The sequence below is a fragment of the Chenopodium quinoa genome, unplaced genomic scaffold, assembly GCF_001683475.1.
Source record: "Chenopodium quinoa cultivar QQ74 unplaced genomic scaffold, ASM168347v1, whole genome shotgun sequence".
In the NCBI taxonomy this organism is placed as follows: Eukaryota; Viridiplantae; Streptophyta; class Magnoliopsida; order Caryophyllales; family Amaranthaceae; genus Chenopodium; species Chenopodium quinoa.
In genome coordinates this window covers 478,146-615,061 of record NW_018743850.1, presented here as the reverse complement: position 1 = coordinate 615,061, position 136,916 = coordinate 478,146, and the positions used below count along the sequence as shown (strand labels likewise).

The following is a 136,916-nucleotide window of genomic DNA, read 5'->3' as shown; positions in this document are numbered from 1 at the left end:
ATATAATTAAGAAATGACTTCTGATCAATTAACACATTGTCCGATAAAAGACGACTTAGGACAAAAGAATTTTGAAAGTCAGCCACCAAACTTGGCAAAACTAAGCAAAGCCGACCAGTGAGGCACTTGGCAACGCATTTATAAATCACATTGCAAAGACCTATTGGCCGGAACTGAGAGATGAGTTCCGGATTCTCCATCTTTGGAAGTAAGGCGAGGAAGGTGCGATTCCATTCTTTAACATATAACCATGAGCAAAGAAGTGTTGAACTGTCGAAATTACAGATGAACCAACACAAGACCAGTGAGACTTGAAAAAGGTTTAAGGGAACCCATCTGGACCAGGAGACTTATTATCATTAATAGCGGAAATTGTATTCTGAATCTCTTCTGCAGAAAAAGAAACCATAGGAGACTGTTGTTGTGCAGGGGAAAGCGAAGGCAACTGTAAACTTTCCCACCAATCAAAACCATGAGAAGTAGCTGAATTTGAGATTGAATAGAGATCCTTGTAAAAATCCAAAGATAAAGACGCTATACTTTCAAATTCACGATGACAAATACTAGATGAATCTCTTAAACCAAGAATCTTATTATGTCGTCTTATATATTGTACCAAAGAAAAAAGGAGGCGAGAATGAGAATCACCTAAGGCATCCCATTGGGTTTTTGCACGCTAACGCCAGGAAATAAAGCTGCTTGTGCCTCTGCAACTTTCTCTTCCTTTATAATAATAAAAAGACAACGATCGATACGGGAGGACAAGATCGAAGAAGTTTGCTAAACTTCCAATACCAAAGTCTTCCAATTAATCCCCCAGCTTTCTTGTGAGAAACACACCAAGCTAGCAACCGTTCTCTAACAATTGATAATTTCTGAGATAAAGAAAACATTGGGGAAACCGGAAAAAACAAGGTGATAGCAGAGTGTACAATTTCACGAACCTCAGAAGCAGACAAACACTGTTTTCCACCCTGTAAGGGTGCGTTACATACCCTGAATCGACTGTATCCGAGAGAATAATATAGCTGCGTGGTCCGAAAACAGGATAGGCTAGTGTAAAACCTTCGTGTCGGGGTAATCAAGAAAACAAGAGGCATAGGCTCTATCCAACCTATTAAAAATCGGATCTGATTTTGTCCTGTTATTAGTCCAAGTAAACTTTGGACCATAAAAAGGAACGTCTACCAAATCCAGCCCCATACGCCAGCTAATAAAATCCATCTGTCCTGGAATAGAAGAGCTACCCCCCCATTTATCCGAGAGGTATTCTACTTGGTTAAAATCGTCAATCAAGACTACATTTGGAATGGTTTCAAGAATATTGGTAATCAAATTCCAAACCTCCGAACGAGAAATCTGAGGCAATCCATACACAAACATTACATGTTTCATTTCATCTCCTTGCACCAATTTACACAGAAACACATTCTGAGAACTATATACAGGAACCAAACCCAATGGAGTAAACCAAAAAACAAACATACCACCACTAAGGCCAACAGCATCCACGCCAGTACAACCCAAAAAGGACAAAGATGCTAACTTTCGTACAACATTATCAACAGCCACCAAAGTTTCGAAGAGACAAACTATATCCAAACTATGAGAGCGGACTAGAAAAGAGATATAAGGAATTTTAGGGGAGTCCGCTGATCCCAAGCCCCTACAATTCCAAGCACTGACTTTCATTTAGACTTTAGTGACCCAAAACGGGAGGTCACCGATCCCTCAGAAGTTGGTGTAGACGCTAAAACCGAAACTCCTTTGCGTTTTTTATAAGGCAAAAAGCCCAGAAAACAACCAGATTCACAAGATTTCTGAATTTGTGCCTCAAGGGAAGGTGGTGTAGAAGGTTCAACCTCACTACTCGACCGTTTCTTAGGACCGTGATGCTTAACCCATTCCCACATCTTTTATCCTCACCTCCGCGGCTTTGGACCAGAACATGATAATCTCGTAAAAGGAGGCTTCGGCTGTTTGTGAGGATGTGACCTTTGTGAGAAAAATGACGCTTTAAACATCGTGGGTTTAGAATTGGGTAGGGATTTTCTAGATGGTGAGAAACTGGATGAGGTAAGTGTATGGTTGGGTTTTGCAGGAGGAAGGTTAGTATGTTCAGTGGATTCAGAATGCAATTTCCTCTTTTTCGAAGGGGAGAAGGATGGAGTAGCTAACATAAGGGGCCTCTTTTTTGATTGGTTACTCTGGGAATGGGGTGGGACAATGTCTTTAAAAATACTCCGAAGATTTACTCTAGTTGTTCTAATATAGCAGCCTCGTTAAAACTGATATCTCTAATAGTCCAAGGTTTGAAGACTAGAAGAGCCACCTGTAGTCCAACATGGCATCTCTGTCCCGAATATCTTGACATAGAAACAGGAAGATTTTATTCAACTTCTGGACTTTGATATCCCCATATTTAATCCACTTGTCGGACACCCATTCTTGGATTCGTTACTCTGAATATTCACGATAATCGGAGAACTAGGGATTTCGAGCAGAGCTTTAAAATAAAAATCCCTTAATTAAAAGTAATACCAACTTTGAAGAACAAGATAATTGACTTCGCTATTGAAACAGGGGAAAATAAAAAAAAGGGAAAACTTAAAAGAGATGAAGGATCACTGAAAACAACGAGAAAATCAAAGGCTAAAGTTTTGTTTAAGAAAATACTAATCCTAACTGTTGCTTGTTGATTGTTGAGGTTGAGGAAGGTTGAAGACGGTGGACAAGGTTGGGAAAGGCTCTAGATTCCTAGAGAGATAAGCTCTCAATTTAGAGAGAGAAAGTTACCAAAAAGTAAAATAACTATTTTTTAACTATTAATTAAGTTACTTGAATAAGAAGTGATACTTCAATATTCTGGGACAATTTTTGTACTAGTATATATTTTATTTTAACCAGTTAGGAAGGAGGATGGTTTGAATCAAATAGTATTTTTTTTTTTTAATAATAAAGGAATTAAATTGTATTGTAATACATATGTAGGTACTTTTTAATTCTATTTTGATAAAAAAAAAATAATAATAATAAATAAAAATAAAAAATCTGGATTTTTTTTACCTCGATCTTTACTTGTTCATACAGATGAGAATAGCGAGGCCTAGCATGAAAGATAAGAGCTTATCAGCAAGCCATAGATGACTTGCTTGGTGTATGCCTTCAACTTGATTGAACCACAGTCTAGCTTAACTTAGCATGCAATATCAGGCAAGTCATCCTTGGCTACCAAATAAGACTTATCTTCATGTAAGACCCCGTACCTTTCCTCATGCAACACATTTCTTTATTGATCTCTTACTAATAAAATCAAACTACTTGGTAATGAGCAGTTTATTGCTTGTGTGAATAATGTCAACTTTCTAGGAACCACTTATATACACGTAAACCTCTTAGATTGAAGAAGAATAAGTATATTATTTACAAAATATATAATAATGGGTTCAGATTCTAATTGGTGCTCCATACAGCTTTAGCCCATCTCCTTGGATGACATATATCCGTTTTGTATCCATACTATTGTTGAAATTCTAATACCCTCTCTTTTATAATTCATTCAGCTATTTCTACGAATTATTGTAGAATATATAGATATAAACTTTGTTTGACTCCACAAAAAGGTCAAAATTATTTAGATTCTATTCTACAATAATAATAATAATAAAATTAAAAAAAATAAAATAAAAGTATTGCAGAGAGATTGGGTAGGACTTAATTCAATGTGTAATTGACTTTTTGTATATATATCGATCATTATGCTAAGCTTGATGAATCTAGCAAAGATTTGACATACAACAGATAAAAGTCGCAAGTAAAAGGGTAGTAGAAGTATATAGTAATATCAAAGTGACCATTGGACCACTCAACTAATTTCGTGTAGGAAATAGGAAAAGAAAAAAACAAAAGGCATCAGTATATATGTTGATCAACTTGTGTAATCAAGCATGCATGCATGTTGCAATCTTCAAGGATAAGATTGATAAACTTGGCGATTATATAACTTTTTTTTTTGTACGTGCTTTATACGGAGCACAATACTCTACACTTGATCATCAACAATAATTTAAAGTGCTGATCGTTGGTTTCAAATTTGAAAGCATCACTAATAGTGTGTTATTTGGATGATATACTACAAGGGGGTGAATTGTAATATGTTTCTAGTGCCTAATTTTCGCAGAATATGAAACTAATTGCTGTTAGGAACTTAGACAATCCAAAGCGGATTTTACGAGGAAACCTTCCAGGGCCTAACTGGAAGTAAAACCTCGACTCTCCAAGGGATTTCAAACCACACCAATCCACTATAATAGGCCAACCACACCTAGTTACAACCTATTACAATCAAACCTTTCTCACAAGTTCCTGGCCGAACTTGCTACACGATAGGACCCTATCCTACCCAACCTAAATCCCAGACTTAGATTCTATACCGCACTTCCAGAATGCCACTCACTCGGCCTCTCACTAGAAGCTCACTCGGCTTCACACTAGAAGCTTACACTTTGCACTCTTACAATTATGATAACGAGAATCCTCACGAACTCTCACACCCCAATACATAAAACACTTTTTCCCTTTACAAGATCTCAAAGAATAACTCTAAATACATATATATGAATAAAGAGATAAAACTAATATGCTGAACAACCGAGATCTGTCTAGAACTGACTGGCTCTTGGCCCAGACAACGTCCTAGGCATCCGGCGTTACGCGCCTTTTCGGTAAAGGAGCGAAAGGTTAGACCTTAGAAAGTCCTTTCACACCGCTGGCAAATTCCACCATTTCCCGGAGAGTTGAAACCGCTTACCCTCCCTTTATTGAACGTCATAGCCGATATGATGATAGGAAGTTGTCTCTCTCTATGAAACTAATTAGTGAAAATGTTCTTTCACGTACGTGGACGTTACCGCTCATACAGCTCCCAGCCAGCAAGCAGGTACAATGCCTGATTGTTGGTTGTCCAAACTCCCTCATTTACAACTCAATCGATGATATCAGGCTTCCTGGCGCGAGCGATGGTGGTTGGTCGACTAAAGGTTAGAGTTAGAGGATCCCCCGATCGGGCTTAGATTGCGTGTGGGATCGAGCCATCTTTTAGTTTAGGTGAGGGGCTGTTTTATTTGGAATTATGGGCTACCCCGTCCCCATGGACAACGCAACAGTGCTTTGGAACAGCTTTTGCCAATCCAATATTCTTTTGTCTGGCGCTAAAGCCTCTATACCAGCTGAGCTAACGTTATAGGATAGGGTCCCGCGGCATCTGGTTAGGACACACAGCGGCCGCCGCCCCCCCCCCCCCCCCCCCCACAAGGTACATCTCGCGCTGCTGGTTCGGGGGTAGGGTACAGTACTAAAGGCCATCTCAAGGCACATCACGACCTACAGGCAAGATGAATATGGAGACCGGCAGCTCATCCCAACTTTCTATGGGCCCGAAATCACCGGTTGGGTTTGCCAACCAAGGGGCCTCTTTCCTCCTCCCTTTTCTGCTCACTCGTAGGGGTCTGGACCCCCCCTACCGGCCGGAGGGAGCTTGCTTATAGAAAGAAGATAGGCCGGTAAAAAAAACAAGGCGCAACGGGCTCTCTGCTCCTAGTCTATCTTTCTCATGCTGCTCGACCGTCGGAAGGGTCACTGCTGATGGTCTAACTAAGGAAATGTGCGTATCAGGCTACTCTAGGCTCGCTTCGCTTTTCAAGCCCCGTGTTCTATGAGTGGAGTAGTGAAGGTCGCAGGCAGCCATCTTGAGTCTCACATCCACCTGGAAGCAGTTAGGAATTGCCCCTTAGGCCTTGAGAAGAAGAGCTTCCTTAGCCTTTTTTAGCTAAGCTTCTAGTAAGTAGCTGCAGTCGCAGGTGTCTTTTCAGCAGGTTTTGTTTTAGGAGTTCTTCTTCGTTTAGTTTCGGAATCAGGTTAGGGAGTTTCACTCTGGGATGGGACAAATTGCTCTGTAGCTCTTTCGCAGGTAGTTGCTCGAGGATCCTCCTTTCGTACGCTCTGAAACAAGCTTTGTGTATGGCGCAAAGGTATTCAAGATAATTAAGTATTTACAAAATACCGTCTCAATTCATCCTATTTCATCAGATCCGGGATGCCTTGGTCCTCTATTGTTTCTGGTGCTCAACTTACTGCTAAAGGCGATCATAGAAGGAAGAAGGTTTGAAGTCTGGGGCGTTTGGCTTCCTGAGCTGGCAGGCCCCTGATCGAACAGATCTTCATTCCGGGAGAGTCACTACTCGACGGTACGTAGGGGGCGGGGGGAGCGGTCAACTTGAGAGGTGGATAGATAGGACTACTAGTTGCTCGATCAGGACCCTAGCTGTCCCTCGGAGACACGGTCGAGAAATGCCATTACCAGGGTAACCTCCGTTTAGTAGGTTAGGTTCATCTACAACATCTGGTGGTGCCCCGTCCTTCTCTTCTTCACTCAAAGGGATAATGCAACCTTGCCCTCTGTAGTTCAATTTCTTGGTCAAGGCTTCCAAAAGCATAGAGGAGAAAAGCACTATGCTGGCGTCATGAGTGGTAAAGTTCCCTTCCGGAAAGACGAATGCTATGAGAGGTTACGAAGTAGAGCTCGACTGAAAGGAGAGGGATGTCGGCCTACGAATGTGGTTTCGATCCTTTCGGTGATGCCAGAAGTCGTCCAGCCCGGATCCAGCCAGGTTCTATTGATCATGTCCTCTTCGCTATAGGCTGTGTTAAGCATGATTCTTTGACAGAAAATCTTTGCAACTAAGCTCTTCGAACGTGGGTCATAATCATAAGATTATGTAGGAGAGATGGCCGAGTGGTTTAAGGCGTAGCATTGGAACATGGACCCCTTCCTTTCTGTTGTTGCCAGCGCTTATGGTGTCTACACGCTATGCACACAAAATGGATTGTTAACGGCTCACGCCATTCGAGGTGGCCCAGCCCAGAGGATAGGGTTTATGAACGTTACAGAGACACTGCATACACCTCGCTCGCCCAGGCCCGCCTGCACAATAAGAGAATGAGGTAGCTAATCTGCTTTCTTGTGCAGGCGAAACGGTCTGTGCACATTAGCCCATCACATCAAGGTGACGGGGTCTCCCTGCCCTTTGTTCCATTCTCAAGTCCCTATATTCAGGATTCAAAGGGATACCGCTCTAGTCTGGCTTTTTTCGATTGTTCCTGCGTCTGCATGATAAATCTGGGAGACTCCACAGACGAGACCAATACCCCTTACAACTCGCACCAATAGCGGCACTACTGCGAAGCTATAGTAAAGGTGCACAATTCAAGCGACGGAAAAGCTCTAGGGATAGGAAGAAGTACGGAACCTTTTTGTAAGTAGGATAAGTAATCCGCCTTTTCATCCTTCCTCATTTTCATTCTACGATGGAAGGAGGGGATGATCCAAGGATAACCCGAGGCTTCCTTGAAAGCTGCTTTCCTTCTTTGTCCTTCTTTGCCGGCTATCTCTCTGCATCTCCTTCCAGGAAAGCTAGATAGCCTTGCTATCGAAACGACTTTCCTATCGAGCCCCTGCGGATCTTACCAAGGGATTCTTCTATCTCACGGGGATTCTAAAGGGGAATTTCGCGTAAGAAAAGGGAGAATCTGGACGCTTTCAGAGGCGAAAGGCCATGGGGAGATACCGTCTGTGATCCTCCCGCTCCTATAAAAATTATCCACTCAGTCCACGCTTTGAATAGCTAGCAAACTACCCAAGAAGATAACTATTCGCTTTGGACGGCTGTGTCACTGCGGCCTGATTCACTCACCGACCCGCGAGAGTATACAATGACAACTTCTGGACACTCATGCCCGATCGCGAGACTTCCTGTTAAAATTTGTAGCTCCCTTGAAAGATGTTATTAGGTACCTGGACGGCTCTCGGTTCTTGAGCATGTTGGGAGCGCAAATCGGACGTACGGAGATGCCTGGAGGTGCGCGAGAATGGATTCCTCGTCAAGTAAGTTTGGAGGGTGTGGGCTGGCACAGGTTTCAAAGCAGCGAGCCTAGCTAAGAGCTAGAAAGTAGCAACCCGTAAAAGCTAGCCCGGTAACCACAGGATGATCCACAAGAAAGGCGGCAGGATTCGTCTGTTGTGGATGAATGCGCTTAAGCATGCTTTGCCCCGTGCTGTCTCCCTCCAGTTGCCTCTTCTTCTTCATCATGATCACCTTCCATCTCATCAATTACTTTCTTGTCGGCGCTATTGGCTTGGGTGGCTGGGGTTTGGTTGACGAACTCAAGATGTTGTATAGGCAACTGGCCTTCTAGTAGTGTATCGAACTACAAGACAGGAACGACCCATAATCATTGACGAAGAGGGTCTTTAGAGCTGGGTCGCTAGACCCAGTGGAGCAGAGCTGATTCAGCAATGGCAGACTCCTCCGACAGCAAACTCTTCGGTGGCGGATGCTTAGGTAGGTCCGTGGGTCACACCATGGTTCCGGGAACTCGTAGTAAAGTTCCTCATCTCCTTGCTTCAGCGGGAGCTGCTATCGGTATTGGAACTGAAAGCGTCCCTCGCCCAGGACATCGAGCGAAGAGCTCCAAACGGGGCTTAGTCAAGTAGAACCGGGTTGCGCTGCCTGATGCTCCGATCGAGGCAGAAGAGGACTCTGGAAGGAAGGTGTAACGGTAGGTGCCTGGATTCCTTCTGCTTTCGTGCGTGCTGATGCTTTCAGCCTAATCGGGCCGACTCTCGTCGCCTCTTCCCCTCACTCTCCTTTCCCGCCTAATCTCCCAACATGCTCAAGAACCGAGAGCCGTCCAGGTACCTACCGGCCGGAGGGAGCTTGCCTTTTTTTCGTCAGCCTTATAGCCTACGGGTCTGAATCAACCTCTGTGAACGGGGGCGGGCTCTTATTCGGCCCGGTTTTTTGGTGTCGTAGGGGAGGGATTTTTTTCTCCTAAAAGGGAAGTCAACGACGCTGAAGGCACAGGAAGGCTGGAAAGTGGTCCAAAAGGTAGGAGCGAATTCGTCTATCACAGGTAGTCGCTCACCCGCACAAAAAGAGGGGGGGAAGGACAAAGGAAAAAGAAGGACGCCCGCCTTCAACTCAACTCATCATATGGCTATGAACCTTGACGGTGGGGCTTTTAGGTATAAGTCAGCAGTGGCTTGCTGGAAACCCAAAGTATTTACTTGATCCAGGATTTGCCCGGAGCGAGCCTCCCATAGAGGCAAGTGAAGTTGGTGAGGGGCTTGATCAACTGTGTAATCATGGATCATCAAGAAATCCCTAAATGCCCCCGTTAGTAGCGGCGAGCGAGAGCGGATTGGGGGTTTGAAGACAAGGATTTTCAGTCCTTTGCTCTAACCAGCTGAGCTACCTGAACTTTCTGCCTCATACAGCTCAGGCCGAAGACCGGGGGACCAGCTTCGTGCGAATCAGCGGCCACCAAAATAGCAGAATCTCTTAGATAGATAAGGAGTAGGTGAGTGAGTCCTCGGCTTCTATTCTGCCGCTGTTCGTATTAGTTATTCACGCCCCATAATAGGTCCCATCCTTCTACCCTTTCCCGGGAAAGACCCCCTAACGTAATTCGAATGGAGGCTGACTGCCGCACCACCCGGGGTGCGAGCCACCCGATCGGAAGAACACAACAAAGAAAGATGATGAAATGAAGAAGAATGAACGGGAGGCGTCGTAGGAAGGACTGACGAACTACTTGCTTGTCTTTGGTTAACCCTCTGGCGGATCAAGACGACTGACGAACTCAAGGAAGAAGGAGAAGCTTAAGAGCTGGCGGCTCGTTCAAGTCCGGGAGACCCGGAACACAGTAGGTTTACTCACAAAGTTCCAATCACGAGCAATATAACGGTATAGGTAAGAAGCACAACACCATGTTCCCTCTTTCCTGTCGAAACTAGTCGAAGAGCTAATTCTTGCAAAGAGAAGAGCCTATTCAGCTGGCTGCACCCCTATCCGCAGTCTTTCCACTGGGGGGAAAGCCGTCCTGAAAGCAGCCAAAGACCCTATTCTATTCCGAGTCTTTTCAATGTTCGATTTTGCTCTATGTTAGAACATTGAACGGAGGATAACAGCCGAGAAGGATGAGCATATAGAATGTGTGCCGCGAGTGATCCGTCCGCGCAAAGGCAGTCTTATGTTATGGCATTTCTCCTCAGAAAGAGGCGCCTTTTCACGTCGTAAGGAAGTATGAAAAGTAGGCCCCTAGCCTCTTCTCACCTCCTGGGCGAGATAAGCTACCTTTAGCTAGGAGCCTCGGCCCTGGTGAACCGTAATAATTAGTGAACAATTGGAACCGCAGCCCTTTTTCGTGGGAATCCTGCGAATTTGCAGTTGACAGTAGCCGCAGCCAACCTAGGGGACGGGCTATATCCCACTATGAACGAAAAGATGCACAATTCCGAAAGCCCTTTCCTTCCTTCGTCGAGCCTTTCCCTTAATGGTTAGAGAAGGCCGGGCTCTTCCCCATAAGGCCCCACCGTCTGGGTCGTTAGGCGTTGGTGGTGGATTGAACCTTTAATTCATGGGCCAGGGCAATTCTCCATTTAGAAAGGTGTATGGAGGAATGGGAGGACCTAAGCCCATAAATTCAAAAACTGGAAAACCCCCGGAGGATAAAGAAACCTTTCATATGGCCCGTCAGGTCACATCATTGGTTTTCATCCGATTATAGAAAACCTATACATGGTATCCTATCAACTCCCTCCTGTCCATGCTCGAACTTTAGTGCAAAGTAGCTGCCTGCTGAAGGACAGTCAGCCCTACGAAAGTTCTATCCGATGACTCGACTGAAAGGAAAGGTACGAAAGCAAAGAAGAAACCCGCCCTGAGAGACCCCCTTCTCAGGGACAACCGCTGTGGTATCTTATGGACCTAACATAGATCACATCCCTCACGTTGAACTGAACGAACTGCTTTCCTTAAACCCTCGTAAGGTATCGTTCATCCTTACTTGTTCCAAGTAAGCAAATAGGAATTAGGTCCCTGTTCTTATTCCTAGTTCCACCTTCTTGACCTGATGTAGAAAAGAAGTCACTTAAGGAAACATCCGGTGAATTCGCGACACTCCACTTGGAACCCGGGGGCATAGACCAGGAAACCAAGAAAGATGGCGACTACGCCGATCTTTATGTGTTTTGGCCCGTGCGTGTTCTTCTTTGTCTTTAACCTGTCTGTAAGCTTCTCAATAGAGTGAGTTCGCTAGCAAAAACAACAGTTCAAGCTACGTATGGCTGGCGTACAACCTACGGGCATAGTTTTGCTACAGATGATACACGAGGAATCCCTTCCCCGCTACTGGATCACTCCAGTGCTTCGGGTACTACGGACCCTCTGCCCTCAGGACGATGAGTAATAGGTGGATGCGGACGACGGTAGATAGGAACCGAACTGTCTCACGACGTTCTAAACCCAACTCACGTACCACTTGAATCGGCGCGTGGCAGCTGGTATAGATGAAGAAAGTTGGCCACGCCCCTTTCCGCTCCGAAGAGGAAGGTTTGGATCTTTCAATCTTATGATAATCGAGACTTCTTTGACAGGCCTTAGTCGCTCATTCCGGCAGGTACTCCTAGTCCCTTTCACAGGTAAATAAAATTTATAGCCCTGGTAGGCTTCGGCCCAGGGTGTTACTACATCTTGACTCCTGCTTTCCGGAACAATCTCTAGCCGGCATGCAAGCCTTGGTAAACGTCAGGGGCAACAGGCTCTGGGGTTTGGTGCTTGGAAGGAAAGCTGGTCAAAGCCTGCCATGGCCCGGGCATGCCCCTGAGACTAGTGCTACTCCCTGCCAAGGAGATTCAGTTCATAAAATGACTATTCGAGTCTACGTCGCGGTGGAAAAATATGGGTACGCATATTTCCCGACTCAACTGAAAGGAAAGGTACGAAAGCAAAGAAGAAAGATTACGCAGTGAGGGCGATCGAAGTGAGAAAAGATGGCATATTTCTGAAACCAGGGTCGTTTGGCACCTCGATGTCGACTCATCACATCCTGGGAACGGTACGTATCAGGTCTTCCGCCGATGTGACTTGACCGAATTCTCGCTTTTGAGCGCAGGCAGCCTTCTACCCAATAGTTCGACTTCTAGGAGTTATAGTCCCTAAAAAAAAGATATCTCATAAATCTGGTAGGCTGAAGCAATGGAATAGGGATTTCGCTAATTCAATATAGATTTTTGAATGAAATTATTGTTTCAGGAATAAGTTAAGGGACTAGGAGTACCTGCCGGACCTTTGCTCACATTCGAGCTTCTCGGCTTCTAAGAGGGCAAAGCTCCTGGGCCTGATGGCTTCCTAGAAAGATAGACTGACTCTTGGCCCAATGCTCGTGGGCGATGAAGACTGACGACCTGGGAACTTTGAAGCAAGTTGATCCTAGAAGACTAACCTCGTAGCTACTTAGCTAGAAGCTTCCTAACTACTAGCATCTGATGATGATTAATTTTACACTGATCAGGTGGTCTCAGTCTAGTTCCCGTTCCCTATTCGTCCTGGTCCCTGTGAAAGGTCCAAGGGAGGCCTTGAGTTGAGCTTTTCCACCTAGCCAAAGCCAACCTTCTGTGGGTCCAGATTTTTGCCTTGGTTAGGCGACAATCATGGGAAGGTCTCTCTCTACCTCGCAAGCTCTTGGATCCCATGGCTAAAGCTTCGATTTACGTTACGACCTCCGACAAGCTAAAGCAGGCTCATTAGTACCGGGGTCCCGCCTTGTGGCTTCGGTCCGTCTCCTATAGCAAGATTCAGCAATGGCAGACTCCTCCGACAGAGTAAGAAAATCAGAGTTAATAAGACTGAAAGGTAGCTCGGGATTCTTTGGTAGTAGGTGCGATATTGAAGGAGTTCAGTCTAGTAGTTTCTTTTTCTAAAAGTTGCGATGTGAACAGACCTTTACTTATGAGACGAGAAACGGTTGAGGGCAATGAAGTAGGTGAAGTGGTTAAATTGCTTCTTTTCTTTCAATACTAGCTACTAGTGACCCGAGAACCTGAAACGGATTCGTGAACAACCTAAGATTGAAGGTTTGACCTCGAAGAACTGTCGCAAGGTTTAGGAACGAGATTTCTCAAAGAAGAAATGCTGGAAGAGGCACAAGACATCCTATAGGCCGTTCCTGTATATCAGTCTCATCAAACTACTGTACCAGTAGTGGAGTGGCTTGAATAAAATCCTTAGATTTTATTATAGGTCGACTTTCTTAGATTTTCTTATATTTATATTATAGTAGAGAGCGGTAAGTTAGTGTTGTTCTAAGGAAGTGGTAGCTGTTCTAGGGCACGTAAGGCACGACAGCTTCCTCTCGCGCTCGCGACGAGTCGAGCATCGAGGTCTTTCGTTCGAGCAAAGGAAGCGAGGTGTAGCCGCAATAGCACCCGTTTTTATATGTCTCTTGGCTCCCCCGAAGGGGAAGCCCGATGGCCCGCCTGGGAGATTGGAGACGTAGGGAACAAATGAAACTTTGTCTTTTCTCGTGCCTTTGACGCAGGTGCCAAAACCAAAGCTTTGTTCGGCGTTGATGACAAATTCTAGCGAAAAAACCTCTGGCTTGAGGGGGCTTCATCCACTATCCCCTACTCCAGCGAAAGCTATTGTAGCTGATAGTTTCCATCATTATATTTCGGAATGGTGGGAGTTGGAAGGGTGCTCGGGCCTCTCTTGGGGGAGTCCCTTCTCTCCTCGCCCCTTTACCATAGACCTCCCTTTATATGAGCACGCAAGTCTACAAGCCCGCCTCTGAGAGCGAAGTTGGCTCCAAAAAACGCGGCTCATAATGTGAATTGGTAGGTTGAATTGCGTATGGCTTGCTTTTGGGGAGGTAGACTTGGGCCGCATACGACTAAGACCTAAAGGGCAGGTAGTAGTGGATTGGGTCTTTTCAAAGGGGCAGTGCTGTCACATCAACCTCAATAAGCAACCTTGCAAAAGGCAAGGCACTGCAATCCTCTGAGGAGTAGCAACTGGAGTTGCTTACGAAGTAGCTTATCTAAGAAAACTGTTGGAGCTACGGGCTCCTCAAGTATCCGCTCTAGTAAGGAAATAGGTGAACAAGTCTGCTATTAGCTCTCTCTTTATCATCTCGTGCCAGATGCAACAAAGACGAACTGAAACCAAACCCTAACTGGAACTTTGACCAAGAGGACTGACTTTGCTTTGTGGTGAAGGATTAAACCATTAAGCACCACCACTACACTTCGTCAGCCTCAACTTTGAATGAATACATATGAGCATATTTATAGTACACCCAAATCATTTTTTTCGTAAAAGACAAGTTTTATCAAAAGATATATTTCAAAGATATTAAGAATATATACTTACCATAAAATCAGATTTTATTTAAAACTTATTTTAGCTGAAAATACTTTCCAAAAATAAACTTATCTTTTTCCAAAAGGGATTTATTAGAAAATAAATATTTTATTCAGTAAAACCAAATCCCTAAAAGATATGCACGTATTAGGTAAATATATATATATCATTAAAACCGACTTTTAACGACGTGTCGACTTAAGTTTCTATTAGGTTCTGGAACTCTGATAGTCTTTGAGTTCCCGACAAGTTAGTAACTCTAATTTCATTGACTATCTGAAGTTCACCTTGGTTCTTTAGACTTGTTCCAGACTGACTTTTATGTCCAACATACTTACATGAATCCTATAGCGATAAACTTCGATTTCTCCGTCTTCATGTTGCTTCTTTGAAACTCTTGTTCTGGAATCTTGTAGTCTTGATGTATTCTGAATCTTGGGGTAATGTTCCACTTCTAGAACAACACAAGTTCCTAACTAGAACTTGCTGTCACTCTTGTTCGTTCCTTATTGGAACTCGCAGACCAGGTTCCTTTCTGGAACTTGTTGTCACTCTTCTTCATTCCTTGCTGGAATTTGCAGACCAGGTTCCTTTTTGGAACTTGCTATCACTTGCACTCCTGTTAGGGAGCTGTCTGTCGTGTACCTGTTAGGGAACACCTCATGAACCTGTTAGGGATCATGCTCCGGCTCTCGTGGGAAAGCCTACCGAAAGTTCCTTCTGCATCTCGTTGGAGAATACCTTCAAGTTCAAGGTTCCTTCGTGGTTTGGTTCTCGTGAGAGAATATGCTTTAGGTTCATTCATTCTCTCTTGTTTCTCTTGAAGTCTTCTATGTTCCAACCCATTGACTTCACCTAAGTCAGTTCCTCTCTTCACATAAACACTTAAGAGAACATTAGATTGAAGTTTGTTTGTCATAAACAAACTTCAAGTGAGAGAACTAATTAAACTTAAAGCCACGTATATACTCCTACACATGCACAACTCATGTATACACAGGATATATACTTACCTCATGAAGCCAACATATGCAAACACCTATTTACATAGTTACCTTCATGGTTCCTTCGCCATCATAATGCTTATCAACCATAACTCATCTTTGCTCTTGTTCCTTCTATTGCTTATCATATATTGCTCAGTTTCCTTATATACATATACTTGTCATTGTTCTGGTTCCTTGTATCTTGTTCCAAGCATAACTTGTTCTTTCTATGCACAACTTAACAAACACGTTAGATCTGATATTTAACAACAAATATACAATACATGAGTTATTCTGACATGAGTTATTGGATAAACATTACTACCATGGTTTTTATTATTTTTGTCTACTTTGTTCACCTCCTCCTCACACATGCATAAATGCATTGATATTTAACAACAAATATACAATACATATCTACTCATTTCATATAACTCATAATAAGGTGAAATTAAATATCAGACGAGGCAATATTTAAGAGACGAACAGAACAAAGGCACAAAGTATGCCATTTATTGTCTTGAGGTTTACAAGAGGTCAAAAACCTTGAAATACTACTATGTACGTAGGTTTACTTTGTATTCTTGTATAAGTTACACTAAGATTTAGACTTTGAAGTTGGATTGGTTAATCATTGATATGATTCGGATTTGGGACACTTTGTGACTAAGGGTATCTGAGAAAGGAAGAAATGTTATTGTCTTCCCAAAAGAAAATCTCAACCTATCTACTCTACATGTTCTCCCAATCAATGGGGCAATATAGAAACATTATTCTATACTCCATCAAAATTGTGGGTACCCCCGTAGAAAACCAAAGTATTCAAGACCACAATCTTCTAATATTATCCACCGATTATGGTCAAGTGGGAGCCACCTTCTACTAATTAAGCTGCGATGATTTGGTCAAATAATCTTGCTTTACAAAATCGTACTCATTTTAATTGCCTAAAGAGAAGGGAACAATCTTCGTGTTTTCAAATTTATTATTGGGAATGAGACCCCTTACAGTGATAATTGTCTAATAATAATCGCGATCATTGTGAATAGTTGCAAGCTTAGAATTTGAATATGCTCCGAGATAACACATCTAAGTAAAATTGAATTGATAATGATTAGAGATAACACATATTACGTCTTTATATATTATTTACAACTTTTAAATATCTTACTTGTATATCACAAAGGAAGTGTAACTGATAATAGCTCTTATTTTACATTAGGTATTTGGGCTCATTATCAAGAGGAGGGAAATCAAAAGGTCCGGACTTTTGGGTGTAGGATGGACAGTGGTTTTATGATTGGATCAAATATGCTAAAAACTGCAGACTCCAACTACTATGACTGTAACTAAGCCCAAGTAATATCACCCAAGAGTTGTGATTCTGGATTTCTTTATATTAAACGATAGTAAGCCCACGCCTGAACAACAAAGACGTATTGTAAGAACTTGGGAAATTCTACACTATAACTCTGAAGTATTGACTTTTCTAACTTGTGCCCCCTCCTTTTGAAAATTACACATTGTAACCTTCAACTTACAATTATGTCTTAATAGTGACCTTGACGTTATCCTACCGTTAATGGTCACCGTTAGTGGGACTCACTTTGCATTTTGTTTAACTTTTTTTCTCGATTTGCGTACTGAAAAATATCCCGTTAAAGGTTTTAGAGGTCACTTTGTTCCTTAAGTTTCAAATTGAGCTCGGATTTGACACAAAAAAAAAAGTAAAAGCCCTGTTTTGTGAATTCTAATTTTAACTGCGAAAATCCGAATTCACAAAACGGGACTTCTATGTTATTTTTTTGTCAAATTCGAGCTCAATTTGGAATCTTAAGGGTTAAAATGATCCTTAAAACCTCTAACGAAACATTTTTTAGCACGCAAATTGAGAAAAAAAATTATGAGGTGTAAAGTGGACCCCACTAATGGCAACAGCTAACGGAAGGTTAACGCCAAGGTTATAGCATAGTCACTTAATGTACCTTGAGGTTACAGTGTGGAGGTCTGCAAAGGGGGAGCACAGCTTGAAAAAGTGAATACCGCAGGGTTATTAGGTGGAAAAACCCTAAAAACTTTAAAAGTGAAGAATTGACTGTTGAGCTTGAGCATACTCCATATTTTGAACTTCTTTTTATTTTATTTTTTTGACAAGAAACACCTTTTTTTTCCCTATTTGACTTTGATCCATTCTCACGTCTTTTTTTTTCAAATTGTTTTATTGTGATGTATACAAGTATACAAGGAAGTAAAAACATAGTATTGATTTTATTTAAAATAGTTTTTACTCGCTGGCAATAAAGATACTAATTATCTAATGCATTGGCAAATATGATAAAATGGAACTAGTCAAATAAAAAAGAATGAAGTAGTACATCACATACATATGTATGCTCTGTAATTATTATTTTTTTCTTGATGGGAACATTACGTATAAATGTACAATATTGTTGAGTTTTCATGCAAGTATTCACATAGTAAAATGCTACATATTAATGTATTATTATACTAATTATGAAAATAATGTAATAGTGAACCGGCCATGATACAAAGTTTAAGGGGGTGAGTGAATACTCAATGTGAGTGAATGAAAGTTCAGTGTGTATTATTCTACATAGGTAGAAAATTACTTATAAAAGAGGAAGTTTTTATATTTATAAAATTATAGGCTTAGCTCTTATCTTATATTGTCATATAATTATAGGACAAAACCTCATTTAAATATGTGCACAAGGAATCTTTGCTCTTACACAAACCATACGTTCATAAATATGGGAATGTCTATTTTATAGCACAACATGCATAGTATAAAGTCTTGACACACAAATTTCTTGTGCATTTCCCTACTATAATTTATAAACAAGAAAAGAAGGACAAGCATGAAGAGAAAAGAGTCCGTCAACGTAGCTAAAGACGACTCCTAATGCCTAACAAGCAGGAGCACGCACCGCGTAGGTACACCCTCTATAAGGGCATAAGGCTAGGCAAGTCATCCTTGGCTAGTAAATAAACGAGGCTCTTTTCATCATGTAAGACCTCTCTTCTTCTTTCTTCTTATTCTCTTCCATTAGTAACTTAGAAACCTACTCACATTAATGAAATGTTTTGGGGTTATTGACTTATGGCCTTATGAGGATCGCTTATATAGCACCCTACTATAAAATTTCAAATAATCACTGGCTCCTCACAAAATCAACACTTTATCCTTATCTTTATCAAAAATGCAGTAAAAGTTTATTTTCTTCAAATAACTATTAGTCAAGTTATCAGCATCAATTTTGACTTTATTATATCCATACATAGAATATACTCTCGTATGCATGTTATATCGTGTCCATGCATGAACGATTTGCAAGTTATTTTCAATGGCAGGCCAAAGCCACTAATTTACAGCTTTTTTTTTCCTTTTTATATATATATCTATATAAATATTGCTTTTACAATTTCCATATTAATTGCCATATATTACAACATCATCATTTCTCATAATTTTTTGTTTTAAGCCTTTTTTTATTTGTTTAATTTTTTGTTACTTTTGTTGAAATTTGTGTCAAAATATTAATTCTTCTATTTAATTTTAGTTGAATAGTTTGATTATAAATATAGATTTTTTTTTCTCGATCATATTATTATAACTAAAAGTGAATAAAAGAATTATATCAATATTTAACAATCAATATGAAACAAAGTATTATATATAAAGTAATACGTGGCAATCTTAGCACCACATTGTCTGTCAACAACGTGTAACTTATAAAGAGCGTCACAATATTTATAAGATGATATACTTTTCTTGAAAGATTATAGCTTTATATTAGTTTGCTTCTTAGGTAGCAATAATGGCGAATCTAGCATTTTTTATAAGTGACTTCAAATAACATAAACAAATTATATAAAATTATTTATAAATTAACAGATTACGCGAAATTAAATATATATATATGTATATAAAATTTCACATCATTGACACATAAATAATAATATGTATTGATACGGAGTAGATATTATATTATTCACAATTTTTATATTATTTTTTTCATATTAAATCAATCATCTTTTCATATATATATATATATATGGTGGCTGGCTTAATGAAGCCCGACATGTAGTCCCACTACTTATCTTAACTTATTGTATGGTTTTTGCAGTGTATATGAATTCACCCCAAACACGTGTGCGGCAAACATCGTATCGTAGTGTAGGACTCGCACCTCTCCGACGGCAGCAGCATGCTGATTTGCTTCTTGGATTCTTGAACCAAATTCAAGAATTCGAAGTCGGTGTGGGTTGGATAGATGTTCATTTGCTCGCCAAGCATTAAGATCCGGTTCAGCATTATGAGATTTATTGTGAAAATTGACTAATGCTTCGTTGTAAGCAGCGAGCGATAAGATCATCAAGCTCTTGTTCCAGATTTTGAACAATGTTGATTTGATGTTGAATAGTGTTGCGTATAGCAACATACGCTATAATCGCTCGACTATGCTCTTCTTCATACATGTTGGGCGGCGGTGAAAATGATTATTGCAGATAGGATCAAAGAACAAAAGAAGGAAACACAGAGAAAATTATTGCCCAAATGCAAGCTTGATAGATGATGAGCTTGAAAATATGGAGGAGTTTACTGGAGAAAGATTACAATTAGTCGAATAACAACAAAATCAAACTGATGAATAATCCCAAAAATTCCAGCCGATAACACAATAAACACAGGATGAACATAAATTTGATCATCTCAACGAAAACAACAATCTGTGGCTTGTGGAGGCGTATGCACCATCCGCATCGTGCATACGCTCCAAAACGACATGGGTCTAAGAATAAAACGCAATGAGTTTTGTTTTTAAAAAACAGACGGGATGTACATGGACATATAAAAGAACATAGTGTTCATTTATAATGTACATAAGATTTTTGTGCATCGATTTTTATAAAAGGAAATAGATAAGTAGTATTAATTTTTTCACCATACATTAATTACAAATCATTTCAGTTAATTTTTTACCAAAAGATCGTTTTCTCTCTCCAAAAAAAACTTCAAACCCATTTAAATTCCTCAAAACCTAAGCAAAATTTCAAACAATTCGATATTTTGAGTCCAAATTTGTTCCAGATGACAGACATAAACGAAAGGTAAGACTAAATTCGACATTCATACTTGCTTATTTTGAGTTCGAGTGTTTGTCTTTTTATAAATTTGGTTGAAAATTGTAATTTTTGGTTATATTTTTTGGTTTTTTGGGAATTAATTTGTGATTTATGTGGTTTTGGTGTTGCAATGAGAAACAAAATGAAGTTCTTGAAGAAGACCGACCAATTATTACATTTCGGAAGAAGAAAGCAAGCAAATAGACAAATTCAGAAAAAGTTGTAGATACGAATAATACAAAGTACATTAAAATATAGTAAAAAATTCTTTTTCATATTCTATAAAACGGAATGAACATATTATATAAATGTAATGAATATATAGTTACAATGAAAAAAACATACTATTAAAATATAATGAACATATATATCTCGAGTGAAAAGAACATACTGTTAAATAATGTTCTTTATCTATATGTTCTTTGATTGTCAGTATAATGTACTTTTATTTGTGACATAATATTCATTGTTTATTTTGAAATGTTCTTTAAATTTTGTCTTTAGATTATGATGGTTGAATAAAAATAATGTTTATTACATTATATTATCATGTTCTTTATTAATATTACGTATATTCATTAGATATACAAAAAGAACATAAAAATGGATGTTCATTATAAAATAGTTATGTGTTCTTTACAAAACAACTATATATTCATTACAAAACAACTATATGTTCATTCCGATTATTTTTTTAAAAAAAAATAAAATTAAAAATCTGTATGCACCAAGCCACCTAGCATGGTGCACACGCCTCTAGGCCTGTGGGAAGAAAATTTCACGAAAACAAAGCCCTAATCCAAGGAAAATAGGCAATGTACAAAAAGCTGAAGCTAAATTATAGCGTTCAAACACAAAATTCAAACGATCGAGCTACTGAATGAAACGTTGCAAAACGATTTAGCGAAATTCATCTTCGATTGAGTTGAAAATTGAGATTATGGGAGAAATTTTACTAGTGGAAGAGATTCTTGCTCCGTCATCTCAGCTTCCTTCACCTTTTGCGCGACAACCTACATCAAAATGAGAAGCATAAGAAGAACTCAGAAAATTCTGGAAAACAGCAATGCAGTGAGAACAACAAAGGAGATCATTGGAAAGAGGAGAAAGAAAATCACCATTTTTGCCGGAGTATTGAGCTTGTAGAGAGAGAAACATGCGCAGTGGAGAGAGGATGAGAGGGAAAGATGGATTTCGGTTCGAAATTTGATTTTGGAAAATGAGAGTAGGAGTAGAAAAATGTTGAAAATAGGGGTATATAAAGACCGCGAAGTTTTGCCTCCGCTTTGCTATGATTCAATTCGGAATTATTTCGGAGTAATGATTTTTGGGTATTATTTACCCAAGCTAAGAGACGCTTACAATACATGCATGTGCAATATAAGTAATCTATGAAGCTGGATTTTTTTTTTCACGATATTATCTCCTTAATCCTAATTAAAAAATATTAGTGGGCTTAAAAATTGTTGAAAAAATATAATAACAAAAATATGTTATTAAAAAAAATATGTTGATGATGTTATGTAGGCTAAATATAAAATTTGACTTTCCTAAAAAAAAAATTTAAAAAGAAAAGATGGGAATTTGTATTTTTTTTTTTTTTTTTTAAGAATGGTAGTTCTTTTTTATTTTTATTTTTTTAAAAAAAAAAGTTGAAAGGGGTATTTTGAGAAAGTGAAATTTATCACTCAAAACCCCTTCATTTTATATATAGGATTAAAAGTGAACGATAAAAATTTATCATATATAAAAATCAAAATGTGACGCTTTATAATTGAATACGTGGCAATCTAAACAACACATTCTTTTTCAACAACTATAAATTGTAAAGGGCGTCACAATATTTATAAGATGATATGCCTTTTCAGAAAGATTTTAGCTTTATACTCCGTAGTAGTTTGACTGTTAAATGGAAATATATATTTTATGATTTTTATTCCAGGTTTGGGATCCATTGATCTGCCGAATTCACGAAGAAAGTGACCTTACTTTATAAATGATTGTACCATCACTTCCATGCATTACGATCAATTACGTATAGACATAAAAACATACCGTATATAGGAATACATTTATATATGGTGGCTGGCTTAATGAAGCCCAACACGTATTCCCACTCCTTATCTTTTAACTTAGCTATAAGAATTTTTAGAACATTCATAGATATGCGATTATTTGAGAGGGAGGGTATTGAATTGACATTGCTCGACATTTGTGAGTTGTTTCACGTTAACGAAATTGAGAGTTATGTACTCTATTTATCCCGTGTTAACCAATTTATGTAATTTATACTCGCGAGTTGTTTAAATCCTCTTTATTTTTTAAAAAAAAAAAACATGAGCTTATTTTCATCTTCTTGAGATTTAACTTGATATGAAATTGAGTATTTGGTATATGCTACTCCCGCAATTTCAAATAATTACTTGACTTTGACTTTGTACATACTATCAATACAATAACTGTGACTCATTCTTTTTTTTTTTTTTGTACATTTTTTTACACATTAGGAATTTCCCTCATGAGTAGGGTCTTCTAATGTTTTTTCTTCTTACCTTTAAAAAAATACAATAACTTTGACAAATTTTCTTACTATTTTTTAAAAAAAAATAAACATTACATATAAAGTTAAATGTATTGATACAAGAACCATGGGAATAACCTTATCGGGATCACAACACCCTTTGACTTTTGTTGATAAATAAACAATAAATCTATCTATTTCTTGTGGCTTTTATTCCCAATAGGAAAGAAAGGGATTGGAGGAAAGAGGACAATCACACAACCATAAGTTCCTCACGAACAAAATTTCAAAAAGCTTGGAGATCAATGATGGACCACCATTCACATGAACCACCAAGCTAAGTCATGGATTTAGCATTTGTGCACAACCCTTCCTCTAGTTCACAATCATGTCACGGTCAAGACTCAATTAGCAAAAGCTAAGCATATACTTCAACCCTTTTTTGTTGTCAAAATATAGTCCTTAAAACGTAAAAAATTCACTAAATTACATTGGTATCATTACTTTACAAGTTCGTATAACCTTTTAAATAAATACTTTGTTTGTCGTCCTTTAGTCTAAACGAAACAACAATTATATTGCACACCAACTATGCTACAGAGTATTACCTCGATATAAAAACGTTATATTACCTGTTCAGATGTAAAGTTACAATCACTACCATCACGAGATATGATCTTATACCTTTATTCTCACATTGCACAATAATTCCCATTGAGACGTTAATGAATGAAACATTTCTAAAGACAAGATGTTTGATTTGCCGTCTTGACCTCTTCTCTACAAAGAGATAGTTATAATAAATAAACAAACCATATTATATATCTCAATCAAAATCAATACAGGGTGGATCAAAACCAAATTAGAATAATCACATTGCCAAAAAAATATTGGACCTCCATTTTGTCTGCCTTGAATAAACTAACATTAAAAATAAACAAAACAACAAACATTGGCGCCAACAACTAAATAGGCGAAATTATACCATTTTGGAACAATAGATCTACTGCCATAATTTGTGTTCTTCTCATTTTCATTTCTCTCTGATTTTTTTTGTTTGATCCAATAAAATTAATTTTTTTTAAAAAAATCGAAAAAAATGAGCGGCAGCGATGCGGAGCTGAAGAAACCGTTTCTTCATACGGGTAGTTGGTATCGGATGGGTGGATCAACCGGGAAAGATCCGATTAGTAGTGGTGGAAGTTTGATGATGGGTTCAAGACAATCAAGTATTTTTGGGTCCATTGCTAATATGAGTGAATCCGCCATTTCCATTGTTTTTTGTGTTCTTGTTGTTGCTCTTGGTCCCATTCAATTTGGTTTCACTGTAAATTTTCTTACTTTTTTTTTTCTTTGATTGTTTTATTTTTTTTTTTTTAATTTGTTGATTTGGGATTTTTTTTTTTTTTTTCTATGATTGTAGTGTGGGTATTCATCACCAACACAATCTGCCATCATGAAGGATCTTGACCTTAAAGTCTCCGAGGTGCGAATGTTTTTTTTTAATCGATGATTGGTTTGAGAGTACGTTGATGAATCAATGACGGGACGTGTAAGGTTAATTTACTTAGAATGAAGCTTAATGATTTAATTTGGTTAATATTGATTGAGGTGACAGTTCTCCTTGTTTGGATCATTGGCAAATGTGGGAGCAATGGTGGGGGCAATTGCTAGTGGCCAGATTTCTGAATACATTGGACGCAAAGGGGTATGATTTTTTTATTTTTTTTTCAAAACATGTAATTTGTTGGTGCTGCATAATTTTTAATTATTATTGTATGGTTTGTAACTATGGTATTTGTGTGAATTGTGTCATTGCCACCAATTACTAGGTGTCTTATACGATACGAAAATTTCAATTTTTATGAATGTTTGTTGTACTGTAATGTAAGTTTCTGATTGTGATGTTCTGGTTTTGATTACAGTCACTGATGATTGCTTCAATCCCAAATATAATTGGATGGCTTGTTGTGTCATTTGCGAGAGTAAGTGTGCAATTGCATAAGCATTGTGCTATTTGCCTAGTCTTTGTCTGTCCTGATGCTCATATACATCTTTTTTTTTTTATGTCTGCATCCTACTGTTGCGCTTACTGTAGGATATCTCGTTTCTATACATGGGACGGCTGCTGGAAGGTTTTGGTGTTGGCATTATTTCCTATACGGTAAAGCCTTTCAGTCATCAGAGATTCATAGTTGTCGAATTGACTTTGTATATGATGTTTGAGAAGTTCTGTAATGATCTTTTTTGTGTATTAGGTGCCTGTTTATATAGCCGAAATAGCACCTCAAAACATGAGGGGAATGCTTGGATCAGTGAACCAGGTGATTTTCTGGTTTTACTACGATTTTAGCTGATCATTTGTATCATTAATGATGATTACCATGTCTTCTTACAATTACTAATCCAAAGCTAAGTACTTAAGACTGATTAGTTGAACAATCTATTTCAATTTCAGCTCGCTGTTACCATTGGCATAATGCTTGTTTACCTACTGGGAATTTTTGTTGAATGGAGAGCACTTGCAATTATTGGTATGCTATTTTTATGTATACTTTATGCTTACTACTCTAGATGATTGATGTAGCAAAATGTTAACACATTTGATATTAATATAAAAATATAGTGTTAATGCTGAGATTAGAGCCAGTAAGGTAAACCTCCTATATAGACTTACAGCCTATGGATTTAGATTGATGGAATTTTCAGAAAATCATAGATCGCAGTACACGAGTATCTCATTACAGACCAGATCTTAAAGGGAGACATCAATTCTGCAAATTCCTACCTCTGCCTTGATGAGAAGCTGTTTGTGTGATTCAAATCTGTGACCTAGGACAATGTGACCACTTCTCTAATGTAGACCTTCCATGACATTGTAATACAGAATAATTTTCCTTATTATTGCAGTTTATCCATCTAGGAAGCTGGTTTCTTCCAAACTTATAGCATCACTTCTCCCTCGAAGGACTGCATTCTATCATCATTATTTAAGCTATTCTGAATCCTAATCCTCATATGTTGCAGGAATTTTGCCTTGTGCTGCGTTGATTCCTGGGCTATTTTTCGTACCTGAATCTCCTCGCTGGCTGGTAAAAGCCATCAATATGGCTGTATATTAAATATCTTTGTTCTGATGTATCACATATAACTTTTGTTTCCTGACTTTCTCAGGCGAAAATGGGAATGATGGAAGAATGTGAAGCATCTTTGCAAGTTCTGAGAGGATTTGATACAGATATTTCTGTTGAAATGAATGAAATCAAAGTAATCAGCTTAAGTTACTTTAGTTCTTTTTCCAAGTTAATAAATATGTTTATTTAATTGTAGTGAGTTCTTACTCAATGTGCTGTAATGCAGAAATCTGTGGCATCATCCCGCAAAAGAACAACAATTAGCATCTCACACCTCAAGAGGAAAAGATATTGGTTCCCATTGATGGTAGAACGGTTTGTTTAAGACTATGGTTTTATTTTTTCGTTACTAACCTCCTAAGACGTTCGAAATCTCTCCTCTAATGCTATGCTAATGTGCTGCAGCTGGGAATCGGTTTGCTTTTGCTTCAGCAACTCTGTGGTATCAACGGGATTCTGTTCTATTCCCGCACCATTTTCGAAAAGGCAGGTTAGAAACAGTTGGTGACTGCATTTGAACTTTAAATCCTGCAAGATGTATCAAACATGTTGAAGCAGAAAAATTATCCAATCTCAAAAATATTTGGAAATGTGGAGGCTAATATGTCCTGAAACATGTACTATAAGCTTCATTTATATATCGGTATGGTATTCTCTAATATACCACAAATTGGACAGGTATCTCTGAGGGTGCTGCTGCCACATTTGGTCTAGGAAGCATTCAGGTAACTAGATCTGAGTTCCTTACTTATTAATTCTGATGATTAATGGCAAACTGTAAACTCAAACTTTCATCTTTCTGGGAAAACAAACAGGTAGTTGCTACTGGAGTTGCCACTTGGCTGATGGACAGGGCTGGCCGCAGGGCTCTGCTAATAGTATGTTGTTGATATATAATTGAATTTGGTGTGGTTATATACATGCATGTAATTAGAATTGACAGCCTTGAATCATAACAGGTATCTTCAGTTGGAATGACTGTTAGCCTCCTCCTCGTCTCAGTTGCATTTTTTCTCGAGGTCAGTAATCAGTATGGCTTACTTCATTTTGCATTTGCATACATATAAATACTTGAGCCGATCATGAGCCAGGCCAGCCTTTACATTTAGGTCCATGCGTGATGGAGTTGAGTGCTATATAGAATAGGTCCGGGTCAGTAACTTCTGCTTAAATCCAGTTCGATCCAATCAGTTAGAGCCATACATGATTGGTTCTAGACTTCTAGTAAACGCCTATCCTGTTTATGCTCACAGCAAAATGTAGCCTGCTGCCCCAAGTGGGGAGAAAGATCCTTTTCCAGGACTACAATTTATGTTGTTAATCATACTAATTTACCTATCATGGTGCATGATATTACTCATCTTTCTGATATTGAATCCTTTTATAAAGCAAAAAAAAAAAAAAAAAAAAAAAAAAAAAAAAAAAAAATACTGATAAGCTGATCAAGTTTAGCAATAAATAAAAATTCCTTGAAATTTGCCGTCTGTGTAATGCCTCCTACTCTCTATATTGTTGGCAGGATATCTTACCAAAAGACTCAGGTTTCCACAACACGTTAAGCATACTCTCTGTCATAGGCCTTGTGGTATGCTTCTGGCTCAAACTCCATACCCTCAACTTAAATAAAGAAAAAACGAAATATTTAAGGCCTCTTTTATTTGTGCAGGCTATGGTGGTTTTCTTTTCTTTGGGAATGGGGCCCATTCCCTGGCTTATTATGTCTGAGGTATGCCATTGAACTAATGCTTAAACCATTCCATACGATACGGAAGGTTTTAATCTATAGTTGGTTCCATATTTTCGTATTTTCAACTTGTTCTGAGTCCTTCTGATCTCTTTGACCTTGATGTCGTAGGCTTGTGAAGTAGCTGCTAAATTTTCATTTTCTGATGCATTTGGAGTTGTACAACAGTATAACCTGTCGAGAATGTCCATTTTTATTGCAAGAATGAACTGAATTTTTCATGTTTTGCCTTCCGTTGGACTTGACTAGATTCTTCCAACAAGCATAAAAGGCCTCGCTGGGAGTGTAGCAACAATGGCAAACTTTCTGACTTCATGGGGTATCACAATGACTGCAAACTTGCTGCTTGGTTGGAGTAGCGGAGGTGATTCTTTTTCCTCGTCTTTATGATCATTATGCCATTGTTCAATTTACCTGATTTTTACTAAACTGAATATTATTACTGATCATATCGATTTTTAAGTATCTTCTTCTATGAAAGCTCTGAGTGCATAAAAGCCTAAGCATCGGATTCATCTTGCTCTAGCATTTTTATCTCAGGATAATTCCTAATTTTCCTATTATTTGCAGGAACCTTTACCATCTACACATTTTTTGCTGCTTTTACTGTAATCTTTGTGGCAGCATGGCTTCCAGAGACAAAAGGAAAAACGCTAGAGGAAATTCAAGCATACTTCAGATAGAAGCAGGTTGTGGTTATCCCTATTTTCACTCAGCATTTCATGAGTTTGCAGCATACAGAAAAGACAGAGGAAGGGAAAAAAGTTTTGCATTCCTCCAGTATATACTGAAAAACGACTGTTGTGAGAAATTTTGATCCTGTACTGGGACAACAATGTTACATGTTCATTTCATTTCATTCATTTGTTGATTGTTGTACAAACAATACGCATTATATGCGCTAATATATATCATTATTCAGATCTGGAACAACACAAATTGGAATTTTTTTTTTCTTTTTTTGGTGTGTGTGATCTAATCACACATCTAATTCTACAAATTGAGGGCTTGCGATAAGGAAATGCTCTGTCCAAAAATAGCTAGTTACATTGAAATAGTGTGTTTTGAATTAGTTATGTAACAGCTGAATCTGGACGAAGGTAGTAATCTTACTTATGATCGACTCCATCAGCATACACAGAAGCCAAGAATCGCTTGAGACATCGATTGTACACACAAGGTCTTTCCAGGTGAACCAGATGACCTGCCTTCTTTATGCCTTCATACGACGCTTTGTCTCCAAGTTTCCTGCAGATATCATCAGGCACATACATGCACAGTATCTTAGTTTCTTGGACATTATACTGATAGGTACTCATATTCGTCAACAATAACATCCAATATTAACAAGATTAGACAACAAAATGTAGAACATACTCTTTCATTTGCTGCGCAATCTCCATCGTGAAAATCTGATCATTCTCTCCCCATAAAAGATGGATTTTCTGTGTACAAAACCAGCAAAAATTAGAAGGTACATAGGAGCATATGTCATCAGTTTATAACTTATGGTATGCAGGAGACGTATTTAATTTTATAAACAAACAAAAATTCTCTCCGTTTCAAAATAATTTTCAAACTCTTTTTATTTGGAAAGTTCGGACATCTCAAAATACTTTTTAAAACTTCTTTAGAAGTGAAAACGACCATATTATAACACAATTAATATCAACGTACATTTCATCTAATTTGTTTTGTTTGATCTCACTAGAGGTGTATTATCTTTCAATCCTTTTTTATTCTACTTTTATTGCGAAGTTTTATGATTAGTTCCCTTAATGTTGTCAAACCAAAGCGTGAAAATTATTCAAAGACAAAAAGAGTACTAAATGAAGAAAAACATAGTAGGAGAAAGAGCGAGACCTGTGTAAAGTTAGGGATATCAGGGTTTTGTTTGGCAATGACCAAAGCCTCAAGGAGTTCACTTCTCTCCTTTCTATTGGTAAACATCACCTGTCAATGTCATTTTCAATTTCTAATAGTAAGATGCTGCACACAACCACATTAATACACTCAAAACATATCTTTTGATGCAAGTAAGCATTAAATTTACATATGAATAGAATAGTGTAATTCAAACCCTACCCCTCATTTTCAGAAATTTAAAGACCTTGTAATTAAATTTGAATCTTGTAAATGTCAATATATCAATTTTTTTATAGATTGATATGAGCAATAATCTTTTTTATGTTATTATTGCTTAGCTTCCTTCTCTTAGAGCGGAGATTATAAAAAACATAAAATTCTGAATTAGAATATTAGTAAAAAGAGATAAAATATTCACTTGTGTTAGAGATATAAGATATCAGAATATATTTAAAAAAAAAAAAAACTTACTGAGTACTTTTACAATCAATCAACCAATTAATTAACTAGAAGTACAACAAGTTTCAAATCTCAATGTACTACGGTACTACCCAACTAAGCCATTCACTTTTATTAACTCTACCAATCTATTACCATGCATCAATGATTGTATGTACTCCTTCGGTTCTCAATATTTGACTCGACCTACCATGCATCACATGCACATCATAGTACCAGACTTTTAATATTATGAAGTATGGTGTATTTTTTTTTTTCTCTTTTTTTTTTAACTTTTATTTTTTTGTCTTAAAGGAACTAAACTTCTTTTGACCTAAAACTTTAAGTAAAACCATGGTCCCATAAGTAAAAATTTAATGTTCTAAAGTATGCATAATGTTTTCTAATACTCCTTCCTTCTCATATGACGAATTTAGTAAATTATATAATTTAATATCTCGATTTGGCCCTTACTCTTTAATTTGACCCTCTAAAACAAGTAGATGTACTGTAGTTATTAGTTGAACAGCTAGATAAAAGAATAAAATAAAAAATTACTCCATAATAATAATAAAAAAAAATAAATGAATAATAATAATAATTATTATTATAATAATAATAATAAACGTGTTTAATTATTACACATCGTAAATCAAAATTTAAAGAGGCCCTTATACTCTAGGTTGCACCTATACGGACATGGACACAGACACGGGTACGATACGGACACGGCAAAACGGCAATCCTAAAATAGGGGACACGGGTACGGCAAATAACAAGACAAATAATATATAAAAAAACGAGATTTTGACAACTTATTCAACAAAATACTAAATAATTAACCTTAAAACAGGTCATTTACCGTAGCTAAATAATATTTTCCTAATTCACATACAATAATGTGCTATGAAATGTATTTTGAAGGCGCTCATATATAACTCTTACCTTTTTCTTTCATACTTTACCTTAACTTTCTAATTAAAAAAGTTAAAAAGATGAGGTGACATATCAAAATGCAAACCGGATCGAATCATAGTAGGATACGATTCGTCTCAAAGTGTCTAAATATATTAAAAAAACCGGATGAATTTTTATGTGTGTCCGTTGTGTGTCGAACGAGTGTCGGTGTCCGACACGACACGGCTATTGGACTAAGTGTCCGTGCTTCCTAGCTTATACTCCGTATTTAATTGGCCTGGGAAGGTAGCAACGTAATGCTAATGATGAAAGAATGATGGTGACATGTATAACAAAAAGGAGGGTGTAATATTCAAAAAGTAGGTGATTGAATTTAAGGGCTCTTATGTATTTGGCTATGACATTATTTGAGAATATGACATTTGCATCGATATAAATGCACATTATCCCATATTTGTAGGGTAAAAATGTTGATTGCAATCCTTAAAGCATGTTTCTAATTTGGCTCTTGCTGAACACCTGATTCACCTAATTAAACACTTTAATCACCCACCCCTAACAACCCCTCATTCCTCACATCAGCAAAAATAGAAAGGACGAATTATGAAATGAATTAGATCAAGTGATCAATTGTTTTTATTGGAAATACGTAATAATTGTGAGAGGTTAAATTAAGAGTTTAATCGATTCTTATCCAATAGGTTGGATGATTGTCATTTTATGTGTACTTATATCAATCTTCCTACTCTATTGGTGACCTTCCGATCAGACTCTAAAAAGAATAAAAGATCTGTGTAATATTTGTTACTAAGATTACCAACCCTTATTTAATCATGCTATGACGACTATACACATATTCTAAAATTAATATATATCATAAATTCATAATGGGCTTCTAAAATAAAAAGAAATAAATAAAACTACGTAGGTATGCATTTATCTAAAAAAGAGGTGGAGGTAAATGTGCGTAAATGAAGTATTATATTGCTCCAACCATAAGAGCATTGTTTATATTTTCTTATATACTTTTTTTTGTACATAAGGATCAAATTAGCTAGTGTTTTAAGCTTTTAAAATTATATATACAATTGATTTCTTATATTGGAAGCTTAAATAATACATTTAACTTTGATTTTCACTAAGACGAATTATATTCCAGATTAAACCCTATTATACAGCATAGAGCACAATAGTCGAGGAATATCAACTAAATTAGTAGGTTAAAATTCTGAGATGGCATATAAAACATGGGATCAAAAGTTCGAATCCTTTGAATATAATTGTAATAGGAAAAAGGCTAAGTAGCTAAGAGTTGAAGTTAAGTTACCTCAAGGTAATCCTTGTGCAAGCGATCAGGAAACCACAACTTCTTATGAGTTGCAATCTTAAGCAAAGTTTTCAAACCCTTCACCGACGTCGGCAACAGCAACTCCGACGATGACTTAAACCCCATCCTATTCAACTCCGCCTCACTGATCGACTCCGTCATAGCCAAGATCGAACCCGACACCACCACCGCCTCCACAAGGTCCGGCCACAACTCCGCCAGCTTAAACGCAACCATCCCACCGTAACTAAACCCTACAAGAGTGCACCTAGTAACACCCAGCTTCGCCAACGCCGCCGCCAGACACTCCGCCTGAAACGTCGGAGACCTGTCTGTATTACCAGTGCATGACTTCCCAAAGAATAGGAGGTCAGGCACGTAGACAGAATATTCCTTAGAGAGAGCTCCTACTTGAAATTGCCACGTTACAATACCCTCGGCCGCGAACCCGTGGATAAGGACTACCACGGGTTTCGGCTTCAAGGGTTGTTTATTACTAGGTTTTTTCTTTTTGTTTGGTTTTGGTAGAGTCTCCGCAGGAACCCAGAATGACATAGAGGTTCCCGCGGGCTCAAGCTCCACGGTTGTTGGCCGGATACCAGCCATTTTCATTAGGCCGTGGAGGAGAGGCTTTTGGGCTTCCACCAGGTTCACCATTATGGTGTAGAGAATTAACAAGCAAAGTTACTAGAAGACAGAAATGAAAAGCAAAAGGGGGAGAGTTGAGGCTTATTATAAAGGGTTAGTTGTAAAACTTACGTGTAACAGATTAAGGAATTGTGGGGAGTTTGGTGATGAGTTGTTATCTAAAAATGTGAGTTGATTTATAACATGGAAGTATTTAAGGCATGTACTAGGAGTATATAGTAACTTATGTAAGAGAATTTGATTGATTTGAGAGTTGAAAAGAAGTTTATACTAGTATTAGAGATTTCTTATAATATGGTATATACTTGTATTATTATAGAATGACTATAAAATATGGTATGAATAGTTAGTTTAGCTGCTAATTGGTCAAGTTCAGATGGTGTAGATAGAAGTTTGGTGCCGATGTCCCGTTTCCACTGACCGCGTAAGTGCTGGCGCAATTCAACGATTTTTGTGGGGATTTTTGGCTATTGATATCCAAGAAGTAAATAATTGTTCCGTTCTTTTTTAATCGAACTGCACATCATTTTATAACATTAGTATCCTAATTATATTTTAGTAAAAATTATAGAGTATGAAAATTGGTATTTTGAATTTATAAATTGGGACAAATTAAACAAAATCCACATATATGACTATGTTTTTCTTAATTAGATACTACTGATAAATTATAAAAGAATGTGTTAATAAGGGATCCTTCCTCTAAAGTATCTCTAGTGGTTGGACTTAAACTCCCAACCTTGAGGGTTGAAAGGTGTTCTCCTTTTCACTAAGTCAAACTTAGATTGATTTAATCATGCATATTTTATTAAAGGTTTGATAAATGAGACAGGTTTATTAGTAATTATTCTAATTAATACTCAACGTATAAGAACTAAATTTTGATTGAAACATACGAAAGTACATTGATTATGGGGTAAAGACCAACATCACATGAAATATAATGAGAGCGTGAAAGAAATAGAGAAATTACGAGTATGCATCACATATGTTGAGTGTAAGTGTAATACGTTTCTATTTTAAATAAGACTATAAGAGTGAGATTTCTTGTGAATATGGTAATATATACTTGTAATATTAAGTACAGAAGTATTCCGTAGTTAAGTTGCAGTTTGTTAATTTGAGGAGAGCATTAAGTGATTGGTAATGTAATTATAGCTAAGTTAATTGACCCAATTGTACTGTAGATCGATTTGTATGTAGATTTTTCGTTTTGTAGTAGGAAGTTGTCAGCATCCTAATATCATAATTTCTTGTACGAAAATCGATTTTCATTGCTTATCGTGATCGATCTATGGGGTTCTTACCTCTAATATTAAGATGAGCGACCCAAGTTAAAGTGCAGTAATTGAGAATTAAACTTCTATTATTGAGTTAAACTACCATGATTACTGATTAAGGTTAAACTATACCATGATTAGGAATACAATAGCTTGCAAAACTCAATTTGTACACATTGTAATATAATCAACTGTTATATGTGGCTGGCTACACCATAGAGATAGAGATTATAGAGTACTTTGTTAGTGTTATAGGGGAAATTCGGTCAGTGTTACAGGGTTACTCATTCAGTGTTATGGGAATTACTCATACTTTATTCTTTTACAAGCGGTCACGTGGTACGTGGTGTGACCAGTCGCATACAAAACGCACTGTTGTAATATATATACTTTTTATGTTATTTATTTTAAATTTCCCTTTTGGAGATAACAAAACAAAACATGTGGAACATTATTTGTAAAATTGTAAGGTGATTAATTATCCGAGGATGTCCCTAAAAAAAAAAAAAAAAAAAAATGGGGATGATCTAAAGTAGCAATGTGATATGATGGAACAATAATCATCTTTATTAGAAAGATAGACCTGATTTTTAATTTAGCACAATTGGAAGTATTCCGTAATTTTTTTAAATCCCTACGAGTATTATTTTCTATACATAACCAAGTGAATCTAATTAATAGTTAAGTTTTGATTTAATTGTATATGAACTGTTGATTGCATACCTACTATTTATGATGATTACATTTCGGTCCCAAAACATGTATGAAATTAAATTTTACATAATTAGCTCACTAATTAATCACCAGAAGTCTACAGTACCTTTTATTTAAATTTAATTGTCACATTATGACAGCTTGTTATCGTTCGAGATAATTAAGTTATCGTTCCCTGAAAGTCGCAAGTGTTGACTGTTGATAAAGAAGTTTGATATATTGACAATGTTGTCTCAAAGCACACCAAAAAAAACAAATGTGGGAAGTTGTTTAGATACCGATCAACTGTGCTTCCTAATCCCTGGACCCTCTTTACCTAACAAGTGGTCGCAGAAGATGAGTGCGAGTTACCTGAATTATAGTTACAAGTAAGTCGTTTGCCTAGAATTGTACACTACCCGATCTTACAAGCAATCTCCCCTTTGTCAAAATTCATAACTTCTTAGGAACTTTCTTTCTTTTTTTTATAATGGATTATTGGGTAATTAATCATGATTGATACTTCCTTGAATAGATTTCGTTAAATTGTCTAGTTACACAGATTAATACGAAATACTACGTATATAATTTGGAATTTAGACTTTTAGAAAGTAAAGAAATATACTGAATTGATATTATAAGTAGAACCTCATTTGAAAAGACAATATAACGATTTATCGCAGGACTTTTTTTAAATAGATTGATTTTTTAAATATTAAAAAACTAGATTATCTCCGTTCGATGCACAGTTTTAATAAAAAAAAATTATAGTATAAAACTCGTATATATAATGAATCTTTTCAAATTTTTCTTAAATTCATTGGAAGGAGATTTTTTAAAAGAAATACAATTTGAATATTTTAGGAAATTTCTGGACGTTTGAATATTAGTGTTAAGAAATTGAGGAGATGGAATGATAGATTTTTAAATCAAAAGAAAGGAATATAGTTGTCATTCAGTTTACTATACTTCGGTTTTCTAGATTAAAGTTGCTGAAATAACTTAATTAGCTTGTTTACGAAATATCACACAAAAGAAAAAAAAAATCCTTTCATTAGAAAAAAAAATCACAAAAAAATGATATCATCAATGGTTTTAGGCGGGAAAAAATTTCATAAGAAAGCGACACGTACATAGTTTTGAAAAGAGATGATGTCAGCAATATTTTGTTTTAGTAATGGTTAGTAGATGAGTAAAACATTGTGTTTTTTTTTCCCCAATTCTAAATTCTAAATTATTATTCATTAATAGTAAAAAAAATACTATGAGATTGTCGTTAGGAAAATTTGTTAAACTTTTAGCGTAAGTATTTAGAGCATGGTTTTGGCCTTTGGGCTTCAATGATGTCCGTGTTATTTTAGTTGATATCTGGGCCTCTTTTGTCATGAGAAAGGCCCAAGTGTTTTCTGACGAATTTTGTAGCTTTTTATCCATGCTCCAGGCCTCTGTGCTAATGTACATGTGTTGGAGACCGTGGGAAATACATATTGTCCACCAGGACTTTATCTGGGCCAATGGAGCAGAGTTTTGCTTCTCATCCGACAATAATAACAGGTAGATATAAATGGTGTCTATTCGGGTCATTGAGTCGGGTTCGGTAAAGTCAAGTCGAATCAGGTTTGATTCGAGCTTGAATCATCATGCTTATACGAATCAAAATCTAGAACGGATTATTTTTAAGCTAGGTTTTTAGGAATAATTAGGTTTGGATCCAAGAACTGCTAAATCAAATAAGTGTAACTGAGTAAGTGAGTAATAATTAAATTCTTTGACTTTTAAGACCCCACCCACCCGAATCAATTATCATCCCTAGTAAAACTCTAGGTAAATAATATAATAAGTCTTAATTAATTGGACATTTTAACTTGATCAAGGTGAGAATTAATTGTATTTGCCTTATAGATGGTCCAATCTTACACGAGGTTGCCAAATTTACATACAAGAACCCAAAACTTAAAGAAAATTGATTGTCATCGATAAAGGGTCAAGCCATATGCCATACTACGATTGTAATTCTTGAAATAATTACAAATCCATTATGTTCAGACACAAAACCAGTGAGCCTTAACTCAATCCAACCCGTCGTTAGCCTTATAACATTGCGAGTTAATTTGCCACCTCTTGTACAACCTTAAATCCGTTCACGGATCACCTATCGACTATCATAGCTTTTCATGCACAAGCTACATTATTTGAGAGGAAAAGAAAAAAAAAAAAAAAAACATATAGAGCAATAAAGTTATAAAATGGGTTATAGAATGAAGCAATATAATCGGAAAACAAAGACAATGATTGTAGTATACGGCAGTGGTCCTAAGAGTGTTAAAAAGCCGGCACCTAAACCCCATTACCCAATTCCTAATAGGGGAATGAGCGAAGATACAAATTTAATTTTCGTGCACTATTTGCGAGGTGCCGTCGCCTTGACCGTAAAATTAAATCCACTTAGTTTTTATTTCCTTTTTCTTTTTTCGAGCTTAGTTTTTGTTTTTGTGGCTTTATATTGCCATCCAAATCGAATTGTACTACAAAAGCGAGACCTAAACTATTCTGGGGATAAATATTGGGGAATGTCTTTCATAGGAGACAATTCGAGGGTTTTACTCATTCTCCCCTCTTTCTTATCATTGCCCTCCTTTTCACGCTAAAGCATGTTACTATATGTTCCTTGCATGCTACTTATGATCAATACTATTTACCAATATTCCATCTCACTTTTCTTTTTAGCAACTTCAAGTATTTCTTGTAGTGTGAAGACCATTTAAATTTAATCGGTGAAATATCTTTGTATAATATTGTAATTAGATAAACTTAATTCATCCAAAAAAATTAGAAGATATATAGCACATTTAATATCAACTTGACTGATTTTCCGTATCATAATCTCAATCAAAAAAAAATTTTATAAAATGGACTTTGAAATCTTAGACACATGATGTTTCTTTGTAATACAAATCAATAATCTTTTTTCCCATATACATCTTATATTTCTATATAAATAACATTTTGATACTTACTAATAATAAAAAATTCTAAGAAGAAATTAGTTCAATTCATAAGTTCACGTAAGTGAAAATTTGATGAATAGAATGAACCCTATGTGAACGCTTATATTAGACAAAGTATATGCGAGTATTGTGAGAATATGTGTCATGTTGTAAAACCAACAATAAATTGCATAAGTTTTCATTTTGAATGGATGAACTATGTAGGATCACTTTTCCTCAAACAAAGACCAAGTAGTAAATAATGATACTTTAGAGTATATAGGTGGCCAAGGAAGATCCTTCAACACCAAGAACAATGCCTAGTAGACCAAACCCTCCAACACCCTTTTTAGAAGGAAAGAGAAAAGTAGAAGAAGAGATTCAATTTACAGTTGTTTCTTGTTTCTTTTTAGGAATGTTAATGTATGAAGCATTGTAGCATCATCATTGTCACCATTCACCAACCATTTCTCTAGACGCTAACCATTTCGAGCCAAATTTTTGCATGCATGCAAGTTAATCCCTATGCATATCCCACGTGTCTCGTAGTTTAGTGTTTTAAATCATTTTAATATGTAATCTTCGTTGTTCAGAATGAAACTTGGGAATAAACCCTCTAATAACTTGGTCCCACCGTATCCAACTTACCACATAGCTTAATCATCGATCATTTAGAAAAGACTTAATTAATAAGGCATTCTAAATTTTTTATTTACCAATCCACGGGATTCCTTTAATATAAAACTAGTGTGTGATCCGAGCGATGTATCGAGTTGTTACTTTGAATACTTGTAATTAAATAGATTTGGTTCATTTTATTTATTACTACTATTTATTAATTCATTATTTGTTTATTTATAATAATTTTTTATAAAACCTTTAAGAACAACTATTGACTAATTATATAAACATGTCCTTCTTATATATAATATAATATAATTAAAATAAGGACATAATAAAATCGGTAATTTATTAAAAAAAATGGCAGTTATTAAATGTTCATATCTCCAATCCATATATCTATTTTTGAGTCGAGTATAAAAGCATTATTATTCAATAGATTAGATGGTAAAACTTCTACTACATATTTTGGTCGGGAGTTCAAATCTAATGATAAACATTTTTCATTAGAATATGCTCATAATAGAAAGATGACGTGGCGAGGAGGCCACGTGGCACAAAAAACGTTTTTAAGAACGCTTTTTAATATATGATAAAGTATAGATAAACACTAGGCGAAAAGTGGTAATGAGCACCGGTTCAAAACCCCCATTTAGCACCGTTTTGAACCGGTCCATATTTGAAGGATGCCAAAAACCAGAAGATTTCGCACCGGTTCAAAACCAGTGCCAATTCTTAGATTTTGCACCGGTTCTTGCTGTGATTCGGTGCGAAAAATGACCCAAAAAAATAAATTGCACCGGTTCTATTTCAAAACTGGGGCCAAAAATGCCCCATTTTTTTTTATTTTTTTTTGCATTTTTTCACTTAAATTGATATAGAAACACTAACATATATATAAAGTTACATAATTGCATTAAAAAAAAGGTTGTAATACATTACAATCAACCAGCACTTTAACATCTATATATGCTGTAACCTTGCTGGTTCTGCTGGTGATTCTGTTGTTGTTGGTCCTTTTTGCTGCGCTGGCTGTTTTGCTGTGCTAGCTATTCTCGTGAAACTAAGTGTGCATCTTCTTATCATTTTCTTTCTGATTCTCCTCAGTTATATCTTGATGCTCTAATTCTTATAGAGCCAAAAAAAAAAAAAGATCACACAGAAATAACAAACTACTAGAATCCTTTCTCTTAACATCTAAAGAAAAATTCAAGTAGGAATCCTTAATCAATTAATCTTATACTGTAATATGACCTAAAAACAACCACAACAGAAGAGAGTAATGTTGCATAAGAAAAAACACAACTATCTCAGGCCCATTCTTTACCATTTTTTTGTGCCTTATCTCTAGATCCTTCAACAAGTTCAGCCACATAGCCCACATTGGAATGCAGTTTCTTGACAACTGATCCCGGAATTGTTTAAAGACTGCATGTTTCCAATAAAACTAACTGATTCTGATATGGGAAGAAGCCATAAAAGCAGACTTTCAAAACAACTTTGACCAAAACACCTGTGAAAAAAATTAAAAAGTCAAATTAATTCAATATTATTTTAAACAAAAAACCATCAAACACGCAGTTGCAGAGAAATTTGAACGACTTTAATCTCATTGCATACGTACAAGGGTAAAAAGAAAACAAAAATAAGCAGCCAAGGTTGTATATCCCGAGCCTTCAAACTGGTAAATTAGCAACATGACTTGAAGCGGGTAGAATTGGTGTGTGTGTGTGTGTGTGTGTGTGTGTGTATGTGTGTGACTGGACATTAGATGCACTTCAAGTTCCTACAGAACCATAATACAGATACTACAATCAAAAGAACAAAAGTTGTACAAACCAGAAAATTCTTCTTGCATGACAATTACTCAACAATAAAAATAGAATTTTAAATTGTATTAAGTCCAGACACCACAGCTCAGAATCAATTTCCACAACATTAACACTCTTTTTAAATATGCATGCATTGTCATAAAATGATTCAAAAACATCAAAATCGCATAATTAATTTCATTGGATCATCCAAACCAGCAACAATTTCACAGAAAATTAACACAAAAATCCATTAACCTAAGAAAATACAAAATTGACACAAAAATCCTAAAAAAGCAAAATAAAATTGACAGAAAAATCAAAAGAATCACCAAAAAAAATTAAAATAATTACCTGACCTTTAACCTTGAGATTGATTTGAGTAGCTTGATCAGGAGCAAGCTTCTTATATTCATTGAAAGCGTTGTTACCTCCATTGTTGTTGGTATCAGTTTCTCCATCCATCTTCAACAAATTTCGAACAATGTTACATCAATTAAACCCAAAATTTCAAAGCATTTAACATGAATAATTGGACCAAAAGACCGAAATATAACGCAAGCTAAATAATCTAGAAACCCTAACCTCGAATTTCTGATTTTTGGTTCGAAATTGATTCGAATTTGTTGTTGTTGAAGAAGCATGCACATCGTATTGATTCAAAATAGACGCACCCAGAAACCCTAATTTAACCTTCAATATTGTAGATTCAAGAAATAGACGGCGGCGGCGATGATGGTTGTCCTTGGTTCAAATTGACGTCGGTTTTCGAAGGGGGGCAACAAGTCGTTCAAGGTCTATTTCTTCAGTAGATTAGGGTTTGTTTAAGGAGAGAGGAGAGAGAAGAGAGAGATAAGAAGGAAGAGGAGAAACAGAAAGAACGAAGAGGGGAAATAGAAAGAAGGAAAAATTGACAGCGGCGACGATGGTGGTTGTGCTTGGTTCTAATGACGGCGATTTCGGACAGAGAAGGATCAGAGAAGGAGATCGAAAGAGAAAAGAAAGGAAAGGGAAAGTGGCGGTCATAAAGAAGGAGATCGTAGGAGATAGAAGGAGTTTGAGGAAAGTGCTGAGAGAAAGCTCAGAAGCTCCTTCAATGGAGAATTTCGAGTACGCTTCAATGGAGGAGAGAGAGAGGAAAAAGAGGCATATGAGAGAGGAGGAAAGATCGAGGAAATGAAAGATAAAGAAACTGTATATATACAGACCATTTTTTTTTTATTATTTAACAATAGCTTACGCACCAGTTTGAACCAAATCGGTGCGATTAACACATTTTTCGCACCGGTTTGGTTAGAACCAGTGCGAAAACTCTTTCCCTAAATCCCGCCTATTTTTTTCGCACCGGTTTTTAAAAACCGGTGCTCATTTAAGTTTTTCTAATAGTGAAATCTACTACAGAGTATAACTAACTACAATAACTTTGTAGCCATTTTAAGTTTGTAATCTTAATCACACAATTAAGATTACAGTATACTAAGCATTAATAATAACGATTGATAACGTGTATCCCGTAGTTACATTTTTTCTTAAATTATTTTCTAACCTATACCCAGTATCATTTTTTAAAATGTGTATGATTATTAAATTACATACAACCGTTGTATTTGTATCATTAATTTATAATCGTATTTTATTTATTACGGATGCGGAGTACTACAATGCTCTGTTCTTAGCAGCAGCCATGAAAAATCTGATATGGTTTGATTACTTAATTGGTCACATGATTAGGCAAATCCTAGGTTATTAAAGGAATAGAAACAATGATCCTCCCATGCACGTCAATTATATCATCAATAACAATTTTATTGCAATTAGAGAAAGGATGAGTCATCATGAAGAGCTTCTCCCTATATGGATTGTCTCACCCTTTTAGGATTTTTTAAATGATGTCCTTCAAAGTTTCTTTATTGCCATTAACAATTGAAACAATGAACAATTCTTTATTTTTTTTATATCCTTCATAGAAAATTATATTACATGGCAATGTAAATGATTTCCCTCTTTTATTACTATTGATTGCACCACAAATTCAACTGCTAAAGATTTTAAATATCATTAATTTAATTTATATATTATAATTTGATACATCATTCATACGAATATATTAATTTAATTTAATCAACTATATATTTTTTTCAAAGTTTTTTATTTTGTAAGTTTATTTCATGTCTCTAAATATTGACAAATAAAGTAGATAAGATCGATAAATAACACAAAATACTACTATAATGTCGGATCTTTAAAAAATGTCAATTCAATTCTCTAGGTAGAGTTCTTCAGATCGGACCAAACTGATTTTAAGTCATGTTTATTTATTATGTCTATTGGAGAACGAATTTTAAATAGGATCATTTTAATTAGATCGAATTAGATTTTAATTTAACACATTTAAAAAATACATGGAAGAAGCATGATTTTCCAATTGCAATTAACACTTCATAGATACTAATGTAACAGGAAATAAAACGAGACATAAAAAGCCACGTAGAAGAAAAGTGAAACCCACGCAAGAAAGGAATCGAGTGGAATAGTATGTTCTTAAGTAGTAAATTGAAAAACACATGAAGATTGTGTAATGCGGTAGTATTATTAGTACATACGCTAGCAAAGGTAATTAGCGCACTAATATAGATATAGATGTTTTTCTTTTTCTTGGGTTAAATGAAGTTTTTTTTAAAGAAAAAAAAAAAAGGAGAGTAGTAGTTGGAGTAGTAATTTTGGGGGCAAAATAAAAATACAAAGAGAATAAGGGATGAGCATCTTTTGGAAAGCGGTGAATGTCGTCCCGTTTGTCGAGCCAATTTTAAGCTAACACCAATCTCAAGATGATCTGATTCTCTCACTCTTTCTTTTAGTTTTGGTTTTTCTCTCTCTCTATTTTTGTAACTTCGTTCGTTTATTCGCTTTGCATCTGAATTTACACTTTGAATCTTCCTTATCATCAAAAGCATTTTCAGTCCAAAGCCACATTGTTTGGGTAATGGGGGGTGATGATGGGGCATTGGGACCCTTTATTTGTGGGCCCCACTTTTTATATGTTTAAGGTTTTACTTTTATTTTTTTTTTATTACTAAAAATACGTTGTACTCCCAATTTCATATGACATAAAATATTATTTTAAAACTTGATCATCCTTATATATACCGTTTATAGGGTTTTGCATATACAGAGTAAACACAATTCCTATTTAAGTTTGAAAATATATAACAAATTCATATACTATGCAACATTCATTGCTAAACAAATAAAGTACTCCGTAAATGCTTAATTATTGTCAAATTCTTAATCTTTTCATTTTAAGGTTGCATTTAGACAACATTTAAGTGATTTTTATGTACAGAATTTGGGCCTTTGAGATATTATTCAAGTATATTAGTGTGGCAAGTTTTTTTTCCTCTTTATTTTTTAAGCCTTTTAACGTATATTGTTATACTCAGATTAAATAATGAGCAGAATAATACGAAGCATTCAATAAACTTTGTATAAGTTGAACTAAATTCTCAATTTGTGAAACTCGAAATAACTAAATCTAATTAAAGCATAACATGAACTATGTCTAGATCAAATCAAACATGACTCCACTGTAACAAAACTTAATTGATCCAAACACAGTATTCTAATAATCAACTTTATTAAAAAAAAAAAATTGTTTGATCTAATTAATGAAATCTTAGTGAAGACGAAACCTTATCCACTAGTGAAGTCATGATGAGTGGGGATAAGAGATTACTTGCATGAGAGAATATGTAAAACTTGATTGTACTCTAATTTGATAAACAAATAAAATGTGTCGTCTAATTAGAAGAGATGATGAAGAATACCCTGGGCTTAAAGCCTTAAAGGTGGGTCCAAATTCTTTTCGAAATCGGTTGGCAGAGATATGATCCAAATCACTCTCCTTTTTATTCCTTTTTCTCAACCTTGAGCTATGTAACTTTGACTCAACAATCAATCTTACTACAGGAGAGTGAATTGACGAAACTTGAGAATTTTTCCAATATTTATGCACAAAAACAAAAAACACAAACTCATGTTAGTTGCTTTGGTGATGATTGCAACGAATCCTACTTTTTCAAGAAAAGAAATAAAATAAATTAATAATGAGTTTGCTCAGATCAAAATCGATCTAAGGGATCTTCTATTGCTTGCTTCTAAATTCTTATACTCTCTTATCACTTTTTTAAAAGTTATGAAATGAATAAATAAAAAAGTAAAAAAAATCTATCAATCTATCATAGCAGGTTACTTAGATTCTTTTTTTGTTCATGGAATTGAGGTTAATATATATGATGACGAGAAGACCATATGATTTCCCATGCAAAAGTAGTACTCCATCTACTACATTAAGCTAAGGGTTTTGATTATATTGTTTTCACGTGACATGCAGCACATACAGCCATCAGGGTACGGCCACTGCTTAGCTTATTGTTGTCTATGTTGAATATAAATAGTAACATGGACTTTTTTTTTTCTTTGGGTGCTAAGATCCATAGTTAATAGGGATACAGCCTAGATCCTACGCTAAGGACACGTATTATATACTATTATCAAAATAAGACTTCGTTGTTTACTTCGTATGATTTTTTTTTTCTTCTCTTATTTGATACAAAGTATGAGTATTTGAAAGCTTAGACTATAATCAACTTCATTTGTACTCCGCATAAGCAAACAATTGCTTATTTCAGATCAAATCAGATCATGAACAACTATTAAAATTTAAGCTAAATTTATTTTTAACTTTGGGTTCCCGATCTAAACCCTACACTTCAACTTATATACTGCAGATTTTTTCATACAAACTCATGATTAGGGTTTTGCTAATTACTCCGTATATCACTACACCTTTATATCATTTGAGGATTTGCATGGCAAATATGTTACAATAATTTCCCTAATATCGGGTAATGATGTAGCTTTGATTGGACTACCTATAAATATACTACACGTAAGTATGTAACTACTCTATAACAGAATAACAGTATGTACTATATAACGGAGTGGTTTGCTGTATTGATACGAACTATGAAATGACTTTGATTACGCAGATAAGATTGGTCATTGACTCATTATTGTTCATGCGTATTTTTGTCGCACTATCAAATGTATCATGTACTAGTGGAGAGGAAGTAAGGGGGTGGAATCATTTTATTGCATTGGAAAATTAAAAACTTTGGGGAGGTGGGGGTCACTTACTATTATCATCAATTGTTGAGAATTGAAAATAAAGCACTCTACTCAATTACATAGAGGACTAATATATAAAGGTTGGATGTGTGCATGAGCTTATTATGAAACTAGTGCTTCCAATTAGTACTAGTCAAAGTACAATCAAAATGAGTTAGAGAAAGTTTCATACTTCAAATAAGTTTTAATAGAACAATAAATATCAAACAATGCAAGCTCAATTAAGTGACAATAGTGAATAAAACGTACAATAAGTATGTTCTTTGTTTCCTATTATTCATTTTTTTTAGTTCATATGAAATATAGAAGTTTTTAAAAGTTAGCTAATGTGTAATATATTTAAACTGGACTTATCACGTGATATTGTCACATTTATATATTCTGGAGGATGCATCGATAGGGGTAAGAACCAGATTAACGATTAGCTTACATGAAGCAACTAATTAATGTGTACAAATGAAAATTTATCATGAAATCAAAGCAAGTTGCATTATGATCATCATGTTGTATTATTATAGAGGAAGCTTATTCAATTACAAACATAGAAATTGAAGATTTGTTGGAGCATTTAGCTTACAAGTATATATGACAACTCCTAACCAACATAAAGTTACTAAGAGAAATTAAACTCAAACTTAATTTGAACCTAATCGGATTAGAACAACTCAAATCTAACCCCATTCATTTAAGCCAATCATTATATGTTGTACTAGTATTATGCACCATGCCAATTCTATTACTAATTATTATTTCAATACATTGCGAAAATTAACCCGACATCAAATTTAAATCCAATTTTTTGACCTAAATTACAAGGAAAAAGATAGGTCATTGTGAAGGAAAGTTTTATGAAAAAATCGCATTTTACTTAAGACTAATTGTCCTATGTGGGGTACGACAAAGAAAATAAAGGAAAATGAGCGGCATATAAGTTTGGTCGGTAGCTCTACCATTTACCAATTGTTTTGAATTATGAAGTTTTTCGAGTGGATCAAATTATCCTATCAGATTAACTATAGTAACATGCTACTCAAAACTCAATAAACCAAATGCTTAAGGGTATTTCCACATACAAAAATTTAGGTCTCAAACTTTAAATAAGTAGCTACAATATAATTTGTTTTTTGCTGGAATAAATTTTAAGTAAATTTTGATCCAAGGCTTACCATAATATCCTGTACTAAGAGCAACTCCAATGTCAAGCTAATTATCAAATTAGCTCGTCATGTCAAATAAGTTTTTAAGCTAATTGTCATTGTAGCTACATTGAGCTCCAATGGCTAGCTATTAGCTTGCTATTTAAATGAACCTCAATTAATTAATTAGTTTCTTTATATTTAATTTTATTTATTCTTTTTTGGCAAGTAATTTTTCAAGCACATTAGCTTGGTGGGCCAAACTAATGGCATTTTGTAGCTCCAATGGTCAAACTAATAGCTAGGGATTATATAAAATTGCAAGCAAGTGTCTAGCTAGCTACAACCATTAGAGTTGCTGTAAGCTACATTAACCAAATTAGAACAAGGTGAATAGCTGGTTCAAATATGATAATTTATTTATCAATCTGTAATACATATGAATATACAAAAGCTTATTTAATCTTATTAGAACTTACTTTATTTGTAAATTAAATTTGGATAAACTATATTAACCAATCACTCCTTATTAAAACTTTTCTTATTTAAACATATTTTTCTAGTAAATAAGTAAAAATAAGATAACAATGCCGTAAATATATATTTTAGTGACTCTCTCTCTCTATATATTTTTTTAACTTAAGGGGAGTACTTGTTGAATTAGCATTACCAAATATGGAGGGAAATAATAATATCCACAAAATGATTGTATTTGAATTCTAAAAAGGGGAAAATAAAAAGAAAAGCAAATTGAAGTGGCACAACCGGGCACCCTTCCTAAATGAAGAGTAATCGTATAAATGACTGTATATGTGTTTAATACTGAAGAGGACTGTATTCCTCGTGATCGGAGAAGGCAGATCCCTGGAAGACTGTTCCCGTTAGTCACGTGGGTTCTTTTGACTACCACCATCTCTTCAATTACCCCCTCTTCTCATTCTCTTACTATAAATACTCCTCTCTCTCCCCTCCCTTACCTTCAATTCATTCCTCTCCTTCATTATTCACTTCCTTCACTTTACTCTTCTTTTCTTACGTATATTCCACGACATTTCGTTGTGAATACGGTTCACCATCCAAAAAGAAACAAACCCACTACCCGACAAAAATATATATTCGTCTTACTTCATTTCATCTCCTTCAACTCGAAGTGAAATAAGCTAGAGATTGATCGATTATAATAAATATGGTTGGTCCGTGTTCATCTTGTGGTCCTTTTAATCAGTACTGCGGCCACCACTCAGCCGCGTACTGGCCGATGCAACAATACCCTCAATACAACAACAACAACAACAACAACGCTGCTTCTTATGATGATGATGAGCCTGATTACATGTACTCTTCTTCATCTTCGTCGTCGTCGTATTCGTCTGTCGATTGTACTCTTTCGCTTGGTACACCTTCCACTCGTATTACTAATGAACAAACTAATAAACCTACTCCTCATCGTAATAGCGTGTCTTCTTTTTGCTGGGATTTGCTTCATCCTAAGCAGTCTTCCAGCTCTACTCCTAAGGCTAGCCGTAGCAGTAACAATCATGCTGCGGCTGCTAGTGGTGGCGGTGATCCTCTTTTTGTTCGCCGTTGTGCTAATTGTGACACCACCTCTACTCCTCTTTGGCGCAATGGTCCTCGCGGTCCCAAGGTAATTCAATTCAAACTCGTTACAAACTAAAACGGTCTTTAGTGACCTCGCATTTTCCTTTCAAACTTTATTTTACTAGTACATTATTAAAGGATCAAACTTATTGCGGTCCCAAGGTAATTTAATTAAATGCGTTATTACAAACTAAATGTGTTTTGATAAAATTAGTGGTGGATGAAAAGAAGTGAGCTTGCATTTTCCTTCTAAAAATATTTGCAATAATAAAAAAGATTAAAATTAATTAAGAAGATAAAAAGGATTCCTACTTCTCCTTTATATTCCTTTTGCCGAATTCCTTGTCCCTTGTTGGTGTCATTGTTTTATATTCAATGATTTCTATTATCATCAACTCAATTAAATATTTAAATGTCAGTTCAATTAATGTATGATTTTATGAATTTGCAGTCATTATGCAATGCTTGTGGAATAAGGTTCAAGAAAGAGGAAAGAAGGGCGGCAGCGGCCACAACTACGGCCGCAGCCGCCAACAACGGTCCAACTGCTGGAATGATGGACCCACACTACTACAACGGGTCATGGGCTCACCAATACAGTCAGGGCACTCCACAGAAAATGCAATGTTACGGAGCTCCGAACGAGTTCCGGTTTATTGAAGATGACCGCGGGTCGGATTCGGGTATTCAGTTCCTCTCTTGGCTAACCCATGACAGACCTAGTGGTCTTGTTCATGACTTCACCCGTTAAGTCGTAATGATTTCACAGTCATTAATTCAAAAAAAGAAAAGAAAAAACAAAATTTTATTTATAGTAAGAAGTGATGAAGAAGAATGATTTTGCCAATGATATCGGAAAAGGAAGAGGACATGCAATGACGACGACGTTTCATGGAACAAATGAGTTTTTGTGGAGGTTCATGATGGTGATGGTTATGATTCTCTAAGCTGGTCAGAGTCTTCAATAACTTCCTTTTTCTTTTTTATTTTATTTTTTTTATAAAAAGAAAAAAAAAAAAAACAACTAAGTTGTCGATGACTAGACTACTACCCTTTAAATTAATTTTCCACTTTTTTATTTTATTTTATTTATAATTTGTTCTTTTAGAGGCTAGATAGAGTGCAAATGGGATAATTCTATGTTGTTAGCTAGATCTTCACCTTAACTTTAATTCTCTTTCTTTTTGGTTTTCCACTTTTGTCAGTAAGTTAGTATATATTTTTATATTATAAGTAAGTTATAACCAACGAACCTTTTGTTAGTCTCAATATTGTGTAAGCTATTAGAGCATTTAGTACTAGTCTTTTTTACTGTATGATGAAAATGATATATGATGATCATTATATGAATCTCCTTTTCTTTCTTCGTTCTTTGACTTCACTTTTCTCTTTTTGTGTTCAAATCTTAGGTTCCTCTCTAATTGTGTCATTGTGTCTGTGCTCGAATACTACTAATATACTACGTACTCACGAATCGAGTCAAATACTACTATTGCCAACTCGATCAATAGTATGTAACATGACGAATCTTAAATTATAGTATATGATCGTAGAATTACTTACCGTTCTACAAAGTAATTTTAATATATAATTAGCAAGTGGTTTAATTGGTAACAAATCTTCCGCAACTACTATACTAAGAAGATGAGCTCGTGCATGCGGCACAATTACCGTGAAGCAGAAAGACATTGAGATCCCAAATCAATGTCGGATTACCACTAATTATACTGATTTTCTTAGAATTAACAGCAGTCCAACTTTTTTGTAAGTTCAGTTCGTGAATGCATATATGACATGATATGTGACTGTCTTTTGTCTCTTAATTGGAACTCTGACACCTCCAAATTCTACTGTACTCTACTCCAAGTTTATTTACTCCTCTATTATTAACAAAAAAAAAAAAAAAGAGTTAAAAAATTTGGTCTATTTTTTATTACCGAGATTTTGAATTGAAAACATGTACTATTTGCTATATTGTCCATATTGATCATAGATGTTCCTGCACATTTGATTAAGCATATAACGACATGGATCTACTACTGTTACATTACAGTATATATATTCAGCTCAAAGGTCAAGACTCAATAAGAATTAGCAAATAGTAACTTGCAAAGATACAATGTAACTTGATTGTACGATGTACATCTTTAATAGCTTCATCTGTTATTTGATTAATGTAATAGGTTACTTTGAAACTTTAGCAGAGTTTTTAGTTACTTCGTATAAATCAGGTAGTACATCTCTCATAGCCAATTAACTGTAAAATGATATCTCGCTATAGATTTTGTGTTTTTCCAATGGGTTAGCTAAGCATAGCCTATGTCAAGTCCAGCAAGCCTTGTGCCATGCTGCCGAATTGAAAGGATTGCGTGTTTCCTTGACCAAAATGTGGTTTAGTTAAGCCCAAGTTATGACCCAATACACAAAATATTATACTAGACCTTATCTATGTTACTATGTATCTGGTTTTTTTTTCATAATGTATTGGGATGTGTTGTGCTTTCGAGTTCAATTCACTTCATGTCTTTATCCAATGTCAAAGCATTATTGCCTTAAGTAGGCCGAGTTTAGGCTCACATTTGAAAGGGAGCTTGTGAAATACAATTAGAGTACACGATTAATGCATATGTTGAAATAATTAAGTTTATATTTGTGCTTCCTTAATTTAATCAATAATTTTTATTGTATATACAAAGAAAGTCTAAACTACCATTAGTGTGATGCATAAATAAAATAGTTAAACATGAGCAATATGCTAAGAGAAACAAGAAAAAAAATAATGAAGTGGATCTGATGATGTGATCTTCAGGCGCCGCGTAGAAGAATCAAGGCGGTCAAAGCATATAGTATAAGGTGTAGTCCCCCCCCCCCCCCCCCAATACAAAAGCCGAGGGTTTTAAGAGAAAACAAATAAAGGGAGATTCAGTATGTACTGTTTTTTCTCTTTTTTTGTACAGTTAATTTTGATTAATTTATGTGATCAGAACGTTGGCAAAGAGAATAGAGACTAGGGACGAGGAGAAGAGAACAAAGTTCTAACTTTTAAGTTGCAGAACTTGTTTTTAAACTATTAATCAACAAATTTATTATAACAGATCAACAACGATCTCGAATATTTTACTTGTAACGAGTATTTTATTTTTGATAAAATTGTAAAATTATATATCCTGCGGTCTTGGCAGATTCCATACCCGCAGACGAGGTAAAGCATTTAAACAAATTGGTCGGAGGCTTTAAAAATGACACTTTGAGTCTGCTGCTTTGGCTAAGCTACCAACTTACATTTATAAGTCTGCTTATAATTCAAGGTATTTCATCTTAGGTTTGGATTCTTCTTCTTTCTTTGTCATATTGTTTGGCACTTTTGTGAAGTATCTAATTACAGAATGGTGGGATCAAGAGAACATAACATTGTTTTATAAATCTTGATCGTCCTTTTTTTGGGGGGGATCATACCCAATTTCATTTTTTATAGCTTACACTAGAGAATTACAGCTATATTTGTCCTTAATTTTCTTTTATTTTTGATTGATATATTACGTGGTCTAAATAAATTAAACAATCATTGTCCCAAATTTTGTGTTATGGTAAAAATAACCTCACAAGAATTATTGTCCATTTTTACTTCCAATACTCGCTCTACGCAATAGAAGAGTAGAGTTATCCTTTTAACATTGCTCTCACAAATTCACAATGGTTTACGATTGACGTTTTAGCTACGATAATGTCAATGCTAAGATTGCTAACGTAATGTCCCTAGCTTGGTATTGATGTACATTAATAAAATAGTGGTTATTAAAGGTATTTGATATGGATTGTAAGGTATTAGGCTTGACGATTGGTTTCACAAATTTTTCATATGTTCAACAACTGTGAAGCTATGATGTGGTGTCATGTCATTGTGAAGATGGAAGGTTCGCCAAATAGATTTTCATGATACTATATAGATTGAGCACATATGAATAGGGTATGTGACATCGACGTCCTAACATGCCTTAATCCACTCATCATAAAGTTCAAGCAAATAACTGACACAAGTACACACCCCTTTATAAATTTAAATCATCATCTTCTTGTCTTAGCAATCACGTATTTGAAATACTACTTACAATTAAAGATCATCCTAATGAATAATCATGCATTTTGTGTCTATCACTTTTGGACGAAAAACTAGTTTCTTCTCGTACACCTCCATATAATTAAAAACACAGGTTTATAAATGTTAATGCTTAGCAGTAAAATCAATAGTTAACATGCCCACCACATGAAACTATAAGTGCATATAAATCCACTTTGTCATTTATGATAATCTAGTACACAAAAATAATTGACATTCCAAAAATAGTTCGCTTATCATCTGAACAAATTCTAGGCCATTTTAAAAATTATCAGAACTTCCGAAGCTTGAAATTTGATCCCTGAAGTAATATGAGGGGCTATGTATAGCATACCCCAATTAAATGACCAAAATAGAATAAAACAAGAAAGGACAACTTTGTTCCTATGTAGTATTTGTGATTCACGGGCATACGATGTTGTCTCTTGCTCTGTTTTCTTACTTATTAAAGATGAAATTTAAGTGATTTTAACACTTATCTGGATTTCTGAATCAAATTTCGGAAGATACTACTATTTTTATTGCAATCAAATTGTTTTTATTGAAAAATCAAGAGGATTAAATTCATCCTGTTTACATTTATACAAGCTTTTATAATCACATGGATCGATCAGTATTTTTAATGGCATCTTGGCGTCTTACATGTGCGGGGTAGTAATAAGTTCTTGATCTTCCTACAATTTTGATCTGTCATATGTGGGTAGAGAATACAAAAAATGGTCTTCTTATGGAATTAGAAAAAACATTTGGCAGGATATATGTTCTCGATTCTCGTACTAACTTATCGTGAGACGTTAGAAGTCATTGTAGTGTTGATCTGACCATAAGATCGTTTCATGAGATAGTTGTCAATTGCTATGAAATTACTTTGTTTTTACATTGCTATTGAGAATTGATTGATTGTTGAAATAAAGAATTAAGCTATTTTTGTGTAAATATATTATTTGTACTTCGTATATTTGTGCTTTTGTACGTGCTTTGACTAGTGTTTATTAGCATTTCAATTATAGTATGTTGCGTTACTATGTTTTGCGTGTTAATGCTGTCAAATGTCATTTGGAGAGACGGTCATTCAAATTGTGTATTGCTCCATTCTACTATGTATCAATGTATGCTTTGGTGGATAAAGTTTTATGATCTATTTAGTTGATCTTCTATACATCTATACAGGACATAAATCCATAATATATTTGTATGTTCAATATATCAATTTGAAAATCACAAAATTAAATATCTCCACACATCAAAATACTTATAAAGAGAACCAAGATTAATATTTTAACCATAAATTCTTTTCCATGGGCTAACCCAAGTAGTTTACAGACTTTAAAGTATGTAACTTTTTTATTTTTTTTTTCTTAACCTTGGTAAAATATTGACAAGATTTCAGTTACCAGTAGCCAGAAGAAGAAAAACCAACCCTACCCACATGGCCCATAAAAAATGGGCTTTCTTCATAACATTGGCCCATAAAAAATTCACTAATTTTTCTCTTTTCCTTAATTTCTTCTTGCCCTGGACTTCAACCTCAGAAAACACTCCTTTTTCTCTCTCCTCCCCTTCTCCCGCCTCTCTTCTGACCTGCAACTGTAATTCATATTCACTTTCCTTGCCGCCGTCGTCGTCTCCTTTTCCGTCACCGTCGGTATTACTCCGGCGAAAAACAACCGGTAAAAATGGCGGTTGAACCACTAGGACACAGAGTAAGTGACCTCATTAAGGACGTCACCTTTGAGCTTTCACCTTCATTTACTAAACTCGTTGATAACTTCGTTTCTTCTATTAAAAATGTCATTGCTAAAATTCCTGAAGATTTCCAGGTTTTTCTCTCTCCTCTTTTCTCTTTAATTCTCTCTTAAACTTCAATTTCTTAAACCCTAAACCCCGTTTTTTAATTTTGAAAATTTTAATTCATATATGTGCGAGTGATTTCAGGTTACTGCGGGTGAGGCGCCAGGTTTTGTGAGAGATGTAGGTGCTGATAAAGTGGAATTTCAATTCAAGAAGCCTAAATTTATTGAAATTGGTGGAAGTTATTCAATTGGTTGCATTGTGAAGCCTGAAGTTAATGTTGATCTTCTAATTCGTTTGCCAAAGGTATTTCTGATTCTTATACTTGTATTTAGCTGATTATGATTATATATACATGTTTGAAAGATAGTAATGTTGATATTTGAGTGCTGTTTTTAATTGGTTAGACCTAAAAAAGTAAGAACTTGCCACGAATTTAAAAAATTTCAATATGATTAAGATTACACTTTTTTGTTACGTGAATGGATAATTGTAAATCATAGATTTTTTTTGTTGTTGAAATGATTGTACTTTGGAGATAGATGACTTGATGTATGGCAAATGCTTATTTGGAGGGGTTTCACTGAACAACTAACAATTAATCAGCTAATGCTCTTGTTGGGCGATTGAGGGATTGTTGATGAGTTGATTACATCCAACAGGGAAAGACCCGGTCCACCTGGCCTATAGAGCTTTTTTGCATTTCGCTTGTATTCCCAAAGAACACCCAATTCACAGAAACATTTTTTTTGAATAGTAAAGTTAATTCATTGATAAAAAGTCATACGACATCTACAAATGAGATTCGATTAACAAATACATAAGATATTGAATCAAATAAAAAATTCAAGTGGCCGCATATGGTTCTAAAAGCATTATATGATCCAAGGATGCGTTCGTTACCACCCTGAAAGTTTTCGACACCCGCCCTGAAACCTCTTAAAATGGTTTGATGTCGTGTATTATTACCTACAGTTTTGGATAGTTTTCGACTTTTCCAGAGCTGTAGAAAAAAGAGGGCGAGATGCTTCTAATGGACCCCACAACACCCTGAGAGGCCATTTGGGTGGTTGGTACACTTCACTTTGCCTTTAAAATGTCTGTTTAGCCGTTTACGGGCACACCTTCCTTCACTAACTTAAGGCCGGCACTAGCATATGCACCTTGTGTATGTCAAATTTTATGCTTGCTGGAGTAAAAAAGGTGAATTTATTTATAATATATACCGTGTATTGGCAGGATTGTTTTCTTGCAAAAGACTATTTAAATCACCGGTATCATGCCAAAAGGTTCCTTTATCTTTGTGTTATAAAGAAATACCTGGAGTCTTCTGCAACAATAAGCAAGATTGAATGGGCTTGTCTCCTAAATGAGGCTCGCAAACCTATATTGGTCATTTATCCAGGTTTGTCAACTTCTAATGTCAGCCTTTTGACAACTTTCCTCATTAATTGCCAATCAGCTTGATTGTTTGTATCAGGATTTCTACAAATGATTTTTTTGTTGGCTTATTTTCTGACACAGAAGTTCTTTTGTCCATTTAGCTTCTGAAGTTGCCAACATTCCTGGGTTTTCTATTTTAATAATCCCTACTGCCTCGTCCTTATTTAGCATCCCCAAGTTGAATTCGACGCGGAATAACGTGCGTGCCGTGAGCCAAGGTAAGGAGAAATTTCATTTTCTTTCTATTTATGGACAATTGACTTCTTAGAGTAGAGCTTGTTTATTCTCCAGATGGAGTTACTTTGTTTGTGATTCATCAGATGGTAGTTTGTTACCTACACCAAAATATAACAGCAGCATATTGGAGGATATGTTCATTGAAGATTTTGCAGAATTAATCAAAGAAAAGTTTCGTGACTGGGAGGAACTTGGAAAAGCTTTGGTTTTAATGAAGGTCAAATTTAATTGTCATTTTCCTCTGTCCCTAAAGTTTTGACGAGTCTGATGTTGAAGAATCTGGTGTGGTGTCACAGGTTTGGGCACGCCAAAGAAGTTCAATATACAGTTATGATTGCTTGAATGGTTACCTTATGGCTGTCATAATGTCCTATCTTGCTGCAAATAGAGTCGGTGGATTTTTTAACAAGTCAATGAATGCCATGCAAATTTTTCGTATAACTCTGGACTTCATTGGTATGTTACTGAACCTATATAGATGTAAAATGGACATTGATGATTTTCAACTCAGTGCCATTTTTGACATGGGTTATTTACACTGTTTCTTTGTCCCTTCCCCTCGTTTCAATTCTTTTTGTGTATTTGTTTTTGTTTTCAGTCTGATGCATGTGAATTCCACATTGGAATTTTGTGGGCTATGATCCACAAATCATGTATAACTGTATAAATTTTGATGAGAGCAAAAATTTGATCATAGATTCATAGTCCACCAGGGATATCTCTTTTTTCTATTTTGATAATTTGTCATGACTCTTGAGGCTGTTTACAATTTAATTCAAATTTTTTTAAAAAAGTTTGAACATAAAAATTTCAAAATGTTTTAGATCCTAGCATTTGTATCATTTAAAGTATTGTATCTGACAGATATATAATAATAAGCAAAAAAATATTCCTTAGCTGGGGCCTAATTGGTGTCTCTCATTTTTGCCATTGTAGATAAGTATATATATTCTAGAGTTGGGTTAAATCAATGGTTAAGAAGCTTTGAAAGATGCTAGCTTTTCTTTCATCTAGCATATGGTTTGCTATCTTGACTTTTTTGCTTGTTAGATTTCATATTCTATGTTTAACATGCTTATCTTGATTTCAGCTAATTCAAAATCATGGGAGAAAGGCTTACTTTTACAGTGCCAAGGGAGTCGCCACATTTCAAAAGAGGTGAAACACATTAAATATTAAAACTTCTCATGAGCTTCACCTAAGTTATGCATTGCTATGGAGGTGACTTAGGCTACTTTATTGTAGAACTCTTGATTCCCTGAAGCGTGAATATGTCATGTTGCTTGCTAAAATCTATAGAATTTCATAAGCTTAAGCTAGATTACTATCAGTTCAAAATTGCAAGGCATATTTCAACTATGACCTAATTAATAGCATTTGCAAAGATCGATAAACCTATTCTACTTGTGACAACACTCCTTGTTACTTCCGCCGTTTTTTTAATTGCAACGTTGGGGATTTTAAGCATGCCAATGCACATTTTATAACATAAATATCTTAAGTTGTGTTTGAGTGAAAATTATAGAAGTTGATACTATGAAAGTATATTTCGGTATGAATTTAACAATATTTGACATGACTATATTTTTTTTCAACATGGAAATTACAAAAGATGATCAAAGGAGTGTGTGTGAATAGTGTCATATTCCAAATGTTGCGATTTAAAAAAAAAAAAAAAAACAGAGGAAGTATTTATCTAATAGTTAGACAACTTTCCCCTATAGTATAGTTTGTGAAGATTGGTTTACTGGCCCTGAAAGATGTAATTTATTTATTTTGTTTCAATAAGTATCAAACTCAAATTATGTCTGTGACCCTGCTTTAAGTAATGTTTCTCTGAAATTCTGATACAATCCTTTTCAATTTGAACAATGTCTGTTGATCTAGGAATTGAAGGAAAGAAAGCAATGTTTGAGGACATATCCAGTAGTCATATGTGATCATTCTGCAAACTTTAATTTGGCATTCCGGATATCAAAGAGCAGCTTTCTTGAGGTATTTTTGGCCGTCTTTTTTTTTCTTCTTAATGTGAATTTCTGACAGTCAGTCTTTATTGACGATGGATTTTGTTTTTGCATGCAGCTTCAAGCGGAGGCTGCTTTGACACTTGACTGTATTCAAAAATGTCAAGATAATGGATTTGAAGAAGTATTTTTGACTAAATCTGACTTCGCTGTTAAATATGACTATTGTGTGAGGTAAAGTTTTAATTTAAATCTTATAGCTGCATAAATGAGATATTAAGTCCTTAAAATCAAAGTTTGCTATGAATCATCATAATTATGGACTGAATTCAGGGATTCGTGCAAGAATAAAGTAACTAGGAGTTTGATTGACTAAAAACTATTTACTGCCAATTAAATGATTATTCCATTTTCTCTCCCAAGAAACTCTCTCTCTACACTTCACAATATTCAGCATTATAATCTCTCCCCAATTTACTCTTATTTATAACGTTATTTCTATTACTAACTCACATATCTTCCTATTCATGATACAACTAGCTAAGTTGCTCTCCCTATTATGCCCTCCCAAAATACCAGTTTGTAGCAAAGTCGTATAACTAATGTGCTTTTAATGTGTCTTCAATATTATTTTACTTCTGTCGTATAAATCCATGGACCTAAAACCATTTACTCAGTAGCTGCCCATCTTGTTCTAGGAAACAGGTGCATCACCGGTCATAAGGTGGTCTTGGAAGTTACTTTGTCTAGTTCTTACTTAGAGTTTTTGCACATTTTATTATGGATGTGAATAACCTATATGTTATAATAAAGTTTAAACAAGCTCATTTGGTGGCATCCATCTCACTAATTTATAAATTGAAAATTTTATCTTAATGAAACTGGTTTCTAATGATTAAAACTGATAAATACTTGTTTAAATTTGATTTTGACTTGCTCTTTCCACCCCCTTCTATCTGTTATTTATTTGCTAAATTTTTCTCTTTGATCTGTCTCTTTTGTGGTACTGTTTTCTACTATCTCTCTACTTTTTCACTCTTCCTAGATGTTTTTGCTCAACTAATGTAAGTCTATATACACCCACCCGAATATAGGTTGATGGATTCAAACGTTTTAAAACAGGTTACTCACGAATTACACTAGAAAACTCACGAAATGGGATAGATAACCAAAACTCAAGAACACACTCAAAGTGCTGGGATCTTAGGCCAGAACTCAAGACACACTCAAAGTTCACCCTAATCTTATAACTCAAGAACAAACTCAAAGCTATAAGGAAACATTTTAACTCGAGACAAACTCAACGCAAAATGCTAAAGACACTCGGTTTTTTTTTATCATTAATCAAAAGCTGTGATTCTCTTCTAATTAGCTCCCTATTTATAGGAAATATGGGCAGCAAGGAAATGTAAAGATTACAACTTAACATCTTCCTAAAACCGTCACATTAATTCAATGGTTAAAACTAAATAAAACTCTAGCTCTTAATTCACTCCTTTGTAACACCTATTTGAATGGGTAGTTACAAATCAGCAATTAAGAGTTACAATAACTCCTAATCACACAAAAACTTACGGCTAAATAAGAGAGGAAGTTAGCAACTCCTCTAAGCCTTATTACAACTTAAATAAAAGATAAATCAAACTTAATTATATAGTCCAAAATAGTAAATGGGCAATGCACACTCCGCTGTGGGCTTCAAGTGATCTCCCAAGTGAGCAAAGTGACAAATTTGGGCTTGAGAGCAAATGGACTGATTCCAAGAGTTTCTAACATAAGGGGCAACCGGTTCTTGATCCATGGAGCTTCTAAGTGGGTTGCTTGATCTTGGATCACCAACCCCTTTTTGCACCTAAGAGGGGGACATGGGAAGTGTATAATGTGTTTTAAGTATTTCCTCCAAATTTGTAGTTGTTCCATGTTTGATACTTACACTAGTCACATACCTCCCTTGTCCATATCTATTTTTACTAGTGTGTAAAATCAAGTTTTATATTATATAAATGTTTTTATATTTGTTTCAATGTATAATTTCAGATAATCAACATTTGTATTTGTTTGCTACTTTTAAATTATTGATGATCAAATATAAGTGTAGGCAAATGTGTCCAATCAAATGGAACAACAATTTTTTTTTTATTTTTTTTTTAAAAGGAAGTGTTATTTTTAGAAGTTGCACAGAACACGGCCCTACTTATTTACGACATTTCTTTTCTTAAAAAAAATTTGATTTTTCATATATTTTATGTTTAGAAATTTCACTAAGGTAACTTTTGTATAGTTTTTGAATGTTCTTTATCCGCCTTGCCTCATCCATGGGAAGATTTTTTTTGCTGTGCTCTACAAGGCTGTAATTATCTCTTTTTTTGTGCTATGTTAGGTTGAACTTGAAGGGAAATAGTGGCGTCTTCGCATCTGGTTATGGAGTTGATGATGAATGTTGGAGGTTATATGAGCAGAAGGTGCATTCTCTTTTATGCCAGGGCTTGAATGACAGAGCAAAGTCCATTCGTGTAATTTGGAGAAACTGGTCCAGCAATTGTCGTATTGAAGATGTAAGAAATCCAAGTTTTGGATTTGGTCTTTGCTTACACATAACAGTTGTTTTCTCCCGATAATCAACTTTGTTTGTACTGCTTTTTTGTAGGGGTTCTCATCACTTGATAATGAACCATTGCTCATTGGTGTTACTTTGAGTAATCTGGAAAAAGCTCTTAGACTGGTTGATAAAGGCCCTAACCCAGAGCATAAAGAAGAGGTAATTAGTCTGCCATTGTGATTTCATATCCTTCTTTGCTCTTCTGCTTCTCTAATGACTCATAATTTCAATTAGGTTACCAAATTTCGTAAGTTTTGGGGAGATAAGTCTGAGTTTCGGAGATTTAGTGATGGTACCATTGGAGAATGTGTTGGTGAGTCATAGTTTATAATGCACTCTGTTAATTGTTACATTGAGTTAAAATATGTCAAGATAATATAATTATTCTACTTGATCGAATCAAATAGTGTGGGAGTACAAGCAGTGGGAGAAGCATCTTATTGTCAAGAGAATTGTTGAGCATGTATTATCAAGGCATCTTTCTCTGTCAATCAAAAATGTAGTTGTTAGTGCAGATCAACTGGATTTTTCTCTCTGCAATGGCGGTGCAGGTATCATAATGATCTTTGGCTTTAACTTGATTTTATTTTTATATTTTTCAGCTCCAATTTTTCCTCTCTACTTTTCCAAAGTATGACATCTTTAGTTTTTACAGATCCTATATCATTTACTGGAGGCTTGCTTGAAGCATATGAAGCTTTAGCTAAGCGTTTGCGCCTTTTGGATGATATTCCTTTGAAGATATCTAGTGTCCAACCCTTAGATTCAGGTTTTATTTCCCTCTAAAAGTCTAAAGTGTTTTCTTTTTTGCTGCTAAACAGAGGTCAATAGTTTACTTCATTATTAATGTTTTTTCCCCCCCTCCGATTCTCTTAAAACTTTCTGCTATCAAATTACACATCCTATCTTTTTTGTTTCGGTGATCATACTCTTTACTCTGAATCTTTTTGTACTTGGGTCTTTAGGTCATATTGCATTGGTTAGGGGTGAGTGGAGGAAAATGATTTATGTGATTTATGGGGATGATATCTTTGTCTATGTAGCTCACCCCAAGCCTTTTGGGGGTAAGGTTCTGATATTGCTGTTGCAACTTGTAAGTCCTGGAAAGAATCAACACAACCCCAACCTGAACCAAAATAGTGGATTTTGACCAAAATTTTGTGATCATCCATTTAATCCAAAGCAAACAACCTGGAATATATTGGATTAAACTTGATCTAATGTGTTTATTCCTTGGTGACCCAGAAACCATTGTATCTAATGTAGTGGAATGAATTTATGAGAACTTTCATACACAAAATACCTTCAGTTGTTACCATCTCTGGGTTCTACATGGTTTCAGTTGGAATTAGACATTACTTGTGTTTCGATTTATGCCATTTGGCTATAAAAAACTGTTTATTATAGTCTCTATGTGGCATGTATGCTGTGTATCTTGTTGAGACAGGTTATACACATACATATCACATTAAATAATTTAAGTAGAAAGAGCTTCTTAAAATTCCTTGGAATCCTTGGGTCAACCTGAATTGAAAGCTTTGGGTCATAAACAAATGTTGTTTATGATTTCCTTGTCAATTCTGTTCTCATTAGGGAAATGGTTTGTTTTAAAGTCCCCACTCTGCCTGAGTATTTCATTCTGTGACCTTGTTTGCTTTTCCGAGAACTGAATTACATGATTCGTACAGGTCCTGGAATTGAGGATAACCATAGAATTTCTAAATGTGTGGTTTTTTTTATTTTTTTTATTTTTTTGTCTGTTTTCTTTGCATCTTATGATTGCGTGGCTCTCTGAATTACTTATTAAGGAAAATATTTAATTTTTTGAAATTATAATGTGACTGGGTTAACTGTTTCAGTATGCCAAGAAAATATAGGACTTGGGAGGAACTAGGAGTATCGTTGGGCCAATATTGTGTTTCACTGGCTCTGATTCATCCCACAGCTTAATTGAACTTGCATATTGCTACTTTAACCATACACATATGCTAATGATTCAACTTAAAGCATTTTTTTTTTCATTGGGGTTATAAGTGTTCTGGCTGTTGGTTGTGCATTGATTGTGATTTATTATACAGCTTTCAGGTTCACTTCTGTTTTCCCTCCTGAGCCTCATCCTTTGGCTGGAGATAAAACCTTCATATCAAGATCGGTGAAGGTTGCTGCAACTTGTGTACAGCCGGTGGAAGTTTTGATTCAGGTAGCATATCTACAACTAAGTCTTTGATTTGTTATCTCACCATTAACTGTGTTATGACACTTTGCAATGAATTTTTATTTATTTAATTATTTATTAATTTATTTATTTGTGTTTCTTTGCTTGATTTTTCTGTAAATCTTGTTTAAATGTTTTTGTTAGTTGGAGGGATCAGGAAATTGGCCAATGGATGAATTGGCCACTGAAAAGACTAAATCTGCCTTCCTTCTAAAGATTGGAGACAGGTAAAAATGGTTGAGTATTATGTTAAGGTTATCATTCTATACTATGTTTTAACTGATTGTCAACCTTCCTTTTTGGCAGTCTTCAAAGTAAGTGGGGTGTTAGCTGCATTGCCACAGAAGATGATGTGGATGTACTGCAATCTGGATATGCTTTTCGGCTCAAAATTTTACATGAGAGGGGTCTGACTTTGGTGAATGGAGAGAGTGAGTGATAATAAGCTGGTACTTTTTAACTTGTGGTTTCATGATTCTAGATTTTACGGTTGACTAAACAAGGATAGCAATAATGTTTGTAGGAAATCAAGTCAAGCGGGTGTCTTCAATAGACAGGAAATTATTTATTCAAAGCCAGCATTCTAGCATGATAAATGGTTTACAAGGGCGGTGTCCCATTTATGGTCCAGTAGTCAGGTATAACTTTCTTGCATATCTCTTATTTGATCTTCCATTGAAACTAATGTGGACCTCATTGTGAAGGCTTGCAAAACGATGGGCTGCTTCACACCTCTTCTCTGCTTGCTTGGGAAGTGAAGCTATTGAGCTCTTGGTAGCTCATATATTTCTAAACTTCAAACCATTTTATGCTCCTAACTCAAGGATTACCGGCTTTTTGAGGTTAGATTTCTTCCATACCTATAAAGGATTTCCTTACCTTAATATTACCTCTGGGTGTGTATTGGCAATCCTGTTTTAGTAATGATGCTGGAACAAAGGTCTGCTTGATTCATCTTGATTGATTTGATTGATCATATCTCATTGCAATGATTGCATTATGTGGCAAATAAAATATAGTGGCTTGAACAACTAAACATGCATGAATTCTCGAGTGTGCTTGTGTAAAGGGATTCAATTTGAAGTATTGTGCACTTTCAGCCTAGAAGCCAAAAGGTTCCTTGTAATATCTACTCCGTAGGTTGTATCACCGCACTGTAATACATTGTAAGGTTTTTCAGTTTCCCAGTGTAATAATGTGCCACAACAGTTGTAAATCTTCTTTATATATCATGTTGCCTCATTTATACCAAAAGTGAGTTCCCTTCCAATTTTTTTTATCAAGCTTTTGTTTGACACTTACATGTTTTCACTTTTCAGGTTCTTGAGATTTTTATCAGAGTATGATTGGAAATTCTCTCCTTTGGTTGTTGATATAAATGGCGACATGACTGCTGATATTGCGACAGAGATCAAGGTACGGGTTGGAAAATATGAAATTCATTTGCTTTGTCAAAACTCAAAATTTACTTCACCTGTAACAACCATGGGATTTGTTACCTTTTATTGCTTACAGGAGAACTTTATGTCAAGTAGAAAAGCTCATGAAAGAAGTACTAGTGAAGTTAGTCCTGCAATGTTTTTGGCTACGACTTATGATACATTCTCTGAAGCTTGGACATCCTTTTCACCAAATCCTCTGGTGAGTATTTCGTTCAAACCATTCTTACAAGCACAAGTTAATAATAAATTCTCCAGTTCTCTGTAATGATGATCCTTAATTCAGCGTACAATTCATTGATGCTGTTGATTTTGATGTATAAGGAACTTAAAAGGTTGGTTGCCTATGCTCGGAGCAGTGCTAGTCTTTTGACTAGACTTGTAGAGCAAGATCTATATGATTCTCGTGGATGGGAGGTGAGAATGGAATTAATATTTATTCCTTTTTATAAAATACAAATTATTCATAATTCCTCAATATTTGTGAATTATTCACTCTCTTTGTTGTATCACAGTGCCTTTTCCGGACTCCTTTAAACAACTATGATGCCGTGGTTCTTCTGCATAGAGACAGATTGGCGTATCCACAACGTCTCCTTTTTCCATCTGAGGTTAAAGAAGGTATCCAGTATTTTATTATATAGGGCTAGTACCAGGCTACCAACTTTTCTTTCATAATTCTTTGCTACTTGCTCCAATTTATGTTTCATTTTATCTGCCCTCTATGTGATTCTGATGGCAACAAATTCATAGGCAAGTATGTGGCTCGTGGAAATCCTAGCAATTATTTCTCGCCCATTATTAGGCCCAAGGATATGAAGGGAGGCTTGGATGTACTAAAATCAAAGATAATGGTGGATTTTGATCCTCTACAGTGTTACCTAGTGAATCTGCAGGTAATTTGGTTTGTTTCTTTACTTGTAATCTGATCTTTTTTTTGCAGTTTCTCATCACCCTTCAATATCTTGACAGGGAGGATTTTCAGACGCTTTCAGTCTATGGTATGATTCTTTGGGTGGTGATGCTATAGGTTTAACATGGAACAAATCTATGTCAAAGGTGTGGTTTAACATATTAGCACTAATGCTGTGAATTTATGCGAGTTTGTAGTCAGTTTTTTTGACGTGTTTGTTTTATCTCTAATCGCAGAAACGAGATCGAGAGGAAGATAGTAAAGATGCTACTGATATCTTGAAAGCCGTTGGTGAAACTGGTAAAGGATTTGTGAGGAGTGTCCATCTTCTAAAGGCTCCTAGGCTTTGTAATTAGGAAATCTCTTGATCTTGAGTGCCCAATTGTGATATTGATTATACCAAAAAGCTTTAGAACTACACAATTTTGCCAAATCTTTAGGGTTATGGCTTGCAATTTTGTACCATCTCAAAGAAGATTATACTAGTATTTAGGCCCTTAAGCAAGTGAAGTGCAATGTTGATGAGATATAGTGTAATTCTTTCTAGTTTAAAAAATATAGCATTTTATGCCAACAATGTTCTCGCCGATGATTTGTAGCCCTGCTCAGCTGAACTTTTTATTTAAATCTGATGTAACCCTAATTTTGAGAGATACGTATATAATATGAGAAATCTAATAGTGTATTATTATCAAGTGAAATTCATGTTTTTGCTGCTATCAAGAGAAATCAGCCCAGGCGCCTCAACCAGTGAACTGACGTCCAGGCCAGGCACCACCACCAGTGGACGGACTGGCGTTTCTGCCAGACGCCGCCGTTACCGTTTAATTTTTTTATTTTTATTTTTTTTGCCTTTTTGTTTTTTGCTTTTTTTTTCTTTTTTTTTAAAAAAAAAAAAAATTGAAAATCCGGAATTCTATTGAAAACAGTTTTTTTTTTTTAAATTATGTTTAATAAATTTATGTTTTGATTTAGGATGTGGAAATTTATGTTTTTTTTATTTGATTTTATAAAAAATATATATACTAGACTTATAAAAAATAACACATAAAATTAATAAATATTAAAAAAAAATCAAACACTTAAACAAAAAAATTAGACATAAAAAAAATTATTTAAAAGTAACACAAATTTTCTAATTTTCCAAAAAAAAAAAATTAAAAAAAATATATATAAGGCAGGTGGGGCGCCTGGCCAGGACGCCCACCCACTGGCGGTGGCGCCAGATCCGGCAGCCATAGCCAGTGGGCAGGCGCCTGGTTTGGACGCCTCTACTGTTGGCTGGGCTTCCAAGCCACACGCCACGCCACCGGCACTGGCTGCCGGAGCTGGCGCCACCGCTAGTGGGTGGGCGTCCTGGCCAGGCGTCCTGGCCAGGCGCCCCGCCTTCGCCGCTTATTTTTTATTTTTTTTAAAAAAAATAATTTAAATAATTAGATTGCCCCCAAGTCGCCGCCTTTCCTCCGTCGCCACCTCTTTCCCTTGCTGCCTCGACAGAGGAAGATCTTCTGATTTTTTTTAGAGAGATGTAGTGAGTGGTTTTTTTAAAAAACGAAAAGGGCAATAAGGTCACTTCAATACAAACTTGTGGGCTTTATGTGGAGATTTGCGGGCGATGTTTGGCGATTCACATATTTAATGGTTCTTCAATTCTTTTTTTAAATGTGAACCTTAGTAGAGTTCAAGTCTAAAATTTTAAGAGTCAGAATAATTGATCTCCAATTCTCCATGTACCCCTTAGACCCATTGACGTACATATAAAAACTAATTAAAATGTGATGTATAATATTAGGATACTCAATACTCACATTACACAAGGTGGTCCATATGGTTCCCATAAAATGGATCATTCCATTTGTAAGATCTTAGGATTGACTTTCATCGCTTGCTCCAAAAATCCTACGTATAAAGCAGTAGCAAAATTGAAAACTTGTATTTTTGTCAATTTTGTATCAAATGCAGAATTATTGCAGACACCAGAATACCTGACTTAGAACAACCCGAAATTTCTAAATTTCCCTCCAAACTCCTAACCCAGGTATTCTTTAGATTGATCGATTAATTCAAACAATACGTAAAATTGACCAAAATTCCTCAATCAGCAGTGAGTAGAAAGCAAACACAGCAGAAATGGGACTTCTGAGTATCATTCGCAAAATCAAGAGGAAAGAGAAAGAGATGCGAATTCTCATGGTGTATGTTTTCTCTCTCTTTCCATTTTCCTTTTTACTGCATTCTAATTTAATTGCAATTTGAAATTTAGGCAAATTAATTGATATGAGTATGATTTTTCAGGGGGCTCGATAATTCTGGAAAAACTACCATCGTTCTTAAAATCAATGGCGAAGACACTAGCGTCATCAGTCCTACACTTGGTTTCAATATCAAGACCATTTCCTACCAAAAGTATTTTCCATTTCCTCTTTTTTGAATTTATTTTTTATTTTTTAGCAATTTTTTTTTTTAAAAGTTCATAAAAATTGGATTCCTATGGTTTAGGTTTTCTGTCTTAATTTTTGCAATTTTGATTTAATTATATATGATGTTTCTGTAAATGGGCATATTCATTGTTTAGCTTATGTTAATGGTGTTTGATTCTATAGTAGTGAATTTCACACCCTTTTATGCCTGATTGTAGTTGTGAGACCTAAGCAATTTGAATTAGAATAATAAGGTTTGAAGCTCTTCAATAAGTAGCCCTGTTAGTCTCTCTAATCCGAACTCTTAGCGATCCTTGTTTGACAGCCGGGACTTAGTCTGCTATTGTATTTTGAGTTTTGTGGGAGATGAGATTGAAATCTTTTTGATACATTTTTGCAGGTATACACTTAATATATGGGATGTGGGTGGCCAGAAAACAATAAGGGCCTATTGGAGGAACTATTTTGAGCAGACTGATGGTTTGATTTGGGTAGTTGACAGTTCGGATCTTAGACGATTGGATGATTGCAGGAATGAGCTGCATAATCTACTGAAAGAAGAGGTATTGCTCATTTGTCTTAATCCTTCTTCTTTATTGTGTATGCAACTTTGCATACATTTTTTGCCATAGTTGTAATAGCCTATAGTGGGAATTTTGTAAAATTTGAATTATGACTAAAAATGTCAAATATTTCAATTAATGTCTTTTTGGGTATGTTTTTCAACTAATATTCACTCTATTATGAAGGGCCTTCCATAGTGTTTCTCTTGTCTATGGGTGAGGCTAACCCTAAGTAGGAACCTCATTTTTGAATTTGATGTATTGTAGGAAATGGAATGATTATGGTCCGGTTGGATTAATAAGTTTCTTATATTAGTGGCAAATGTATATGTTATTGGAATAAACTAAATTGAAGTAATCTGTCTCGTTCCTTTGTAGATTTTTCCATTTCTCATGTTAAACGTGCGGGAAATACTTTAGCACACCATGTAGCTAGATGGGATGCTAGAGGTTGTAACGAATTTGTTTGTTTAGGTCCGTTTCCTCAAAGTCTCCTAACTTTGGCGGAAATCGACCTACATTAATTTTATTCCGCAGGTGTTATCAAAAAAAAAAAAAAAAAAAAAAAAAAAAGTAATCTAGAGGTATAGTACTATATAACTACGAGGCCATAGTGTTCCTTAAGGTTTATATATCAGACCTCTCCAAAGAGATGCAGTTGGGTTTTTCATGGAATAAACATGGGATATAATGTGTTGTTTGATGTGCTTTGCACTCACTTCATCCAACCACTAATGTGTAAAGGAATCTATAACTCATACCAGTTTACTGCAGTCGCCATTGAATGAGGATTGCAAGTAGATGAATCTTTCATACACATGCATACACCTTATATTTAAATTACTACTAATTGTGCCTAAAAATATGACCAAGTTGTGTTTCTTTTGTAAATTTCAAAACAATTAATAAATCTCCATGTGCTTGGTTTTTCTGCAAGCTTGCTGGTAGGGCTGCACTCTTGTATTTTTAAAATCAAGAAGTGTTAGGAGGCTATATTAATTAGACTGGAGGAAAAGGACTGGGTATAGATGTCAGCTTAAGATTTCACTTAGCTCTATCCCCACTTTCAAGTTGTGTTCCACGTGCCACATTATATCATTGTAGCTCATGAATACATAGGCTGAATTGAAGAATATAGTTAATATACTGAAGTGAGGAAGTGATTAATTAAATTATTCATGAAGCGTTGTTCTTAGTTAGCTTTGGCTTTGGCTGATAGTTGATGTCATTTCAATTTTTAACTACTAGCAGTGGCTTCTATATATGGTGCTTTCACTAGTTATACTTTTAAACATGTTTCTGTAATCCTGTCAATGTTTTAGCTCTGTAATTTAAAAATGGCTGGTCTGCTAGAGCTGCCACTCAAAATGCTTTTGCCCCTGTGAAATGTTTTTGTCGTAGTTTTGTATATCTATGATCACTTTGTGCAAAGTTTTGTGCATCTATGATCACTGTTGTTTTGTGATCACCTTTATAAAGTAACATACAAATTAGTTTGATACAATTTTGGTGAAACTAATATTTAAGTAACGCAGCATTACAACATGCTTTGAAGTTCTGCCATCAATTCATTTTGGAGTCAAAGTGAGTTGGTGATATGAGTTAAGTTAGGGTGATAAATTTTGATATTGGGTTGTCCAGTTTGTAGGCCTGTGGCCTCTTCACAGCTACCTTAGCAGCCTGTTTGGAATCTTTGGACAGCAAAGTGGAAGGGAAAGGGAAGGGAGGGAAGAAGGAAGGGGGAGGAAAGGAAGGGAAGGGAGAAAGTTGGTTACATTATCCCTCCAAATCTTTTCAACATTGGAAGGATTGGTTTATAAAAGAGGGAGTGAAAATGAATTCTTCCGTTTCCCTTCCCATCCCTCCTATATTATAGTCTCCAAACAAGGGATGGATCCCTTCTTTTCTCTTCTTTTCCTTTCCCTCCAATTTTCTCAATCCAAACAAAGTGTAGATTTCTAGTAGCCACTAGAACCCAAGAATTCTTTAATAAGTAGTTAAGTATTAATGCCTCATTTAAACTTGTATTTTAATATGCTCATCTTTTTGCTGGCTGACTTGATCATCTGATTCCTGTGATTTCTCCAAGTTTAGCTTTTTGGTAATCTTGCTTATCACTCTCCCATCCCCCAAAACTCATACACAAGGGTGTAACAGCTATTTGTGGCTTCTAGATCTGCAGGGTCTAATTGTGTGCTATTCTGCAGAGGCTATCTGGAGCATCTTTGTTGGTATTTGCAAATAAGCAGGATATACAAGGTGCGCTTTTGCCTGATGAAGTTGCAAAAGTAAGGTTCCTTCACTCTTCCACACTCCAACAACCCCCCCTCCCTCCCCACCCTCCTCCAATAAAGAAGAGAATTGGGAAAAGAGGAGAAAAAGAAAAGCATTGTGCTGTAATTCAAGGAATTTTTCTCTCTCTCTTGTAGTTCGTTGTTTATTTATTGCCTCCTTTTTTTCCTTACCATTGATCTACACTTGCGGAGTTTAAGAACTGTGGGCTTATGGATGATATCCTCTCTATACTTGTATTTAAATGTGATGGTTGCATATTATCTTTCCAAGTAATAAAATGAAACCTTTCCTTTGGTTAGGTGCTCAACTTGGATGCCATGGATAAGACACGACACTGGAAAATTGTGGGTTGCAGTGCTTACACTGGAGAGGGGTTGCTCGAGGGATTTGATTGGCTGGTTCAGGATATTGCCTCTAGGATCTATGTGCTTGACTGATGCTAGTCTTTGCTTCATTGTTCTATTGCTGACACAAATTTACAGTTTGTCGAAGTCCAGAATTTTTTATCATCTGATTTTGTATGGAGTACTTCATATGACTTCAACTTAATCTTCTCAAGTGCATCAGCTCAACTTCTTCTCTAGTGCATCAGTGCCATTGGTTGAATGTGATTCAAAGGACTACACAATTTTGTTAAAACTTGAATATCGGGGAGGTTGTAGTCTTGTAGATAGGCAGATGCTTTTAGCATCAGTTTGAGTTTGATCCCCCTCTCCTCCAACCCCAAATATCTATTACCCGTAATACCTGAGTTTTGGGTTGTTTTTATATGCATTATGTTGTGGTGTGCCATGGATCGAAATGTTTACAATCTTTATATGCAGTTGTTTTCGTACCTCATAGGCTCCATTCTCTTCAACTAACTAATGGTGTGACATGGCTGGTTGTCATGTTGAGTGACATGATAGTTTACTCATTTTGTTGTGCGTACACATACATTTTACTAATACTTGTAATAATGATAAAATCATAATCAATGTTCAATATTTGTTTAACGTGCTCTCATGAGCTTGATACATACAGAGTAGCCTACTTTAGCGTAACGTATAAGCTGCACATAACAAATACTTCATCTTTGAACTTGTATTAACTAGCTTAAATAGCATGCTTTTGAAAGTGTAATAAAACTGATAATAATTAACAGATATATTGATTTTATTCTATTAAGTGACATTTTTGAAATTAAAATAGAAAATCACATACAATTAAATTGATTGAAATATTCTTAAAAAAAAAAAAAAAGAAGGTGAAAATACAGTAATACCTAATACGTTGTAATTTTGTATGTACAGTATACAATCGTACTTGATTGGTTTATAGATACTAAGAAGTCCACCACCTAAGACTGAAGACTGTCACTGGGACTCCATTTAACACTCTCTTCCACACTTTCACTTTCTCTCTCTTACTTAATCCTCTAATGTGGCGAAGACAATTCAGCAGTAGCGCAACTGCCATTAACGCGCTAAAAGCCAAAAAATGGGACGCCGTAGTAATTGGCGGCGGCCACAACGGCTTAACGGCGGCGGCGTACTTAGCTCGCGGCGGCTTATCCGTCGCCGTCATTGAGCGCCGCCATGTCCTCGGCGGCGCTGCTGTTACGGAGGAGTTAATCCCTGGGTTTAAGTTCTCTCGTTGCAGTTACCTCCAGAGTCTTCTTCGTCCTTCCATTATCAAGTACTTTTTCTCTCTCTAAATTTATTTTCTCTCTCCTGATTTTATGATTTTATATCTTAAATTATAAATTTAGGAGATGAATGAATGATGATGTTGAATTGTTGATGTCGATGATGATTATATCATGAAGTGAATGATGATGATGATTGATTGATAGGGAGTTGGAATTGGAGAGGCATGGAATGAAGATGCTGAAGAGAGTTCCGGCGTCGTCATTTACGCCTTGTTTGGATGGGAGATATCTTTTGTTAGGGCCAGATAAAGAGCTTAATCGTTCCGAAATCTCTAAGTTCTCCTTGAATGATGCTGATGCTTATCCTAGGTATCCTAACTTTTTAGGTTTTTGCAAGAATTTTTGTTGTTTTTTTTTGTTGTGAAGTAATTGCAATAGTGAAATTTGTTTGAGATATTTGGATATATTGCTATATGATCATTAATTGCTTGAATTAGTTCAAAAGATTGAGATAAATGTATATGATCATTTTTTGGTTGAATTTAGGAAATGTACAAGACGTAGTGGTATGTTTTTGCATGATTATTTGTAGCTTGAATTGTGAAACAATTTGTTTAAATATAAACATTTACGAAATTGTGCTTCATGGCCTTCAAGTCACGTGTTGCAAAATATATATATATATATACAAGTATTTCGTATGTGAAAATTTGTGCATCTAAATTGGAAATGGTTTGGAAAAGCATTTGGATGATGTTGATAATATATGCCTCTCCTTTTTAGCTTCAATGTGTTTCAAAATGCTTGATTTCATTCTTTGTGGTTTTGATTTAGTTATAATTGTCTAATCTGGCTGTTGTAAGATGGTGTATGCATGAATGACAATTATGACATGAAGTGATGAATGATCATGAATGACAATTATGACATGAAGTGATGAATGATGGTAACGATTCTAACAATTACAAGTACCGTGTATGTTTTAGATTTGAGATGTTATGCTTGACTGATTATATTGTAGCATCCTGGATATTTTGTGTAGTGCATTCAACTAATAAGTTTGATAACAAGAAGTTTGCCAGTATCAAGATGAGGTATAAGAAGTTAAAAACTCATGCTTGTGCAATGTGCACCTGCACTTGTAATCATTTTGCCGTGGAAGATATACCATTTTTAAATCGATGTTGATGTGTTTATCTTGAATTATTTTGATGCCCACATGTAGATATGAGAGTCAGCTTGAAAGTTTCTGTAAATTTTTGGATCCGATTCTGGATTCACCGACTCCTGAAAATATAGAAGGCACCTCATCTTTTGGTGACAAGATGAAAAATAAGCTGTACAAGTCAACTTTTTGGTCGACCTGCCTTCAACGTGCGGTCTCCCTTGGGCAAAAAGAGATGGTGTAAGAATGCAATATTCTTTCTATACACAAGTAGTATATACTTTTATATATATCGTACAGACTACAGAGTAATCATATTTGCTGATTGTATAACCTTAAATTTGGGAGCTATAGTAACTCAACTTATTCTTGCAATGCACTATCCTGTTGGATGACAGGGATTTTATGGACCTTCTTTTGTCCCCAGCTTCGAAGGTTCTAAATAACTGGTTTGAGGTAATGACATCTTCAGTTGCTATGGTCTGACCGATAAACTAACCTGGCTGAGCTGTACCATGTGTTTTACTTGTGGAAACAACCCCCTTGACCAAATGTGCACACTGTATAGTTTCATGTGTTCCTTTTGATGTAAGCTGTCACTTCAGTATTTTCAAATTTTACTGTTTTAACTTCCTGAGTTTGTATGTCTCTAATATATGCAGTCTGATGTCCTAAAAGCAACACTAGCAACAGATGCTGTAATAGGGAGCATGGTAAGTATTTTGTTTGAGTTACAGTCAGTGATATGATTTTTTTATTTGGTATGCATGTACTGGCAACTGTATCCTCAGGCATCCTGTGTGAATCCCCGAGATCTAATTATGTTATGTTGTGTAAATAAAACTGAATGTGAGCTATCATTTACTTTAATAGGCAAGTGTAAACACGCCAGGTAGTGGGTATGTTTTGCTACATCATGTGATGGGAGAAACAAATGGAGATCGTGGCGTATGGTCGTAAGTATCTAAAATCATGCAGAGTTTCATCTTTGGACTTTTAGATTCATGGTATTTGTAAGTGATGTCTAGTATATGCTGTCCAAATTTAGGCACTTTGCCTTACACTTGGCCTTGGCCTTTTCCTAGAACTTGTTCATCTATGTGGGTTAAATATAGCTGATTGACAAAGGAGGGAAGGACCTGTCAAAATACAATATCTTTTGTAGGATCCAACACACGGTTAGTCCTTAAAATTTATCCATGCCAATGATATGTTTACTTCTTTTTTTTTTTTTTTTAAGCCAACAATATGTTTACTTAGAGCTTCTGTTAGAGTATTAGACCAGCACTTTTGTTGTTCTAAGCCCTATCCAGCCTAAAGATGTCCTAAGCCCTATCTAAGCTTAATGTCTAATTTTATAAGCTAGTATACCTCTTGTTTCATGTTGATATACACACTATAAAGCCATCTTTAGTTCATATTGGTGGTGAGCAGTCCAGGTTTGGTGAATCCATCACATGAATGGATTCAGCACGTGATTTCAATTCTCATTGAATTCTTATGACACCTACATTATCTTTTGATGTGTGCCCCATTCCCCTACCCCTTAGTCCCTTACCTTCCTCAAAAAAGAAAAAAAGTGCTCATCAGTAAAATTAGCCCACAGACTAGTCATCATACTGTATGTCCTAAAGGAATGTGACCCCTTGATTTTGGCTCATGGGATAAATAGAATGAGTGAATGTGACTTGGCAATGAAGCTCCGACTTGTAATTTATTTCTTAACATAAATTTAAAGTTATACTAGTCTGTAACATTTTATGTTTAGGGTTGATTCTGCAAAGCCCATCTATTAGTTGTGGTTTTACTGTATGTTAATAGATTATGTTAGTGGGAGTCTTTTAAATACATTCATGTGCATCACTTGTGTTAGTGACAGTACATTTGGCATTTTGGCCACCTTAAATGAGTCATAGTCACTCCCATCTAGGTTAAATTTCTTCACTATGATGTCCAGATATTTTGTGTAGGTATCCTCAAGCAAGGTTACTATGAAGTGATTGGAATCCATTAAATATGATCTGTGTATAATTGCATAAAATAAAGTTTTAGAATTCGGCTCTAATCATATTGTAATTCATGAGACACTCAATGATTGGCAAGGATACTGGGGAGATTACTTTGTGTTAACCTTTGTCTTCTTTCTTTAGAACATGAAGACAAATTTATTACGCTGGCCACGAAAAGACATATCTTTGCCAATTATGTTCTGGAACTGTATTTTGCAGATATGTGGAAGGGGGAATGGGCTCTGTCTCCTTAGCCATCAGTCATGCTGCAAAGGAAGCTGGAGCTCACATAGTGACTAGCACTGAAGTAAGCATTAAAATTTTCTATTTTGTTGCTGATGAGAGCTGAAATTCTTCTTTGAGTGACTCATGGTTTAATTCCCTTGCTAAGTAAGGATCACTAAAAATGTTCTGTTTTTTTTTTTTTTTTTTTTTTTTTTTTTTTAATTTGGTGTGGGTTACCTTGGCGTTGGATGGAGTAATGGAGTGTTGTTTTATTATACGTTGGAGAGGCACTAGCATGAAATTCTGTCACGTGTAAGGACATGTGATATCTAATGTAGCTGGCAAGTTGCATGTGTGTATATTTTTCCTTTCACATCCGACCTACCCTGTTATATATGCTTTAATCCATACTAGTTAAATTGGCCTTCTATTCCTAAGACATCCCAAGTTCCCTTCACTCCAATATAGTTGTTGGCAAAAAATTTGTGTTGCATGTATGTTGTTTGCCTTTTGAATTAAAGGGTCTTTTAGAATCAGCCTCTTTATAAATTTTTATAGTAAGGGATGCATTCCGGAGTCATATATAATATTGGTTAGAACCATATATGATCACTAGTCGGTCATATTAACTCCTGTGGTGGCCTTGAGCTAATTAAGGAAGGTGTAAGTGGTAAATGGTAAATTAACAATTTAAAGGTAAATTGGACGGTTCCAACCACCCAAATGGACTCCAAGGGTGTCTTGGGGTATATGGGAAGCACCCCCAACATGTTCTTTTCACAGGTGCCAAAAAGTCAAAAATTGTCTAAAAACGGAAGGTTATAATCCACGTTTTTGGGCCAATTTTGGTAAATTTTTCCAAAATTTGAAGTGAATGCATGGGGTGCCCCCCGAGGTCATATAAGTTGGTTTGGAACCATACATTGGGGATTTGTGATATTAGGCAAGTCGTTTGCCTTTTGAATGAAAGGGTTTTTAGAAACAACCGCTTTATAAAATTTTTATCGTAAGGGATGCATTTCGGGGTCATATAATAATATTAGTTAGAACCATATGTGATCATTAGTTGGTCATATAAAGTCCTCTGGCGGCCTTGAGTTAATTAAGGAGGTTTATGTTGAAAATGGTAAAGTGACATTTTAAAGGTAATGTGGACAGTTCCAACCACCCTAATGGACTCCCAGGGTTCGGAAGTTACTCGACATGTTTTTTTTTTTCCGGGTGCCAAAAAGTCAATAATTGTCTAATAAATGAAGGCTATAATCCACGGTTTTGGGCCAATTTTGGTAAAATTTTTCAAAATTGATGTGAATGCATAAGGTGTCCCCATAGGTCATATGAGTTGGTTTGGAGCCATAGATTGGGGAATTGTGATACAATAGGCAAGTCGTTTTCCTTTTAAATTAAAGGGTCTTTTAGAAATAGCCTTTTTATAAATTTATATAGTAGGGGATACATTTCGAGGTCATATAATAATATTTGTTAGAACTATATATGACCTTTAGTCAGTCATATAAAGTCCTATGGTGGCCTTAAGTTAATTAAGGAGAGCATAAGTTGTAAATAGTAAATTGATAGTATAAAGGCAAAGTGGACGGTTCCAAACCACCCAAATGGACTCCCAGGGTGTATGAGGGCGCCAAAAGGTCTAAAATTGTCTAAAAAATGAAGGCTATAATCCACGCTTTTGGGCCAATTTTGGTATTTTTTTTTTCAAAATTAAAGTAAATGCATGATTGCATGGGGTGTCTCTTGAGGTCATATAAGTTTGTTTGAAACCATACACTGAGGAATTATGATACAATAGGCAAGTCGTTTGCCTTTTGAATTAAAGGGTCTTTTAGAAACAACCTCTTTATAAATTTTTATTGTACGGGATGCATTTTGGAGTCATATAATAATATTGGTTAGAACCATATTTGAGCACATATAAAGTCCTGTGGTGGCCTTAGAGTTAATTAAGGAGGGTGTAAGTTGTAAATGGTAAATTGTTAGTTTAAAGCTATGTTACATGGACTCGGGTATCCATGTCCGACACGGGTATGTATCTTAGTGTCTGAGTACGAGCACATATAAAGTATCATATAAAGTACCCATGTCCGTGTGTCGAGGGTCCAACATGGGTACCTGAGGTGAAATGAAGAGTCCATATAACATAGGTTTAAAGGCATAGTGGACGTTTTAACCACCCAAATGGACTCTACAGGATGTATGGGATATGGGATGCAGCAACATGTTTTTTTTTTCCGGATGCCGGTAGTAAAAAGTTGTCTTATAATTGACAACTATCCACGCTTTCGGACCAATTTTGGTAATTTTTTCCAAGCAATTGAAATAAATGCATGTGGTATCTCCTTATATCATATAAGTTGGTTTGGAACCATACATTGGGGAATTGTGATACAATAGGCAAGTCATTTGTCTTTTAAAACAAAGGTGACAATTTTTCTTAAGGGGGCCAAATTACCTTAATATTATTAATTATACAAATACCATATAGGAAAAATTGGCCGTAACAACACCAACTATGACGAAGGTGTGTGTAGCAGCACAATAAACCTTTCGAGGGTGCACTCAACATCACAAATTATGCACTTGTGTGCACATAACAACATAAATTACATTGGCAAAACTTAGATTTCTTCAAAAAGTGGAATCTTAAATATTTTTAATGCTTTTTTATTTATATACTTCCTCCGTTTCTTTTTAGTTGACACGTTACTTTAGTCATGTTTGCCAATGAATAACTTCAACCATTTATATCTCTAATTACCGATAATAAAAAAAATTATGAAAATTTGATATTTTGAAAATATATATCGAGAGAAATCTAACAAGATCACACATGACTATATTTTTCATTATGTATAAACCACAAAACATGGTCAAAGGGAAGTGTGTGAATAGTGCTAAAGTCTAAACGTGTCAACTAAAAAAAACAGAGGAAGTATATTTTGTTTAATTCCATTCTACTTAATTTTCCATCTCACGTAACTAAGTAGTCTTCTCTTCCACTTATTGTTTTACTTTAAACACTGTTCAATTTCCACCATTAAAATGAATTATTTCAAAAAGTTTTTGCCATTATTTTCTAACGTTTGTTTTTTCAATTACTTTTTTTTACATCTCATGTGATTGAAGACTTAGTTTCATCTTCCATTATAATTAAGTTTTTCCCTTTAAATTATTCTCTCTCAACCTCCACAATTAAAGTGTGATACATTAAAAACCAGAAAATCAATTTGGCATATCCTAAAATCCAATTCTAAAATTGTTGTTTGAATTAAGTATTTTGAATCATTTTGTGGGGCTTAGTGTTCAAAAGTTACTTATGTATTCTGAAATCTTGTAGAATAAAGGTTTTCGAATGATTTTTATTTATTTATCAATTTAGTATTTGACTAAGTGGAGAGAGAAAGGAAACTAAGTCAATCATGTAACATCGATATTAGAAAAAAGTAATTGAAGAAGCGAACGAAGGAAAATAATAGCACAATTTTTTTTTTAAGGAATCCGCTTAAATGGTGGAGGTTAAGAAATGCTTAAATGAAAAAAATAGGAGGGAAGACTAATTTAGTCATGCATGATGGAAAATCATGTAAGTTTAAAAAATGTTTAAACAATTATAAAATAGTAAAGATTCCACTTTTTTCCATGGAACCTTAGTTCATTAGTGTCATTTATGCTAATATACCGCACCCTTAAAAGGTTGTGATGCTACATGCACCTTTATCATAATTGGTGTTGTTGCGGCCAATTTTTCCATATATATATAGTAAAGTATATTATTACCTTAATATTATTAATTATTGTACAAATACCATAAAAATAAAATAATCATTGATATAGTTATATTTCAACAAGTAATTAACCTTTGACATTACTTCCATAACTCATAACTTCAAAGGGTGGAAAAAGGTATTATTTATTATGACTAATAAATAAAAATCAAATAATAGCTAAGTTCAATAGCTAAGACTCAAGTCTGGCACAACAAAAAAATTGAAGAAGAAATAATAATTCAAGGCATTTGGATAGAAATAATCCATAGAATAACAAAAAGAGATAACTAAAAGGGTAATATTGTAATTTTGTGTAGTTCAATTTGCAGCTAGTAGTGAATTCACGTGTGTTTAATTTGCTTTGGGATTTGTGCAAAATTAAGATAAAGTGAATAAGTCATATAATATGACATATACTCCTAGTAAGCTTGGTAGTTGGTACCAAATTCTTTAGGTTTTTTTTTGGGGGCTTTTTACTAAACATTAAATATGGTAACAGATTTGGGCCAAATTTTGAGGGGGGAGGGGGGCGGGGGGGGGGGGGGGGGGGGAAGCCCTTGTCCGCCCCTTCAAAGGTCCGCGGTGGCCTTGAGTTAATTAAAGAGGGTCTAAGTTGGAAATGGTAAATTGACGGTTTAAAGGCAAAGTGGACATTTCCAACTACCACAATGGACTTCCAAGATGTCTTTTGGTGCCAAAAAGTCAAACATTGTAAAAAAAAGTAAAGGCTATAATCTACAGTTTGGGCTAATTTTGGAAAAAAATTCCAAAATTTAAGTGAATGCATGGGGTGTCCCCCAAGGTCATATACGTTGGTTTGGAACCATACGTTGGCGATTTTTGATACAATGGAGCAAGTCGTTTGCCTTTTAAATTAAAGGGTCCATTAGAAACATTCTCTTTATAAATTTTTATACTAGGGGGTGCATTTTGGGGTGGCCTTGAGCTAATTAAGGAGGGTGTAATACTAGTTAGAACCATATATGACCATTAGCCGGTCATATAAAGTCATGTGGTTGCCTTGAGTTAATTAAGGAGGGTTTAAGTTGAAAATGGTAAATTGACAATTTAAAGGTATAGTGAATGTTTCTAACAACCCAAATGGATTGCTAGGATGTCTTAGGTGTATGGGAATCACCCCGATTTGTTTATTTCCTAGATGCAAAAAAAGTCAAAACCTGTTTGAAAATGAAAGCTATTAGCCTATTATCCACGCTTTTGGGCCACTTTTGGAATTTTTTTCCAAAATTGAAATGAATGCATAGGGTGTCTCCTAAGGTCATATAAGTTGTTGTGGAACCATACATTAGGGAATTGTAATACAATAGGCAAGTCGTTTGCCTTTCGAATTAAAGGGTCTTTTAGAAACAACCTCTTTAAGGGGGCGTTTGGTTCACAAAGTGGTATGAGTTTGGAATTAGGAATGAAATTAGGGTGGTATGGGGTTGGAACTTGATTCTTAATACATTGTGTTTGGTTGTTGTTCAAGAATGAGTTTTTTATTTTTATTTGATACCTAAATGTGTGGTATGAGCCATACCCACCTCCCCCCTTGGGTTTCTAAACCCCATACCTTGCGGGTTTGAGGTATGGGTTTAAAATTAGATTTTTCTTAAACAAACATTAGGTATGGGTTTTACTCATTCCAATCCCATACCTCATACCTAAATTCTAGGAACCAAACGCCCCCTTAAGTTTTTATAGTAGGGGATGCATTTCGGGGTCATATAATATAATTATATTGGTTTGAACCATATATGACCACTAGTCGGTCACGTGGTGGCCTTGAGTTAATTAAGGAGCGTGTAATATTGGTTAGAACCATATATGACCATTAGTCGGTCAAATAAAGTCCTGCGGTGGCCTTGAGATAATTAAAGAGGATGTAAGTTTTAAATGGTAAATTGACAGTTTAAAGGCAAAGTAGACGATTCCAATCACCCTAATGGACTCCCAGGGTGTATGGGAAGCTCCGCGACATGTTTTTTTCCCACGGAGCCAAAAGGCCAAAAATTGTCTAAAAAATAAAGGCTATAATCCAGTTCTTTAGGCTAATTTTGGTAAAAATTTTCAAAATTGAAGTGAATGCATGGGGTGTCCCTCGGGGTCATATGAGTTGGTTTGGAACCATACATTGGGGAATTGTGATACAATAAAGGGTCTTTTAGATATCTCTTTATAAATTTTTATGGTAAGGGATGCATTTTAGGTCATATTATAATATTGGTTAAAACCATATATAACCAGTAGTGGGTCATATAAAGTGTTGTGGTGGCCTTGAATTAATTAAGGAGGGTGTAAGTTGTAAATGGTAAATTGTTAGGTTAAAGACAAAGTGAACGGTTCCAACTACCCAAATGGATTCATAGTGTGTTTTGGGGGGTGTATGGAAAGCACCCCGACATGTTTTCTCATAGGTGCCAAAAAGTCTAAAATTCTTTAAAAAATGAAGGCTATAATCCACGCTTTTAGGCCAATTTTGGTAATTTTTTCCAAAATTGAAGTGAATGCATGGGGTGTCCCCGGAGGTCATATAAGTTGGTTTGGAACCATAGATTGGGGAATTTTGATACAATAGGCAATTTCTTTCCTTTTGAATTAAAGGGTCTTTTAGAAACAGCCTTTTCATAAATTTTTGTAGTACTGATGTTGTTTTGCTAGAGAAGAAAGTACTTGATACTTTGATAGTAAACACTTCATAAATTTCTGTTCAGAATTTGTAAATGTCTTACCATTTTATGTATTCTGGTTTTCTATTTGTAACTAAGAAGAATATTGGTTTTACTAGGTTTCACAGCTGATGGTTGGGGACTCTGGAGCTGCAGAAGGGGTTTGGCTACGCATTTTGACATACAAACTTTCTTTCTCAGCTAGGATTGGATCAGTACACTGACATATCTTTGTTACTCTAGGTATTGCTGGCTGATGGAACGGAGATTCATTCTTCTGTTGTTCTATCAAATGCAACTCCTTATAGAACTTTTGTGGTAAAGTTCCTGTGTGTGGAGGCATTTGTCTTATTTTGTGAATCGCAGAAAAGATTGTGTCCTTTAATCCCATATTTCTATAAAATAGATAAATCTTGGTGTATTTTGGAATTTCTTGTGAAAAGTTGTCTCATTGGATGCAGGAATTAATGCCAGATTATAAACTTCCTGATCAGTTTATTCGCACAATTAAAAATTGTGACTATAGCTCGGTAAGAATGATTCAAATTATCTAAATTAGTCTAAACATCATATTGTTTTTAGCATTTTATTACTTTTGTTACTGTTATTGAACGTTGATTAATGTGCTTGATATACTATTGGTCCTGTTTAGGCAAGAACTATAGACTTAATGGATTGGCCTTTTGTAGTCAATTTGAGCCAAATAGGAAGTGATTTGCCAGCTTGGGTAGTCTAAGTCTGCAGGATGTTTTTGTAGTCTTACTCTTGTTTTCTTGTCATTCTTGGATGTTTTGTCCTTAAGACATCTGCTTTCTGTGATTCTTTCAAATGGTAGCAACAGTGGTACTCGCTTGTTTGGTTGCTTAATTGCTTTGTAACCAAGGATGATTAATCTAACTAAGATTTTAGAGTGGGGAGGAGAGATCTAAAAAGACTTAGTGTAGTTGGTTTACCTCCAATTTTCAGATGCCCTTAATAGCGATGGACTTGTGTACTCTGATCTCTGCCTCATACAGTGTAGATTTTCTGTAGACTGTTGTGGAATTTGTAAAGGCTTATGTTTTGGATGCACTTCTTACTGATTTAGTCTTGCAATTGGTCGTAAGACTTGCGATGGAGATGAGCCCGAACTAAAAGCTTCTTTTGATGGAAATTGACCTTCTAGCCTTTAATTGTTAGCCACCTTTTGATGGAGATTGACCTTCTACTTCCACTCGATCTTTTCCTCTTCTATCAGTTATTGACATTGAAATCGATTTTTTTCCCCTCTTCTCAGTTATCTACGTTAGAAACTGATCTTTTTTCTCATATCATTGCGTCAATGGAGAAGACTAGGAGTTGAGAAAGGAAACTAAAATGGAAGTGAGGTCTTTATGGGTTTATACATTGCCTAAAGCCCACAGTGTCGAATTGTCGATGCAATACCTTTACTGAATTTATGTATTTGTAGGGTTGGAGATGCTTATTATTTGCTTTGGTGTAGTTCAGCATTGTCACCATACTAACATTCAATGCTTTTGGGGTCATTCTTGTACAGGGAACCACGAAAATTAATTTAGCAGTTGATAAGTTGCCCCAGTTTGATTGTTGCAGTAGCAAAATGAGCCACCTGGATTCTGGCCCTCAACATGTTGGTACTATTCACATTGGATCTGAGAGGTATGGCATCAAATAGGTGATGTGCAGAGATATGTTGTAAATTTAGCTTTTTGCCAATGCTACATAAACTGGTTGATCTCCTAAGTGGATAAGTATGGCTGGATGGCTGCATGTGACAGCAGAAGCTGATAAAATAGACTTATTACTTATCGAGTGCTTGTTTATTTTTATTTTATTTTTTAAATGGATAGCTTAATAGGATGTGCTTATTTTTGTTAACATGTTTAATAAGCAGCAGCTTTGTGATGATTGGCTAAAGGAAAGATATATGGATGTATGGGACTATGGCTAAATAAGTCAATAAGACCTGTTATTTTGGTTAATATCTGTGATCTATTGTAAATGTTAAAAATCCTACTTAGAATTTAAAACTGCAAATCCTGCTAACAGTTAAATAAAATATCTGCTATCACCTTTAAGGCAAAGGCACCGACAAATTCAGGAATTTCTAGTCATGGCGCTTTCATGGCCAAGAGAACCTTTGCCCCCTGGAATCTAGAGTGACATTTCGACTTGTGTGAAAACGAATAACCAAAAAGTGCAACACTGCAATAATGCTGCAAATCTATTAGAAATTAACCCTTGTAAACCTGGGAAATGTGGTTTGAATGTTTGAATTAATGGGGATGGAATCATTATATTAATATACTTTGTCACCGGTTTTGATGCTGCTTTCCAAAGCATGGAGGAGATTCACTCAGCCTGCCAAGATGCTTTGAATGGCTTGCCATCACGAAGACCAGTTATGGAAATGACTATTCCTTCTGTTTTAGACAAAACAATATCTCCTCCAGGTATTTTTATGTACTGTTTAATGTATGGTGTATAATAAGGTTGAGAAACCTTAAGCCGCCTTTGATAGTAAAAAACTCCCTTTTTTTTTGTGATATGTTCCTTAAATATTTTTTAACTCTCTTTGTATATGGTAGAATTGTTTTAGCTGATGGAATAAATTCTGATTAGAAAAGAATAAACCTTTTTGTGTTACATGGCAATACCAAAGTTGCTCGTGGTGATCTATTTACTCTAAATTGACACTATCAACAATGCAGTAAATTATGTTCTCAAAAGATGGTAAGTTCTAAGAAATGTCAAGTTTCATGGGAAGAAGGCTGTAAGTATGCTAAAATTTTGGAGTTGGAATTGACAGATTCGCTTAAAAAATTCAGACAAGGCTTCGATTTAATAATGGAAAAGTCTAATGCTTTAATCTGAACTAAATGCAGCACAACAGAAGTCCTCTACTCTATAGCTGACAATTTTCCTAATTATTGTTCCCTATTTTTTATGGTTTAAGTTAGCAAAATTTGTTGCATGTTTAACATACAACGAAGCATACCAAGCAAAATACTTATGGTTTTTTCACCACCTGTAATACTGAGATTGCTGTCTGCTTATCTTTTATAGGAAAACATGTAATCAACTTATTTATTCAATACACACCCTATCAACCATCAGATGGTAGTTGGCAGGACACTGCGTACAGGGTGAGGTTATTCTCAGTTTTATGCAAAGTCTGCTCAACATATGATACAAGTACTTCAGTTTATATGTTTTCATGCATATGGTTTTTGTGGTTCATGGTGTCCATTTACACATTTCTTGAAGATTATCTGCCCTTTTTGAGTTGACGAAGTTCTGTTGTCAAGGTCTTTAGTCATATGCTCCCACACACCTGATGTGCTCATCTTGTTGGTTTAATTTGCTTGTCAGAAAATGCCTCTATGATAACATCTACTAAATTAGCACTCAATCTTTTCTTTGTAAATGGTATGACGTATATGTGCAGGAGTCATTTGCAAACCGGTGTTTCTCCTTGATTGATGAGTATGCACCTGGCTTCAGTTCATCAGTTCTTGGATATGACATGCTTACTCCTCCAGACTTAGAGAGAGAAATTGGCTTAACAGGTGCTTGAGTTTATATCCAGTCATTATGTGTTTGTCCTGCTTCCCGTTTCTTAATCTCCATCTAGTTCTGCTGGATCTTGTATCATATCTTACCCCATAAACTTCAATACCGATAAGCATGTAAGCATTATTTTAATGATTTTTCAGGAGGGAATATCTTCCATGGAGCTATGGGATTAGATTCTCTCTTTCTTATGAGACCTGCAAAAGGATGGTAAATTCTGTTGGATTATTTTGTTTATAGAGATATTGTTTGCTTACTTCTGATTATTTCTCTCTTTCAACAGGTCAAATTACAGGACACCATTACAAGGGTTGTATCTGTGTGGAAGTGGAGTTCATCCGGGCGGAGGGGTTATGGGAGCACCTGGCCGTAACGCCGCGCAAATAGTTCTAAACGATTTTAAGAAATAAGATGGCCAGGTAGAATCACACTGAATTTATGATTAAACCTGTTTATATTCTCATTTTCCCATTCATGGCACCATTTCACCGTTGTACAAATGAGAATATTTTCATGTATTTTACATTTACCTTAAACTTTAGGAATGTAATTCATTTAAGTCCGTATAATTTACTCTCTTGCAATAGCTAATTCAAGCTCGTAGAAAAGTTTCTATACAATACAACCACAAAATAAAACAAGTTATAACACTATTAAGCACTTGTTAAACCACATCTCGAAGAGAGAGTCCACTGGCGAAGAGGCCACAAAACAAGATATCACTTTCAGTCAGGGTGGTGCGACATTAACGTTCTGTTAGAACTTGGACATTGAATAAAGTAGATTTGCTCAATCAAAAGCTCACACTTTCACCTCCGCCAGGTAGAAACTGACTTTGGGACAAAACTGTTGGTGGTAGAAGATGCTTCTAACCTGCATTGATGCAGCAGATTAGTTTACCTATATTTCATTTTTAAATAGATGAGCGATCTTTCTATTTTCCTTTATATAGGAGGTGTGGAAGCAAGGGGTGTGTGCAGCCTACCTTGATATTTCTTCAACAGCCCGGATAACTTCTGCAGAGTTAGTTTCTAATACCTGGCCTCCAAAAATAATCTCATCTATAATAGTATGAAGCTGCAAAGTCAAAGGTAAGAACATGAATCAGTGCGACGCTATAAGTATTTACAGGATGTCTTTTGCTATGCAGCCTAGTTTATGCTAATAATCAGAGAAACTCAAAAACAACATAAACAATATTCAACAATAGACTGCAAATTTACCATTACTTTGATTTGCTTTAATATGGAGTAAACAACTGATTTAAAGCAAAAGAATACATTGATGGAATTAAGGGTGCTAATCGAGTTGAGCAACTCGTGAGCAACTCGGACTCGATTCGGTCAAAACTCGGCCTCGAGTTGGCTCGACTCGACTCGAGATGTTAATGAGCACGAGTTGAGAAAGGTCTAACTCGACTCGATAAGATCGTGAGCAACTCGATAATATATTTTATTAATATAGAATTTACAAACAAAGTTATTACCATGAACAAATTTGACACTTAATAAGAGTTCATTTATATTATCCAAAAAGAAAGAGTAAATCTTTAATAATAAATAAAATAATTAAAAGAAAACTATAAAATGAACAAAAACAATAAAGGCCTATAATTTTAGAAGGGCCAAAACTTCAACGAGCAGATCGTGAGCTACTCAACTCGACTCGAAACTCTAACGAGCATGAGTCAAGCAGGTTTTATTGGCTCGAAACTTTAACGAGCACAAGTTGAGCACATGAAAAAAGTTTTCAAGTCGAGTTGAGCACCCCTTAGCTCGTGATCGACTCGCTCGATTAGCACCCCTAGACAGAATGATAGCAACAATTAAAAGTGTAAAAGAGATTGAATTATCTACAAACTGTAATTTGTGTATTACACAGATTAGTACTACCTTGCCATAATTGAACACTATGTCAAGCTCACAGACATTCTTGAAGCATTTGTCCAAAGTTTCAACAAAAACTGCAAGACAATACCAAGTTTCAATATAGCAAGTTAATTAAAAGAGAGACGTTGATAGAAAGAAAAATATGGAATGGCAAGGAAATTTCAATCAAAGTATTGGCTAGCAGCAAGCATGCACAGAAATCTTACCGCATGACAAAAATATTAAAACATAGCTCCAAGGAAAGTTTAAAATGAAAAAAGGGATCAAGATTCAAGGGGAATGAAGGGTTTTTTTCTGTTTTTTTTTTTGTCACTGGTGAGGGAAAATTGTACCTTGTATTAAATCTAGCATGGCTAGTTCATTTTCAGCACTGTCATACACAAATACAAAGTAAAGGGTTGCATAATGCTTGTACACAAGTCGAGAATCCTGCAAATGAGAAAGCATCAAATTAGGATAACTAATGGAGTAATAATGTTATGTGCAATGCATCAAGCACAAATTAGATAGTTCAAGACAATAAAAGGAATGTATATGGTTTAGGTAAATTACAGATAGGGGGAGGGGGGGTAGATAACACACGTGTTCACAAAAAATGTCTGGAGTTTATAGATTTGAGGAGTCCAGGAGAAGGATAATGCAAATTTTGCAAGGAATTATAGCATGTGGCAGTCTTATTTCCATGGGACCCAAATTACAAAGTGTGCAGGCAGTTGAAGTCTTTGATTGGGTGTATACAAGCTAGTAGATAACGGTTGGCAAAACACAATGCAGCTCTGAAGATAAAAGGTTATACTCTCTGTTTCCTAAAGAAGTAGAGTGGTGACATCAAAGTTATAGCCGTATATGTTGGTGAGCTTTCTGTGTGAAGCTTATAAAAGATCTAGGCCATCTTCTTCTGGTTTCATTATCACTCAAAATATATATTCCGAAGAACTTTCTAAGAAGGGTGGGCTGAATAATTACTAATCTTGTGGCCACGGGGGGGAATTTCTGATCCGCATTATTATTAAGTATGGTGAGCAAAATGGAATTCCTGTCAAACACCAACTATCCTTAGCCTCCTTACTGAAATTAAACTCTCAAAGTCTCAAGTCAATACATGCTCTCCTACAGAACAATATCTGCAAGCTAAACATCAAGTTCTTGGATGTATTACAGGCACCATCGTTCAAGACATTCTGCTTAATGGCTTAAATGAATTAACTCTGCAAGCATACAATGATTTCGACTGGGCTAAAGTATTCACAGATACCAATTAGATATGTTGGATAAATCTCCAATCAATTGGAAATTCAATAAAAGTAGTATATAAAACAACTACTATTTCATAGTCCTTACTAGTCTTTAGATCAGAGGTTGTTATAGAGAAGGGTCGCTTCAGAGATTGTATGGTTTGTTAATAATTGAAACCAGTCACAGTTCACTGAGGCAATCAATGAGCCTGGCACACAGCCAAATCCCTGCACATTTACATTGGCTCCATTTTACATGACCTTCATTCAGCTGATATATCTTCCTATAAAGTCTGTCTAAAATGATGCTTTCATCCATCATGCTAGGATTGTCTTTTGTATCCTTCAGCTTGAGAAAGGTGTTGATGAATACAGCGTAAGCAACACAAGCTTCACACAACATTACAACAGATTCAACTCAGCCTTGACGGTACATCAGCAAGGGTTAATATTTAGGAGAAGTCGAAATTTGTTATGGCAACAGCACGATCTAATGATCTATAATGCAAATTGAAAGGTAACTCCTGACTCGTTACTGTGCTAAGATTATTATCTAACTTATTAAGCAATGTTGCTTTCTTATAGTCTATCAATAGTATGTTAGTATTAGACTTGATCTATTTCTCTCTATATATTGCATACATCCGTAGCACTAGAGCTCAAGCGTAGTCAGCAGAGATAAATTAGCAAATTCTACAAATTATTCTTATAAGAACTGTCCGCAAGAGTCGAAAACAGAAACCGCTACTCCGAAAAAAGAAGCTCTTGCAAATACATACGATGTTAACAAAAAGTCAGCAGTATACAATCATTAATTTAGGTCAATTAATTCAGAAACATAGGTTTAATAGTAAAATCCATAAATTAAGGCTGGAGAGATCAAATTTAACTACAGAAATGACAACGAAGAAATTAACGCTAAATTAAACATCAAAGATGAACAGCAGAACATCAAAGATCAAGAAATTTGCAAATAAATTAATGCAAAATTGAAGCAGCGGAGATAATTAAATACATACCGGACCAAAAATGGAATCAACATTGACGAAGTTGCTGACATTATCAGGCCTGTTGCATAATACTACATCAAATAATTACCAGATATTACAAATTCGTCGATTTCAAAGTAAAAACTATTATAATTGATTATGAAAATGAGAGAAATTGGAGAGAGAAGAGAACCTGAGTAGAGAGTACGAATCAGCTCCTGCTGTTTATCTGAAGGCTTTGAGGGAAAAAATGGCAAAATAAAAATGCAGATTTTATAAATTTGATGATATAATCAATTTGATTTCTGTGGAAAATCAATGATGCTAAGCAGATGATTAAGGAAGATGGAAAAATACCTTAGAATCGTAGAATTTTGTGAGGCGAGGTTTCCCCTGAGTGTTCATCACTATCACCGCCTTTATCATTTTTTGATTTCAAAGGGAAACTACAAATTATGATTCGACTTGATCTACGTCTTCTCTAAACTCCGCTCTTACCTGTATATTATACATTTATACGAGCAATTTGTATTTAGTACCCCTACACGTTCATTGTTGAGCGAGATACAATTTATAGGGTTGATTTTTGTTTGCTTATTGGGCTTGTCTAGCAATTAAGATTTGGTTCACTTGGTAACACTTCAAACATAGGTGACTCTTATATCGACACTAAGTCAGTAATTGATATATTTGAGTATCAGGAAGTCTAATGATACAAATGAAGTTAAAATTTTAATTGAGTAACCAATACAATTAAAATGTATTCATACTTAAACATTGTTCCCTTATTCCGTAATAATCGTAATAACATAATCAGATATTGCTTGTGTTCAAAATGAGCGTCAACCACTTTTAATTTAGATAACCTCGACATATAGCCACATAGGTTAATTTATATTGGTAGAGTACTAGAACTTAACCACCCAGAATTAATCCCCGAATTCGAATTAGCCTAAAAGATAAATCGGGTGAAACACCAAAAAACACATAGGTACATAGGTTGATTTACTTTTAGGTCTTTTGACATCTAATCTAATCTACGGGTAAGAAGGTTGATCAAATGAGCCAAAATTGGTACCCGGCCCTTTGGTAATGGGCTGGACCAAAAATGTGGGTTAAAATAGAGAGCAAAAATAGAGCGTATTGAATAAAAACGGTGCGTTTAATATTGTCGTCGTCAATTGAAGGGGTTTTTCTCTTAGAGGTTCTTCTCTTTCCCTCTTCTCCTGCATATCATCGATTTCATTTGTTTGAAGTTGCAAATTCATCATATTATTTAAACCCTACATATTTTTATTTGATCAGATTAAGATTAAGTGAGAAATCATGAAGTGGAACAATGTAACGAAGCCATTCAAGAAGCTATTAACATCCAATGGAGGATCTACAGCTGGTAATTTACTTCCCATTTCCATTGATTTATGCGGGTTTTACATTTTCGATTTTGATTCAATAAACTTATTTATTGTCTTGTATAATTGACTAAATGTTAGTTTCATGTTATAATGATTTGGGTTTTTCTTATAAGAAAAAAATAAAATGCTGAATTTTTTGTTTAATGAACTTACTGTAGTATTAATCCTCCTCAGTACGGTTATCTTCCCTCAATTTACACTCTTGAAAAAAAATTAATGAAATGATTAGGAAATTTAAGCTAATGTTGCAAGTTTGTTTGCTAATTTGTTTGATTAATGATTGGCTGTTATTTGGGCTGGTGAGGTTATGTTGAAATTTATTGTGGGTATTTTGATTTAATAAGGGCGTAATTCTGCGGGGCGTATTACAATTTACCATCGAGGGGGTGGGGCGAAGCGATTGCAGCGAAAAATCGATTTGAAGAGGGGTACTTCTTCAATGGGTGTGGTAGAGCGGATTGAGTATGATCCTAATCGCTCCTCTAGGCTTGCTTTAGTGAGATGGATTGAGGGGGTCCATCCAGCCAATCAAAGGAATGGTGATAAAGACTTCACTCCTCCGAAAAAGGTTATTGAACCTATCACAACAACGGTAGCTGGTCAGTTTCCGTTAGCGTGCCTGGCTCCTGGACTGTTACGCGGTAATGGAGGCAATAAGGAGGATGGGAGGAAAATAAGTAGTGTGAAGGATGTGTTTGTTTCTGCCTTTGCATCTACGCGTGCAAAGGGAGAGTCTCTAACTAATATCCCACGAGCAGCTGTAGCCGGGGCAAAGCCAGCTGTCTTTTCTCGTAAGATGGGAGAGGCAGTTGGTGAAGGTGAGAAGGAGTTTTCAGTTTTTGATGTCCAAAGGTGGAGGAAAGACAGTAGTCTTTGGGATCATAAGCTCAAGCGTAAAGCAGCTGTACCTTGGTTGAGTTTTGTCAATGAGGAGCCTGTGGGGCTTGCCAAAGCAGCTCAGAATGATAATTCTTCTGGGAAGTCGTCCAAGAATGTGCACATGGTTGATCGTGCACCACTCACATATATATTAGCAAGTGACAAACTGGAAGAAGGGAAGATTGTGATGAACTATGATTGGTCCACGCGTCTTAACCGCAGCTGAAGTTTCCAAAAATTCGTAAGTTCAGCTTATGCTCAAGTGCTTTTGTTGAATTTTGTGGGAGTTTGTTTGCTCTTTTTTTGTTTTAGCTTTTAGTTGTTACTTCTCTATGATCTTTGTGCCCCCTAGCTTGAAGCTGTTTTTTATGGGGTTTCTTTGCTCATTGATGCGTTCAGTTTGTTGCTTAGGGATTGTGAATTACTGAATTTGATGCTGGCGTTGCACCATAGATAATTTTGATTTTGTAGACATATTTTAGGGGGGATAGCCCAGTATATTTCTCTAGATTCAGCTAGGTTCAAAATGAGCTGTGATAATTTGTCTATCAGAGAACTCCATCTTGTTGCAGTTTCTGTTTCTTGTTGGATTGTAAATTTCTTGGTTGCATAATAGTAATAACAGTAGTTATTTCGGTATTGTAGTTGCACTAGTAGGAGGCAATTATTATCTTAGCAGCTTAGCAAGATGGAACTTTTATTGAGTTTTCCTTAAATCTAGTGCCCAAGAGATATGGGGCTTTAATAGGTATAGAGAGTATTGTGCTGAATGCAATGATTCTGTTAAATTATTTTGTGTTGCTGTCAGCTGTAATGCCTAAAGAAGTTCTCACCTTGGCCAGCATAAAGATGGGTTGATGTTCGTAGCCTTACCCCTTGGGATATCATTTTTTTACTGCATTTTATAGTGGCAACCCCAAAAATTAAGGAGCATATAACACCACTCTGACTGGTATTCTGATTCACTCCTGGAATCCTTTATTATTGTTAAAGGCGCTCAGAAATTTCAGGTGTTGATTGAAAACCTGCAATTACGGGATGTCGTCTTTGCCTTTAGACATGATGATTAAGGATTGAACAATGCATGAATGAGGTGGTTCAGGCCACTAAGTAGGACTCTCAAGGACCTTTGGGAACCCCAGGAATTACTTAGATGCATAATCTTGCCGGGTGAAAAAATTATCTACTGAAGCCAAATTTGAAGGCTATAATACACGAAAGCAGAGCAATTTAGGAGGTTTCGGGACCCGATGTAAAAAATTCACAGAATAATATGGGATGCATCCCTAGGTCATATAATGTTGTTTAGGCCCATAGACGACCATTAGTCGGATACATAAAGGCCCCAAGGAAACCTATAGCCAATATTAGAGGTGTGTGCCACAACAGCCATATTGATTGTTTTAAGGCAAAGCGGACGATTCCAACCACTTAAATGGCCTCCCGGGGTGTTGTGGGGTTAATGGGAAACACCTTGACCTCTTTCGGAGGTTTCGGGACCCAGTGTCGAAAAACCTTGAGATACTAGGGGAAACATTCTGGATATGTTGTTTAGAACCATGTATGATCATTATATGTTGCCATAAATGTTAATGGTGGGCTTGAGTTAATGAAATAAGCGTAAGTTGTAAACGGGTAACTTTACAGTTCAAAGGCAAATTGGATAATTCTACACACTCAAATGGACTCCCGGAGTGTATTTGGGTTTATGGGAATCATCTCGGCAATTTTTTTTTACGAGTCTAAAAAAGTCCAAAATTGTCCAAAATGGAAGGCTATAATCCACGATTTCGGCCAATTTTGGAAAATTTTCCAAAAATGAATGGAATGTGTGGGGTGATCTTCAGGGTCATACAGTTGTTTAGAATGTTTAATTGTGGGTGCCCAGCCCATCGTGCCAAATGCCTAAGCACCAGCCTGTTTGTAGTCAGGTAGAGGATCAACAAGCCCTAAATCTGAAGTAACTCAACTTTAGGTATGGAACAAAACATTAGCGGATAGTATATGCAATACTCAGTATCAAATAGCATGCTTATAGTTCAATTATACTTTGGAATAAAGACACCATTTAATATAGAGTCCATATAAGTCAAACAATACCCTTAAAGCAATTGTGATCTTTGCATTGGTGTTTGTATGGGTGTGCATGTGTGTCTGTATGTACTCATTTTTAAGACCTAACATCATTAAGTTTAGACACGGTCATTTGATGGTTTCAGTTTAGCCTTAAAAGCCCACATTAAATCCTTTTCATTCCTTTTAAGGATTTTCTTCCCCTGCTGTTTTAGTATATAGACTATATACCATTTGGATTTGATTAGAGATCTAAGAAATGACATCTTACCATTACAGGTACAAGAAGGTGGAATGAATAAGTGGTTCAGAGATGGAAAAGCATGGAGTTTAAGGTGATGTAGGTGTCGCAATCAGCTTTCATGAGGCCAAAACTTATACAATACCATCATGCTACCGCTGAACGTGGATGCTGTCTGACTATGTTCAGATTTTTGTATTATGAATACCAATTAGACCTAAAGTATTGCAACTTGTTATTTTAAGTAGCACACTTTCCTTGTTCAACTTGCCGCCTCAGGAATTTTTGTATTGTTTTGTCACATGTAATGGGTTTACATTCCGGAGGCATTTGATGTGTGTTAATAGTGATTACTGATTAATAATAGTCATCACTCATTAGGCTCCAATATACTGTTGTGATGTGATTCTTATTTTTGGAAAGTTACAAGGCTTTGCTTACTTCCAGCTTGAACAACTCAATCAGAATGCATGGTGGTGTATAGATAGGGGATGCCTATCCAGAGTAGAAAGGGTATTTTTGCTTAAACGTCCGCATCCATCCTTCAGACTCTCACCTTACCGGCTTACCCAAGTGGCCTTCCAAAGTATCATGGGGTCCATGGAAAACACATTGTTTACTATTCTTAATGATATCAAATATGTTGACCGAAGGTTAAATTGAAGGTTGTAATACATGAAATTTGACCGTTTTCAAAAATTTTCTAGAATCTATTTTAAAAATTCAATTAATGGCTGGAGAATGCATCCCAAGATCATGAAAGGCTTAATCTATAGCTTTGAGGCAAAGTGCAAGCACCTCTGTGGGCTTAATTTGTACCTTAAATTTGATACTACTTCGTACTTAAGTGGAGTAATTAAAATGATATGAAGTAGTAAAAAATAAATCTTTTTTTTAAGACAAATATTCTTGTTAGTATGTTGTAACTAGTTTGAGACAAAAGGATAAGATAAGAAAAAATTTGCACACTAATTACGACCATAATCGTCCCAATATCAACCGCTGATCAATTCCTTATTTAATTAATTTTGGAAGCTTTCATTCCATAAACAGAAAAGGAAGGGAAGAAGAGGCAACCCTAGATGAGCTATGTACTACAACTACTATTTGAGGAAAATCTACTCATTTCACTATTTTTCAGACAATGACACTCACTACAAACTGAAGGCGGCTACAATTCCTCTTTTATGTAGCTCTAATGTCAACTTCTGAAACTCAAACCCAACTTAGTTCTGATGAAGAAACTCACCCTCTCAAATCTCTCCTTTCTCCTCCTACCATTCCCACCGACACCAGTGGCCCACATTTCCGGCGACACCGCCTCAGCTCCCTCAACACCGACGTCGTTAGCCGACAGCTTCCCTCGGAGGGATTATCCTTCCAGCTATGGCCTGCTGCCACCGCTCTTTTTTCTCTCCTCGACACACACCGCCTTCATTCCTACCTCCCCTCCCACCTTAACCGCCGCCTCCGTGTCCTCGAGCTTGGCTCGGGGACTGGCCTTGTTGGAATAACCGCGGCTGCAATCCTTGGTGCTCACGTGACCGTCACGGACCTCCCTCACGTGATCCCCAATCTCGAGTTCAACGTGCTGGCCAATGCCGAGATTATCTCGGCCAATGGCGGGGCTGTGGTTGCCACTCAGCTTAGCTGGGGGAATGTGGAGCAAATGGAGGTGGTTGGTAAGGAGTATGATGTTATCCTGGGGTCTGATGTCGTGTATCATGATCATCTTTACGAGTCGCTTTTGGATACGTTGAAGTACTTAATGGTAGGAGGAGAAAGAGAGGTGGTGTTTTTGATGGCGCACCTTAAGAGGTGGAAGAAAGAGTCTGCATTCTTCAGGAAGGCTAGGAAGTTTTTTGCAGTGGATGTGATTCACCGCGACAGTCCCTCTGATGGGAAGAGGGTTGGTGTTATCGTGTACCGCTTCGTAGCCAAGCAACGCCCTTGCAATTCAGAGGCTAATGTTTCCAAGAAAATTTTGGAAAATGATGTTTAAAAGTTGGGTTTCATTTTGTTGATTTTTTATGAAGCATGAAATAGCAACTAAGAAATTCTCAGGTATAATTAATCCAAAAAAATGTAACAAATTTCATGGAAAAAATACATCTACAGTGTTAGACCAAAATGTGCATGATTCTTTTAAATCAAGTGTTTTAAGTTAAAACATGTATTCCATGATATACATTAGTTACAACAAAATCATGTAAACAATAGCAGAATCAAAGAGATTCCCAATCGATGAATTACTTGCAGCACAACACTCACCATCTACATATAACCAGCAAAACAAAATTAACAACCAACTGAATACTTCTTCATGCATTCGTTGTTGAAGACACCACATGTTCTTGATGATGGGTTTTTTTCACTACCACAAATTGAGCTCAAATGACTCCAGATGATGTTCCTGTCCTCAAACCAGGTTATTGTTATAGCTGGAGAATGCTGCTGAGTTAACAGCATGGGCTCTACCTCGCAAAAAATGGCAACCATGGAGGGATATAGGAAAGGAAACAACAGCACTAGAGCATGAGAGGCAATAGCTTGAGCAGAGAGCCGGTAGTGCACGAAAAACATTATATTTGAACTCTACTGTGATCTTTTTCTTGATTGGGAACCTTTCACAGCCTTCATGCTCTGTGAGTCCCTAAAGCAAACAAAGTGGACTAGTGTTGTTCCATTTGGATAGACAGCAAACACGCTTGTTCCTATCTTCTTGTTGCAGAGGGAACACATGCTATCACCTGTAACCTTTACAACAGCTTTCCTCTTATCATAGAGTTCCTCTTTAACCTGCATTCAATTCATAAACCAACCCCATATTACCCAAAAAAACGTTCTCTTAATTACATTCATCTATATGAACTTATTTGAATTTTAATTAATCTCTGAACATTTCTAAACTTAACAAGACTTATTTCGGTAGTTTTTTTGAGCTTGGTGGCACTTATCTAATACTTTAAGGTAAAAAAAGAACAAAAGTGTGACTATTTGTACAAGAGAAATGCATACCTGGAGATTCTCACTCTCTCTAAGTCTCCTAATCACTGCAAAATTCCTGTGTGTTTCGCTAGATTTTCTCAAGAGTGGTCCAAGAAAAGAAAGCAAATTCTGAACAAACAAATGTAATGAAGTACATCAAGAAACAGAAAATTGAAGTTCACAGCAACATCATGTAAGCACATATAAGAATAGATGTTTGAACTTCTAAACTATGTTACATGGACTCTTCATTTCACCTCAAGTACCCATGTCGGACCCTTGACACTCGAACATGGGTATGACACTTGGACACTTCACTTTTAGTTCCAAAATCATGGAACTTTTTCACAAAAATAGCCTAGTCGGACACTTGGACACGTACTCATGTCGGACATAGGTACCCGAGTCCATGTAACATAGCTTCTAAAACTTCAGAAAAAGAACATTCCACAAGAGACCTTAATAGGAAAAAAAAAAAAGGCAAATATTAAATCTAAGTAAATTAGATGTATGAACAGCGAGAATCAGTGTTAAATGTGTAGTGTAATTTAACATTGTAACATAAAAATTAAAGGTGAAGTGTAATTTAACAGTTGACAACCATCCAGCATTCCAGCGAGGCTTTCATTAGAACAACATTATATAAGGAATGAAATTTACCATTTCTATCCTCATAGTAACGCTGTGTATCCACATAACAGATATCAAGTAACCTAATAGGCATGCTTAGAATCACCTTTTTCAGAATTCCTAGCCTATTATGAAAGAAAGTAACATACCTTAAACTTAGTTTCTTTGGGTAACAACTTCAGGGCTTGTGCCCCATTGATTCTTTCCCATCTGCGGCTCAACAAATCAAGGGCCTCATCAAGCATTATATTGGACCCCCCTTCAGAGTTGGCTTCATCTGCATCACCATCACTCTTCCCACTATCCGTATTGCTGGGGCTAAAGCGCACATCTTCTGCACCCTCTATTTCAGCAATTTTTCTAGGAAGACGACCTTTGCTTCTAATTGAAGCAGAGGAATTATTTCTTTTGATTTCAGCATTAGGCGTCGAGACGAGATTGTTGATTCGTCTCTCAAAGTTTCTTGTTGTTCTTCTAGGATTTAAATAGATTTGCAGGAGAGTAAGATATATATTGCTCTGAGACCTTCCAGGAGGTTGATTAAGCTGAGACTCGTAGACTCGATCGCAATAAGAAAGAGCCAATTCAGGAACATGAAGCTACCCAGCAATTAGGGAAAAGAGAGAATAAAAAAGGGAAAATATAAACAATGAGAAATCACGTATATAGAAAGAACATGCAAGATACATAGATGAATGAACAACAGAAATTTCGTTTATCATGTATACCAGTACAGGGAAGAAAAAGGATACAGATATATCTTTTAACAGGATTGAGTGTAAAGCATACTTGTAGACAATCAACAAGTCAGTGGTGACAGCTAAGTATAGTTCAAGGCACTGTTCTCTTCGCCTTAAAATAGTAATATTCAGTAAAAATAATTTCAATAAAAATTATTAGTTTCAAAGAATAAATACAACAGCAAATTAATAGAAGTAAGTTTTAATCAGTAAAAATAATTTAAGTTCAGAAAAAATCAGGTAAAGAGAACAGGGCCTAAGCGTGTCTAGCAATGTAATGATAGGCTTCTGCCAAACTGAAAAGGACTACATCCAAAGTGACTTTTTTACTAAATTTATTATGCAGGAACACCTAAAAAAAGCTTGAAAAATTAACATTTTTATGCTGTGAGAGTAACTCGATTTTTGTCATATCATTACTAACTGAATTTGGACCCTTTAAGTAATGGGTAAAATTAACAGAAATTAATTATATAATTAGAACAGTCGAAATTTCTCAATCTTTTCTTGGACATATGATACATAATATAGACAGTTAGCAATACATGCCCCAAAATGGATTTAATGCTTGTCTGCCATTCGTGACAATAACCACCCACAAAAGTAAACGCAACCATGCCGTCTGCATCCCTACCCTGTGCCACCTCATAGAGAAAGAGGGAGGGGGGAGGAAAGAACCAGGCAATACCTTATGTACATAGAGAGAAAGGGCAAGTTCATGCTGATTCAGCTTCCCCAACAATATAGCCCTTTCTTCATACAAGGCATCAGCTGGAAGACGTTTTAAAAGACCTTCTGGGTTGTACCCTGAAATGTTCTCCAAAGCAGATAATAATTTCTTCCTTGTTGGAGAGTGAGCTGTCTCATCCCATTTCTGTTGTGAGCTCAGTTCTCTATACCAATCAAGAACCTCTGACAGATAGATTTGCACCTACATTTGCAGATATGTCAATACAGAGCAAACACGAATCACACTCGCACAAGATGAATATCTCACCATTTCATTCTGTAGATGACCAGAGACCCCATCTTCATTCATGGAAAGCATAAGTTCTAGATATCTAGCCTGCATATTTGGAGCATGCTGTTTCAAATAGGAATTCACCAAGTCTGCCGGAATATTTCCTGATAGAAAGAGCTCAATAGTCTGTGTTGGACAGCTTTCAAGAACAAGCATTGCAAATTCCAGCACAAGCATGGGGTCTGTCCCACAAAGAGGCTGCATAAAAAGAAGCTCTAATACAAATTCAATAACTGAGCTCTTGAAATCATAATTTATCTATAATAATAAAATATAGTTTAATTTTGCTAGAACCAGAATTGTACAAAACTTAGCATAAAAGTATCACCTTCAGGTAGTCAATGATCATTTCAGGAGTGAACTTCTGAATGAGCTCAGGTCGTGGGGGCTCTGACTTTGACTCTTCAATTAGTTGGAGCAAAAGCTTCAAAGCTTCACGGTGCATATCATTGCACTTGTATAATTCGAGCAATGCAGTATATTGACATGATTTGTGCAAGAACTCCTCAGATATCTTCAAATCACAGAAATTTACCCCTCTCAACAGTTCCACAGCAGCAGAAGACTGTCCTGTGAGAATAAGGGCTTGGAGAAGTGCAGTGTCCAGTATAGCAGCCCTCTCACGACCCCCTGAGCTAATGGGAACGCTGCCACGACCCTAAATTATCCAGATCAAATAAATCTGTCAATTGTACTGATCTAACAAACCAATTAGTTAGGAGTAAAAGTAAATATAACACTGCTCTTTGCGCCTCTCTTTTTTTTTTTTTTTTTGAAAGTGCACTGCTCTTTGTGTATATTTAAAATAACCTTGTAGATTATGATTGCCATTAGATGCAATTTAAGGTGACAGAGAAATTCCCCACATGAGATATGCGGTCTGCTTAACAAAGGTTAGTCAGCACAGTAAGTTACCTTATTTGACTTCTTTGACCTATTGGAGTCATAAGATTTGAAATTAGCACCAAAGGCGTCAGACACGGCCTCATCTGTTCCCTCTGCTGCAGCCTTTTCAATAATATTGAACCTTTTCTTCTGCAAGAACTTGATAAGTGCCATAAGAGTATTGTGGCTAACTATCTTGGACTCTACGGAAGCATTTTCCTCTAAGTCACTATGTGCTCTAGGTGAAGTTTCCATGTCATCAGATATGCCCGACGAACACCTCGAGAGATCTGAAGCATCCAAACCAAAATCTGTCACCTTTTGAGGCTCCGGAAGCACAGTCGACTTTGGAACAATAATTGATGGGTAAAGTGAAAGCACATATGTGATATCAACTTGTGAATCAACAAAATGCTCCATGGCCTCCTCATAGCTACCATTTTCAAACAAATGATGTGCATATCTGCATTAACGGGGAGCGATCATTAGAAAAGGGTAACGAAATCCAAAACATGTAATTTGAACATTAACAACAAAAACGATTGGCTAAATATTGGTCATGTTCCGTATCAGGCCCGTCATTAAAAAGGGACTATTCCTTAAACAACCCCTCCCTCTTAAAAAACACTCAGGAAAAGAATTAATGACTATTGGGCAATTATAGGAAGTTTTCTACTAGTAACCACTAACAAGCATCTGGCCCCAAAGGGGTCTTTCAAGGAAATTTAATAACCTTCAAAAAAAAGGTGAGCCAACAAGCCAACCCCTCGAGGCTCTTTCTGAGTTTAGAAAAACTCCCTAAACTCAGTAGGATCTATTAACCCTTGACCATAACGTCATTAAGTACCAGATTGTAGTCTTTGTATGGGTCAATAACCCTTGAATGAGTTGTATCTATGGTCATATACGGCCCCATGTGCAAGTCCGAGAGACCTAACCTGATTACTCATCAACCTTTCCTTCAGAACCCTAAAACTGTTCTAGGGCCATAATCTATATCCTCCAAATTGGGGGTCTTTCAGGGCATATCTAGAGCCCAAATGGCCAAAGGGAGTCAAGCAAACCTTTTGGAGATTGCTTAAGAGCACAAAAAGAAAACTGCCCTTCAATTTTTATTGAGACTTTCCAATTCCACCAATGTCTTCTATGGCCTTCCAAGACATAGCTGGGGGCATAATTAGGGGAAAACAAATCTTTGGTTTAGTGTCACAATCAATATTAAAATTTAAGAGCATAAATGAACTGTGCATGGAATACTATGTAGATATCAAATGAGTAAATAAGTAGCACACAAAATCATGATGAAATTTTTTACCTAATATGGATAGAACTCTCCTTTGCAGCTCTAAGACTTGAATCTTCTGGTGGAAGGAGTTTACACAAAGCTAAGGCCTCCTCAAAATTGCCAGATGCTGTTAATTGCACTATCTGCATTTGGAAAATTGTTCTCTTAGTCATCACTGCTAATTCAGTTACCAATCCTACTCCAAAATTGTTGAGCTAACATACATTGATTTTGAGATTCTTCTGTAGCTAGTAGCAAAAAAAGTACCATAAGGCTCCTTGGAAGGAGCAAGCTAAGCAACGACTAGAAGTCATAACTAATATTAAAGGATTCCGATCTCAAAATTGATGCAACATTATAGGATTCATAGCAGCGGTATGCAATTAAGTTACGAAGGAGTCGGAGACATAACCCATAATCATCTCATCCAACTATTATAGCTCCTTTAATTCAATGAATTTCTGTAGAAGACTGTTTTCTTGACTATTATTTAAAATAGTTATAGATTGTAAAGCCCTATGTGAAATCACAAGAGCAAAGTAGTAAGAAAGTTTATTAACTTATATAGGATCCCATTTTACACTCTGACCTTTTGCTTTATTGCCTTTTTAGCTTAAGCTATAAATGTTCAAACACCACTTTCCAGGACAGATTTCCCTGTTCATTGCTGTAAACATTGAAAAGAGCTTAAGGCCAAAATTCCAAACTACCCTTTGTTTTGTGTCTTCATTACAAAGAGCAAACTGACCAAATAGTCAACAGCAAAAATGATACTCTCGGGTTTGATATTGACCATTTGTAGCTGATTATATTCTTAAATGCTATCTAATATTCCACATATATGGTCAAAATATAGCCCATACCACTTCTGTCCTATATATACATTCAAAATTCAAGCACAGAGCAAATATGAACTAGTTATTCTAGAAATAGGTTGCTTGATTTATATATTAACTTGGTATAACAATATATGCAGCGAATTAAATAGCATGTGGGAAGATATATTGTATTTAGTGGTCAAAGCAGTAACTGCATCATTTCAAATCTCAGAGCAATTAAACAAAGCTCAGCGCTGGCAGAGCTTATAAGGAGGAGGAGCAAAGACATTTATCAAAATAAAGAAGTCGTTAGATAAGTTTACACAGGAGGGGATCATAAGGCATCCTATGTTAGCACACTAAAAATTAATTTAAAAAGAGGGGGGGGGGGGGACAGATAACATGGACTTGAAGGATCAAGCACTACCTGCGCACCCAAAGGAACTGGGAAGAGGCCATAGACAGATTTTTCTAGAGAAACAATAATCGCACTGTTGCTGCGTATGACATGCCGAACATTTCGCAAGCCAACAGTTTGTATTAATGGAAATGATTGTTGAAGAGACCTTATCTGTATTAACAATCAAATATAAGAAAATGGATGATTATTACAGCTTAATGAACGAGAGAGAATCTATGTTTCCTCTCTTGAGCTACAGCTTTACACTATTTAAATTGCAGCTTAGCTCACCTCAATATGCTTAGACAGGAGACCTATAGCATAAGGCTCGTGGATAACAATTTGACTGGGGGCCTCAGACCAACAAATCCTGCCTTCTTGACCAAGTTTCCCATTTTGGTCCACAAAAACCCCAATATTATCCTGCAGGTAAAATATGCAAGAGCCATATAAGCACCAAGTAATAGTTTGGTTGTTCCAAAGCAAAGTAATTGACACCTAAAGTGTATATTCCTCCATAATGTCAAAAACAGAAAAAATTAAAATAGTGATCATCTTCTAGAGGTCATGCTATAAAATGCCATAATTCTTTATGCCAACCATACTAACTTCCCAGTAGAACTTCCAGCATTTCATGATGTCAGAAATATAATCTGGATTTCAAGCTCGCTAATTGGGATCAAAAACATGGTTAAACATCATATCACATAATCAAATAAACAGAATTCATGATCCTTCTACACTGGAGAAGAGGGGGGGGTGTTTACCTTCCCAAGAAGAAATCCTCCAGAAGGAAGAGACACCACCAAAGGTGGGGAGATTCTCCCTGAAGAAAACACTTCAGACATTGCACCAGTAGTAGCATTGAGTATCATGTATTCCTTTCGAACACCAATGCATATATTTTCACCACACCAAGCCATTGACTTCACAGTATCTGAAACATTATAGTCTTTCACCTCGACAAACCCCCGACCTCCTACACAAATTGGGAGAGAGCTCAACAGCTTATATTAACAAATACTTACCACCATCACAGCCCTCAACAAAATGAAATTAAAATCAAAATAAGCCCTCCAGATTATAATTAGATAACAATAAGAAACATGAATAGTATTTAGATTGCTTGAAGACTAGCTGAAATTGAATGGGTAAAATTATGACATATAGAAGAGTATTACATAATCTAAAGTAATTAAAATATGATCAAGGGAGAAAAGTTTGCAGAACAAAATGAGTTAAAGAAAAAGGGGGGAAATGTGTATATATATGCAAATAAGTCAAGTCATGTCATGTCACCATCTCTCCCTCCACTCTGCCTATCCAATGCCATATTTTCCTTATCCCCCATAGACTTTCGTCATACAATTTTGAAAAAAAATATTTCATTGTGCACTGCAATTAATTAAAATGTGTATAAATGTATATTCAAGTGCAGTACTTAAACAAACACAAGATTACTAGATGAAATATTACCATCATGCCGGAATATCCATATCTTTCTCTGCTTGGAAAAACACAAAAAAGCCCTAGATTCATCCCAAGAATAAGCATTTGCACCTTTGGCCTTGGAAATTACGGCAACAGTCTCAAAGGAAGGGAGCTTATGAAATGAAATAGACTCAGAGAGAGAAAGAAGCTCTTGCGACCTCAAAACCTCCATTGCAATGATTGGCCTCCTTGCAAAGCCATTTATGGTTCTCTCTTGAGAGTAGGGTTCTTTTAGAAGCTCTAATTGGCTGGCATGATAATCAGATGGCGGAGATGAATCGGATGCAGACTCGGGAGAATAGATTCGAAGTGACCCATCGCTGCAGCCAAGGAGAAGTTTTGAGCCATATGATTCAACAGCATCAATCTTTGTGGGGAAATCACTAATTAGCTCGAAGGAATCATATGCACTGTGGACCATCTCTCTGCTAATATAATGTTGGTCAAGAGTATACAAAAACAAGACCAATTAAATCAATAACACAACTAATCAATCTAAAACTAGCTAATCAATTACTGTTGATTAGCAGACTTTTGCAGCTATCTCTCTTGGAAATAGCTCCTATGATTTTCAAACAAAACTTGTGCAGCCAAAAAAAACTAACGCACAATTTAGTACTCAACACTACTAGCACCCGGCTCCCAATTTCAGTTCCCTCAACATATTATCAGTTCTACGAACCCTTTTAGGCCTTGTATCATTTCCAATTTGTAGAGCTAGCAGTGTGTTAAATTGTTGATGGCACTGATTCATCATAGGTTAGTTGTCAAACACACAAGTTTCATTCCCCACAAACCAACACACACAAGTTCAATTTTAGCACTCAACACTACCGGCACCAGGCTCCAATTTCGGTTCCCTCGACTTATAATCAGTTCTACAAGCCTTTTAGGCCTTGTATCATTACCAATTTGTAGAGCCAGGCTAGCCAGCAGTGTATTAAATTGTTGATGGCACTGATTTATCATAGGTGAGTTGTCAAACACACAAATTTCATTTCCCACAAATTAACAGACACATAATATTAATTTGCAAATTTTAAATTAGATTGAAGCTACTAAATGGGCAATTCGCATTGCAGATTCAAAGAACAAATACTTTTTCTATTTATTTATTTGTTTTTTAAATATGAAAAAGAATTCAGATTCAAACAAGATGATGAAATTCAGATTATATAACTAAAACCAATTCAATAAAAACCAATGCCCAACTAAATTCAGAGTCAAAACCTCAATATAATCCAATGAGAAACGATTCAACCCCGAAAAAGTTGGTACTTTCAACGAGACAATTGTAGCATAATGTCAAAATTATCTTTCTAATTGAGAGAATTAAAATGGAAATTGAAGAATTATTATAAACAAATTAAATGTTATTGCTAACCTTTGGAGAAGAAACCAACTTCCAACGCAGCAGAATAATGAAGAATAGAGAAGACGCTGTCAAACTGATCCAACTTTTATGGATGTGCTGTTTTTTTTTTTTTTTTTTTTTTTTTTGTCTGTAATATTTCGTTAAATTAGTAGCACTGACCTCTGGCAGTGCCTCAGACAGCGGTGATCGTCAGGCGGACGGTCGCCGGCGATTGTAGGGCGGACGGTCGGCCGTGATGATGGTTGGCAGAGCTACAAAGAGCGTATTGAGAAACCGAGTGATGTACAAAACTAAGGCTATTTTTAAAGTTACGTCATTTCTACTTTTAGAATTTATATTATTGATAATTAAAGATAAGAAAAATTGCATTAAATAATACCACCTTTTACCCGTCCGCTAAAAACAGGTCGATCTTTTGATTATCTCTAAATAATACCATTTTAAATTGGTATCCGTTTTAAACAAGTTATTTTACCTACAACCTAGAGGTGACCGGTTATCAGATTTTTATTTGTTAAATCGTTTATCAAATTATAATTAATTGCTAATTATCTAATAGTACTTATGATTAACACTTCTTAAAAAAATTAACACACATTAATTAAAAAAAATAAATTTCTTAAAAAAAAAAAAAAAAAAAAAAAAAAAAAAACAGAAATTTTTTCCCCTCCCCCTCCATTGATGTCGGCTTCCCCAACTAGCTTAGCCGCTTGTCGCCAACCAGAAGCCCCACCGACCACCATAGATCAGCACCTTCCCTTCCTCCGGTCACCTTTGACCAACTCCTCCCGCCAGTACTTCAAAGCAAACCTCGTACCTGTCGACCCCCAAATTCGACCCTTTCTCTCTCCCCAAACCCCGACCTTAATTCATCTCCTTCTCGTTACACCTTTGACAGCTGTCTGGAGTCTCGGGGTGTGGTGGGGAGGTGGGCGGGATGAGGGTTTGGTTCATCTCCCCAAACCCAGACCCCAATTCATCTCCTTCCCTTTACACCTTTGACAATTGTCTGGAGTCTCGGGGTGTGGTGGGGAGGTGGGCGGGATGAGGGTTTGGTTCGATTTAAGGTGGGTTTGAGGGCGTGACTGGGATTATGGTGGTGGGGCTACCGAGGAAGGGTGATGTAGGGTTTGGTTTAGGGGTTGGGTTCGGTTCGGCGTGGTGGGTTTTGGGGTGGGGTGGGGTTTCAGTCCTGTGGGGTGTGGTCAGGTGAGAGGGGGTGGGATTTCGGGTTAGGGATGAGGGTGGCGTGGGGTGGGGTTCAATTAAGGGGGTTGTGGGTGTTAGGGGTGGTGGTCAATGGTGGGGCAGTGGTTGTAGGGGTAGGGGTCAGTTTGGTTCAGGGGTGGCGGTGGGGTTTGGTGGTGATGTCGTGGTTATGGAGAATGGTGGTGGTGAGGTGGGAAATGTGAGATTAAAGAAAAAAATAATAATTATTATTATTTTAAAAAGTTAAAAACATTAAAAAAAATTATATTTTCAGACCAATAAACTGAATACACGTGTCCATATAATATATTAATCAGGTTACCAACAAGTTACAACTTGTTTAAAGCGGATACCAATTAAAGGTGGTATTATTTAGAGATAATCAAAAGGTCGACCTGTTTTTAGCGGACGGGTGAAAAGTGGTATTTTTTAATGCAATTTTTCCTTAAAGATATTATTGATCAAAGATTAGCATCGGCATACGTGCCTAAGTGAAATGGAGTAAGTATTTAAAAATGGAGGGAGAAGTATTTACACTTTTGCTTCGGAATGAAACTTAATTACAAAAGTATTGTTCACGTAGGTTCGGATAAGGTAATTCAATTTTTTTTTCGAAGCAAAGTATTACTTAATATATAAACTACTATTTTAAGAGGTTGTGTTAATACTCCCTCCATTTTAAATACTTGCTCCATTTTTCCATACGCGGAGTTTTAGGAGAAATTGGATAAAGTAATAAAATATGGTGGTAGTGGGGTATGTGAAAGAATATAAATTTTGTAAAAAGCAAAAGTAGTTGAGAGTTTTGGAGGAGAGTGAATATGAAATTAATAAAATATGATTGATGTTGGGTCCATTAGTTGGGAAAAAATGAATTAAATATTGTAAAAACTTTTCACATAAGGAAATAGAGCAAGTATTTAAAAACGGGCGGAAATGAAAAGTGGAGCAAATATTTAAAAATGGAAGGAGTATTAAACTAGATTAGTCTCGTGTGATGCATAATTAGAGAATAGATTGTTTTCCGAAAATTAATACTAATAATAATATAGTTGATCAGGATTTTAATAAAAAAAATAAAAAATCATAAAATTAAATGATGACATCATTTGTACTTTTTGAGGGAAATTTTTTTATGATAATATGACATGTGTCTAATTTTAGGATAGGATGATGTTAGTGGTCCCTTTCATTATGACACAACACATGAGGATAAGGAGATTCGAACACCCAACCTCTTAAATAACAAGAATGACAATTATCAACCATGTCATAAAATAAATGTATATAATTGCAAATCACAAAGTCTAATTTTTTTTTTTTTTAAAAAAAAAAAAAAGACACCTTAAATATTAAATCAATAACATAATATTAAAACAGACACTATGAATGACATGTGTCACTTCCAGGTGCTATTTTTTCCCTCCAAAACTCCCCCTCCCCTTTTAGCAAAAAATCTTTATTTTTGGAAAATTTGTATAATACAATTATAATAATATTCCAAATCTTATATATTAGTTTTACACAAAATGTATTTCTTTTTATTTCGTATTCTTAATTATACACATTTACCTATAATATTACTCTAACTCTTTTTTAATTATAGAAAAAGTGGGCCACTAGTTCAAGTATAAGATACTATCATTACCGCCTAGAAATTTTTTAGCCGGAGAATTATAGAAATTCTATTCTAAAAGTAATAATAAAATTGGTTCATATAATTGATATTGAAGAAATTACTTTAAAACATCACTTTAAATTTTTTATTCAAATAACTCTAATATTTTATTTCTTAGACTAATGGAGTATTACATGACTATATAATAAAGTTGTGTTCGACAACTATATCATATGTCTAATTCTAGGAAAATGTGAAATATCAATCAATTTTTTTTATTATTACGTAATTAAATAAATTTATATCTTATTAAATATAGAAAGAAAAAAAAAATATTGTCTTTTGCTGAAATATGTGTTTGAGATGATAAATTTATTACATTCGACATTATAAATAAGATGCACAGTAAAAGACACATCAGACATAGTGACAAGTGACATCTTCTTGTGTATCTCTTTTTCTCTTTTTTCGATAAATAACTATCATCTACTGATAAACATTTAAGGCAATAAACAAACAATGATTAAACTACAATTATTGGATAGTTTCAAACACAGTTTTATATAATAACAAAGAGCGACGATATCATGTAGAACATCACTTCATAAACAGAAAATGTACAATAATAATATAGGTTAGTGTTGCCTAATTGTTGATTATAATTGCCTATAATAATCCGAGTAGTATTTATTTTCATTCCGAGTAGTATTTATTTCCATTGAAATTATTTTATTGGATATAAAGGTGATATATTATTTGTAATTCATATATTTATATGTATGTTGTGCTAATAGTTTTATTGTAGATTTTATCCTGCTGTTTGATTAATATTTTCACGTTTACTCCATTAAAGGTATTTATAAATAAGTCATGAACAATAATTTTTTTTTCTCAATTTTAGTTTTAATAATTTTTGCGTTATTATTTCATTTTTCTACATGCATTGCATTTTTTTATTCCACATGAGTTGCCTCATTTTTATATTATATCACAATTAATTATGGAAAAATAATTATTATTACCGTGCATCACACGGACACTAATCTAGTAAATATAATAACACGGTTTAATTAAAGTAGCAACCCAGTACAACGCCCGGACTACACACTAGTAGTATAAATTAAATCCGCTAACGTCATTCAAAAAAATAAAAAATACTTAGTATATTAACTTCTTCCTTTCACTCTTCGACCTCTCTTAGACAACCAAGTTAGAAGGCACAAATAGTGAATGTCGTAACATTTTTTGATGGTATCGCATGAATATGAATGACAAATCTAATATATATAAATAAAGTAGGCATTTTTGGATAGTATTCGGTGCGCCACATAAGCAAAGGTATTATTTCGACCAATTAAAAATTAGATTTGTATTTTATTTAGAATTAAAAAATTCACTCTCCACCTAAGCAAAATTGACGAATGATATTTAAGAATTTTGTCACGTGGCTAAAAACAACGAATAGTGATTTATTAAAATTTAAATTATTCAAAAAACAAAAAATTATCTTTAAAAAAAAACTAAAAATCATCTTTAGATATAAGGATTTTAAATTATATAAAGACAATTGTATAAATTATATTTTGATATTAGAATTTAAATTATTAAAAAAAATTAAATTATTTTTTGATATTAATGATTTATTTAAACATCCAATGACTGAGATGATAATTAAATATTAGATTAAAATCATATCTTAAATAAAATATTATATTTAACTGATAAACGAATAAATAAAGTTTGATACTTACCATTATAAGATAAATTTTGATAATGTTTAGGATAAAAATATAAATTGTTACTTAATTATAATTAAATTAAAATTTGTGATACCTGCCATTATAAAATGACGCATCATATGACACCAACTAAATTTCAAATGAAAACAAAACCAAATCAAACGAATTTTGTGTTAGTAATTTTGTGTCATATTTAGGTTATCAATGGCTAGGTAATTTTTAGCTTAATTTTTAAAATTCATGTTTAAATTTATATTTGCAATTATTACTTATATTGTATTTATTTGTGTACTTAACAATTATATGTTTATGGTTTGTTTATTAAATTTTGTTTTACATATGGATCTAATTTAATTAAAGAATTAAAAGCAAAAGTGATTAGAAAATCAAAGTGTGAGTTTCTCACCTAACGTACAAAACTTCTTTAAACAATATAGCTTAATAATTTAGGATATGATCCTATTGGACGAGGAGGTATTATATTTTTATAAATTGTTTACATTTATTAAATTTGTTTATAAACCTTTGTAGTTTTTTATTAATTAATTTCATGAAAAAAAAAACAAAAACTTTGTGATTTAGATGGCTTAATTAAGTTATTAAATTAACTTAATTTCTTATTTTTAATTAGGGTGATTACGTTCATGCCTCAATTAAAGCCAACTTTGTTCAACATTTTCTTCCAATATTGATTGAATTGGATCAATTTCGTAATGATTTTTCTCTTCCTGATAAATATATTAATTTATTTTATAAAATTATAAAGACTAATTTTATATCAATTTTACTTTTGCTAACATCCTAACATTTTTGTGTTCTATTTATCCACTTTTGTTAATTAGATGTAGTAGGTATGGTTGTGAACGAAGTTAATGGTTCTATGGTTAACTGGTATACATGCTTTATTTATTATTATTTTTTAATAATATTTCTTACCTATATTTAAAGTAGGCATTTTTTTGGAGCATTTGGTGCACCACATAAGCAAAGGTATTATTAGTATTATTTTGACCAATTAAAAATTAGATTTTTATATTTTATTTTAGAATTAAAAAATCACTTTCCACCAAAGCAAAAGTGACTTATGAGATAGATTTAAGAATTTGGCCACATAGATAATTAAAAACAACAAATATATTTAAAAAATAAAAATTATCTTTCTTTTAAGAACTAAAATATATCTTTAAATATTAAAATTTAAAATTATTTTAAAAACTAAATATTATACAAAGTTATATGTTAAAAAAAAAAAAAACCATAATTATAGAATGAGATTTGATATATTTATTTTTACATGCCACTTAAGTTAAAAAAAAATCTATAAATAGTGATTTAGCATTTAAATTATTTTTAAAAATTAAAAAAAAAATCATCTTTTTACATTAAATTTTTTATCCTAATAATCATCACACGAGCTAAGACTTGAGGTTTTTATATTATTTAAAAACAAAAAAAATCACACGAGCATTATAAATTACATAAAATTATCTTTAACAAATATTAATAATTTAATCAAAATTTTATACAAAAATTATCTTTTCATGAGATTTCTTTTTAAAAACCGTGCATCGCACGGGCTTACATCTAGTCTATATATATATTAAAACTCAATGGGAAGACATGAACCCGCCATGTGTCATCATGACTAGGCAGATGATGTGGCGCCATGTCATACAATTACTACAATTCATTAAAAAAAATAATAATGAATTGTTAGCCTTAATGTTCAAACATATGACCTCGTGCTTATTATACTTTAACTTCAACCACTATTCCAATAACACATCTCATATCTACAATGTTTTGTTAAAAAAAGTTAATCATATTCATAAACCTGAAGTCGAACTAAACAAATTAATAATTTAAAATACTAGATATTGGATAATATATTTTGATGTTCAATAATGATTGGAAAAATCTATTTAAATAGTACGAGTATTGAAGTAAATGTTGTTGAATTGGAATAAAGTAAGGGAATTCAAGGCGTTAGGTCTAGCCGTCCGATCGGACGCGTGTTGGCCCGTTGGACTCCAACGGTTTGATCTTTGGATTCCCTCACTTAATTTCTTGAGTAATTCTTATAACCCTCAATTTAAGAGGATGTTTAAGGTGATTAATCACCACTATTATTCTCTTGATAATAAGTAACTCTAATAATCCCCCATTTAAGAGGATGTTTAAGGTGATTATTCACCTCTCTTGATGCTTGAGATTATTATTCTATGTTCTTTCATATTTCTCTATAAATATAAGAAGCCCTTTTTTTTTTTTTTTTTTTTTTACACTTGAAAAATACATCGCACAATAGTCTAAACACATTCTCTATTGAGCATAAGTTCTATTGGGGATAGGTTTCTTGACTTAAACCTACCACCCAAAAGTGTGTTTGTGTGGAAGTGGTGTGTTAACCTTAGGGAACGTGCCGGCGAATACAATTGAACACCTTAATTGAACACCCAAAAGTGTGTTTGTGTGGAAGTGGTGTGTTAACCTTAGGGAACGTGCCGGCGAGTACACCTTGGTTGTGTTGAAATTCGTTTTCAAGTTAGTGATTTGCATCACGACACATCGATATTGTTCCGTTGTTTGTGAGATTATGTTTTTGATCTTACATAAATATTTTTATACTATTTGTACTAGACTACTCCTTTATTTACAATAAATGTAACTAATTTAATCTTTTTTTGTATTTTATCACATAATTTTTATTATAAAACCTCATTTATAATATACATATAATGAATCGGGGCATTACCTAGGCCAAAAACTAGTATCAATTCAAATATTATATTTAAATATTTGAAAAGAATTTCGGATTTTAAAAAGCCATGAAAATTGGATTTTGTTTTAAAAAAAAAAAAACAATTAAATTAAACAAAATAGTCCCGGCGGGGCTCGAACCCGCGACCTTCGGCTCATAAGACCAACGCTCTAACCAACTGAGCTACGGGACTGTGATGTTATAATCATGTAGAGTTATATATTTAATATAACATAAAATCCTGTTAACTTTCCCATTGATGGTCTCCAAACCCGTCAAAAAGAGCCCAAACAATCCCAGAGAATATAACACGTGTTACAATACCATTCGCTGAACTGTAAAAAACTTCCATTTTGTCCATCTCTCTCACAAATTCCTCCCTCTGTCTCTCTCATTCCTTCTCAACTCAGTGACTCACACTAATCTCTCTCCTCCTCAAATTAAAATTAGAAGTTTGATCAGAAAATGACGGTCGGATTATGTAACGCTAATCCGGTGGTCCACGCTAAGAAAGATAGAGTCGCCCGCACTGAAGACACTGCCGCCGACACCTCCTCCGCCGTTGACCCTCTCGACGTCTATGATATCCTCTTTTATTTATTTTATTTTTAAATTATTATTATTAATTGTTAAAAATGTTATACTTACTTAATTACTTGTGTTAAAGTTGATATTGTATTTGCCTTAACTTGGTAACAAATCATGTGAGGGATATAAGAGATCCGGAGCATCCATATTCACTGGAGCAACTTAGTGTTCTTACTGAGGATTCTATTACTGTTGATGATAATCTTGCTCGTATTTTGTGAGTTTTCTTCTATTTATTTATAATCTCATTGATCTGATTTTTTAGGAAATTTATGATTTACCTATAATACTGTTAAATTTACTGAATTACTGGTAAAAAATTGAAGATTAGGTAATTTAATTCCTGATCAAGAGTTGACATAACTATATTTTAATCCGTATTAGTTGGACACACCTAATTTCCATACTTCAGGCATTTAAAATCATATTTTTGCCTTATTGTAACTATTCATTGTCAAGTGTGCTAGCGTTGTATATCTTATGTGATGACTCGAGTTCGAAACATATCAATTTAAAAAACACAGGGAATTTCTGTCAAAAATAGAAGAGGTTATAATTTGGTGTTTTTTGCCAAAAAAAATAAATAAATAAAGAGCTTAGAATTAGTCACATAATAGTATTTGTATTTAGTTAGGAACACCACATGTTTTCCATGTGTTGTTTTTTACATACAACGATCCAGTTGCATGTTTGCTTTGAAGCGTCACATTTGCCTGTTGTTACCTTGAAATCTCTTTTAAGCTTCTTTAAAGTTAGGAGAATGTGAATGTCGAATGGTCGACCTCAGTTCAACACGTTATAGCTGGCCATAAGCTTACTTTGTTGCCACAACTTCACTACTTCAAAATGAGATAATTGATTGTGTTGGAGAAACTCTAAAGTAATAATTTTAGTACTAGTACTAAAGTAATTAACCTGTTTAATTACTTTTGCTCTTGGTCTCATTAGCCTCGCCCCTAATCACATTAGCCTGTTTCTTTCAACCCTGATCTTGTGCATTGTGGTCTTGTTCAACAGGATAACATTCACCCCAACCGTCCAACATTGCAGTATGGCGACTGTTATTGGCTTGTGCCTAAGAGTTAAGCTAAAGCATTACTTTCCTCCTCATTATAAGGTGAGTTGTTTTGGCTTATGAACTTGTAAACCTGATTGATTTATTTGGTATGCTTGAAATATAATCTGAGAAGCCTTTCGAGACTGCCCATTTCTGTTCGTCATGCCATACAATAAATACAAAATGTATAGACCAAGTCGAGTGAAGAGCAAAATCTACCCTAAGTAACTGGTGGGTTGATACTGGTAGCTCAGATATAGATACTTCCACTCTCTAATTGTCATTTGTCTTATGTTTTTGTATGCATCACATCTGCTAGCTAGTGTGCCAGTCTGCCATAGATTGCAATCGACAGCTCATTAACATATCCAACAAGAAGAATGATGTCTTACATTGTCATCTAGTCGTCTTCAGTCCTTGTGTAATCTGAAATAAAACCATGCTGGTGATCTGGGAGTAAATTATTTCTGAAAGTGATTGTTTGGTTGTCCTTTGAGTCATACTTTTCGTTCAATGTGATTTCGAGCTGTGTAAGGGAAACCATGATTTTCTGGCTCTTGTGTAATGGGGACATCGTGATTTTCTCAGACGAATAATACAAGTATTGTCTTTTTTACACAGGTTGACATCAAAGTATCCCCTGGCTCTCATGCAGATGAAGGATCAGGTGAAGCTTGCAGATTTCTGAAATTCCTCTGTTTAATTGAGCTTAAGACTAAATTTTTAGCATAACTCATTTATGTTACTTCCACTGAGTTCACAGCCTCTGAAATTATCTTTCCAGCTCCTTGGTTAATTTCTCATCTGCTTTGTATATTCCTTGCAGTGAACAAACAATTGAACGATAAAGAGAGAATTGCAGCTGCTCTAGAAAATCCAAACCTTCGCCATCTTGTGGATGAGTGCCTCTCTTCCAATGAAGTAATTAACTTCAATTAGTTGCAGTGTTGTTATGTATGTACAGATGTACAGTAAAAACCTTTGTAACTTAGTACGAGTATGAAATATAGTGAGACTTGGCTTGTATTCTTGTAATGATGTATTGTGAATTACTAAATGCTGTTTGTAAGCTGAGAAGTGCACGTCTTTTGCTGTCTAATGTAATGTATGCTACTTGCTGTATCATTAAGGGCTTGTAATCAGTTCTTATTGATCCGTATATTGTGTCGGGTTAGTTCGTACTTTCTTGTATTATCTATCCATTGCAATTCAGTTTTGCAAAGGACATTTTGCAGTGACACAATAGCAAAACTGAGAAAATCAACAGATCGCAATGACGATCTGAGTGATAATGGCCCAAGTGTGGCCAAAGTGTCAATAATTCGTAAAGGAGCTTTTGGCAGACAGTTAATCTACTGCCTTTCAACCTCCTAATATCAAATTTTAGAGGTGCTCCTATCCTTCTTTCTTATAAGTTAATCCACTTTTGGAGTTGTTATATAAATGAAGAATCTTCTAAGAGGTTTTTAAATGCTTACTTGAATGTATACGCATAGTAATGCTATGAGGTGCATAACGATTACAGCCGTGGACCTTGCATATATGCAGATTAAAACTGAGGCACAACAAAGTAACTCATGTTTTCTCCCCCCAGCAAATTACAGGAACTTATTTAGCTATATTAATGGGGAGAGCAGTAGAGCACCATCAAGATAGCTGATGCTTGATTTCTGCACTAAATTTCTCAGAAACTATCAGTTTACAATCTTTGCTATTTGCTGCCTAAAATGGCTCTGGAGCTACTTCAGCTTTTGAATGTCCACTGGGAAGAATGGGCTGCACAGACACATCTCGAGTAACACAGCCCTGAGCAGCATAAGATGACTTGTCGTCAAATCCCCAATATCTAGAAGCCTTTATATCATCCTCAGCCATCATTCTTGAGAATTCCTCGTGGTCATATTCTAATGTGGCAATACCACCAAACTCCTTCGGAAGGTTTTCCACATCAAAGTAAGACCTCATCAGCTCAGCACTGTCTTTATTCTTAGGATAAACAAACTTCACCTTCTGAGAAGTTTTGGGATCCAGGAAGTATTTTACAGCCTGAAACAAGTCAAGATTAACAGTTGTCAGATAACTGCTTGAATACATATGAAATAGAAAACAATTAAGCCCGTTTAATTCCAGCTAGAGGCTAGAGCATACGCCAAGTTAGTTAGTTCATAATACCAAGAGACCTACAAGACATTTATAAGGAATTGAAAATTTGGTTAGTCTCACCAAATTACAGATAGCAGCACTATTGGAAAAGGTGGTTAGTTAGTCAGCATTACTATCCTCGTTGAATGGTAGCTGTGCCATTACATGTTAAAGAGAATTAAGAGACAACAAACAGCAAATAAATTGCACATAGCGCATGTTACTAACCCTCCAGAATGCATAAAAGATCCTTGGTGGATTGTAAAGGACTGCTATTCCAAGTCTTTCAGGGTAATGGTTCTGCAAAATATTGATGATATCTCGGGCTGTTCTGACTGATAAACTGGTGCTCATTGAAAAGCCGGTATAATCTATCATCCACACCATCTGCTCTTGGCCTTCAGGCAGGTTGAGGATGGCATTTTCTAACAAATAGACTAAGTGACGGACATTACCTTCTGCTGATGTGGTGTTCTGTAACATAGACAGAGAATTTCAGCTTTACAAAACTATGCATAATGACTGTTTGGAGTAGGAAAGAACTAAAGATCACCTGCTTCCCAGGTCTCATTATAAGGACAGTCCTTCCTTCACGATCATGAAAGTTCGCTCGGGAAACCTTTCCTGTCTCACCTTCATGTGCGACTTCATGCTGGCAATACAAAATAATAATAAATGACAAATATTGTTAACAATAACAATAACTAAAAAAAAGTTCAAGCATTCACATAAATAAGTAAGAGAAATAGAACTAATTATAATTTAGTCGAACTTTGTGAAAAACATGATTGTTCTTCTCCTATGACTATGAGAAAATCCAAACTTCCAAGTGATCTGAATCATCTGATACTTGACCTTTACACAGAATTTTTATCATACGAGTAAGGATTAAGTCAGCTTGTTATGGCTTTACTTTGTCAAGGAACAGTTGCAAATGGATAGCTAATATGTATTCATGTTCCAGCTAGCTCCAGTTTCTAAATACTCATTTCCACCATATACAAACTCTCAACTGTACAGGAAGTTAAGGAGGCTGCTCATCCCTTGAGTAGCTGACTATATAAACTAATTCAGCGAACATTGTAAGTAATATGAATCTGTCCATTGTTAATAAAATGGAAAGATTCAATATTCCATGGCCTTCGTTTATAGTGGATTTGTTTGCACATCTTTCTTATTGTAATATAGAAATGGTTGTTTTGTTTCAGGCCAAGAGCCAATAGACAGCATCTTCTTCGCTATCACAGAATATGGCCACAGATATCGGAATTCAAATCCCCTTCCCAAACACTAAAGCCTCTTTAGAAGCCTTAGGGTGATGAATATGAACACAAAAAACATAAAACTTCACTTTCTGAGCAGTGACAAAAAGTATGATGGTACAGCTGGTATCTACTATCTAGGCAGAGGGTTCTACGAAATTTCCCAACACTGATGAGTTCACCTCAAAAGTTGACATCATAAACACAATTCATATAAGGCATCAAAATTTGAGGTTATAGGCGCAAATGCTTCATTTTGACCCCTTTTTTTTTGTTTTTGTTTTGTTTGTTTGTTTGTTTTTTTTCTTTCCTTTTTCTCTCTTAAGGGTAATTTATAGAACACTTAATTAATTACTTCATAAATAATTTCAATTGGCATTTGAGTTTGACATATTTACATAATACTTTGTGTTACCAAATAACGTTTGTCTTACCCAGCGGATTTCCTCAGGTTTGTATGCATCCCTCCATTTAAGCGTCTCTTCTACCATTTTCTTTGCCTTATCAACGTTGCAGTTCCTTGCTTCCAGGTATCTCCGAAGGCAAGCATCAGTACAAAATTTTGCATTACGTCCAGATAGTGGTCCAAGAGCTACCTTGAGTTCTTTGACCTGGTTGATAAACAGTATATCAAATTATCGATTGATAGTTCAGAATTTAGTGGAACTACAAAAATCACCAATTTATGTTCATTCATGTAATAATAGATCAGTAAGATGATCTATTTTGATTATCTATAAAAATCTGTCATTTTCAACTAAATTTATTGACATACTACTATCTTCAACCACTTCCAACATAAGACAATGGATCATGATTTAGCAAATCAATCAGAAAATTGCACTTCCAGTTAGATATAGTCAATATACTACTTTAAATATCAGAAATTTACGGAAAGTTACAAAATTCCACCATCAAAATAAAAAGAATATCACCTTTGCATCGCGCTGTAAGGGATCATTTCCATCATGGTTCTGAGAACTCTTAAACAAAAACATTATTGATCTGAAAGAATTTCAACCTACAAGCAGAAAATAAAGGTATGATTATTATCAAAATACAGACTTTCGCGTCTGAATATATGAACTCGGATCACAGCTTGAAAACACTACCTCCCTCTCACAATAAGTCAATAAACACACCACATTGAACTTTACAAGTCAAGAATTCACTTAACTTTGACCATTAATTTAGTCAAAATTGTACAGCATAGAGTAACATTGTGAATCTACATTTCTTAGATAGAACTTAACAATTAAATTCCTGTATACAATGGACTAAAATGGCACTACTAGTAAAATTGAATGGTCAGAGTTGACTAAGATGGTTAGCTTAAAGCTACAATGTAAATTTTCTAATTTTAAAGCAAAATCTCCCAAATATATCTTCACCTCAACATGCATATAGTTCAAATTAGTAGGAGAAGCAACACTATCAAGCAAGTACAGTTTTTGATTTTATTATTTTTATTTTTAACAACCCCACTACTAATTAAAATAATAATAGAAAATGTAATTTGATAGTGATGTAGCCATTAAAAGAGAAACAGTCCAACACTAAAAGTCCAACAATTTACAATCACACATTAATAATTAATAACTAATAATTAATTAAGATTAAAATAAACAAAATTCAGGAAAAATGTAGAAATATCGAAATTTGGAGTTTCATCTTCCCTAAAATGTCAAAATTAAAATGACAATCATCGAGAAACAAACAGAATTATACGGAAAAAAAAAAGAAGTTGAATTCATGCAAAATTTACCAGAAAAAATGGCAAATTTCAAAGTAAACGAAAATTTACAGATCTAGAATTGAACTAATTCATAAAATCTATAAAGAATTTTAGAACTGAATTAGAATAAAGAGGTAGAGGAGCGTACCTAAAATGTCTGGGAAAATGGAGGAGAGAGAAAGAGAGAAGAAGGTAAGCGTTATGTCAACTTCACGCAGAGTTCAAATACATTAGAAATTACGAGATGTCCGTCAAAATTCGTGAGGAGAGAGAAAGAGGAAGAACGTGGAAGTGGAGAAAGAAATGAATTTGCTTATATACGGAGTACTTATTAATGTTGAGAGATTCGATTTAATGTGAATCAGGCCAGCCACGAGACACATCACTCGTTTTTACCGATTTTTTATTATTTTATGGTCATGCAACTCATGCTCACTCTCGTCCACATGATACTACGGAATACTCCCTTCGTTTCAATAATTCAATTTAGCGGATATGCTTATATGCTTCCTTTATCACGTAGTTTATGAAACAGCTAATAACTTGTTAGTAAAAATAATTTGCATTAACTAATTTAAAGTGAATTTGTGAGAAAGGGGGTCGTGTTGGAGGTAGATGTACACCTTATTTTTACTTATGTTAGATTTAATAACTTCGAATAAGATAAGTTCAGAAAAATTAGTTTCAATAAGGGTTATTCAAGTTCAAATTACAAGTTAACGACTAGAATTAGTTTTAAAAAGGTTTAGTAATTCCAAGTAAGTTTATATAAGTGAAAGTCAGGTGAATTGAACACACCATTAATAATAATATGTTTGATTTACCTTATTTGAGAAAAATAAGTTTTAACAAAATAGATTCATGCAAAATAAGTCCTGATAAGATTAATAGGGTTTCTTAAGTTCAATTTATAACTAAAAAAGTTTTAATAATGTCTAATAAATTTTTATGATTAAATAAGATAATAATGTCTACTTCATAACAAGTATCGACAAGTTAAGATAATTAAAAAATAAGGTAAATATAGCACACTCACTCATATCTCGCTTTAAAAAATGAAAATGTGTCATTAATTAAAAACAGCAGAATTTAAATGGGAAAAATTATAACTCTTGAAATCTTTCTCTCCGGTATCCTTGGCATGCATTTACAACTAACAAATTTTGCCAATCTAGAAATTTTTAACACTCTCATGAGCCACTACGACAATTGCTACATAATAGCAATCCGAAATCATAGAAATTTGTTGCTTGACAACTTTCCAACGTAATGTTTACATCATTATTTGAGTACTAATTGTCCTGTCAAACATAATGGTTGCATTTTATACTCTTTGAAAATCTAATAAATTAGCATTCACGAACACATTCACAACTTATACTAAAAGCAAATCTAGTATATATACAACTATGTAGTGCAAAAGGCTGTAGAAAGTTGGGCAAAAATGCACAATGTGGAATAGCTTTATGGGCGTATGCATGAGCTTTTCTTGCTTGAAGCCAAAATAGTAGCTGTATTAGATTTGTGGAGAGGAAAGTGTATATGCATGGCAGCAACTTGTGAACGAGTTATTGCGTTAATGGGATCAACTTTTATTTGCAATTGCAATTAATATATTCTCCGTACGGTGAAGCGTATTCGTCAAATAGCTTTCGGTTAATATAAATGATACCCAAGACTTAAATGTAGTCTTCATCATATATAAAAAATAAAAAATAAAAAATAAAAAATTTAAGCATACAATAAGACAAGCATTGAAAATAACTTTCTTCCTCATGGAATTAGATGTTTCTCGTAAGATGGACCACAACTACATTTGTTTCTTCGAAGAAGCCCATCTAAATAATTTGCATCAAGTCTTCAAGGTGGGTGAACAACTTAATATAGTACTTTCAAATGAAGCAAAGCCCAATTGAATTACGCCCACATATATAAAATTCACTTTTCCATTGATCTTGTATTCTTTATTCCTTTGTGTGGAATGTGGATGTGAGAGATGTGAATTATTTAAAATAAAAAATAAAAAAAAATCTTTTTCTTTTCTTACCGTGATTTATCTGTTGCTAAGATGGTAATAAGTGTTCAATGAGATTTAGTGTTCAGAAATGCCATTAAGAGGACGTGGCAAATCCCATGGGAGATCAACAACATCATATGTGACACGGAGGTAGCTTTGAACACTCTTGATTCTCACTCCATTCACCATTGTTGCAGGGAAACGAATATGACGGCGAATTACATGGCAAAGAAGGGGCGCCATCATGAAACTTTACTTTGGTCCTTCAATAATTTTGCGCCTTCCCTCTCCCTAATCATTCAAAAGGATGCTTTAGTTAAGTATCCCCAATCAAAAAGACTAACCTAGCTTTTCTCACTCAATCAAAAAAAAATAAAAAATAGATAAATTGAGGTTTAGTGATCAAACCTCTTTGTATGCATTTTTAATCAACCGTAATTGTCGAAGATGATATAATATGGGCGTTGAATGGGTAGTAGGCAAGACACAATCGTGGCTAGAGCAGCACATTTCCCTCCTTAACAGTAAAACAATAATGGTTTATTTGGAGGGGCAAATGGACTTAAAATGGGCCCAAATTTTAGGATCCACGTGTCATCAAGTGATAGAAATAAAAAAAAAAAATAATAAAAAAATAATGGAGCGAATATAAAGTAGGGATAGAAAAATAATTAAAACGTGTAAAAGGAAAAGAACCAACACAAGAACCTCCATAGTGTTATAACAATTATACTTGTATTATGGAGAACTTAATTTGGATTTTTTTGGTATTTGCTACTCCATCCGTGTTTAAATAAATGAAACGTTTTCCTTTTCCAGCCATATTTAAATATATAATACGTTTCTTTTTTTTTTAGTAACTTCTCTCAATTTTTTAATAATATTCTCTTTATTTTTAATACTTTGTAATATTCTATACTAATGAATGATCCCCACAAATTCCTTACTTTCTTCTCTCTCCTCAAACTTATACCGTACCCACTACGTATTATTTTATAAATTTAACTAATTTTCTTAAAACTCCGTAAAAGTTAAAACGTTTCATTTATTTAAACACAGAGGAAGTACTTTGCTAGTGATTACCGGTGATGAACAAGGGTTATGCCAAAAAGGTCATAATTAATAGCAAGCTAAGGGATTATTATTGCTTTGTAGTGGGACATTTATGAAATGATTAACTTTTTTACTAAAAATTTAGAACAACTTTAAAATGAATGGAATTACAAAAGGTTGCCATCTAACAACCTAACATTTAGGAAAGCAATTCTATGATTTAATTATCTTATGCCACCATGCATAATCATAATGCATGTTTATAATGAAAGCATAGCAATGCAATTGGTAAACTCCTAATACTCTTAATGATGTATTGAGTATATAATAATTTTGATGAGCTAATAATTAAAGAAATCTCACTTTACTTGAAGAGTTGAAGTACATACAAAACAATAATCAAGTTTATTAAAACTTAATAAGAATATCACAAGTTTATTAGTATTTAATTATTTTTTATTCACCGCTCTATAATCATAATCAATAAAGACAACACAAGATTCCATCTTATTAGTTGATACGAGTACATTACACACGAGATGTGCGCGATTGTATATCCATCCACAAAAATTAAAGGGTAGTTAAGTAGGAATTAATTAATTAATTAATTAATTAATTACTTCTTAGGGGCAAGCCTATCTCTAATCTTCTGAACTTGCTTGGAACCAACTTGGAAAGCCATAGTTAAAACATGATCTGGGACAGGTGGGGTCGAGGTAAACAACGTGGCGGCTACAGATTGGGTGCCAGGCAATTGACTGTTGAAGGCAGTTACTACTGCAGCTGGTTTTTTACCATTATTTTTTTGAAAATGGATTAACCCTCTTGGAAACACAAAGGTTTCACCAACGTTAAGGTGTTTAGAAATGAGCTTATTTGAAGTAGTTATGAAACCAACGTCTAATTCTCCGTACAAGACGAATATCATTTCCGTGGCCCTTGGGTGGGTGTGAGGTGGGTTAAGACCACCAGGGGCGAAGTCGATACGGCCCATGGATACTCCAAGTGTGTTTAGGCCTGGTATCTTTTCGACGTTGGCTCCGGTTACTAGGGATCCCATGGTGTTGTTTGTCACTCCGGGTTTGGCTATTCCAGCAAAGAAGAAGTCTTCTGCTGTTATGTTTGCTGCTGCCTTGCATGCAAATCCATTCACTTTCACCCCTGAAATTTTGTAATTCAATTTGCCAAGTACACAAAATTAGTGTAATGCAACAACCTTGGAAGTTGATATTTAGTGTATGTTTAAGTATGATGCAAAAATTGGTGCTCGCTATCAATAATCTATCACAAAATTATAGGTCACCCCTTATTTTTGTTGATGAAAAACTCGACAAACAAAATACACTACTAGTAGGGATGCGGATGAGGCGCACATTAGGATTCCAAAAATATAAGTGCATCTACAATTGAAGTTCAATGATCTATTTATAGCCTTGATTATTATTCATAAATGTCCCTTTTTTTTTAAGTCTTTCCAAGATGACGTTAAAAGTAACTTTTAAATGATCCAAATGCGAATAAAATAGTGGATATGATGGACATATATGGTGGGCCGACGATCAATTATTGATTTGGGCTAAAAAGAAAAGCCTAAGGAACAAAAGAAGGTTGAATAGTTGGAGTAGCATAGTCCATACTGTATGAGATGGAGTATATGTTGTATGTCCAATTCAAAAGTGCTTCATTCTTTGGACAATGGTAGGGCTGGCGGTTAAATCATGACTATTTTGGGTGCACCATCGGTGATTGATGCATCACCAATTCCTCACCTTTTAATCTTTGCATTTCTTGTTCTCTAGTCAATCAATGATTTGTGGTTTCATAATTATGGCATTTAGTGGATGATATGCTAGCAAATTAATTAATAAAATTCCGTGGGAGTGATTTAAAATATGGATCAAATCTCGTCTATATTATCACTTCTAACTTACTCTCTTTATCCCTATTTTTTTGCCTCATTTGACTATGTACGGTCTCCAAGACGCGTTTTAAAATGTCTACATCTTTATTTTCGTACATGTAAAAATTATAAAAACGTGATATTAATAAAATATACATTAAATCGAATCTAACAAGACCACTCATGACTATATTATCTTTTGTAGATTAACGGTAATTTACGGTCAAAATTTCAAAGTTTGACCCAAAAAATAGCAATGGGGCAAAAATAAAGGGACGGAGGATGTATAATTTAAGTATAAGACAAAGTTTAACTACTCAAGTTCATTTACCAAAAGAAAAAAGTGTTCATGTTCAAACTCCTAAATTAACCAAAAAAACTTCTTGTATTGCGTAGTATTTAAGTAGCTTTAGCTTAAAATCGATCAGCTCAACTCATATGCTCTTTAATTTTAAGCTATATACGAAGTAATTTACATATATATTATTGTATCAAATAGAGAATAGCACTAACATTTCTTGAACCAAACAACAAATGGCTAAAGAGCTAGGACTTCCTTCAAATACTTCAGATCGTCAACTTCAATGTTGTATATATAACTTATAGTAATTGACTAATTGCATTTATTAAAACGATTTATAACGTTGAAATCACAAATTAACCAATGCATTCCACTCCTAAATTATAACAATAAAAAATTTCATTGCATTAAGCTTTGATGAAGGGTACGATGTAAATCGCATTCATATCGAGTTGCATTGCTTATAATTTAAGTGCTTATAATTGCCAACTTCGATCTAAGGGACTAAGGGAGTACTCCGTATGAAATAAGCACGATCAAAGCCAAAAGCGAGGGAGAGAGAAAGAGAGAGTACATACCAGAGGTGGAATCAGCAACACAAACATCTTGGAGCATATCAGGATCATTAGCAAATGCAGGGGTGGCCACTGCCAAGAACACCACTAGAAAACCAGCAACTATTTTGACACCCATTATTGATAATGATATTTAATGGCTGTTTAGATCTAATTAATAACTCAATAAGCTAATTAAGATTTATTTAATTAATGACAAGTAGTTGGATGGGAAACTAAGGTTGGAGGGGTTTTCTTAAATACTGATTATAGTAGGAAATATGTGGTGGGTAGGAAGATTGATTAATGATATGTCAACCGCAAGAGAGGGCAATTAAGGCATGGGATAGGCCACATGCCTTGATCTATTTATTACTTGTAGTACTTTCTAATTGTTTCAACGTAAAGCAAAGGAGAATTATATGATATTGACTTTTTCCATCTCAAACTTTCATTTTTTTGTTGGATGAGAATCATGAGATGATTATTTATTGTATGTAGCCAATAAAAGGATTTCATTAAATTATTAAAAGGGGTTTTTTGTTGGTTAATTGGCGAGCCTCTGTTTACTTGATTTATTAACCTTAATTGACCCGATCGAACAATAACCAGGTTTAAATGTCTATAAATATATATATTGTTAATAAGTAAATCTATAATGTAAAGACTATTGCACTCAAAAACAATGTAAAGACTAAAAATACTACGTATTTAATTACAATTAATTAGTTTTAAACACGTTTTAATCTTTGGTTGCTATTTCCTTTTCTTGGAGTAGTGTTGTAAGTTAAGGCTAGTTTAAATGTAGCCAACTCTGGAAATAACTGGAAAAGTCATGGTCATTTTCAGTAGATATCATTGATTGGTAATGCGCCATGGATCATGCACGTAGTGCTGAAGAATTTAAGAATATAGTACTCCCTTTGTTTTTAAATACTTGCTTATTTTTTCTGGGCATGTATGTCGATGTTATTCTTTGATCAATAATATTTTTAATTATCAATAAGTATACATTCTAACAATTGAAAATTAATAATTTATTCATTGGGACGATTTCAACAAGTACCCACAATACTATATTTTTTTCTTTATATATAAATCACAAACATAAACAAAGTAAGACAAATAAATAGTGCAAAAAGTAGAATTAGAGCAAATATTTAAAAACGGAGGGAGTACTATAATAATAAGTGTTGTGTTGAATTGACTACCTTAATATTTTGATGATTGACTTACGTAAAACAAACTCTGACTAATGATGTTTATGAGTCTTGGTTGAACAGAAAGATTCAGGTACACAAATACATGTTCCAGAGTAGGAACAACAGAGTTTGGAAGACTTGATGATGAATGCAAGCTTTCAAGATGTCCTCACAACTCTATATACTTAGTTACTCAGTGTACGAGCTTAAGAAACAAAAGTGTTGGAAGGAATGGAAGGAATTAAGAAGAAACTCGAAGTGAAGGAACCTGAAGTAACTTGACGAATGACTCAGAAAGTTTTAAACGAAAGTTTTAAAACGGTTTTCAAAACCCTTAATTTAAGGAAGTGATAAAAATCAGTTTTGAAAAAGATTTAAAAAGATTTTATAAATAAATAAATAATTCATTAATTTAAAAAGATAAGTTTTAAATTAATTAGTTATTTATGTTTTAATTAATAAATAAATAATTATCTTTTTTAATAAATAATAATTATCTTTTGAATAAGTCTTTAACTGATTTTTAACTTGGTAAATATTGGCTGCTTAAATTAAGGAGCACGTTGAATTTAGGAGTCAAGCTAGGGAAATCATGTTCCTAAATTTCCTCTTCCTACATCCCAACTTCTCAGTCAAAGAGAACGTGGGATTAAGGGGGAAGTGGGAACTTGATGGAAGCTTGGTTTAACTCTTTATAAAAACAGATCAACGTTAAGTTTTGAAAGCGTGGAAAAACAATCTTAAGTATTCTGAGCATAGAGTTTCAAAGTGTTTAAAAGAGAAGTTCCTTCCATCCTTAATCTCTTAAGTTCTTTAGGAAATACTTGTAATCATTGTGTAATTGGGTTTGGGTTGTGAGAGTTGTAAAGTGTGAGACTTGAGAGAGTTGTTTACACTGTACAAGTGATTCGGAGTAGAATCACAAAGTGTGAGAAACTGTGATTGAGGGATCACAGTTGGGTAACTTGAGTTCCTCACGGAACTTGAGTCTAGGCAACGTATTAGTGATTGTAAATCATTTTTACAGAGTGAATTTATTCATTGTCTATATCAGTGTCTTTTCTCTTAGTAGTAGATTTAATTCCGCAAAATTTACCATAGTCTACATACACTACAATTCACCCCCCTCTTATAGTATACATTGTTCTATCAGGTTGATGTTAGGAAAGTAAAATATTCATTCCATTCTCATTTAATATGGATTTGAGATGAATTATATTTATTCTAGAAATGGATAAAGATTGCCGCTTGACCCGGTTCGTGCGGTAGAGCTCTTGAAAGCTCCATGTTAACTTATGCTTTTCCCTATATTTTTTAATGTCTTATGCTTTGGGATTGTGCTAATCGATCCGTTTCATACCGTTATTTATCAAGATAATGCATAAGAATGTACGTGATTATGATGATAAATTTCTCTTAAGCTAATACTATATTGAAAATAAGTTTTGGTTATTAGTACCAAATAGGAGTACATAGTACTTCCTTCGTTTCTTTTCAGTTGACACGTTTCTTTAGTTACGTTTGTCAATGCATAAATTCAACCGTTAATATCTTTAATTTCCGATAAGCAAAAATTATAAAAATTTGATATTTAGAAAAATATATTGTGAAAATTATAACAAGATCCCACATCACTATATTTTTTATAACATATAAATCACAAAACAAGATCAAAGGAAAGTGTGTGAATAGTGTTAAAGTCAAAACGTGTCAACTAATGAAACACGGAGGTAGTATAATTTACCTGTATATTATGGCCACACCCTGGTTACTCTGGCATATGATACCTTCATCAAGGTATGAATGATCGTCCAATTCGATTATTCCTACTTAAGGGTGTATAGAGGACTAAGAGTATTGAGTATATAGCCGATATACTTTTAAAACAACTCATCATTAACAAATATTCCGTACATTTTTTAAGTTTTAAAGAAGCAAAGCCTTAAAAAAAAAATAAAGAAAAAAATAAAGTGTAAATCACACAGTTTTCAAGCTAGTTGGAAAACAGGATGAGATCGCTCAAGCCAATTATTACAATTAAGTCTTACATATGAAATACTTAGCTTGTACTATGAATAATTTTATGTGCTCCGGTCCTGAACTATATACTCCGTGGCACAAATGCAATTTTAAACGTTTAAAGGATTGATGTCATGATGTGTTGAATGTTTTTAAGAATAATATACAATAGTACTAAATTAACTTACATAATTATTTTTTTAAAAGTCGATGTATTGAATGCTGAAAGACTTGAAACTAAATTGTGCATCGTTTAATTCGCAATAGTTGTACTTACTTCCACCAATTGTATTTTTCATCTTCTATGAAAGGCCGCAAATCTAGTGATATGACCAATTGTATTTTCCATCTTCTATGAAAGGCTGCAAAGCTAGTGATTCTAGATTGCTAGGTACAAAAAATTCATCATCTTTATTGTTGTCTCAAAATTTAAATTTAGTAACATACTCAATAATCTTTATGCCGAGTTTTAGTCATTAACATAGTCACAATTGTGTGTTCAATGATGTATGCAATGCCAATTAGTTTCGTTATGTATATATCGTGATATGTGAGTAAAACATATCAAAACGTTTACAAAAAAGAAATTAAAGTGAAGCCAATAATACAAGTTAACTTGTTTCGAAATGATCCTAGTACATCATTCGAAAGAAAAAGTCCGCAACATATTATGTAATTGTATGGAGAACAAAATTAACAATACAAATTACAACAACATAATCATGAGGCACAGTAAATAAAAGTGCTGCTTGATTTTTATATGGTGGTTGATCTTTTGTGCCAAAAGTAGTACTAGTAATCTATTTTGCTTGGGTTTGATTACGTGCTTTCTCTTTCTCCTTCACTTCACTCCCTTGGTTGCTGTCATGAAAACCTGACAAACCAATCAATAATATAATGATGTTATGTTAGTTTATTTACTTAATGAATTAATGGCCTGAATATATATTTTTTCTGTTAATAATCAAACTTCATATTATACTGACCAGGATCCTGGGTGATTTTCATCTCAGCATTGCCGGCCTCATCGGCGAATTCGTCATTGTCACCGTAAATTCCACCAAACCCTTCGTCGTTACTCCTTGTAGCATATCCTTGTCCAAATGACTCCTCCATCGCATTCCTGTTTGAAACCCATACATAACAAAATATAAGCCAAAACTCTCACCGTAGCATTTTAATAAATCAAATCAACCTCAAAATATATTCAATGCAACCGTTGTAAATATATAAACTACCTCCATTTCTTATTAATTGAAACAAAAAATATTATTTACGAGACATAAAATTTTTTTAGAAAGAGAGGTAGTACATAAATATAAATATAGACCAATGTAACACATGTGAATATGTGATAAGGTAACACGTGCAAACATAATATGCCACACGCATACACATACACCCAGTGTATAATAAAATTTACATCTTTACTACTCGAGTTGTTCTAATCATTACCGAAACAAGGACAAAATATGAAGAAAAAGAATCAAAGAAAGAATACTTACAAATCCTTATTATCCTGATCAGGATATTTGGTGTTCTTCTCCATATTACGAAAATTAGACTTAGGATCTTTACCACTACTAACTTGAACCAATCTCACACTTTCAACTCCTTTTCTGCTAGTTATTGATGATAAACCAGAAGATGAAGATAAAATTGAAGTTTGTGAACTCAATCGACCTAATTTAATTGCGTGATTCATTCCCTTTCTTTTTTTTGACCTTTGTTTTTATTTTTTTCTATGTTAATCGAGTTTAAAAAGGTTTCTTATTGGTAACGAATTTAAATTGCTGGATGCTAGATTGCTCAAGACAATGCCACGTCCTACTACTTTTAACACGTGGAGTGTAGGCATCAACACGTGGCTAGATATTTCCAGATCCTGCTGAGGTTTCGAGATTTTCAAGGTAAAAGTTGTGGATCCGCCCACGTAATCTCAAGAAATGATTTTAATTTTTATCTTTTGGATTTTACTTTGAGAGCTTACTTGGGCCTTTTGACTTGTTTAGGCCCAAAATTATCGTGCTTCAGATATCCAAAATATTTTATGGGTACTTTTGAGTATTTGGCCCATTATCAAGGAAATTGTACGTATGAAATGAAAGAATAAAGAGCGTGCTCCGTTACACAATTTCCTTTACAATTCTACTTCGTAGAATAAATGCAATGTAATTGAAACATATATAATATATTTAATGTATTACTTTATTAGTAGATATTAATAGTATTTTTTAAAATAATTTTTATTAATATTAATTATATAAAAATAAGGTTTAATTAGTGCATTACCATGTGTGCAAAGTTTGATTGTGTTAATTATTTCTGAAATAGAGCAAATACTACCTGTACACTATAGACCCATGACATAATAGATATGCCTGATGAGAGTGAGGGATAGCTTAGGTGGTTAAGAGCTCCCCGGAAATCCTGAGATCAATATCGATTCTCATCATCTGCCTTTGTGGCTCTCTAAACAACAACAACAACAACAACAACAACAACAAAAAAAAAAAAGGTAGATACACTTGATGGGCCTACCAAGCTAATGTGAATGAAACAATTATAAGTGGTAAAGAAAAAAAGTCTAAAGCATGAAGGGATTTTGGCCGGGGAAAGAGGGGAAGTAGGGTGAAGAAGGCCCAAACAACCAATACCATTATTTAGGGCTGTCTCTTCATTTAGTTATTCCATTCTCTTTCGGACTTTCACTAACCCACAAGTCACAATTTACAAATGCCAAAATATCTTACGAGGTTTTGGACCATCAAGAGTACTACAACAGACCATGTCATATTGTCATCCGTATTCAGCAACACCACTCATGCAAATTTTGACAAAGAAAAGAGAAGATAATTGTACTTGAATTTCGAGTAATTTTATCATTACACCCTGTCAACAACAAATTGTAGGATGCACTACCACTATGCAAGGAATGACACCCGAGTGAAAATTGAAAGCTCTTGTGTTGTGCATTTGTACATGTCATGTGAAGATCCACATCATTATCGCCACTGGGATGACACGTATGTCGTTATATGCCACTTGAGCTAGATATTATTGTTTTGAAAAGCAGTTTCAAGCTCTTAGCAATTTAGCATGTTATTAATTAAAAGACAAAATTTTAAGTAACTTTGTATTATTTAGTGCCCTACACCTATATGCACGATATGTTACAATGTTGTTTATTCAATTATCTGTCTATTTGGATTTTCTAGTCTATTTCAAAATTTTTTTTCTTTCTATATTAATAACCACGTCACCTATTGTCTAGCCTTCACAATTACAAACAAACATCGTCCTCATACTACTATAATGTATTGGACACGATTCATAAATATATATTCACCGATAAAGCTTATAATCTTTCAACCTACCAAGTCATTTCATGAAATGAGATTAAATCTAAGCCCGACATTTATAGCTCTCATTCTCCTTGGTGAAATCTCCTAACTCTTACTGACATGCAAAAAGCCTCAAAATCATTAGATGGAGACAAATTCTAACAAATTACATGATACTATTAGTGTTATATATAATGACTGATTTTTTTTTTTCCTTTTCCCTTTCATATTACAAATATGTGGATGTCAAAGAGAGAAAGCTTCCAATATACGACTCTAAAGGATAGGATAAGTGGGGCAGAATGGCCAATTTTCCATGATAGACAAAGACTAGCACTTAACCCATGAACAAAACTTGTGAGGATGAGCAAACCAGTAAGATTAAATCAGCCCCTTCGAAGTTCAAATCCAATTACGACGAGTTGTGGCTATTTCCATGCCGATTGATAGAGAAATTGCGAAAAAGACGGGCGGCCGAAGAACTTAAAAATATCATTATCAGAATCGATTGTCATAAGCTTTAGAAGATCATTAATACAAATGCAGCTAAAAAATGTAATGTAATGGGTCACCTTCTGATAACACTATTTATAGGACCTTGACGCTTGAAAGGACAATGACTTTGATTTCTTCATTTAATAACCTTAGGTTGCCATTTTGAGTTCTGCTGTCTAGCCCTTAGTATCAAAAGTATGTAAGGACCCCCCTTTTTATGTTTGTTTCCCTTTTTAATTGGCTCGTCCTAGTCTTAGTAAATCGATAGTGATCTTCCAACCCCTCTTATGAAAAATCATACACCTTATATCATAGAACCTCTTTCACCTGCTAAAACAAACTACCACCCAACTACTATTTTACAACATACAACTACTTTTAATTTAGATTTCTTCGGCGAGTTATTACATCATCCTAAACAACGCTAGGTTCTCCAAGCCAGGATTCTAATCTTGGGCGAACATAACACATGCCAATGACTCCATCCTATACTACCAGACCACGGGATACACCAAAATAGTAGCCAGAGCATATGGGCGACACAAGGCACATTGCCGACTCAAAATGCATGTAGACATCATTCTTCAATCCTCCTTAAGCATTGTTAGCTTGTTAGGTACACCAGAATATAGAAAAGAGTTTTGTGAAAGGCTTATATGAACCCTAGTGTAGACTTACAATTCAACACGAAAACCAAAGCTTCGTCTTACAACGAGAATACCGATTTGTTACTATCTTCATTTATGTAACCTAGAGTAGAGGACTGTTTTTAGCTAGACATTCAACTTTGAATGAAAAATGATGAACCTTGCTATATACATCATCATCGGAAGATGGGGAAACATGCAATTTAACACCAAGAAGGAAAATAGATACAAGTAAAACATTTGCATAACCCCATTTCATTCTCCCATATTCTTTTTACACTTGTATTATTGGACAATTTCTAGCCTAAAATCAAAGAAAAACCCCTAAACAAAATAAAATAATAACCCCATTATCCCAATTACATTCCTATATAGAAACCAAATTACTTAATCCAAAAAAAAAAAAAAAAAAAACCCTAATTTATAACTAAAAAAAACACACTAGCTAATTAATTAATCAATGCCAAGAAGAAACAGAGAGAAGAGGGACATCATTCCAAGCAAGAGAAAGAAACCCTGGTGGAGAATCCACCAACTTATAGGATGAACTATAATTATAATTCCACAGCAATATCTTAGCTTGACTATTTGCATAATGGCTAAGGGTTACCGGCTCAAAACCGGCATTCTCCAATAATCCTTTCCATTCTTCTTTGCATTCCATCCTTTCTCTTCTGGTTCCCGGTAACTCCGGCCCAACTGACCCCATTATTCTCCGCCCGAATATCAACCTCTCTACCTGAACCCGGTCCACTGAATCCCTATCCATATTCGGCTCAAGCGACTCGAATACAGAGGAATAGTATTTGATTGCAGTTTTAAATCGGGTCAAATAACCCACCCGATTTAAACCCACTTCGTATTCACCAAGTGTAACTATCTTCGGTTTCAGTGATTTAGCAAGTTTTAATGCAGCTTCTACTTCAATTGTTGTTTCATCTAAAAGATTGTATAATTGGAGCATAAAGTTAACTGTAAGTACCTCATCCGGGTCAACCCGGAAATTTGACTCGGTCAACTCCTGGATTGGGGTGAGAACTGGTTCGAACTCGAAGTTGAGTTCTAGAACTTTCGCGAACTCTCGAAGACGGTTGCCAGTAGCGAAGAGAGCACTCGCCGGAGATTCCCCTAGTGCTGGAGCAGGAATCCCGGAGATCCGAATCTTATTGGGCTTTCCGGTGGGCCGAGTTGCAAGGGCTTGTAAAAGAGCGGCCCATTGGACTCCTTGTACTATCCCAAAATCAACAATATGGATCTTTTCTGCTCCATCAGTGGCTTCAAGTATAGCTTGATTTGCTGTTAAATGCGCAAATTTAGAGAAAGGGCACGCGTCGTTTAATGCTTTGTATGACAGAGTACACTCCTCAGACGCCGTCGTTTGAACGATTGAGGAAGATATCGGAGGAGAAAGACGGCAAGAAAGAGCCTCGGTGAAGTAGAACGCAACTCGTTGAGTAGGATCGCCGTGTTGTGAGACTGAATCTCTGAGTCTAACCAGTGATTTAACGGCACGTTCAGGGTCAGACTCCGCAACGCGAGCACAATCCAGTAAAGCAGTAATTAATGGCGGCCATGAATGCTCTTGTTCTTGTTCTTCTTCGGCAATAGCGGCGGCAACAGCGGCGGCGTCGTTTTGGTTTTGAGGAGGTTCGAGTGGTTGCGATTGTGGGTCCTTTAATGGAGGAGAAGGTGGGACCCATGGTTGTGTTGTAACGGTCTTATCTGCATCCGAGTAAATAACTCGAGCGAGATCCGACGGTGGAGAAATCGCAACATTGATCCGATTAGGACACGTGGCAAAAGGATCAGCATTAACACCATCATAAAGACTAAAATCAGCGGCGCCGCTTACGCCTTGCCACGCGTCACAAGCGGATTGAAGGTTAGACCCATCATTATTACCGGCTTCAACGGCACCACCACCAGCACTCATTAAACTCTCCATCCACTCGTCGGAGTCAAACTCACCGGGCGCCCCATCGCAAAAATCAGCAAATCGAAACGACGTCGTAGAAGTATGGTCTAACCAAGGCTCGTTGGCGTCAGGCGGTGGTGGGCCGACTTGAAAAGGGTCGTGAAAGGGCGGACCACCGCCGCCGAAGCCCAAAGGGGGTGGTGGGCTGGTGGACATGGGCGGAACAGGGACGGCCCATGGGTTGAGAAAAAAGGGGTTATTTGGGCTGAGAAATTGAGATTGATGGTGGTGTTGATTATGGTGGGTTTGTTGTTGCTGTTGTTGATGTTCGTGTTGTTGTTGTTGTTGCTGTTGTTTGATGACTTGTTGAGCAATAGCCATGAGATTACCACTATCAGCGCACATGTAAGCCATTAGAGGAGGAAGAAGAAGAAGGGCCTAATGTTGAAGACCGTAAAATTAATAAATTAGCATAAAGAGGAAATGAGAGTGAGAGTGAGAGAGAGAGAGTGAAGAGGGGTTAGTGGGGGTTTAGGGGGGGAGGAAGAGGAGAGAGAAAGGGGGAGAATAGAGGGGGAGTGTGGTAAGCTTTAAAGAAGGGAAAAGGTGAGAGAGAGGGGGAGCAGTGAACGAGGCCAAAAACACTGATTAAACAACCCCCAAATCGATGTGTCAGTTGGCCCTACTTCTGTGTTCACCGGTAGTTGTGATCTACGACTACATTTTTAATTCTTTTTTATTTTTGAATCTTAGGCCTTTTTTCCCTAAATATTGTTTCAATTTGTTTTGATGACTTTTAATGTAGAGCTTTGACTATTACGGAGAGTTATGTTAGTTAAGGGTGTTGTTAAACGTCGTTCGTATTTTACTAGGTGATGTTCACATTTTTTACATGAATTTTCTAAATTGCCCTTTGTATATAAATACTCGATAAAGTAAGTTAGGGCTTTACGAGACATTTTCCATCTTACAAAATCACTCTTTGACACTTTCTCTATCTAAAACCTTCCAAAAAATCTGAAATTTTGAAGAAAAAAAAAATTAGAATTTTTTTTTTTTTTTTAAAAAAAACCAAAATAGTTGAAGGCTACTCAAACACAAGCAAATCTTGCAATCAAACGTTGAATCCGACAATGGCAGACCGACGGAGAATTAGGCTGACGTTTGGTGGTCGTGGTGGCGGCGTTAGCGGCGGCGAGCCGGTGAGTTTTTTTTTTGTTTTAAATTTTTGAATTTTGAAAAAAAAAATTCTGGACAAGGGGACTTCCGCCCAGAAATTCCGGAAGTCCAGGGGAACTTCCGGAAATTTCAGGCGGAAGTGGGGTTTCCGCCTGAAATTTCCGGAAGTTCCCCTGGACTTCCGGATTTTCTGGGCGGAAGTCCAGTTTCCAGGTTTTTTTTTTTTTTTTTTCTATTATTCCCTTTTTTTTTTTTTTTTTTTTGGTTTTTGTGTTTTTCTGTTTTTCCACCTTTTTTTTTGTTTTCTGTTTTTCCTTTGTTTTTTATTTTATGTTTTTCTTATTTTTTTTTTGTCCTCGATTTTGTTGATTTGGTGCATGTTTTAATTTGAAAATATTTGTGTCCTTCATTTTTTTTTTTTGAAGTAATTTGTGTCCTTCATTTGTGGCATTAAAATAATTTTTTTCTTGATTT

At 35.2% G+C, this 136,916-nt stretch overlaps 15 protein-coding genes and 1 non-coding gene across 21 annotated transcripts; 8 read left to right on the top strand and 8 right to left on the bottom strand.

Moving 5' to 3' along the window:
• The first annotated feature begins 23,689 nt into the window (after positions 1-23,689).
• On the top strand, positions 23,690-28,712 carry LOC110685800 (sugar transporter ERD6-like 6). 2 transcript variants are annotated; one of them, XM_021862325.1, is made up of 18 exons: positions 23,697-24,240; positions 24,337-24,399; positions 24,532-24,621; positions 24,839-24,898; positions 25,012-25,077; positions 25,172-25,237; positions 25,372-25,447; positions 25,941-26,005; positions 26,088-26,180; positions 26,274-26,354; positions 26,453-26,537; positions 26,726-26,772; positions 26,863-26,925; positions 27,007-27,066; positions 27,567-27,632; positions 27,714-27,773; positions 28,041-28,155; positions 28,362-28,712. In XM_021862325.1, the coding sequence occupies exons 1-18, from the start codon at positions 24,013-24,015 to the stop codon at positions 28,472-28,474; spliced, it is 1,497 nt and encodes a 498-aa protein (XP_021718017.1). In that variant the 5' UTR covers positions 23,697-24,012; the 3' UTR covers positions 28,475-28,712. The 2 variants fall into 2 exon arrangements, with proteins under 2 accessions (XP_021718018.1, XP_021718017.1); XM_021862326.1 differs by lacking the exons at positions 28,041-28,155; positions 28,362-28,712 and adding an exon at positions 27,903-28,032 and having other exon boundaries at positions 23,690-24,240.
• LOC110685801 (epoxide hydrolase 4-like) lies at positions 28,617-33,216 on the bottom strand. The gene is made up of 4 exons (XM_021862327.1): positions 32,341-33,216; positions 29,655-29,744; positions 29,169-29,236; positions 28,617-29,039 (listed from the first exon to the last, which is right to left on the bottom strand). The coding sequence occupies exons 1-4, from the start codon at positions 32,995-32,997 to the stop codon at positions 28,901-28,903; spliced, it is 954 nt and encodes a 317-aa protein (XP_021718019.1). The 5' UTR covers positions 32,998-33,216; the 3' UTR covers positions 28,617-28,900.
• A 14,137-nt stretch (positions 33,217-47,353) lies between these two features.
• On the top strand, positions 47,354-49,652 carry LOC110685799 (GATA transcription factor 19-like). The gene is made up of 2 exons (XM_021862324.1): positions 47,354-48,348; positions 48,754-49,652. Exons 1-2 carry the CDS (start codon positions 47,890-47,892, stop codon positions 49,051-49,053), a joined length of 759 nt encoding a protein of 252 aa, XP_021718016.1. The 5' UTR covers positions 47,354-47,889; the 3' UTR covers positions 49,054-49,652.
• A 4,166-nt stretch (positions 49,653-53,818) lies between these two features.
• Positions 53,819-65,737, top strand: LOC110685798 (nucleolar protein 6-like). The gene is made up of 26 exons (XM_021862323.1): positions 53,819-54,239; positions 54,355-54,516; positions 55,450-55,615; positions 55,755-55,871; positions 55,974-56,107; positions 56,187-56,346; positions 56,981-57,048; positions 57,778-57,885; positions 57,973-58,088; positions 60,235-60,409; positions 60,502-60,612; positions 60,688-60,766; positions 60,861-61,004; positions 61,109-61,222; positions 62,532-62,653; positions 62,813-62,895; positions 62,975-63,099; positions 63,192-63,306; positions 63,373-63,510; positions 63,988-64,084; positions 64,184-64,309; positions 64,432-64,524; positions 64,623-64,728; positions 64,861-65,003; positions 65,080-65,166; positions 65,257-65,737. Exons 1-26 carry the CDS (start codon positions 54,096-54,098, stop codon positions 65,374-65,376), a joined length of 3,153 nt encoding a protein of 1,050 aa, XP_021718015.1. The 5' UTR covers positions 53,819-54,095; the 3' UTR covers positions 65,377-65,737.
• Positions 65,738-66,865: 1,128 nt separating this feature from the next.
• Positions 66,866-71,134, top strand: LOC110685796 (ADP-ribosylation factor-like protein 2). Its single transcript, XM_021862321.1, has 5 exons — positions 66,866-67,215; positions 67,316-67,426; positions 67,841-68,003; positions 70,211-70,291; positions 70,598-71,134. The coding sequence occupies exons 1-5, from the start codon at positions 67,151-67,153 to the stop codon at positions 70,733-70,735; spliced, it is 558 nt and encodes a 185-aa protein (XP_021718013.1). The 5' UTR covers positions 66,866-67,150; the 3' UTR covers positions 70,736-71,134.
• Positions 71,135-71,341: 207 nt separating this feature from the next.
• On the top strand, positions 71,342-85,920 carry LOC110685794 (pyridine nucleotide-disulfide oxidoreductase domain-containing protein 2-like). Its single transcript, XM_021862317.1, has 16 exons — positions 71,342-71,975; positions 72,133-72,297; positions 73,154-73,333; positions 73,492-73,549; positions 73,756-73,806; positions 73,967-74,049; positions 75,322-75,409; positions 81,898-81,939; positions 82,022-82,096; positions 82,240-82,308; positions 83,316-83,437; positions 84,119-84,231; positions 84,845-84,924; positions 85,227-85,347; positions 85,495-85,561; positions 85,635-85,920. Exons 1-16 carry the CDS (start codon positions 71,719-71,721, stop codon positions 85,759-85,761), a joined length of 1,698 nt encoding a protein of 565 aa, XP_021718009.1. The 5' UTR covers positions 71,342-71,718; the 3' UTR covers positions 85,762-85,920.
• LOC110685797 (AP-3 complex subunit sigma-like) lies at positions 85,787-90,012 on the bottom strand. The gene is made up of 7 exons (XM_021862322.1): positions 89,822-90,012; positions 89,658-89,700; positions 89,495-89,556; positions 87,573-87,669; positions 87,244-87,314; positions 86,337-86,428; positions 85,787-86,224 (listed from the first exon to the last, which is right to left on the bottom strand). The coding sequence occupies exons 1-7, from the start codon at positions 89,888-89,890 to the stop codon at positions 86,161-86,163; spliced, it is 498 nt and encodes a 165-aa protein (XP_021718014.1). The 5' UTR covers positions 89,891-90,012; the 3' UTR covers positions 85,787-86,160.
• LOC110685795 (60S ribosomal protein L2, mitochondrial-like) lies at positions 88,825-94,512 on the top strand. 2 transcript variants are annotated; one of them, XM_021862319.1, is made up of 4 exons: positions 88,825-88,992; positions 90,770-90,857; positions 91,224-91,999; positions 94,111-94,512. In XM_021862319.1, exons 2-3 carry the CDS (start codon positions 90,791-90,793, stop codon positions 91,982-91,984), a joined length of 828 nt encoding a protein of 275 aa, XP_021718011.1. In that variant the 5' UTR covers positions 88,825-88,992; positions 90,770-90,790; the 3' UTR covers positions 91,985-91,999; positions 94,111-94,512. The 2 variants fall into 2 exon arrangements, with proteins under 2 accessions (XP_021718011.1, XP_021718010.1); XM_021862318.1 differs by lacking the exon at positions 88,825-88,992 and adding an exon at positions 90,582-90,668.
• A 505-nt stretch (positions 94,513-95,017) lies between these two features.
• Positions 95,018-96,203, top strand: LOC110685792 (protein N-lysine methyltransferase METTL21A-like). Its single transcript, XM_021862316.1, has one exon. The coding sequence runs from the start codon at positions 95,271-95,273 to the stop codon at positions 96,072-96,074; it is 804 nt and encodes a 267-aa protein (XP_021718008.1). The 5' UTR covers positions 95,018-95,270; the 3' UTR covers positions 96,075-96,203.
• Positions 96,143-107,110, bottom strand: LOC110685791 (vam6/Vps39-like protein). 3 transcript variants are annotated; one of them, XM_021862314.1, is made up of 13 exons: positions 105,715-107,110; positions 104,316-104,758; positions 103,607-103,818; positions 103,131-103,262; positions 102,867-103,010; positions 101,652-101,764; positions 100,367-100,799; positions 99,780-100,109; positions 99,428-99,649; positions 99,119-99,361; positions 97,840-98,289; positions 97,091-97,189; positions 96,143-96,871 (listed from the first exon to the last, which is right to left on the bottom strand). In XM_021862314.1, the coding sequence occupies exons 2-13, from the start codon at positions 104,749-104,751 to the stop codon at positions 96,668-96,670; spliced, it is 3,018 nt and encodes a 1,005-aa protein (XP_021718006.1). In that variant the 5' UTR covers positions 104,752-104,758; positions 105,715-107,110; the 3' UTR covers positions 96,143-96,667. The 3 variants fall into 3 exon arrangements, with proteins under 3 accessions (XP_021718006.1, XP_021718005.1, XP_021718007.1); XM_021862313.1 differs by having other exon boundaries at positions 104,316-104,755; positions 105,715-107,109; XM_021862315.1 differs by having other exon boundaries at positions 104,316-104,650; positions 105,715-107,109.
• Positions 107,111-113,151: 6,041 nt separating this feature from the next.
• Positions 113,152-113,225, bottom strand: TRNAI-UAU. The gene has a single exon. It is a non-coding gene; the product is annotated as a tRNA-Ile (tRNA).
• A 156-nt stretch (positions 113,226-113,381) lies between these two features.
• On the top strand, positions 113,382-115,858 carry LOC110685790 (protein AE7-like 1). Its single transcript, XM_021862312.1, has 5 exons — positions 113,382-113,615; positions 113,732-113,837; positions 114,638-114,737; positions 115,299-115,344; positions 115,504-115,858. The coding sequence occupies exons 1-5, from the start codon at positions 113,498-113,500 to the stop codon at positions 115,614-115,616; spliced, it is 483 nt and encodes a 160-aa protein (XP_021718004.1). The 5' UTR covers positions 113,382-113,497; the 3' UTR covers positions 115,617-115,858.
• A 315-nt stretch (positions 115,859-116,173) lies between these two features.
• LOC110685789 (random slug protein 5-like) lies at positions 116,174-120,232 on the bottom strand. 2 transcript variants are annotated; one of them, XM_021862310.1, is made up of 6 exons: positions 119,965-120,232; positions 119,017-119,102; positions 118,516-118,692; positions 117,373-117,471; positions 117,048-117,293; positions 116,174-116,723 (listed from the first exon to the last, which is right to left on the bottom strand). In XM_021862310.1, the coding sequence occupies exons 2-6, from the start codon at positions 119,077-119,079 to the stop codon at positions 116,400-116,402; spliced, it is 909 nt and encodes a 302-aa protein (XP_021718002.1). In that variant the 5' UTR covers positions 119,080-119,102; positions 119,965-120,232; the 3' UTR covers positions 116,174-116,399. The 2 variants fall into 2 exon arrangements, with proteins under 2 accessions (XP_021718002.1, XP_021718003.1); XM_021862311.1 differs by lacking the exon at positions 119,965-120,232 and adding an exon at positions 119,194-119,397.
• A 3,036-nt stretch (positions 120,233-123,268) lies between these two features.
• LOC110685788 (germin-like protein subfamily 2 member 4) lies at positions 123,269-125,943 on the bottom strand. Its single transcript, XM_021862309.1, has 2 exons — positions 125,666-125,943; positions 123,269-124,047 (listed from the first exon to the last, which is right to left on the bottom strand). The coding sequence occupies exons 1-2, from the start codon at positions 125,778-125,780 to the stop codon at positions 123,503-123,505; spliced, it is 660 nt and encodes a 219-aa protein (XP_021718001.1). The 5' UTR covers positions 125,781-125,943; the 3' UTR covers positions 123,269-123,502.
• Positions 125,944-129,413: 3,470 nt separating this feature from the next.
• Positions 129,414-130,640, bottom strand: LOC110685604. The gene is made up of 3 exons (XM_021862152.1): positions 130,368-130,640; positions 129,849-129,985; positions 129,414-129,736 (listed from the first exon to the last, which is right to left on the bottom strand). The coding sequence occupies exons 1-3, from the start codon at positions 130,565-130,567 to the stop codon at positions 129,663-129,665; spliced, it is 411 nt and encodes a 136-aa protein (XP_021717844.1). The 5' UTR covers positions 130,568-130,640; the 3' UTR covers positions 129,414-129,662.
• A 2,847-nt stretch (positions 130,641-133,487) lies between these two features.
• On the bottom strand, positions 133,488-136,140 carry LOC110685787 (scarecrow-like protein 4). Its single transcript, XM_021862307.1, has one exon. It carries the CDS (start codon positions 135,675-135,677, stop codon positions 133,806-133,808), a length of 1,872 nt encoding a protein of 623 aa, XP_021717999.1. The 5' UTR covers positions 135,678-136,140; the 3' UTR covers positions 133,488-133,805.
• Between the last annotated feature and the right edge of the window lie 776 nt (positions 136,141-136,916).

Bases quoted from the DNA above. Each gene is read 5' to 3' on its own strand.
- LOC110685800 (XM_021862325.1), top strand. From the start codon at position 24,013: ATGAGCGGCAGCGATGCGGAGCTGAAGAAACCGTTTCTTCATACGGGT. The intron at 25,448-25,940 runs GTATGCTATTTT...CATATGTTGCAG, and splicing joins GAGAGCACTTGCAATTATTG to GAATTTTGCCTTGTGCTGCG. The intron at 26,181-26,273 runs GTAATCAGCTTA...GCTGTAATGCAG, and splicing joins TTGAAATGAATGAAATCAAA to AAATCTGTGGCATCATCCCG.
- LOC110685801 (XM_021862327.1), bottom strand. From the start codon at position 32,997: ATGGTGAACCTGGTGGAAGCCCAAAAGCCTCTCCTCCACGGCCTAATG. The intron at 29,745-32,340 runs GTAACTTAACTT...TGACATTGACAG, and splicing joins TGCACAAGGATTACCTTGAG to GTGATGTTTACCAATAGAAA. The intron at 29,237-29,654 runs GTCTCGCTCTTT...TTTTGTACACAG, and splicing joins ATATCCCTAACTTTACACAG to AAAATCCATCTTTTATGGGG.
- LOC110685799 (XM_021862324.1), top strand. From the start codon at position 47,890: ATGGTTGGTCCGTGTTCATCTTGTGGTCCTTTTAATCAGTACTGCGGC. The intron at 48,349-48,753 runs GTAATTCAATTC...ATGAATTTGCAG, and splicing joins ATGGTCCTCGCGGTCCCAAG to TCATTATGCAATGCTTGTGG.
- LOC110685798 (XM_021862323.1), top strand. From the start codon at position 54,096: ATGGCGGTTGAACCACTAGGACACAGAGTAAGTGACCTCATTAAGGAC. The intron at 54,240-54,354 runs GTTTTTCTCTCT...GAGTGATTTCAG, and splicing joins AAATTCCTGAAGATTTCCAG to GTTACTGCGGGTGAGGCGCC. The intron at 56,347-56,980 runs GTATGTTACTGA...TCTTGATTTCAG, and splicing joins TATAACTCTGGACTTCATTG to CTAATTCAAAATCATGGGAG.
- LOC110685796 (XM_021862321.1), top strand. From the start codon at position 67,151: ATGGGACTTCTGAGTATCATTCGCAAAATCAAGAGGAAAGAGAAAGAG. The intron at 67,216-67,315 runs GTATGTTTTCTC...ATGATTTTTCAG, and splicing joins GAGATGCGAATTCTCATGGT to GGGGCTCGATAATTCTGGAA. The intron at 67,427-67,840 runs GTATTTTCCATT...ACATTTTTGCAG, and splicing joins AAGACCATTTCCTACCAAAA to GTATACACTTAATATATGGG.
- LOC110685794 (XM_021862317.1), top strand. From the start codon at position 71,719: ATGTGGCGAAGACAATTCAGCAGTAGCGCAACTGCCATTAACGCGCTA. The intron at 73,807-73,966 runs GTAAGTATTTTG...TTACTTTAATAG, and splicing joins ATGCTGTAATAGGGAGCATG to GCAAGTGTAAACACGCCAGG. The intron at 85,562-85,634 runs GTAAATTCTGTT...CTCTTTCAACAG, and splicing joins ATGAGACCTGCAAAAGGATG to GTCAAATTACAGGACACCAT.
- LOC110685797 (XM_021862322.1), bottom strand. From the start codon at position 89,890: ATGATAAAGGCGGTGATAGTGATGAACACTCAGGGGAAACCTCGCCTC. The intron at 86,429-87,243 runs GTAGTACTAATC...TTGACTTTGCAG, and splicing joins TAGTGTTCAATTATGGCAAG to CTTCATACTATTATAGATGA. The intron at 86,225-86,336 runs GTAGGCTGCACA...GCATCAATGCAG, and splicing joins GCTGTTGAAGAAATATCAAG to GTTAGAAGCATCTTCTACCA.
- LOC110685795 (XM_021862319.1), top strand. From the start codon at position 90,791: ATGAAGTGGAACAATGTAACGAAGCCATTCAAGAAGCTATTAACATCC. The intron at 90,858-91,223 runs GTAATTTACTTC...TGATTTAATAAG, and splicing joins CAATGGAGGATCTACAGCTG to GGCGTAATTCTGCGGGGCGT.
- LOC110685792 (XM_021862316.1), top strand. From the start codon at position 95,271: ATGTCAACTTCTGAAACTCAAACCCAACTTAGTTCTGATGAAGAAACT.
- LOC110685791 (XM_021862314.1), bottom strand. From the start codon at position 104,751: ATGGTCCACAGTGCATATGATTCCTTCGAGCTAATTAGTGATTTCCCC. The intron at 99,650-99,779 runs GTGATACTTTTA...CTTTTTATGCAG, and splicing joins TGATCATTGACTACCTGAAG to CCTCTTTGTGGGACAGACCC. The intron at 98,290-99,118 runs GTATTGCCTGGT...ATTGCTGGGTAG, and splicing joins TTTCTCTCTATGTACATAAG to CTTCATGTTCCTGAATTGGC.
- LOC110685790 (XM_021862312.1), top strand. From the start codon at position 113,498: ATGACGGTCGGATTATGTAACGCTAATCCGGTGGTCCACGCTAAGAAA. The intron at 113,616-113,731 runs ATATCCTCTTTT...ACTTGGTAACAA, and splicing joins TGACCCTCTCGACGTCTATG to ATCATGTGAGGGATATAAGA. The intron at 113,838-114,637 runs GTGAGTTTTCTT...CTTGTTCAACAG, and splicing joins GATAATCTTGCTCGTATTTT to GATAACATTCACCCCAACCG.
- LOC110685789 (XM_021862310.1), bottom strand. From the start codon at position 119,079: ATGTTTTTGTTTAAGAGTTCTCAGAACCATGATGGAAATGATCCCTTA. The intron at 117,472-118,515 runs GTAAGACAAACG...TTGTATTGCCAG, and splicing joins AACCTGAGGAAATCCGCTGG to CATGAAGTCGCACATGAAGG. The intron at 116,724-117,047 runs GTTAGTAACATG...GACTTGTTTCAG, and splicing joins TCTTTTATGCATTCTGGAGG to GCTGTAAAATACTTCCTGGA.
- LOC110685788 (XM_021862309.1), bottom strand. From the start codon at position 125,780: ATGGGTGTCAAAATAGTTGCTGGTTTTCTAGTGGTGTTCTTGGCAGTG. The intron at 124,048-125,665 runs GTATGTACTCTC...ACAAAATTTCAG, and splicing joins TGTTGCTGATTCCACCTCTG to GGGTGAAAGTGAATGGATTT.
- LOC110685604 (XM_021862152.1), bottom strand. From the start codon at position 130,567: ATGAATCACGCAATTAAATTAGGTCGATTGAGTTCACAAACTTCAATT. The intron at 129,986-130,367 runs GTAAGTATTCTT...GGTTTCAAACAG, and splicing joins GATCAGGATAATAAGGATTT to GAATGCGATGGAGGAGTCAT. The intron at 129,737-129,848 runs GTCAGTATAATA...TTGGTTTGTCAG, and splicing joins GAAAATCACCCAGGATCCTG to GTTTTCATGACAGCAACCAA.
- LOC110685787 (XM_021862307.1), bottom strand. From the start codon at position 135,677: ATGGCTTACATGTGCGCTGATAGTGGTAATCTCATGGCTATTGCTCAA.